Genomic DNA, 135,564 nt, shown 5'->3' with positions numbered 1-135,564 from the left:
TGAATTCTAGAAAATGTTTTCCCAGACTTGCAACCCCCCCCTTCCCCCCCTTCCCCCCCTCCAAAAAAATGGTGTGCAACTAATCCCTGAAAATGTGTTTCATTGTGTGTTTATTTACACACATTGGTGTGTTTATTAACACATTGGTGTGTTTATTTTACATTCTTAAATGAAATGTGAACGCGGATGCAATAATTCCTTTCTTACATTGCTTTCTAAGCTATCCTGGCAGCCAAAGGGGTTAGGTCACCAGCCTAATAGTCATTTCTTTTGTATTTGGTTTTTATTCAAATGTTACATACCTAAGCATGTTGCTGAATTAATTTGGGTTATGGTCATATTTTGTCTGCAAAATGCCGACACACTTATAGCAGGGGGTGGGCAACTTCCGTCTTCAAGGGCCACCAACAGGTCAGGTTTTCAGGCTATCCCTGCTTCAGCACTGGTGGCTCTGTCTTCGACTGCCCCACCTGTGCTGAAGCAGGGGTATCCTGAAAATCTGACCTGTTGGTGGCCCTTGAGGACAGGAGTTGGCTACCCCTGACTTATAGTGATCCTACTGCACAAAACCTTCTAATGCATTTTATTGGCATATTGATTGTGCCTGTGAGTGTAAGAACAGGAGCTCATTATGTGAAGAATATAAAGAATATAGCCCCCTCTCCGCAGATCCACGTGTAGGAGGGGGGGGGGGGAGTATTGACAAGAAACGGGGAAAGCGTTTCACAATTTCAATTCTTTTTAAAGCAATATTTCCCTCTTCCTTTTAAAAATGTGCATTTTTGAGTTTTAACAAGCTTATTTTTTTTCTTTCTCCTTTATTGTTACTTAATGTGGACTTTACTGTTTATTTATCTTGTAGAATTAACAGCTACGCAGTCTGTATCCTCTTAGGCTGTGTATTGTATCTGCCACCACAGTCTCCACGGGTAATGAATCCCACACTGTAACTGCTTTACTGTAAAGAACCCTTTCCTTTGTTGCTGGTGAAATCTCCTTTCCGTTACATAAGCCTTGACGTTATTCCTATTCAGACCCTGAAATAGAGTGTTTGCTCAAGTGGGGAAAGAGAGCAGAGGAGGGAAATAATACTATGTTATTTAAATCATGCCTCTGTGTTCAGCAGGTGCATGGTTTTTGGGGCCCTAGGCAAACCGTCAGCTGGAGACCCCCCCCTCTCTGTCCCTCCCCCCCCACCCCCCAAAAAAAATATTTTCATCCTCTCACCCCCCCCTTCATCTTCTTTTACCCCCTCTTCATCATCTCCCACACCCTCTTCATCCTCTCGCACATTCTTCATCCTATCTCACACCTTTGCTCATCCTCTCTCATCCCCTCTTCATCCTCTCCCAACCCTTCTTCATCCTCTCTCACCCCCTCTTTATCCTCTCTCACCCCCTCTTCATCCTCACTCAACCCCTCTTCATCCTCACTCAACCCCTCTTCATCCTCACTCAACCCCTCTTCATCCTCACTCAACCCCTCTTCATCCTCACTCAACCCCTCTTCATCCTCACTCAACCCCTCTTCATCCTCACTCAACCCTTCTTCATCCTCCCTCACCCCTTCTTCATCCTCACTCACCCCTCTTCATCCTCTCTCAACCCCTCTTCATCCTCTCTCACCCCTTCTTCATCCTCTCTCACCTCCCCCTCCCCTTCAACCCCCCAGTTAAAATCCCTTACATGTGGAGGTCCTTCCTGGCACCGGAAGTTCTCAATTTCTTCCCACCTCCTCTGTTCTCTGCTGCAGATGCCGCCACCCTCCTCCTCTGCCCTCCTCCTCCGGTCCCGGGCCTCCTGCTGCCCCCCCAAAATGTGCCGCCCTAGACGACCGCCTAAGTTGCCTAGTGGTTGCACCGGCCTCTGGGGCATTACACCCATTCAGATACTGCACACGTCTTACTTCAGTCTAGATGGGGCTACCGCCAGGTTTATCTATGACTGGGCGCATGTAATGTTATTTCCCCGTGTTAACCTTAATAACGTTTAGTGACTCATACGGGAACGCCTCCTTTGCGTACCGTTTGCATCTCACCACCAACATCTGTTTTAGTTAACCCGTTGCTCGTTAAGGGAGAAAACTTGGCTTAACATCACGTTATCAACTCTAGTGAATACTGCGTTATCAGTACCGTGACTTTTATTTAGGGTTAACATCATGATATGCGGCTTAACAGAGCTCAGTGAATCAGGGAAAAGTGTTTCTCTACTGTTATCCTGCCCAGTCATTACCAGAGCCAAAAAAAAATGGTCTTTGCCTGTGCAAGCTCTTGTTGGTCACCCAGTGGAATCATACACCTCTGGAATGCCCTTCCCCTCAATACCCGACTAGCACCCTCTCTATCCACCTTTAAGACCCACCTTAAGACACACTTGCTTAAAGAAGCATATGAGTAGCACCATGGATAATACTATACACCTGATACACAAACCTTGGCCCCCTGCAGACGCACTTACCAGAATTCCCTCCTACTGTCTCTGTATGTTCTCCCTACCTACCAATTAGATTGTAAGCTCCTCGGAGCAGGGACTCCTCTTCCTTAATGTTACTTTTATGTCAGAAGCACTTATTCTCATGACCTGTTATTTATATTATTTGTTATTTATATGATTACCATATGTATTATTACTGTGAAGCGCTATGTACATTAATGGCGCTATATAAATAAAGACATACATACATACATACAAAAGGGAGCATCAAACCCATCCCAAGTCTCTGCTCCCCGTGTTTACAAACTAACTTTAAATAAATAAATAAAAACGATTTAAAAGACTATTAGGGGGGTCAGATTTTGGTAATATAATGCATCAATCTCCAAGATGTAGCCTCTTAAACATGTCACTGGCGTAGGGTGAACAGATGTCCCAGTTTAGCTGGGACAGTCCCGTTGTTATTTTATTTTTTTGTCCTCTGCCCCGGTGTCCCGAAATCTAAATGTCCCAGTTTTCGGCGCTCGCCGTCCGCGCATGCGCAACATTTGTCTTGGGGAGGGGGGGGGGGGGGTAATATGATTGCCCTACACTGGCAATTAAAATATTTCACTGCAGTGGAAAAAATAAAGGAGGGTGGCACCATGATAATATTTATGTTGCTCAGGGTGCAAATAGAAAGTTACGACAGTTGGGAGTTTAGGGAGAGGAATGCGTCTTTATTGCTGCGCTCACAGCAGTGAAAAAGTTCATGTTTTTGGGAGGGATAGTGCACCCACAAGTAGTACTCGCCCGCATTCAATAACATTCATCCTCTTACCCATTACGAAATTACATCAAAAGCCTCAGCAAACCTGCCACAGGCGCTGTGACGAGGAAAGTCTATTAAGCAGCCTCATGCTTCTTGTAATGCTGCTATCTGCCTGTGGCAATGTGCTACTTAATACATCCGCTCATTGTATAAATATGAAAAGCGTGTCTGAAGCCCCAACGTTGCATTATAGAATTGCTCTCCGCCATTTAATGGGATAGAATAAATCCATAGAGAGCCTTTACATCCGCTGCGCAGGGCAGCAATATGGCTGGATGAACAACGCTCTATACTTTGATGGATTCCCCATTATTAAACAGCCGCCCCCAGGCACTTTCTACGGCGGAGCCGCGCACGCAGATGGACCGGTGCAGGCAGCAGACTCGTTTCATTGTAGACGATTGAAGACCTATAGGGTTTCGTGTAAGTGGTCCTGTGATAAATGGGGTTGTCTTTGAAATGGGAGAGATTTCATGGCTCCATGTAACTTTGGGCAAATCAAAACAATAGAAACTATTATACAAACGTGTACTTCCTGGAGCTGAAACCATGTTGAGGGGAGAGCAGCTGCCCTGGGGAAAAGGTAGAAAGTAGCAGCTTCAATGCAATAGGTTTACTTAATTGTGCACGGATATGTTAACTTCCTGTTGCTATCATGATGCTGGCAGCTGACTTTGGGAGCAAGCAGAAGTTCAGTGAGATGAGTGAGGCCTATGTTACCTACTGCATTAAAGCAATAGCACTCTCTCCTCTTCTCCCTGCCTCTCCCCCCTCTCCCTGCCTCTCCCCCCTCTCCCTGCCTCTTTCCCCAGTCCCCCTCTCCCCACCTTCTCCCTGCCTCTCTCCCCAGTGCCCCTCTCCCTGCCTCTCCCCATCTCTCCCCCCACACTTAACTTATTGCATCCCATCTCTGACAAGCAATGTACAACGGCCAACCAAATTTACCAAATATCCAAATTATGATTAAAAAATAGAAAACATCACAATAGAACATGACATTATTGTATACTGATGCTTAGAAATAATTCAGAATCTTGAAAAGTAAGAAACACATTTCAAGATAATAAAAATCCCCTTTAAAAAAAAATTACATTAAAGCTGCAGTTCAGGCTCCCGTTTTTTTTTTTTTTTTTTACTTCAATAGTTTCATGTGGGCAATCTCTACTTACTTAAAGAACTGCATAGCTGCCGGTCAATTCGTTCTCCGTCTATTGATCGTCGAAGTTTGGCGACATCTTTATGTAGCCCTGGGGCTATAGTTCTATCCTCCTCCTGGTATAATCCCTGGTAACGGCAGGTTGCCAGGAGTTATCATGGGTTTCCCCCACTTCAAGCACTTGCCCTGAGTGGTGGAGGTAGGTCACCTGACCCTGTGTCAAAGCAAGAGGCACAGGGGCGGTGCCTGCTGATATCATAAAAGAGCAGTGCACTTCCTAGTTGGAAGAAGAGTAGTGTGAGTAGTGTGATAGTGAGTTACAGTTGGAGGAGAGGAGTGATCAGCTCCTGAGTAGAGCTGATCTAACCATAGTGTAGTTAGTGAGGTGGACCAGTACCTCTCACCCTGCTTAGGGGGTGAGGGAAGAGCTAGCCCCACTCTGGATGCCCTTGATCCAGAGGGGAGGCAGGGAAGGACCATCCCAAAGGGAGAACAGTTGGTGGATAGTGCATGAACTGTACTGTCGGCTGCTGCTGCTGCTGCTGCTGCTGCTGCTGCTGCTGCTGCTGCTGCCCTGCTGTGAATAAAGACTGCTGCTTTTAAAGAAAGACAACCCTGTGTGAGACTGGAATCTCTCATCCCTGTGTGGGAAACTCTCTGGTAAGGATTCCACCCCGCATTCCTGGGGCTTACTAAAGATGGAGGCGCTGCACCATTGAACAGAACGAAGGCATCCACCCCAGAAACCTGTTCCTGTTATCCCCCATGTCATCGCGGGAGACCCCGGCCCTCCTGTTGCCAGCACGTATGCACCACATAAAGACACGTAGCCAGGGGGGCCGATCTGCGATTGGCCTGGGGAGAGGGGGCTACGTGTAGATCTGGGGAATGTAAATGGTTACTATAGTAACAAGCATGCTTGTTAAAATAGAATACAAGAAAATTGGTCTTTCAAAGTTGTTGTTTTTTTAAAACAGACAATGCTAAAAGTATTTTTTCTTACTACAGAACTGATTTATTTAAAAAAAAACACACATGCAGGATATTGCCTGAACTGCAGCTTTAAATGCTCCTCTTCACATTATAAAACGATGGACAGTAGCCTCAAGTGGGTTTTTGGCATTACCCAGAATCCCTGGCTGCAGTGGAAGCACAGCATGCTGGGAGATAATGGGGAAAGGGAGGCATGCAGACCTGTCTGAGACGTGAATGTGCTCACAGGTGGGATTTTGTATCACAGAGGGAGATGTGAACAAAGACTGGCCTGGATCTCTATCTCAAAGGAGATGTGGAGTTTATTGGCAGGTGTACAAACCGATATACAGTGAGCTTATCTCGCCAACTGGAAACTACACACCTCTTTTTCTTGGCTTCTTCCAGGAACCCCCCCCCCCCCCCCCCCCCCCCAGTACCTCTCCCGGAACCGTGACCCTTCTCTCGGCAATGCCGACTAATAGCAACGTTTTGATCAACTACCCAGTCATTTTTTGCTATTTCCTCCCCTAATGAGTTCCAGTATCCTGCTAATCCTGCTAATCCTGTAATAGCCGCAGCAGTTGCTTCACTGTTACACTTGGCACTGACACGCTAAACATACTCCATCAGTCCCATGGTGCTTTTATTATATGGTCTTTAGGGATGGAAAGACATATACATGGCAGGAAGACTTCGCTATGTTTATTTGCATTTCTCAGCATGTGATAAAACAGCAGGCTTTAAAGCGACAATCCAAGCTGGCATTTTTTTTAATGTAACGATGATTCCCCCACTCAATCTCACATAGGGCCTCCTAAGGGAACTATCTCTCTGGTTACATGGCTCTTGTTAGTGCATACCTGCTGGTAACAGGGGGCCCTGAGTCTCCCGCGATGACATGGGGGATAACAGGACAGGCTTCTGGGGCTGTGCCCGAATTCTTCTTACTGGTGCAGCGCCTCCATCTTGTGCAGCAGCCCAGTTGTGTGGGGTGAAGTACCTGCAAAAGAGTTGTATACCCCTCCTCCCAATATACTCCACTCTCAGGCAGGAGGTATAGATAAAAGCAGATGTTCTTTATTGGTCCTTCTTGATTTAGCAAAGTCTTTATCACAGCACACAGCACTCAAAGGTTATCACCTTCAGGATGTCCCTGGACACCACTCATAGTCAGGGCCCCAGGAGCTGTCCTTGCTCTTCTCTTAGGCCTGGGTCCCGCTGCATCCGGCAGCGCGGATGCGCGTCACTCACCAGACCAGAGTTCCTCCCGAGCTGGCCCCAGTCCCTCCTCGCTGCAAGGCTCGCTGCGCACTGTGACGCGTCAGCCAGCAGGGGATACACGAGGATCGTGATCCCAAGCGGCGACGCGTCACGTGGTGCGCTGGTGAGCCTATCAGCGCCAGGGCTGGAACTGTCACAGCTTCCCCCACCTCCAAAAGGTAGGGGGGGGGGAAGTGTGTGTGTGTGTGTGTGTGTGTATATGTATGTATGTATGTGTATATATGTGTATATGTGTGTGTGGGGGGGGAGCTGCACGGCGAGCAGCAGAGGGCATGTGGAATGGGGGTTCGGGGGGGGGCGCGGACGGGAGCTGCACGGAGAGCAGCAGAGGGCATCTGGAGGGGGGGAACAGACATGGGGGGGCGGATGGGAGCTGCATGGAGAGCAGCAGAGGCAATGTGGAGGGGGGAGAGTAGCACGGAGAGCAGCAGAGGGCATGTGGGGGGGGTCCCTCCTGCAGCCGGGGAGACCCCCGCTGCAGCCCTCCGCTTAAACCACGCCCCCGGCCATTGCTCCCTATAGACCGCAGATAGCGGTCAAGTGCCTCTCCATGCGCCGCCTGTCTGCAGTGCGGGCGCGTGGTCTGAGGCAGCGGGGCCTTAGGCTGAGTCCATGGTGACTCCAGCCATGCGGAGGCGCGCGGAGGCTGAGGGAAAGCAGGTGCTATCCCTGGCCTTGGTCCAGGGGCGTGTCGGGGGGCGGGCCAGTGATGTCACGGAGCTGGTTCGCCCTCATTGGGCGAACCGCTCACGTGACCGGCCCTGCGCTCCCGTGAGCGCTCAAACTACAAAAATAATGTCGGCTACGCTTCCGCACGCTTGCAGAAGCGTGCGCGAGCCCCTGCTAAAGCCGCTCTCATTGCGGCTGCAGGGGCCACTGCCGAGCGTGAGCGTGACTCAGCACGGGTCAGCGCCTAAGCGCTGACCATGCCCGCGGCCTAAGCCTTACTCTTTTGTGGAGTAAGAGGAATATCTCTCCCCTCTCCCAGAGGGAGGGCCTCAAACGTACCAGAGCCCTAGCAGCTTGCTGGAACAGACTATCCTCTCAAAGGTGGAGAGGAACTCACTAAATCAGGAAGTGGTAGTTCATTTAGTGCAGATCCAGTAGACCCAACCCTGTGCCTTTGAATGACACAAGGCCTGAGCACTACCTTCTCTGACCAACTGAAGTACAGTGGGTGGGGCAAACCCATATTTACTCCTGGCAAACCTGTCCTTACCAGGGATTATTGCACAGGAGGAGGACAGAATAATAGCCCAAACCAACCAGGGCTATATTTACATAGGATTGAAGCAGGGGGTCTCCGGAGCTGAACCCCATTAATGTCAGCTCCGGGGACGCCCTGCTGTTGGAGGGGGTGTTGGTAGCCACTCCAGCTCTCTAGCTAGGGTTCAAGTAATGGCCGCTTTTCAAAGATCCCACGCTCTGTGGGCCAATAGGAAGCCATGATGTCGCCTGGTGCGGCTTCCTGTTGTCCCGCGTGACGCGGGAGCTTTAAACTTGCAGGTATCTCTGGAAGCCGGGGGGGTCCCCAGAGCTGAAATGAATGGGGACCAGCTTCGGAGACCCCCCTGTTGCCACCCTATGTTAAAATTTAAAAAAAAAAAAAATGAGCCTGCATTGGATTGCTCTTTTAACTCTTCTGAAAAAGCATTTATCTCCCGGAAATCCACACAATCCTTCCCATCCAGCAGCAGATAAAATCCATCAGATATCACTTCTATTTTTAAGACCATTTTCTCAATAAGAAACAGACTACAAAAATGCGGTAATACTAGCAGAAAGGTGTACAACCTCCCAGAACTGTCCCGATGACTGTCTGTAGCGTTGCCAACAGATGCCAGCAAACCTTTATTCTCACATTATTCCCATGAATTATTGGACCGTTCTTAACCCCTTCCCTCTCAGAGGTCACAGTGATATATGTAGCCGCTCTGTCAGCGAATCAGTTAAACTAAATGGTCATGTACCTTTATTACGAGCCTGCAAACAGAGCTCAGGTCAGTTACTTTGCCCAATACATCACACAGGCGCTGGGTCCTTTCCCAGAACTGTTTTCCTCAATCAGGCACAGGCTCCGGGGTTCCAGATTCTTCCCTACAAGCCTAGCTCTGCCATTCTGTCTAGCCAAGGACCCCAAATATTTCTGAACTTGTACATAGCGTCTCTTAAATATGCTGTAATTTTAGCGTAGTGTTAGCTAATGATTCTTTTGGCTCTATCCGGCATATGAACCTTCCAAGAGGCAGCTATGGTGCATCTGGTCGCGGCCAGAATATGCAAAGTGAGCTTACGCTCATAGTATGGTAGATTCAATGGGGGCTCATTTAGCAGGGGCTGGCCATGTGCGCAGCCTTAATGTTAAACAGCTCAACCCCCTTATAACGCTGTGCTTGGGGTCCAAAGAATCACATCGCGTTATAAGCGGATCGTGTTAGAAATAATGTACAATTGTATGCATTGTACAATAAAGTGTTTAAGATACCAATAATCGTGTTGTAAAGTATTCATAAATATTAAAATTGGGAGCCACGCTTGCATCGCGTTATAAGCGGATTCGCGTTGTATTATATTGTATGTCTTTATTTATATAGCGCCATTAATGTACATAGCGCTTCACAGTAGTAATACATGTGGTAATCAAATAAATAACAGATAATATAAATAACAGATCATGGGAATAAGTGCTTTAGACATAAAAGTAACATTAAGGAAGAGGAGTCCCTGCCCCGAGGAGCTTACAGTCTAATTGGTAGGTAGGGAGAACGTACAGAGACAGTAGGAGGGAGTTCTGGTAAGTGCGTCTGCAGGGGGCCAAGCTTTATGTGTTCAGAATATCCACAGTGCTATTCATATGCTTCTTTAAGAAAGTGTGTCTTAAGGTGGGTCTTAAAGGTGGATAGAGAGGGTGCTAGTCGGGTACTGAGGGGAAGGGCATTCCAGAGGTGTGGGGCAGTCAGTGAAAAGGATTTAAGGAGGGAGAGGGCTTTAGATACAAATGGGGTAGAAAGAAGACATCCTTGAGAAGAACGCAAGAGTCTGGATGGTGCATAACGAGAAATTAGGGCTGAGATGTAAGGAGGGGCAGAAGAGTGTAAAGCTTTAAAAGTGAGGAGAAGAATGGAGTGTGAGATCCGGGATTTGATCGGAAGCCAGGAGAGGGATTTCATGAGGGGAGATGCGGAGACAGATCTAGGAAAGAGTAGAGTGATTCTGGCAGCAGCGTTTAGGATAGATTGTAGGGGAGACAGGTGAGAGGCAGGAAGGCCGGACAGCAGGAGGTTACAGTAATCGAGACGGGAGAGAATGAGGGCCTGAGTCAGAGTTTTAGCAGTCGAGCAACAGAGGAAAGGGCGTATCTTTGTTATATTGCGGAGGAAAAAGCAACAGGTTTTAGAAATGTTTTGAATGTGAGGGGCGAATGTGAGAGAGGAGTCGAGTGTGACCCCTAGGCAGCATGCTTGGGGTACGGGGTGAATGATAGTACTTCCAACAGTAATGTGGAAGGAGGTAGTAGGGCCAGGTTTGGGAGGAAGTATGAGGAGCTCTGTTTTAGCCATGTTAAGTTTAAGGCGGCGGAGGGCCATCCAGGATGATATTGCCCTGTAAAATATGATGGTACATGTGGAAGAATGGAAGATTCGGCTCCCGGCTGCCTCTTAAGGCTTCCCTTGGCCTGCACCCTCTCCCTCCCCCCCCATCCCTCCCCCAGGGGCCGCGACGGCGGCCCAGAGACCCTAGCGAGGTGAGGGGGGGGCTTGCCCCCAGGTCATGGGCATCCCTCGCCTAATTGGCTGGAGGGATTGCTTGACCAGGGAGGCTGCGAGGGACCCCCTCCCACTTGGAACCGGTACCCACATATAAACAGACAAGTATTGACAGACTCAGTTTGGCGGTATAAAAGGCCGCGGCTTTGTTTATTAAACAATAATGGAGTAAGCGCTAGTCCATGCCAGAGTGGGGTCAAGGGGTCAGCCAGGCCTTGGCCTGCTGCCCCCATACCCGGCCGAGCCCCAAAGAGCCGGCCGTTGTCGCGAGTGTGTTCCCGGGTGTCACGTTCGCTTGACCCCGCCCTTTTGCTCCTACCCCCGGGCGACGCCCGCCCCAAGCCCATCTGGCAAGGACAAGCACTTACCCCGGAACTGCCGCCACTCACGGCTCTATTTAAACCTCCTTAAATTAGACCGTGCCGCCAACACCGCTAGGACCCTCTCCAGCCCCTCCTGCACATCGTTGTTGAACAAATCCGCCCCCATCTCAGATAAGTGTATGCCGTCGGCCCGAAACAGGCCGATTGATTTGTAGTCGAACTCGGGATGGCTGATCTGCCATCCCCCACACTGCGTCACAAATTTTCCCACCATCTTGTTCAATTTGACTCGAGATCGGTCGACGGGGCCCTTGCACCCCTCCACACTATCCTCCAAACTATGTCCGACCAAACGATCTGTACTCCTGGCCAATGGGGGAGTATGAGGGCCAGGTCGTGTTTTATCGAATTGACCAGCTCGAAGTAGCGTCGAGCGGCCAGATCGTTACCCCCGACATGGAGGAGCAGGATCTGTGACGCCCTCCTATCCGCTAAATTCTGATCCCGCTTGATACTCAAACGGAATCCTAAACATAGCAGAGAGACATTCAGAAACTTTGGTTTGTACAGGTCGGGTGTTGAAAAGTATATTTGTGTGTCGTCAGCATAGAGGTGATAATTAAACCCAAAAGATGTTATTAGGTCACCTAGAGAGAGTGTGTACAGAGAAAAGAGAAGAGGTCCCAGGATAGAGCCCTGGGTACCCCCTGTGATGATAGAGAGGATTTGGCCCGGGATTAAAGGGGTTACACCCCATTTGGCCACCCTCTACTCCCACCTGGGAAGCAAGGGTTTAACTGGACTAAGGTCCAGTAATGTGTTTTGCCTTGCTTCAATATTCAAATGTTTATTCCCCTGTGTAAATGTATTGTGTTATCCTGGTGTTTGCACTCACACATACACTAGGGTTGATGCGGGAGGGAAGGGGTTAATGTTAAGATGGTGATTATAGCCCTTTGTGTAATTTTTCCGCCTTTTCAGGCTCCATTTTGCAGTCGTCCATAGGTCACCATTGAGACTCCATGCTTTCTAATGGCAGAATTAGCGGTTTTGGACCTGTTTTCCAGCGACGACCAGCAGGTGGCGTCCGAGAGGAGGAGCGGTGGTTTCCCATTGTAAGTCAATGGGCTCATTGACTTCAATGGAAATTCCTCAACGCCGGCCTCGAGGAACAGGTTGGCAGCCATCCAAACCGCAGACCGCAAAAGCGGATACAATGTCTTTTAAAAGAGTTTAATCACTACGGTCAAGTTCAATGACAATTGGCATGGAAATCTTGGGTTCTAGGGCCCCTGGGAATAAAGTTCTTTTTGTCCCTACCCCCTAGGAACCCCCACACCCGATCCACACCGGGTCCGGGAATGAGGGACCCCCGTAAGGGGTCGAGCGGAGAAGGAGGGTCGCACCATTGAATCTAATGGCGGCGGGCGCCATGCATTGTCAATGGCGGCGCCGGCCATTGATTCCAATGGGGAAAAGCCGCATGGCGAAAAAACGACAAAGTGTGAAATGTTGAAATGTGTAAGACCATATCTCCGGTTCTGGAATGACCAGAGGGATGGGATTTGGGTGGCATATAGCCAATGTTCTGGCTTTAATGCATGCCCATTCCCAGCCCTCTCAGACCAACCAAACGAAGTGTGGACGGAGGTAAAGATTTGTGAATTTTCTCATAGACTTCAATGGCGGCGGTTCCTCCATTGAAAGTCTATGGCGGGAAACTCCATTGACTACAACGGCGGAGTTGCTCCATTGAAACCCTCGGCGGCGGAACCCGTTGTTTTCAATGGGGATTTAGTGAAACGCTGAGATTTCTTTTTAGCGGAGATTTGTATAATAAAATATGAAACAGTTTATGTGATATTTGTATAACTCCGGTTCCGAAGGTCGTAGCGGGCTTATATTTGGACCCTATAGTGCACCACTTCCGACATTAAGGTTTGGAAAGTTTGGACCTGCTGGACCTACCAGAACCGGGTATTTTAATATGTGTAGGTATTAAAATGTATATGGGGTTTTAGGTCTGCTCTGAAAACTGCAGACTCCATCTGTTATGTTAATAGGCAGGAAGAACATCCTGCAAGAATTAACATAGCCCGGTGATCAAAGGCTAATTGCCTAATTGTTTATGCTAGGACCAGGAAGTGGTTTTTAAGTGTCATACTTCACACTAACAATGGAAGTCAAAATCTGCTTCAAAGAGATTTTTGCTAGACAGCTCGGCGCCTTGAGTGTAAGAGAAGGGGTAAAATGGTATATAAGTCAGAGTCTCCCTTACTCAATTGTCTTCATGTCCCTCATGGTCTTCATTCATGATCTGCATGTATTGCTGTGATGTCAACTGAATTATGGAAGAAATGGCCCATCCTGTATCCTGATGGCTTTCTTGTCCTAACCTTTAAGTAAGTGTCCATATTTTGCCTGTTATTTGTATATCTCGTGTGTTCACCTTTATCAAGGAATAAATTATATTTTATCATATCTAAGTCTCGTCCAGTTCAACCCAGTTATATCTTTGGTGTTGTATTATTAATAGCCTGTCTCAAAGCTACCGTCACACCCCCACAGAGAGATCAATAGAGGAGGAGGAGGTGTTAGCAGAAGAGACACTGAAAGTACGATGGGAGAGGTAAGAGGAGATCCAGGATAGAGCTTTGTTCCGAATACCAAGAGTATGGGAGAATGTGAAGGAGAAGAGGGTGGTCCACGGTGTCAAATGCTGTAGAGAGGTCGAGTTCGTTGTAACGGATCGCGCTGTAACAGGTTTGAGTTGTATTTAGGACTTTGTGTATTAGGCCAGCAATCACTGTCCAAAGACCAGCTATCAACGGGCAGTTCCACCAGATATGTGCCATTGACCCCCTGTGCCCACAGCCCCAAAAGTAATTCGGGGAGACGCTCCCGTACATTTTGTGTAATCTGTCTGGGGTCAAATACCATCAGTATAGCACTTTATACACATTTTCCTTTATATTGGTATTTAGGCTAATGTTTTTTTTTTTAAGTGCTTATAAAGGCATCAAAAGCAGCATTGCTAAATGTTAGAAAAAAAAGGTTTAAAAAAAAAAAAGAAGAGTGAAGCGTCATTGCGCATCAATCAGCAGGGACTGGTCTATACCAGGAGGGGCCAACTCCCGTCCTCAGGGGCCACCAACAGGTCAGGTTTTCAGGTTATCCCTCCTTCAGCACAGGTGGCTCAATTGGTGGCTCAGTCACAGACTGAGCCACCTGTGCTGAAGCAGGGACGTGCTGAAAACCTGACCTGTTGGTGGCCCTTGAGGACCCGAAGGTGGCCACTTCTGTTCTACAGTGAAACCATTTCACATTATTTTGTACTTTAAAAAATGTGCTTTGGACTCCATTCCCGGCGCTGGCCACACGCCTCCAGCAACTCTGTGCAGTAGTAAAACTTAAGTGTTATACCTGTGGTTAATTAACCTCTGGGTTGCTCTCCTCTGCTCATGAAAAGGTGTATGCGCAGATGGTTCGTAAAATGATATTAATGGCTCATGAAAAAGATAAAAGTCTATATAAAAGACACAGCAGGCTTTGGATTCAGAACAGTAATTGTTTTCTGAATGTCTTTCTGGAGTTCTTGGGCACTGTTCTACTCCTGACTTGCTAAGATGCTTCTTCTTACAAAGGGAAGGATAACCCATATAATGTCTCATAGCTTACCACTTCTTAGTAAATATGACCCTTTAACTCATAGACATGACAATGAGTTTTGAAGATAGGATGATTTCAAGCCTAAAATATGAATGATGCTATATTCTCTATATACACATATATTCAGCATGTAACTAGTTAAAATAAGTAATTTAGTGTTAAATTAGAAATTATATTGGAAAATTATAAGCTGCCCCGCAGGCAAAGATAAGAAGATAAATTAGTCGGAAGACAGGCAGATGTTGAAATGTTTTGTTTGATTTTAGAACTTGGGATGTTTAATGTCTGCTGAGGTGAAGAGTATATGCTCTTGAGTTTGGAATCAACGGTTCGTTAAATAAATAGTTAGTAAGACTATACAATAGAGACGGGTCTTAAAAGATAAGAAACATAGCATTAACTACAGTTACTTAGTGACCGAACAAAGAGTGTTTTCTAAATTAACGTAAAAGAAAGAAACAGCGTTCTAAGGATGATTAACTAAGAAAATTGTGGCTGACTGTGGGAGAAACATGTAGTGTTGAAATGTATAATGATTACATTTGAATTTATAGAATTCAGAGTCATTTAACACCAAGCTAAGAATAACCAAGCTAAAGATTCTCCACTCTATAACTACATTCTATATGCCTGGATGATGTAACTAACTGAAATGATGCTGTGAAAGATGTTTTCTATTGTCTCTGAATACATTGAGAAAAGAACCTGGACCGTGGACTATTTGATATATATTGAAAGGTGAGACATTAATATGCACCCATCTAATGAGCTAAATGTTCACGTTTACCTTGACGAGGTTGGCAGGCTTGAATCATGCGTTGATCAAAAGATGCAACTAAATGACTCCTTTGTTATTAGACTTCAATGTAGAAGTGTCACTAAAGAAATTGCAAACGAGTTTGGGAGGAGCGCTGGATTTGTATTTTTGTCCTACAATAAGATTGTACGGTGAGGGGAGCCGTACACTGGAGGTGTCTGACTTTGTGAACCGACAGTGCTGTAAAGAAACGAAAGCATTATTGGTAATGCATTGATGGCTGGTCACGGGGTCATTAGTTCAAATCCAGCCTAAGTGGCAAGAAACTTGGAATCAATACCATTTGCGAAATTAAATCATTCTATTGAGCGTCCCATCAGGCACGGGGATATAGATCCAAGGGTCTCCAGAGGGGCTCGGGTTGGGGAGGCTGTGGTGCTTAATGCACCAGACATAACTCATGTTGTTTCCTGTGGAGGCAAATTCTTAATTACCCAGGAGATTGACAGCTTTGGCCTTGTTGAGTTATGAATTATAAGGGTCTTTAATCAGAGAATACTCAGAGATATTGAGACTACATGCACCAGTGTTGAGACAACCGTTACCAAAGCTAAAGACGGTGGTGAATAAATGAGACTGCACCTTTTGATATTACAGGCGGGGGGCAATGCAGAACTTTGCCATCTCTCTCTTTGTTTTTGTTTTTAGAGAAATAGAAAAGAGACGAACAAAGGAGGGAGGAGGCGATGAGATAGAAGGATGAAGGGATGAGGGGGTGGAATGAAGTGGGAGGCCGGGGGAGAGGGGGGGTTGAAAGAGGGGGAGGGGAGAGAGTGGGATGAGAGAGTGAGGTGGTGCAGGGAGGGAGAGGAGAGAGGGAGGAGGGGGGAGAGAGAGGAGGGGAGGGAGAAAGAGAGGAGGGGAAAGGGGAGGGGGAGAGAGGAGGGGGGAGGGAGGAGAGGAGGGGGAGAGAGAGAGGAGGAGGGGGAGAGAGAGAGGAGGGGGAGAGAGAGAGGAGGGGGAGAGAGAGGGGCGGGGAGAGAGAGGGGCGGGGAGAGAGAGAGGAGAGGGTGGAGAGAGAGTGGGAAGAGAGGAGGGGGGAGAGAGAGAGGAGGGGTCGAGAGGGGAGAGAGAGAGAGAGGAGTGGGGGAGAAAGAGAGGGGGAGGGAGGGGTAGAGAGATGAGGGGGGGACAGAAGAGGGGGAGTGAGAGGCGGGGGAGATAGGGGAGAGAGAGGGGGAAAGACAGATGGGGAGGGGGCGAAGAAATAGAGAGTGGGGGATAGAGAGGGGGGCGAGAGAAGGAGAGATAGGTAGTCAGGGGGAAATAGGGGAGGGGGAGAGAGGGAGGGCGAAGAGATAAGGAGAGGGAGGGAGAGAGAGGAGGGAGGGGGAAAGAGAGATGGGAAGGGGGGATATAGAGAGGGGGAGAGAGAGGATAGAAAGGGGGAGTGAGGTGGGGGGAGAGGTGGGGGAGGAAGGGAGAGATGAGAGAGAAAGAAATGAGAGGGAGAAATTATATTTTTCTTAAAGTCTTATTCCACCTGCTAGGCGAGCACATTCCCTCTGGGGATTGTGCAGAGTGAGCTGATATTTGCTTACCTTACATGATTTAGAAAGAAAAAAAAAAACACTTTAATGTGCAAAGCTAAACGATGCGCAGAACGTGCAGCGGAAGCCGGAGCCCATCATGAATTTCCATTTTTATTAAATTGGCAAACGGACATGACTCGGTTTGAGCTGTGTCTTCATTATAACCTGCCGATGCTGTGATACTAACTAATGTATCTCCAACCCTGCTGGAGGAACCGGGCATTTCTATATGGGCCCGGGTAACCCCTTCCCTGCTGGAGAAACCTAACATATCTATATGGGCCTGATTTAACCCCTTCCCTGCTGGAGAAACCGATCATTTATATTTGGGCCCAATTAACCCATAACCCTTCTGGAGAAACCGAACATATCTATATGGGGCCGGGTTAACCCCTTCCCTGCTGAGGGGGTCAGCAATGTGGTGCTGGAAGTTTAACCCTTTCACTGTTTGTCTGGCTGCTCTACTGAAGAGTGTTGCCAATGGACTGCCACGCGTCTGTTTCTGCATGAGTGGCTGCGTTCAAATGTTTATATGACAGCACTGAGCACCTCCAGTTTTTCAATTACCGGTTACAATGACTACACAATTCTACAGTAATTCCTGTACACAAAGTGTACCATCAGCTGTCTGTGTGACCCGTAATGTTTTGGCAGAAGGAGGGTGCTCAGTGGTAAGCACGCAGCCTCTGAAGTGGGTGAATCCTGTTTCAATCCGAGTGTCAGCCCTCCTGGGGTGACCTAGGTTGTCACTTTATCTCACTGTGTCCCCCTCTCTCTCACACACTCACTTTTAGGGGGTTCTTTCTCTGTATGCTGAAAGGGGCACTTGGGCCGTGTCCAGCCGGAAATCCCTATTAAAGTCTATAGGCATTTGTGCCCGAAAATGGCTGATACCGCAAAAAATAGAATAAGCTCCTTATACTCATCTGCACAAACCTCTGTGTAAAGTACTGTGCACACGGTCAGTGCTCTCTAGATATTTTCCTTTTTTATTGTGTTGTGTTTTATCCAATCCCATGTCAAATAGCAACTCTTAAGGTCCAGAGGGGCCTGCGGTGCTGCAGGGGTTAATAGGGACAACCCGAGCTGCACTTGTGACTTTTACATCTTTGAACCCAGTTAATACAGCTCAACTCCGTTATAACGCGATCCGTTGTAACGCGAATCCGCTTATAAACGCGATGCAAGCGTGGCTCCCAATTTTCGTATGTATGAATACTTTACATCACAATTATTAGTATCTTAAATACTTTATTGTACAATGCGTACAATTGTACATTATTTCTAACGCGATCCGCTTATGGCGCGATGTGATTCTTTGGAACCCAAGCACAGCGTTATAAGGGGGTTGAGCTGTATATACACAGCAGTGACTGAAGCCATTTCTTTTGCACTGGCTATTATACTTTCTACAGACACTGGAAACAGTTCCCGGTGTTGATCAGCTATTCAATAGCTTATGTCCAACTTACATTTTTATGTTGGGGTTATCCAATAACAGCTTATGGATGATAGATTATTATATATTATAGATGTATATGGGAAGGGGGGTGCCATTACATCACAGGGGGTCATACTCAAGGCTTTTGTCTCAGAATATATATAGTTAGCATTTGTTTATAGATTCCCGACCATCGAGAAGCCATTCACTAAGACGATTATGTTCCTATTATATTCAGCTAAATTCGGGGGGAGGAAGCCGGATTGGGGGAAATACTACAAGAGTACGGACCCGGAGTTCACCAGTTGGCTTCCCAGTTGGGCGAGCCAGGGCTGCCTGACCATTTGGAATTTCAGACTCTAGCATTTAGGAAGCTGGTCATTTTCTCCATTTGGTAGACATGCCCCACTTTATTCCTAATGTTGGGGTAGGGGTCGGTAGTGTGTTTTGTTTCCAGAGCCCGGCAATCGCACATCTTGTGGTTGTTACTACATGGGCAATTGTTTTATTTTCGGCTCGAGTTAGATTTTGGAGTGGTCTGTTGAGGAGATAAAGCCATGGATCCATAGGGATGTCTATATTCAGGATCTGTTGGAGCCAGATCTTTATCCGTTTCCACAGAGCCGATATCCGAGGGCACGTCCACCACATATGGAGGATTGATGCCACCTCTGCACATCCCTTAGGGCAACGTGGGGAGTAACCAGGTACATATTTGGAAATAGCTAGACGCAGTGGCGGATTTCGCATTAGGCCCGATAGGCCCAGGCCTAAGGCGGCTATATTTTGGGGCAGTAGAATTTGGGGGCGGCATGCACGGTCTGTGCAGATCGCGCAGATCGTGCATGCGTGACCAGCAAATGCAGATCGCGCATGCGCACGAGTGGCTAGCAAGCGCCGATCGCACATGCACAGCCGGCAACGTGATGTCACGCGGCGTCATGTTGCCATGGCAACGGCACAGCGCGGCACTGGAGGAGGAGGGCGGCACCAGGCACGTGCCAAAGGCTGGCATTTTTTTTAATCCAACACTGACTATACGGGTCTTGTACCAGCACATTATCACCTTAGCCTTAATTGTTGTACATATAGCTGCCACATTAAAAATATCGTCCCAATCTTCAGCTTCCAATCCCTCCCCTAGATTTGCCTCCCATGCTCCCATATATTTCAGCTTGTTTAAAGAATCAAAGTCCGGGTAGGCAATGTATCCGTAGAGTTCAGAAATCAATTTCTGGTGGTCCTCTGCCTCCAAACACAGTCTCTCAAACTCTGACTCCGGGTTGGAGGGGTTAATTTTGGCATAAAAGGCTCTTACTTGAAGGAAACAAAATATTTATCTGGAGGGAAGATATTTTCCCCTAATCAACTGGTCAAATTGTTTAATTTTGAGATCCCGGTTTATATCCAATAGCCTAGTGACATTCGCCTTGTACCAGTTTGTGAAAGCCTGTCTTAAAAGTCCTGGTGGGAAATCTGGGTTGTACATAAGGGAGTCATCAGATAGTTTTAGTTTGTTTGCTTATACTTGAACTTGAGTTTGTCCCTGAGTCTGAGAGAATGAGTGACAGTCACTCTACAAGGTGATCTGTTTAGATGGTCTTACTCGTACAGGAAGCCAAAGAAGAATATCTATGTTGGTCAAATGTATCTGTGAGGCCTCAAGAGCCACCCATCTCCTAAGGGAGGGGTTCACATGCCAAGCCACCCATTGGCTCCCTTGGGCTACTCTATGAGAGTAGGCATGGAAGTCCAATAGAAAAAACAAATAAGTGCGCACTAAAATATATACTTAATACAAAGTGTTAATTGTGATGTCAATTTAAATTTAAAAAAAACACACCCCACCATGTGGAAAAGGTAAATAAATATATACCAATGTAGAAGAGCGTCTGCTGCTATGTAAAGGGTAGCCCAAGACCCTAGAATCTAGTAACAAAAAAACAAACAAAGCGCACAACACTCATCATGAAAAATGTAATAAACTATGTTTATATATAAGGTGTTTCAAGGTTATGCGTACATCAAGGTAGATTAATCAAGCATAGAGCCACAGAGTGGCAGTTACCAGCGTCTGCAACCAGGAACCACCAGAGCTTCACTCTCCTTTCCACCTACAGGTAGGTGAAATGCCAGATAATTGATGACTTTGCCACAGTCTCAATGTCCTGTAAATAGCATCAATACGCTTAGTGGATCCTGGGGAGTGGTTGTCCTTTGCTCGCAAGTAGTACACAAGTTCATCTGCAGACCTGACTGTGTTTCCCGATCAGTCAGGCAGCGTGGCGGCGTGGTCCCGCGGGCCCTTCTGTGACGTCAGAGCGCCCGCTCTGCTTTGAGTAACAGCGTCTGCCAGGAATGATTCAGACCTCACTTGGCAACCACAGAGGCAGGCAACAGCGCGGCACATGCGCAGAAGAGGAAATCAACTCGGTGTTCAGCAAACCGTTTGACAACAATAAAATACACCTTGGAACATGAATAATAAAAATATATAGGTTGAATGGTATCTCTCCTACGCGGCGTTTCGTAGCTCAACAGGCCACTTCTTCAGGGAAGCTCTGGTGGTTCCTGGTTGCAGACGCTGGTAACTGCCACTCTGTGGCTCTATGCTTGATTAATCTACCTTGATGTACGCATAACCTTGAAACACCTTATATATAAACATAGTTTATTACATTTTTCACGATGAGTGTTGTGCGCTTTGTTTGTTTTTTTTATGGAAGTCCAATGCCTCCTGCTCTGGTGGGGTGCGTAAGGATCCGCATATTTATTCTGGGTTTCTGATTATTCCATATATATGTTGTAATTAGAGACAGTCATTTGAGTATATCCGTATTTACAATTGGGATAGGTAGGGTTTGAAATAAATAGAGCAATCTTGGTAGCAGACTCATCTTGACCAATTGAATTCTCCCTATCAAAAAAATATTGAAGATGGACCTTATTTGCAGGTCCGCTCGTAGATTTTTAAGTATCTTTGGGTAATTTGTCCTATATAGTGAGTCATATGGTCAAATATACCCCCAGATACTTTATGGCGTAATCAACACTTGCCGGCTGTGCATGCGTGATTGGCGTTTGTCGGTCGCGCATGTGCCGTCAGCGCTCGCCAGGGGCAGGCATACAAAACCGGGACAGCACCGGAAAAAAGTCGAGACAGAGCCCTGAAAACCGGGACTGTCCCGGCTAAACCGGGACATCTGTTCACCCTGCCCATGTTTCCTAAACAGTGCTAAGTTCTAGCATCCTCTAAAAACCATTCAACGGGGCTCAGGCTACGGCCCCAGTCCCTAAACTGCATGCGCGCCTGCGAGGCTGGGGGCGCGTGCAGCCGAGTTCCCCGGTCTGCAGATAGCTGAAGGGGGAAAGATAGGGGGGGCGTGATGCGGGCGCGGCCATGATGTCACTCGGCAGGTTTGCCCTCATTGGCCCTCTAATCACAATTTTAATGTGAGTGTGTGTAACAGGGGAGTAATCCCTGTTCAAGTAATGTGCCTTTAATCTAGCAGTGTGGTGGTTAACTGCTGTTAGTCAATTAATAAACACCACCTGCCTGATTTAGATTGCTTACAAAAGCCTTTCTCTTGAGACAGGAAGTAACTCCTTAGCTCTGACTGAGAGCTGAACTTTGGAGACAGAGCAGTGTTTCTTGAGTCTCCCAGGAGAGACTGACCAAGAGAACACAGTTCTCTGGAGCTGACAAATAAGACTTCTAAACCTGGATGCTGATATTTTCTGTGCACGCACGGGTGCGGTTCCAGGAGAGCAGAGAAGCTTACTCTACAGCAGCTAACAGATAAGACTTTCATTCTTAAGAGACTTCTTATATCTTCTTATGTCATGCTATGTGTTTGGGGCTGGGAGACCTGCTTAACTAGGAGTTGTGAATTGCATATTATTTCACTAGAAATACTCCCAAGTGAATAGAAGCTTTGTTCCCCCCCCCCCCCCCCCCCTGTGTTTGGATAGTTTTCCTGATGAAAAGGAAAAGGCACAATAAAGCCTTATTATAATTTCACCTTATAAAAGTCTCCAATTGTGTACCTCTGTGAACGTCCGACTACAGTGTGTAAAATGCACCGCGTGGTACGGCGACCCCCCCCTTGCAGCGGGCCTGGCCCCATTGAGAGGCGGCTCTTGTCCCCGCAGCGCCCGCCATAGCGAGCGCTGCAGCAGCCAGTGGGGACCGAGCCTTACAATGCTTAACAGCAAACAGTGTACATCCTGACCCTCGACATTGCATCACACCCTGAAGTGTAACACACGCCGGAGAGCTTCGTACACGCTGAGGCCCACAGGCAATATGCGGTGAGGCGGCTTCCCAGCGCTGGAGAAGAGATCAGATTTTTGTTAAATGAAAGGGGCTGAAATATTTTCCAGTGCGGAGAAGCGGCTTCACAGTATATCGAATAATGGGCTATAATAGGGGCCAATTTATACTGTATTGTATGTCTTTATTTATATAGCGCCATTAATGTACATAGCGCTTCACTGAGAAGTAGTAATACGTGACAATCATATAAATAACAGGTCATGGGAATAAGTGCTTCAGACATAAAAGTAACATTTAGGAAGAGGAGTCCCTGCTCCGAGGAGCTTACAATCTAATACTGTGACTAATAAGCAGGTCCCCCCAAAGAAAGGATCAAAGCTGTAACAATGCGGATCTCTCAGACCCTGCGGAGCGCCCCCAGCCGCCCTCCTGGTTTTTTTTAGATAAATATAATGATACCCTGAGTATTCTTTACCCCGAGATACTTACGAGTGAAGTTACTGATGTGACCTCCTGGTTTGTAAAGGAGATTTAAATAGACATCCAATAGGAATCCACAACCAATGAGGTTGCGTTTTCCTCTTTCCCCGAAATTAGGCAGCCATTTTGTTTCCCCTGGAGGGAGATTTAACCTTTTTATTTTTTAACTTCGCCTGTATGTATCTCGGGAACCAGGGGTTATCTGAAGCTGACAATAGCACTGTTCAGCTCTGGGGTGGGAGGTCCCAGGAGGAAGGAGGGTGGGGGCTTGCTGCATTAACACTTAACTAATTGATGTTTGATTTGAGGGTTTAACTTATCAGATCAGTCAGTGTCATTTTTACCTGTCACTGTTTCGTTTTCAAATTAAATCATCAAAGGAAAACTAATGATCTTTCTTCGAACTGCCTCCCAGTTGTTTCCCTTCCCTGCCATTAAGTGGGTGATTCATTTGGACATGGCGGTCTTTTGCACCCAGACAATGACGAGGACCCTTTGCATGTCCTTTAAAATCTGGTTCACAGGCAAAATAGTTATTTTTGGAGGACTGGGAGTTCAGGAAATAATGGAAGAAAATAACGTGTTTCGTTGCTAGACTATAAATAATGTGTTTTCTTCTGCTGCAAATTAAATTAACAATAGAATGTAGGTGGTATTATATCTCAGGGTCAAACGGTAGTATAGTAATGGTTTCTATTCATAGCTTTAATTAGTCACTGTCATTTAAATAAGCGGCAAGTTAACCAATAGCTGTCAGTATATCAAGCTGTCAGCTGTTTTAATCAGGGTGATGTACTTTTTATTTTAAATGGTCTTATCAATGCACTAGAAAAGAGCTTTTTAATTCCTGGGTGACAGACACTATATTTAAATAGGTGTTTCTGTTGCTTATTTATAAGCGTGTAAATATCATTTCTTTAAATTAGAAGGTGTCATTTTTACCAGAAATATGCAGCTAGAAATTATGGAATTATTCCATTTCATTCTCATAAATCCTAATAGACTGAATCTAGAGTCAATCAGCACTACTACTACTGCATATATGAGAAAAAAAGAGTGACGCAGGTATGAGGGTCTCCCTAAACACTACACAGATACAAAAATAAGAGAGTACTGTACCTGCAGCACTCATAAAAAGCTGTGACACTAAGGCCCGGGCGATAGAGGTGTGGGGAGAGTGGAGGCGCGCTAACGCTGAGGCTCGCCTGCTTCAGTCAGCGCGATTGCACGGACTTGCAGGCGAGCCAGCATGCGCGAAGGGAGCCGGGGGGAGGTGGTTGGAGGCGGGGCAGTGACGTTGCTGGGCCAATCGCCCGCGACGCACTGACGTCAATGTCACGGCGTCGACGTCACGGCGCCATGACGTTGACGCTGCTGAAGGCTGATTGGATGTTTTCAGCCGACAGCGCGCTGAAAAACAGCTTGGCGCTCGGCTGAAAACTCCAAAGCCTGAGCACGCCTGCGAACGCTCGCGTGAGCCCCCTCTCAAGGCATCCTCATTGAGGATGCAGGGGCTCAGCCCTGAGCGTCCGCACGCCTCAGCACGGCTTGTCCATCTATGGATGCAGCCTGATAGTGGTCAACCACAAAACAATTTAATGTAAAGAGAGCAAACAAGTCTCATAAACAAAGCATATTGCACAGGGCACTTTCAGGATGCAGCTGCCCAAACAAATACCCCCCCAGAGGAGGGGCAAACCCAGGAGGAAGGGGGACAAGAAAGACAAACACACTGATCTACACACTACAAATATCACAAATAAGTGCAAAAAAAAGGTGCTACACGCTGCCCAACAGGCAACAACACAAAAAAGAGAAAAGGGACACAATCCAAAAATCAAGGGGGCGGCTAGGTCTGGGCACTTAGCCCTTCTTGGCCCGTTCCCACATAAGAGTGGTACTTGCCTTTTAGGAGGAAAAAAGGAGTCTTTAGATCTTTTCTACATCACCTTCCTACAAACTAAGTCCTCACAGGTTAGGTGGTGCCAAACTAACCTTAGTTTCTTGGAGGAGGTAAGTTTAGACCAGGGTAATGCAGTTGATGTGGTCTACTTAGATCAAATCAGGTTAATACCTGATGGAGAAGGATTTAGGAGTGCTTGAATACAGCAGGATTAGCAATAGTGCTCAATGTCAGGCAGTGGTTGCAAAGGCAAATAAGATATTATCTTGCATAAAACAGGGTGGAAGGCAAAACAGCTGAATTTTGCCACTGTATAAAGTATTAGTAAGACCCCACCTTGAATGGACAGCAGCTATTTTAACACATAGTCACACTGTAACACTACATGCAGTACAGTAACGTTTTGGGCACAGCTCCATAAAAAGAAAAACATTATGGTACTAGGAAAAGTGCAGAGAAGAGCCACCAAATGAATAAACGAGATGAACGGTTTGAGGAGATGTAAGCTAAATTAGGTTGGTTTACATTAGGAAAGAGGAATCTAAGAAGGGATATCTATTCACAAATATATTCATGGTCAATACAAGGCAACGTTTCATTCCAAGGACGGTACAAATGACACAGGGTCATCGCTTGCGATTGGAGGAAAGGAGATTTCATCAGTAGCAAAGGAAAGAGCTTTTTTATAGTAAGGGCACTCCAAATGTGGTAATTACAACCGATGGAGACTGCGATAGCAGATACAAAAGTTATCTTTAAGAAAAAGTTAAACCCATGGAAGGAGGGTGAATGAGTGTGAGAAGGGGAAGGGGGGGTTAATGAGTGTGAAGGGGGGTGAATGAGTGTGAAGAGGGGAAGGGGGGTTAATGAGTGTGAAGGGGGGTGAATGAGAGTGAGGAGGAGAAGGGGGTTAATGAGTGTGAAGGGGAGTGAATGAGTGCGAGGAGGGGAAGGGGGGTTAATGAGTGTGAAGTGAGGGGGGGATTAAGGAGTGCGAGGAGGTTAAGTGGGTGTGAATGAGTGTGAAGAGGGGAAGGGAGGTTAATGTGTGTGAGGAGGAGAAGGGGTGAATTGAGTATGAGGAGGGGGTGACATTGAGTGAGGAAGGAGGCGGCAGAGTGGGGGAGAGAGGACATAGAGGAAGGTGAGTTCTTGAGATGTAAGGGGAGAGATGGGAGCGTAAGAGAGGAGGGGGAAGAGTGAGAGGAGAGAGAAAATACATGGGGGGAGGGAGAGGATGAGAGGGGGGAGTCTTAGATGGGGAGAAAAATAGAGGAGGAGTGTGAGAAGGGGAGAGAAAGGGGTTTAGAGAGCGAGGAAGGGTGTGAAAAGCGGCCAGTGGAAACAAGAAAAGGTGTGATTTATTACCCCCTGAAGAAGGTCAGGATATGGTTGCATGATCGATTAATAAATCACACTTTTTCTTTACCCCCATGTTTTGCTGGTATTGTGATAACTTTGTGATCCAGCATTTATATATACACTAGCTGAGAGACCCGGCGTTGCCCGGGATGTAAATGCGTAATAGGTAGTATTATTTATAAATCGTGGAACAATAGGTGAGTATTTGTTGTAAAGGTTGGATAATAATGTTGAAAAGAAAAATGGAATAAAATGTAATACGATGTTGTTTTAAAAATGGTTTATTGTAAACACACCACAGTACAATGTATATTTTGGTGACATAACAGATGTAAAAATGTGAGGCGTGTGTCCTGCTAGGGTGTGAGGCGGCAGGTGGCGCGTGGGTTGTGAGTGCTGTCTGTGAGTGAGGGTCCTGCTAGGGTGTGAGGCGGCAGGTGGCACGTGGGTTGTGAGTGCTGTCCGTGAGTGGGGGTCCTGCTAGGGTGTGAGGCGGCGGGTGGCACATGGGTTGTGAGTGCTGTCTGTGAGTGGGGTCCTGCTAGGGTGTGAGGTGGCAGGTGTCGCGTGGGTTGTGAGTGCTCTCTGTGAGTGGGGGTCCTGCTAGGGTGTGAGGCGGTCGGTCAGTGATGTCGGTGCGTAGGGGCAGGAGGCAGCAGGTGTGTGTGGCGGCAAGTATGTGTCGAGTGTGGCGGGAGTCTGTTGAGTGCATGCAGCGGCTGTGAGGCGGTGGGTGAAAGGCAGAGGCGGGCGGAGTAAGGGCGGGTGAAAGGGAGGGGGAGGGGGAGGGAGGGGGAGGGAGGGGGAGGGGGGGAGGAAAGGGGAGGGGGGGAGGGGGGAGGGAAAGGGGAGGGAAAGGGGAGGGGGGGGAGGGGGGAGGGAAAGGGGAGGAGGGGGAGGGGGGAGTGAAAGGGGAGGAGGGGGGAGGGAAAGGGGAGGAGGGGGAGGGGAGAAGGGAGGAGGGGGGAGGGGAGAAAGGGGAGCGGGGGGGAGAAAGGGGAGCGGGGGGGGGAGAAATGGGAGAGGGGGGGGAGAAAGGGGAGCGGGGGAGGGAGAAAGGGGAGCGGGGGAGGGAGAAAGGGGAGCGGGGGAGGGAGAAAGGGAGCGGGGAGGGAGAAAGGGGAGCGGGGGAGGGAGAAAGGGAGCGGGGGAGGGAGAAGGGGAGCGGGGGGGGGAGAAAGGGGAGCGGGGGGGGGAGAAAGGGGAGCGGGGGGGGGAGAAAGGGGAGCGGGCGGGGGGGGGGAGAAAGGGGAGCGGGGGGGGGAGAAAGGGGAGCGGGGGGGGGAGAAAGGGGAGCGGGGGGGGAGAAAGGGGAGCGGGGGGGGGAGAAAGGGGAGCGGGGGGGGGAGAAAGGGGAGCGGGGGGGGAGAAAGGGGAGCGGGGGGGGAGAAAGGGGAGCGGGGGGGGGGAGAAAGGGGAGCGGGGGGGGGAGAAAGGGAGCGGGGGGGGAGAAAGGGGAGCAGGGGGGGGAGAAAGGGGAGCGGGGGGGGGAGAAAGGGGAGCAGGGGGGGGAGAAAGGGGAGCGGGGGGGGGAGAAAGGGGAGCGGGGGGGGGAGAAAGGGGAGCGGGGGGGGGAGAAAGGGAGCGGGGGGGGGAGAAAGGGGAGCGGGGGGGGAGAAAGGGGAGCGGGGGGGAGAAAGGGGAGCAGGGGGGGAGAAAGGGGAGCAGGAGGGGGAGAGCCGGCATTGGCCGTGAGTTACATTTAGTGCTAGGAAAAGGGGGGGGGAGAGGGGGGAAAAGGAGGGGAGGGGGACGGGGAAAAGGAGGGGGGGGAAAGTGGACAGAAGGGGGGGGACAGTGGCAAGGGGAGGGGGGGGACAGTGGGCGGGTGGGGAGGGGGGGGGACAGTGGGCGGGTGGGGAGGGGGGGGGTCAGTGGAAAGGACAGTGGACAGGAGGGGATGGGAGGGGGGGAGAGTGGACAGGAGGGGGGGAGAGTGGACAGGAGGGGGGGAGAGTGGACAGGAGGGGGGGAGAGTGGACAGGAGGGGGGGAGAGTGGACAGGAGGGGGGGAGAGTGGACAGGGAGGGGGAGAGTGGACAGGGGGGGGAGAGTGGACGGGGGGGGGGTACAGGTGAAAGGACAGTCGACAGGAGGGGATGGGAGGGGGGAGAGTGGACAGGAGGGGGGGGAGAGTGGACAGGAGGGGGGGGAGAGTGGACAGGAGAGGGGGTGACATTGGACAGGAGAGGGGGTGACATTGGACAGGAGGGGGGTGACAGTGGACAGGAGGGGGGGTGACAGTGGACAGGAGGGGGGAGAGTGGACAGGAGGGGGGGTGAGAGTGGACAGGAGGGGGGGCAGTGGACAGGAGGGGGGGGCAGTGGACCGGAGGGGGGACAGTGGACAGGAGGGGGGTTGGTTTGCTTTAAATTGACGGGTCCCTCCTCTCCACTCCCCCTGTATCTTTCTCCGCTCCTGACCCCCCCCCCCCCCCCCCCCCCCCCATGTGTAGCTCCGGTCCCCACTCTACAGTGTCTGAGACACAGTGTAACACACACACACGCACACAGACACACACACAGTGTCCCACACACACACTGTCACGCTGTGACACACACACACACACACTCACACACACTCACCTCTCCTTCTGGCCGCCGCCATGTTAGTTAGTCCGCGAGGGAGGAAGGGGTCCTTCCATCTTAGGTGCCGCGTGGCAGCGGTAGGCTGCCCTGGCCAATGCCTGTCCCCGCGCCAGGGAGGTGAGCGGGAGGGAGGTGAGCGGGAGGTGAGGGGAGGTGAGCGGGAGGTGAGCGGAAGGTGAGTGGAGGGAGCGGGAGGTGAGTGAAGGCAGCGGCAGGCTGCCCTGCCCACTGCCTGTCCCCGCGCCGGGGAGGGAGTTGAGAGGGAGGTGAGTGGAGCGGGAGGTGGAGAGAGTTGAGCGGGAGGGAGGTGAGTGGAGAGGGAGGTGAGTGGAGCGGGAGGTGGAGGGAGGTGAGTGGAGAGGGAGGTGAGTGTGATGGGGGGGAGAGGACAGAGAGAGAGAGGTGTGTGTGTGTGTGTGTGTGTGTCCCTGCCTTTGGCCCGTCACTCCGCCTCAGGCCAATGAGAGGTGTGCGGGGCGGGCGGGCCAAGGGACCAATGAGATTGCCGCTAGGGATACAGACATACAGTGCTTTCAGAAATATATAGTAGATATGTCCGTTTAGGCCCAGGCCGAAGGCGGCGACATTTTGGGGAAGGCAAAAATGTCCGCCCCCATATGCATTTGCCGCGCTCTCTGATCAATGTGAAAGCACTTACCTATGTCCGGCCACCTCCTTGCTGCCGTCCCCTCCATCTCCTTTGGAATCCCAGCGTCGAATGACACCGTCGGTACCCCAACGTGACGTCGCGCAGCGTCTTGTTGCAATGGCACCGTGACGTCGCGAGGTCAAATGACATCACGTTATCATGGCAGCGCGACGCTGTGCGCTTGTCACGTTGATGACATTCGCTGCGTCATTTGACGCTGGGATTCAAAGGAGATGTAGGGCTGCAGCAAGGAGGCGGCCGACACATGTATGTGCCTAGGAAATCCGCCGATGTGTATAGATATGATTGTGTGTGTACATATGTTTTATATCTGAGTGTTTTATAATTACATAAATATATATGTATGTGAATGTATTTGTGTGTATATATATATATATTCTTTAATTACTACAGTGTGTTGAGTGTAATTCCAATCATACTAGAGCCTGCTCTTCTCCTATATATCCTTATGCCCTGATTCTGAAGAGGCAGGTGAATTATACTAAGAGGCACATCACCACCCCCCCCCCCCCCCCCCACCCCACCCTCCACTCTCTCTTTCTCTATCTCTCATCACTTCAACATACATCTGTGCTAATTACACCCCACTTTACTTATGCCGGATATGGACAGCCTGATGTGTACATTTCTGCGTGGATGATAAAAAAACAGAAAAGAAAGGGAGAGACGCAAATGTAATTTAGAGCAAGTAATCCTGGAGATGGTATCTCCCTTGAAGATGAGAATAGCTAGGAATGTTTGATTGAATACCCTTAAAAGCTTGCAGTATACCGCTGGGGTAGCAGCAGAACGAACAGAATATATTTCTTTTTCACCTGCCATTGGATGGTATATGAGAACCTGTTAAGCTGCCTCTGCCAGTAACACACTGAGTGATTAAAATATAGGTTAAGTAGCATTGGTGCAACACTGAAGTAAAGATATATACGCACCCCAAAAGATATATGAACCCCTTGGTAGTTGGACTGGCATTGGAATGCACAGACAGTCTCTCTGGCTATGGTTTCTAGGTTTATGGGTTGACTGTACTACATGATTAATTATCTATATATAATTGATCCTTACCCCCAAATGAGCCCTACATTACTAAAGATCCAGATTCCCAGTCCAACCTATGCAGGTTGCCGTGAGCCCCGTCTACAGTGAAAGGGTCAAACGTATGGGGGAGAATAAAGGGTCCAACTGGCCCACATCAATGTATAGCAGTTTTTCCCAGCTCCAGTACTCAGGAACCCCAACAGGTCAGGTCTTAGGGATATCCCTGCTCCAGCCAAGGTTGCTCAGTCAAAACGACTGAGCTGCTGATTGGCCCACCTGTGCTGGAGCAGGGATATCCTTAAGACCTGACCTGTTGAGGTTCCCTGAGGACTGGAGTTGGGAAACACGGATTCTCTATAGATGGGGTGTTCAAGCTCCCCATCCCCCTCCCCTCCCCCAACAGGTCAGGTTTTCAGGATATCCCAGCTTCAGCAAAGGTGGCTCAATCAGTTGAAGACTGGTCCTTTGATCCTGTGCTGAAGCTGGGACTGATTGAGCCACCTGTGTCTGAAGCAGGGATATCCTGCAAATACTATCATATTTGGGGGGGGAGAGCTTGAGGACTGGAGTTGAGCACCCCTGCTCTGTAGGACGAAGCTATCCCAGATGGTTCCTAAAGAACTGAGAAAGGAGAACAGGTTTCTCCTGTAGCATTGACAGTACTTTAGATTTGCACGGAATTGCAAAACATCGAAACAACAGACTTAAAACAATGCATAATGGTGATGCAAATATTCGAAATGGTAGAAACTCAACTATTCAAACATCTGGACTCGGGGAGAATTTACATTGAATAATCTGCCATCTGTCTGCATTGTTTTCTTCTTGTTTATTCTGTACTGCAAAAAGATTTGTGGATTTTTTTTTTAACACTTTATGGCGTAGATCTATTAAGATTCCAAATGCATAAAATCACTTCTCGTTTCTTTTCACTTGTAGACTGCTTATTACATGCTTTTATTGGCTATTTATGGAGTTGACACCTTTTGCTATGCATTGCTGGCCCCTGTGGCAGCTAAGGGGTTACGTTTGCACAGCTAAGGGCTAGAACAACAGAGATGTGTCAAAAGGTTAGTTACTTTTTATTATCCTTTATCTAGAACATGCCAACATATTCCTCTGCGCAGTACAATGGGGGCGTGAAAACTATAGCAATACAATGACAAGGTTAACATACACAGGTACAGTAGGTAAGGAGAGATTGATCCAAAGAGCTTACAATCTAAAAGGAAGGAGTGAGTGGAAACTAAAGGCACAGCCTCGGGAACCGTCTAGCAAACATGTCTTCTGTATGTATGTATGTATGTATGTATACCTTTATATATATATTGCCATCTATGTACATAGCGCTTCACAGCAGCAATACACGTGACATCATAATATAACACATAGTAGGAGTAAGCGCTTGTGACATAAAAGTAACATTAGGGAAAAGCAGACCCTGTCCCGAAGAGCTTACAATCTTATAGTGCATTTTATTCCATTTTACAAATCTCATACATATTTAACCTGTCAGTTCTGGAGTATAGGGTTTACATAGGGCACAAGGCTCACAATCCATTCAATTATTTTTAGGGGTCTTACTTCACTTGTCATGCAGAGCATGCAAATCTGCTCCCAGGCAGTGCCCAGAGACCTGCGTCTCCTTGTTTCCAAGGAAGGCTTTCTCCTGCAAAGCTCACCCCAGCCCTCTATCGCTCAGCAGTGTTGTAGCAGCTCATTAGCTCCTTGTTTTGAATCTCACACAAAATAATAATTAGAGCCCCCCTCCCTTTGCATAAGCCTCTCCCAGGCTGCAGACCACTAGCAATCATAGGTTGCTGATATTCCCTTCCCACCCTCAGCTCCTCCCTCACCATCCCCAAACCCTTCACCCTCTCAGCACAGATTCTCTACAGCCTTCCAGAGCTGGACAGAGGGATCTCAGCCTGTCCCGTGCCTCCACTTCCACATTTTACAGCCTGAGCTGACCTACAGGTCACCCACAAGCCCAGACACCTGGAAGCCTCTGGTTACCTTCACCTTGTTTCATCCACCAGCTCTCCCACGTGTCTGGAACTGTCCCTGGTACTGAAACCTGCAGCCGTGACCTGTTGTGCTGCTTAATCTTGCAAAGTTACTTGGATTTGGGAAGGAGAAGAGCTCTGGATATGATGTGATTGCATGCAGATGTTCTGCCAGCACACCCTGGGATGAGTGTTTGTGCTGCTAATTGTGCGGTGGAGATGTGAATAGGGTCTGGGTGTACACATGCATGTCTCCTTCATTCAATCAGGGCTGAGGAGGAAGACAAGGGATGGTGTTGATCTTCCCAAAAGAGAGTTGTTGGCCCCGGGAGATGTTTCTGATCGGATTTTTGATTGCTTTGCGGGAAGCCCTGGCCGCACCAACCCCTACAACTGAGGATATTGACCGGGGAGTTGTAAGTGACCAGTGAGCATATGTCACTGTATATGGGATATCTGGAAAATTGGGCGCATGGGATCCATACTGGGAATGTTTAACCCCTTTGTTTTGTTCTAGAGACTATAGGTAACCCTGAGGTGGAGAACTCATATGGATAATACTTGTGAATGAAGTATAGTGGTTAATGTGCAGACTATGTTGACATGTGACACCATTTGTGCTGAAGAGGGGTGCAAGTGAATAGAAAACTGGGGAAACTGCATTCTAGTTTGAAGATCAATCCCCCCCCCCCCCTCTATATACAGGACATGTATAATATCAGGACATGGATAGACTTGTATCAGAGGCTATAAAGGCTTAACCCCTTTGTTGCGGAGAGTGGATGTATGTGACAGTGCTCAGATACCTTGGTCTGTTATTCCAATAGAATTCTGCATTCAGGTGATCTGAAATATTAGATGGGATGGGGTGGGGGGGTTGGGTTATTTTATTTTTGCATCTGACCCGCCCCACCCCACTACCCCAGCTGAAAAGTGGTTAAGTGAAACCAGTCTTCTGGGTGCTAGTGTTAGGGGCAGCTGAGATTTGGCAGTGGATGCATTTGATTTAGCAAGCTGTAGAATAGCACAGATAACCCTCGATGCCTGAATATGGTGGAAATATGATATCAAACGCATGATAAGGATATCAGTGTGAGATACTACCTCTGAAAAACCAAAGGGGTGGGATGATTCCCTAGAAGATTAGAAGCTTGGTGCTATTGAGGGGTTAATTGTCATTTTTTCTTCACGGAGTACAAGCCTGACCAAAATATAATACATATATCCCATTTTAAGTAGTAATATGACATTACAGAAGAAAGAGACAGCTGCGTATGTCTCAAGGGAGACTGGAGCTGCAGTAAGAGGGGAGACTTGTCCCCTTATCCTGCTGCCTCTGAGCTGTATGTTAAGTTGTGACTTAACATACAGCTGCTCCCTCACAAAGAAATGACCAGTCATCCAGGGAGGTGACAGTGTGTCATGCACAAATAAACATGTCACAGGAGGTAAAAGAAAGCCAGCTCCATTTTTGTGTCTGGACAATTATTGGCGTGCGGGTTGAGCTGTTAACCCAATTCGGTGCTAGAGGGAATCCACAAATGCATTGCTAGCAGATGTTGGTGCTCTGCCGTGCATTGCGCGCCTCTTCCAGGACTGAAAGGGTTAACCATACATGAGACGTGTAGGTCGTTATAAAACGAGCATAGGGTGCTCGAGGCATTGTTATACAGCTGCTGTGGCCGGCGGTAATTCTGGGATAGCAGTGGTTGGTCAAAGGGCTGTTTGAACCTTTTTTGCAAAGGGGTTTCTTTGCTGGCCTCTATCAGTGAAGGGGTTAATGGCCCATGAATATAACCCCACCTCCTCTGCTGTGACCCCTGAATGAAGAGATAAAGCATTTCCAGAGACAACCTTTTATTGACAGGCGCCAGACACCCCCCCCCCAAAAAAACCCACGAACCCTTAACCCCTCCACTGCCGTTCACCAAAGGACCAACGGTAGTCTGACAGGGAAGGGGTTAACCTCTCTGAATTCCTTCTTTATTGAAGAGATGGGATTGGCCTCTTCATTAAAATAAAAAAAAAAACCCTTCTTCCTTCTAACAACCTCTCCAGCACTGAAAGGAAAGGGTTAAATGACCCTTCTCAGCCAAGGAAGCCCAGTGACTCCCAGTCACTGAATGATGAAATTGCTCTCCAAGCCCGGGGATGTTTTGGAAAGGAATATGCTCACACTGTATGTATTAGCACTGCCTACCTGTATTGAGTTCATGTCAACTTGCCACTGAGTTATTTGCTTGTAATTCATCTGCAGCCCCCCCCCCCCCGAGGCAATTTCATCCACTGCTTGTAACACTTGAAAAGGTTAAAGTGTCTGTCTTCATCAAGGACACATCTCTCTCAACAAGACCATCTCTGGTGGTGAGTTTTGTAGGCCCTTCTGGTGGTTAAAGGGTTAAGCGCATGGGGGCTGTAACTATGCAGGTTACTGAGTTTGTATGTACAGCGGCCCCACCCTGATTATGTGGGCTAAGCATCCGGCAGGAACGTGGTTCATATCTAAACCAGGGGTGAGCAACTCCAGTCCTCAAGCGCCACCAACACCTCAGATTTTAAGGATATCCCTGCTTCAGCACAGGTGTGAGCCCCTGATTGAGCCACATGTGCTGAAGCAGGGACATCCTGAAAACCTGACCTGTGTGTGACCCTTGAGGACTGGAGTTGACCCCCCCCCCCTATCTAACCCCACTTCCATCGCCCCCTTCTCCTTCCTAATAAAAGAGGGGGTCACGATTCTTTTGATAGAGGGGATACTTTTTTTTTTGCTTCTAAGATCTAAATTGTTCATCCTCGGACATCTGGTGAGAAAATAGGACATCCTTCAAAACCTGGGGATAAACCCCAGTGCACCAGGTTTATCCGACATGAAACTCCATTTTAATGGGATTCCTTTTCTTTCATAAATACTGGGGGGGGGAGGGGGGTCTCTGAATTAGCTGATTTTTGCACATTGAGACCCTTTTTATTTATTTTTTTTGGCATGGTAGCAATTGTTACAGCAAAACAAATCAGCCATGAAGAGAGGTTAATGTATTTGTATTTTTTAGCCTCCACCTCTCTGCAACATACATTAGGATGGTTTTTTTTATGATAATAGTAATAATAATAATAGTAGGGTATTATTATTTTACCCCTCCAATCTATTAAAAATGCTGCAGCGAAGTAAACCTCACTTCGGATCAATCTCTGCTTCTCTCCTACTGAAAACTCTCGTTTGGCTCTGTATTTAACCCTGTATTTAACTCTGCATTCACTACAAAATTCTGCTGTACTCTTTCAAGGCTGTCCACTTCTCTGCTCCTTCCTATATCTCATCTTAAATCTCTTGCTATATTGTACCTCCTACTAACTCTCCCTATGCTCTGCTCAGGTCTGTCTTATCTCTAACACCAACTCTCTCACACTGACACCCCTTCTCACACTAGTACACTCTCACACTCCCTCTCAACGTCAATGCCTTCTCTCTTTAACTTCAAACCCCATCTGATAACTCACCTGTTCAACAAAGCGTTTAAATACTCCTGGATGACCACTACTCACTACGCAACCATGTGCTCTTATACACACTCACCAATGCACTCAAATGTGCTCATGCAGTCTTCGAACATGCCAATTATATTACAAGCTCTTCAGGGGAAGGGACTCACTTTTCCCAATGTTACTTTGATATCTTGATGCATACATCCTATCTGCATGATTATATTCCCTGCGTTTTAATTGTATTGCAAGCCCTGTGTACCTGGTTGGTGCTATGGAGTAAAAAATATATATACATACAGCAATTATGCAAACATACATTAATATAATATATTAATAATAATAATAATATACATATATAGTGTATACTCATAGAAGTATCCTAATTAATATTAATAATACATAACAAATAATAACTATGATTATAATACTTATGATAGCTATTGTTCTAATTAAGTTCATGTCCAAAATCCCTTTTTTTAAACACTTTCCAAAGGTATGAAAATCTATTAATGGTGGTTTTAAATCCAGTTCGTGGCCCCTGCACACGTGTTCTATTCTTTCCTGGGTGATTCACTTGCTGGAATTGTATCTCAAGGCTGCCAGTGAGTGTGCAGACGAGGCTGCCCAGAGCAATGTGATGTCCTTTGTGTGAAAGGTCACTAGAAATGTCACTCCTGCTGTGGCCACTTTCTGAGTTCTTGGCATTCGTTACGAAAGCAGGAAGGTTAGAGCAGGGGCCGCGTGGGAGCTCCATAAATACAGGACTGCAGAGCGTTTCTGGCAGACCTTTGCCAGGCCCACGTTGCTTAAAGCACCTGCCCATCCTGTACCTTCTGCCAGTGAAAAAGAGGCAGCAAGGCGAATACCTCCACGTCTCATGCTTTTCTTCTCCTGCCATGTGTTCCATGCTGTTTGGTGTATCAACCTCACTCCATCAATGCCATGCAGATTCCATAACTTGCTCTTGTATATCAGATGGATGTTTCCTTTGATACAGATCAGAACTGGTGGCTTTTTGACCAAGTAGGGACCAGATTGGAAGCAAACGTAGCAATTGCTTTCAGCTTCAACAAGATCATGTGCCCCCTATATACTCAGCGGTGCTAAAACCTTCCATTAACTTCTTGGCTGCCAGAGAGGCCAGCAATACATACACCCTGTAAACAATTACATTGCAAAGTCTTATGGCCTGAGTATTGATAGGGTTAAAACCAGTCATGCTTTTGCATCTTTCTGGAGACTTAAATGCGTTCAAGGCCCCTCCGGCCGCAGCAGCAAAAAGGTTACGTCTCTAGGAAGAAGTGAGGCTGTTGTGCCAGTGTGGGGTGGCACCATGCCAGTGTGGGGTGGCACCATGCCAGTGTGAGTGAGCTGGGATGTATCGCAGGCAGCAGGCAGATTCCTATAAATACATATTGATACAGGCAGCTCAGTTGGGGGAGTGTGTAGCTGTGTCTGTGCGTCCTTGTTTAGCTGCGTTTTTTAGAAATGGAGCTGAGAAAGCAGTCAGGGAATTCCTCAGAAGGGATTTTTTTTTTGTTTTCAAAGCAAACTGTGTCCTGCTGTCAGTTCGGAGATCGTGCTGTTTTATTTTGAGGCACTGAAAGCATACACCATATAGAGCCGAATCATTGGAGGGACCTCTAGTACTGTTGTCTTTTATTTGCATGGCGCCAACGTATACCGCAACGCAGTACAATGTGGGAGGGAGGGGAGGGTAATAACGTGGTGTGACAACAGTTCTATAGATGGAAAGACAAAATGTTCCAGTAGGAAAGAGGCCCCATGACCAATGAACTCTCTATTGCTGGGATCTGCAGCTATTTCTCCAAAGGGGTCAGATCCACTGGGGGGAATAGGTGTGGAAAGGACACGAGTATTATAATGGGGATTTGATTATACTGTAAGAGTCTGCAAGCATGTATGTAACACCTGTATGATATATATTTATATTGCCTTAGCTTCCGTGTTAATTTTAGTGCAAAACATTGCGCTCAGCTGCCTGAGCAACTATATATAGCAGGTGCAGTGAGTCCAAGAGTCACATGGAGGCTCATCGCTGGCCGGATTGGGTCCCCGGACCAAGAGTCCTGATCTATTGATCTACTGTACTAGGCTGTCCCTCTCTAATCACTTCAAATTAAAACTGATTTCCGACCTCATTGGCAGCAAATAAGTAATTTAGGGGAGTTCTTCATTAAAGGAAAGGTCAATAACAAATTGCAGGGGTATATATATTCAGATACCGAGCAGACTAGTTCATTTTGCAGCCTGGGGGGACAGCAGTGCATTGCCTTGGCTGCGAAGGGGTTAAAGCATCATTGTCCCGAAGCTGGAATATGGAGAAAGAACTCACCGATACAGCACATTCTCTACCAAGAAATATGGCAGTCCTGAAAAGGCACAGCCATTTCAAAGCCATGTTCTACAAAGCCTCAATAATAAACGTGATCAAGACAGAAAGGAAAATGGGAATGTCTTCACCCTCTCTCTCCATCTCTCCCCCACTCTCTCTCCCCCCCCTCTCTCTCTCTCTCTCCCCTCTCTCGCTCCCCCCCCCTCCCTCTCTCTCTCTCTTTCCCACCGTCTCCCCCCTCTCTCTCTCTCCCCCCCTCTCCCCCCTCTCTCTCTCCCCCCTCTCTCTCTCCCCCCTCTCTCTCTCCCCTCTCTCTATCTCCCCTCTCTCTCCCCTCTCTCTCCCCTCTCTCTCTCCCTCCCCCTCTCTCTCCCCCCTCTCTCTCTCTCCCCCCTCTCTCTCTCCCCTTCTCCCCCCCCCCTCTCCCCTCCCTCTCCCTCCTTCTCCCTCCCTCCCCGCGTAGGAGGACCCTAACCCTAACCCTCCATATATATAGTTTAAATACTGGAATCCCTGTGCCAACATTAGAGTGTAAGCTCTATGGGGTAGGGACTTATTGCGCTTGGAAATATATATCACACAGATACACACACACACACACACATAGGTGTGTGTGTATGCTGAAATGGGAATGTTGGACTGACTTGATAGTTATAACTGGGCAGTGCATGCTGAGAGATGTAGGATTAGTGTTCTGTGTTGGGTGCTAATCTGAAGAACGCTGCTCTGTCTCACAGGACATTCAGGACTAAGTGGTTTAAGCGGTATCCAGTTATTTCATAAAAAGGTGCAGAAATATAATTTTGCTTTCTCTAACCAGAATATGGGTATGATATTCCTGAACTGCCCCCATTAAATAGCAATCTGTAATTCACCATACTGTGCCTTGGGTCTTACCTTGAAATTACTGGGGATAGTTAAGCTAAATTACTCCAGATAATATGACTTTGCTTTTAGCGACTGAGAAAAACTGGGATGATGGAAACCTTCCAACTTTACTGCCAAAAGGTTCGGTGTGCTAGGGGTAAGCTCTGCATGGTGTAGCTGTTTCATTCTTACAATCCATCTTGGAAAATACAAAACAGCAGCATGTGTTCACTTGGATTGAAACTCCGTGTTATCCATTTGAATGTTGAAAATATTGGGTTAGGATTCTGTTTTCCATTCGTTAAGTCGCTGGGTATAAAAGCCGTCACCTCAGACACACAGGAGACCCATGGCTCATTGAATCTGCCCCTTTCCACCACATGGCTTTTTACTATTCTTCTGCAGTGTGCACAGGATAATGCAATGAGACTCACGCATGGCTTATTTACTCCAAGTCTAATGCATGGGGCAGCCTCCCAGTGGATTTGGTTGGGTAATTAAAGGCATCAAGTTGGTACCATATAGAGAAGGGTTAGGTAACTGGACACATGACCGTTAGTCTATGGTTTATAGTGTCGTTGTTGTTACTATTTACTTCCAGCGAGCATTCCTGTCCATGTAATAGTGTCTCACTGACAACATTTCAGCATGCTGTGAGCCACTTTCCCAGCGCTGGAGAAGAACATCAGTTCTATTCAAATGGATGGCGCTAAACTCTTCTCTGGTGCAGGGAAGAAGCTTCTCATCACAGTGGGGCCTCTGTCTTGTGATGATGGATAGGTTATCGCTCTTGGTTGGATCTCATTGATGCAGACACCTAAGGGGGTGGAAAGTAGAATGATATCCCCCCTCCCCTGTCTGTTGGTGATGTATATGTCTGGAAGAGGCATTGCTTCGTCAGTTAACAAACAGAAAATAGGCTTGTCCGGATAGTGCACCTGCCAGCCTTTAAGTAGCATCCTGGCCTGGTTTACCCTTGGCATGGTGCGTTCATTTGTTATGCAGTCACGCTTGCTTTCCTGGACACCCCTGTCCATCTGGGACAAGATGCTCTTTGCAAACAGGTGCCAGGTGTATTGGCTTGTTCGGTGTGTAATTAACTTAATCTGCCAGGCGTTAGCGGGGTCCACTTCCCCTGCAGAAGGCAGGCGCTGGACATCTCAGGGTTCTCTCACAGCCATTGTGGATTGCACTTTTGTTGGCAAAATGCCCCCCACCAGCAGGGGGAAAGGGCGAGACTCGGAGAGTGATGGGGTTTACCACCCTGAGGCTTGCCAGAAATGGGAACTGTTTGGAGCAGACGGCACCTGCTCAGCTAAACCCAAGCATGCATTAGCAAGTGGAATTGGAAGCCTGTTGGCAGATATAGTGCCCCTTACTGTCAGTCCTCCCCCAACAGCCTGACCTACAGGGAAATGCGTTTCCAAGGCACTGCCAACAGCGATAACTACCTGGGTCCTGGGTCACAGGGCACCCCTCCAAAGGTTATGGTGACATTGTACCATCTGATAACCCAAGGGATTCAGAACACAGTGCTTATTGTAAATGTGATTCAAATAATACATGTTAAGTGTAAGGTGAAATAACGGAATTCTCAACCTTCAGAGGGAATTGTACGGATTCCCCTTAGCAACAGTACACATCCAGGGTATGAAGGGAGCAATAAGTCAGGAACACCCCAAAAAAAAAAAAGAAAAATATGATGGTGCAATAAAATCACACAATATTTTTCTTGTTTTTTTGGGGTGTTCCTGACTTGTTGTTCCCTTCATACCCTGGATGTATATTGTACCATCTGAGCCACCACACCATAGCCCCCCATTATAAGGCAACAACCCGGTCCATATCTGATTCATGTAGTCGTCTCTTTTTGTGGAAGAAAAATCGTTATCAAAATGGCAGATGGCTAAATTCAGTTTAATGCCAGTGCTGTCAGTGACCTTGTGTGTGTGTGTGTGTGTGTTGTATTGATAACTGCAGTATTTTTCTATTTACTTCCTACACACAATGAATTTCCACTTAACTCTATCTATTGAAATAAATAAGATCATGTGGATATGTTACTGTACATAGTTACACATACCGGGCTCTTGAAATCCTGCTAGGTATTGGAAGTCATGTTACCAAGGAGGAGTCTTGTTTCTCTCCCACACTATCAGGAATAAGAATGGCATCTGGCTAAACATCAGATGAGGGAATTCTCCAAACATACATGTTCTAGCTGCTGAGGGGACCAGTAGAGGGACTTTCCTTTCCAGTGAGAGCAGCTTCTTAATGCATTCGCTTTGCACAGAATGTGTTGAGTGAAAGGGCCAATTGTCGTTGGCAGTCTCTTTCTGTTCTTTTACTTATCATACAGTGCAGAGTTCTCAATAAACCTGGCAGGTCGTAACACCTTTGAATGGACCATCATTGTTGGCATTCATAGATATGGTTATGCTGTGAAATCTTTGTAATGCAAACGGATGTCCATGTAAAAATGGATAGGCTGCTAAAGTTGCACATCCAGTAGGCTCCTAGGCATGTCATTACCCAGAATCCTTGTCTGCCGCTTAACTACTGTATGGCATGTGACAATGGAATGAATGAGTAGACCTGCAGACACACCTCATGGGTTTGTTGTTGGTGCTCACCCAGTTGGCTCTGAAGACATTTGTATATATTGTTGTAACATTAAAATAATAACAGCCACTTTGTGGCCAGATTAAAGGAGTATTCAGTATTTTAACCCCTTTTTCAAGCCTCCTGGCAGAGAAAAGATGACAGGCAAATCCAGTCCTCATCGCTCTAATACTTCCCACTCCATATAACTCCCTCCTCTTTGTTCTTCTGGAGGTTTCATGTTGAAGGAGAAGCATGTCATTGTCCTCAGCATCAAGGCACAGTTGGTTTTATGCTATGAAATAAAGCAAAATGACGTATCCAGCTCATAGAAGAATAATATAGCCTCTTGTTTTTCTCCATCTCGTGGGCGATTTAACAATACATTATAATTGTGTAAACTGTTTTGTATATTGCACAGTGTAGCTTCAAATGTACATTAAAAGATCGATGCACAAATTAGAGATTGAGATGAGAGTTGGATGACAAAGAATAGATAGATAGATTGATTGATAGATTGATGTGGCTCTTTAGCTGTTACCTAGTGAGATTCTTGTTGATAAGAAGAGGACACTGCTGAAGATATCAAAGCCCATGATGCAATGAGTGAGAAATGCAGGGGATCTCAGCTTGCTACATTCTTTAGAGTGGTACCCAACAAAAGGTGGGTTGCATGGTGTCCAGTGCAATCACTTTGTGGCAAAGCAAGGAGACTAAACACTCCCTTTTATGGACAATGAAGTGAAGGAGTTGAAGGGATATGAATTATTTATTTTTTTATATTTATTTATAAAATGTGTTACCAGGAAGTAATACTTTGAGAGTTACCTTTCGTTTTCAAGTATGTCCTGGGCAGAGTTAAAATTACAAATAATACATAGTTACAAATACAGTTACATAAATGAACAGGGTATACATTATATACAAGACATTGCATGCACAGTTAAAGATAATATATATTATAGGCGTATGAAACAGTTACAGACCAGCTTAAAATGTGAGACAGCCTTAGTTTTGAAAGAAATTAAACTGGTGGTGGATGTGAGAGTCTCCGGTAGGTTGTTCCAGTTTTGGGGTGCACATTAAAAGAATGAGGACTTGTGGCAGCTTCTCTGATGGATGTGTTTGGTTACTGAAGTGTTTGCTTCTTATCACGATAGTGAATCACCAACAGACACAGAAATAAACATCCTCCTTCTACTAAATGTCACGAGTCCTCCCACATCCCACTAATTCTTTGGGTGACCTCATTAGCTCATTCTTCCTGAACTCTTTACAGGGTTTGGACAGCTGTTTCCAGAGGAACCCTCAATGGAAGATCTGACTAAATGGGGATGAGGGGTAGATTATGGGTAGTGGGTCATATGCCGGGTTGACTATTCTTTGTGAAACCTTCTATTATTAGAGAAGGGTCTCAACTATTTAAACAGTATAATGGGGGGGGGGGGGGGCTGGGGGTAAGAAACAAGGCCTTGTTTATTTCCTCTTTGGGACTTCTTCTAAATGCTTGGGTTTGGTATCATGTTACTGAAACATACATACATAGCAACTGGCAGAACAAAAACTATTTGACTCAACCATTTTCCGATTTATTTCTAAAACCTTTGGGCACACTGGGTCTTTTATTTTGTATTCTCTTGTGTCTACCACAAGCATTTTTTTTTTTAAATTTCATTACAGTATTCCCCACCACCCCCCTCCCCACACGTCCTCTGGGAAGCAGTACCATTTATCCACATATCTGCCAGTGATAGAAAGTCAACTCTCACACAATCCCTGTGAATCTCTCTGATATGGAGTCAGTCTCATTGATTTGTATCCTCTGCTGTCTCATAGAAGTCAATGGAGTTTCAGCCCTTTTCCATCAAAATATTATGTTTTAACCCAGGACTCCCAAAACTTGATTGATTTGGGTCGTTGGAGGTTGACATCTCTTCAGGGAAGAACTAAAGTCCATAACCAAATCAACATGACTTTTATAACCTATTGCTGTGGTTTTTTTTTTACACTGTGCTCCCCCTGCTAGAAAATATTGGTTTTATGAACCCCTAATTAATAAATCTTATTGTCAACTCATCAGACTATCGCTAGCACTGTGTGACTGATCCCAGGCAGCATAGTGTCCTGAGCTCATGGGGGGAACACACTTTATAAGGCCCCAAACTGCGCTTCAGTGTGTGTAGGCAGCATGGGGGGGTATAGCTGTCACTCATTGTGGGGGCTTCCAAAGTCACGACCCACAATGTCTTGCTGCTGTGGATGCAAAGCACTGTACCACTATAACACTAAGGCTAGGTCCCTGCTGCCATGCGGGTGCTGCAGGGACAAGAACCGCCAGCCACCTTGCCCGCCGCATTGTGTGCTCACAACTCGCGATGGAGCGCTGGCCACGCCCCCCTGGCGATTCAGCCAATGAAGGCCAACCTGTTGGGTGACATCGTGGCCACACACCCCACCACGACCCCCGCCAAACTCCCCCTGTCTTTCCCCCTCCAGCTCACCGCAGACCGGATATCTCGGCTGCACGCTCCGCCAGCCTGGCAGGCGCGCGTGCAGCGCTGACACCGGGGCCTCAGCCTAAGCTGCAGTTTGGGGCGTTACTAAGTGCCCAGTCCCCACACGGACTCAGGGACCCCACGCCGCCCGGGAGCTGCCATTACAGATTTATTTTATTTTTGGGGCGAGACACCTCACGAACCCCTAGGTATCCCTGAACCCCCTATTGGGAATCACTGGCCTAGTGTGAAGGCCTGTGGCAAACCACATTTCTGCTATAGCGATTAAAAACAATGTGTTGCTTTGTAATACACAGGATTAATGGGTTCATTTGGCAACAAACCAGTTACAGTAAATGTTGCCGTGTTTTCTCTTTGTTAATTAATGTTGCCAGAGCTCCCTCTAGTGGAAGCAAAGATTATGATCTCATCATAGTCTTTTTCTTGTGTCCTGTTACATTTTAGATTATATTCCCAACACATCTGCATTGAAGCCAAGATCTCTCTTTTTTTGTGTGGCTCTCAAGCTGTCAGTGTTACTCAGGTTGTAAGGAGAGGAAGCTGTTCATGTAATGAGTGTTTTGCCTTTGTTCACAGAATCACAAGTAGGGGTTTACTCTCCTAATAATATATCCAGGTATGGCATCTGCAATGTATCCTCTCCGGCTGCAGAAGGGGCATCTTTTCCCATGGATTGCCCTATAAAAGGCCATTGCTGTTATTCTAGTGCAGAGTTCTTCCACCGGAGCCCCATGAGGGACCCTGATGTGACCCTTGAGCTCTCTGCTCCTGTCATACTATTTGTTTAGGCAGCTAAATGCAGTTTATTCACACTGAAACTCACTTGTAAATTAGGTAATGTACGTATATGATACAGATGTTATAAATGCTTGCAGTGTTGAAATAGAATTGTATTTATTTAAATGTATCCAAAATTACATTGAGCTTGTGGCTTCTACCCCTAAATGTTTTCTGACCTGGTACCCCTTTGGAGACCTGTTCTAGAATTGCTCTTAACAAAGTGACTTTTCCAGGCAAACTTTTTATTGACACAAACTACTAGACCTATAAATCGCTCTCATAATGATCCAATCAGAGATATCACTGTGTGAAAATAATATTTATAGGTAACACATAATCAAATACTACTTAATTACGCATCAAATTAACATTCCTTTTAGGGCCATTTTTCATCTTTCTTATAGTCTGAAAAAATTGTGTGGGTCAGACCGTTGGAAATACATATGATTATTTAAAGCAGATGCATATATTATGTCGGATTTTGCAGTATTTCTATGTTTTCAATGTGTTGGTTGCTCAGGTGAGTTGAGTGAAGCTGTCCTTCTCATATGCTTTGTGAAAGTTCCCTTGCAGATTATTTAATTGGCGTGTGTGTCTGGGTTTAAAACAGAGGCTGGTAACGAATTCTGAGCTTGAGTGTGCTGAGCTGTGTGACTGAATTGCAGTTTGATTTCTGTGTGACTGAAGTGTTGTTTGGATTAAGTGTTGAGTTAGAACAAGAAGGATTTGAAACAAGGAAGGTGTGAAACAATGTATATCGCACTACAGTAAATGTTAGCACTTTATACTCCATAGTGCAGCAATGAGCAGGATTGAAAATGCCACTCAATGCACATCGTCACATGTATGTGCACTTGGAGCAGCTGTTCCAGGGGGCATACCTCTGTGGGAAGTGTGAGCAGGTGGTCTCTTTGGAGTCCCAGATTGCTGATCTGAAGAGGCAACATCGCAGGACATTAACAATCTTGAAAGGAGTTTAGTGCTCAATAAGCAGGCCCTTGCTGGGACTAGTGGTGCAGATGGTGGAGCTGTGAGTGAGGAATAGGTAGCTGGGTAACAGAAGGGGAAGCAGGGGGAAGAGGAAGAGGCAGGCCAGTTCTGAGCTCACCCATCCTGATAGATTTGCCAGATTGAGTGAAGATATTGGGAGCGTCAGGGCAGAAATGGAAAGGCTGGGGGAGACTGATTCCTCTAGCAGCCAGGGGAATAGTTCCTCCAGCACAGACGGAACTCGGGATACCCCGAGACCAAGAAAGATTGTAGTGTAGGGGACTCCATAATTAGGAGGGTAGATAGGGCAATCTGTTGCCGTGACCGCATGAACCAAACAGTTTGTTGTCTTGTGGGGGCTCGTGTTCGGCACAATGTGGATCGGGTAGACAGGTTGTTGGGAGGGGCTGGGACTGAACCCAGCAGCCTTGCTACACGTTGGAACCAATGACAAAGCTATAGAAAGTCCTAAAAAAATGATTTCAGGGATCTAGGGCGCAAGCTTAAGGCAAGAACCTCCAAGGTAGTGTTTTCAGAAATACAACCAGTGCCATGCACTACCGCAGGGAGACAGTCAGAGATCAGGGAGGTTAATGCATGGCTAATAAAGTGTAGTAAGGAGGGTTTTAGGTCTTTACAGCACTGGGAGTCCTTCTTTGAGAGGTGCTATCTTTATAGTAGGGACAGATTACACATCACCTAAGAGGGATCTGCTTTTCTAGGGGGAGGATGTTGAAAAGGTTGGAGGAGATTTTAAACTAGGGAGGAGGGACAAGAAAGAGGTAATGAACTTGACAGAATAGATAGGAATCGAGAAATAACAAGGGGTCATGGAGGTAGAATGGGGGACAGTGGGAGTTTGGCAAGCAGGGAGGCACCCATATTAAATACAGAAAATACTAGAACATTTATAAGGATTAAATCCAATTAGGAGTAGCAAGGCAACAATAGTAACAATATCAAAGAATTGAAAAACCCCTAAATGCATGCTTGCTAATGCAAGAAGCCTGACAGATAAAATGGGGGAGCTTAAATTAATAGCTACAAGGGAGCAGTATGATATCATACATATTCAGAGGGTTATTCCCTATTTCAGAGGGATCGAGCAAATAAAAGAGGAGGTGAAGTATGTTTATAGGTTAAACCGAATCTAAAACCTATTATAAGAGAAGCTATTTATGAAGGGAATGATGAAAATGTAGAGACCTTGTTAATAGAAATTAGCAGTGGGGGTAAAAACACAAGGAAACTGTTTGTAGGGATATGCTATAAACCACCAAATGTATCTGTGAGATTGAGGAAGCCAAAATACTTTTGTAAATGGATAAAAGCATCAAAACGAGGTCATGTTTGCAATATCCAGACATGGACTGGAGACATGAGATTAGCTTTACAACTAAAGTAAACAGGTTTTTGGGGGGTGCTAAAAGACAATTACATGACTCAAATTTATTGAGGAACCAACCAGAAGAGGGGCAATATTGGATGGATTTAGTAATAAACCATGTAGCAGTAATAACAAATATTCAAATGTGGGAACATTTGGGAAACCGTGATCATAACATGGTCTCATTTGAAATAAATGATCATAAATCATGTTATATTGGTTCAACAAAGAGTTACAATTTTAGAAAGGCAGATTTTAATAAACCAAGGAATAACCCACAAGCAATACATTGGGATTCCATTTTTGCAGGAACAAATGTGGAAGATAAGTGGGCAGTCTTTAAAACATTGTTAGAAAAGCACACTTATCAGTGTATACTCTTGGGTAATAAATATATTTTTAATAAGTATAAACCAATGTGACTAAATAAACAGGTAATGGAAGAAAAGGAAAAGAAGAGGCAGGAATTTAGATTCTTAAAGTCAGAAGGGACAGAGGCATCATATCAGAATTATAAAGAGTGTAACAAAAGTTGCAAAAGGGCAATTCAATTAGCAAAAATTGAAAATAAAAAAGTATTGCAATAGAATGTAAGATCAACCCTAAAAATATATTTAAGTACCTCAATAACAAAAAGATTAGAAAAGACACTATGGGACCCTTTCAGTGTGAGATGGGCAGGGAAATTATTGGTGATAAGGAAAAAGTAAAGCTATTAAATAAATTGTTTTCCTCTGTATTTACCAGGGAGAAATCGATTGCAAAAATAGTGCCACAGGAGGAAGCCACAACCTTTATATTAATGAACAATTGGGTAACTGAGGAAGAAGTTCATAGGCGTCTTGATCAAATTAAAGTAAATAAAGCACCTGGCCCCGATGGCATACATCCAAGAGTTCTCAAGGAGTTAAGTTCAGTATTAGCCAAACCATTACATTTAATATTCAAAGACTACATTTCCACAGGCTCAGTACCACAAGATTGGCGTAAAACAGACGTCGTGCCTATATTTATAAAGGGAGATAGATCCCAACCGGAGAATTACAGACCTGTAAGCCTGACATCAATAGTGGGGAAGCAACTTGAAGGTTTAGTGCGACATAATACAGTATTCGGGAATACCTAATGGAAAACACAATTATTAGTACGTCAGCATGGATTTATGAAGGATAGGTCATGCCAAACTAACCTTATTAGTTTCTTTGAGGAGGTAAGTAGGAATTTAGACCAGGGTAATGCAGTTGATGTGGTCTACATAGATTTTGATAAGGCTTTTGATACGGTGCTGTACAAAAAGTTAGTGTACAAAATAAAGAAAATTGGACTCTGTAAAAAAAATTGCACCTGGATTGAAAACTGAGTGAAGGATAGACAACAGAGGGTTGTCACAAATGGACCCCTTTCAGGTTGGGCTAAAGTTGTGAGTGGAGTACCTCAAGGATCGGTACTGGGACCCCTGCTTTTTAACTTGTTTATTAATGACCTTGAGGTTGGCATCAAGAGCAAAGTCTCCATCTTTGCTTATGGCACTAAATTGTGTAATGTAGTAGAATCGGAGCAGGATGTAATTTGTCTAGAGAAGGACTGGAAACACAGGCAGGTTAATGGCAGATAAGGTTTAATACAGATAAATGTAAGGTTATGCATTTGGGAAACAAGAATAAACAGACAACTTACAAATGAAATGGGGATCAATTAGGTGTATCCTTGACGGAGAAAGATTTAGGAGTGTTTGTAGACAGCAGGCTTAGCAATAATGCACAATGTCATGCAGTAGCTGCAAAGGCAAACAAGATCTTATCTTGCATTAAACAGGGAATGAATGGAAGGGAAGTAAACATAATTATGCCACTTTATAAAGCCTTGGTAAGACCACACCTTGAATATGAAGTATAATTTTGGGCACTGTTCCAAAGAAAATACATTATGGAACTAGAGAGAGTGCAGAGAAGAGCCACCAAATGAATACAGGGGATGGACAATCTGATTTATGAAGAGAGGCTAGCTAAATTAGATTTGTTTACATTAGAAAAGAGGCGTCTAACAGGGAATATGATAACTATATACAAATATATTCAGGGTCAATAAAAGGTGCTTTCAAAAGAACTATTCACCCCAGTGGCAGTAATAACAACACCGGGTCATCCCTTAAGGTTGGAGGAAAGGAGATTTGCCCAGGAACAGAGGAAAGGGATCTTTACAGTAAGGGCTGTTACAATGTGAAAATCATTACCCATGGAGACTGTGATAGCAGATACAATATCTACAAAAAAAAAGTTTGGACACCTTTTTTTTTCAGAAAGGAAAGGTATACAGGGATATACCAAATAAGTAAACATGGGAAGGATGTTGATCCTGGGAGTTATCTGATTGCCAATTCTTGGAGTCAGGAAGGAATTTATTTTTGCCTTTATCAGACATCATTGGATAATGTGTCACTGGGGTTCTTTGTGTGGCTTCTTCTGGATAAAAATAGTGTACAGTAAATACAAATATAGGATAAAGTATCTGCCATCTAAATCTAGCATAGGTTGAGCTCGATGGACATCTCTTTTTTTCAACCTTATGTAACTATGATTCACAGTGTAACAGCAAATATGCATCCTTCTCAATATAATTTAATCACAATATTGGAGTAATGTGTTTATATTAGCAGCATTTCTCAATATTTGCCAACCTTGTTCCACTCAAAGGTTTTGAAAGTTGGTGTTAAGAAGGCTTCTATTATTTTCCTTATAACACACACACAGATATATAGTCACTCTCCCTTCCACCTCATTTTCTATACCTTTAAATGAATTATTGATGTGGTTCCTCTTGTCCTTCAGGACTCTGCTTTTCTTGTTCGGCCTGCCTAGTTACCTCTAATAAACTTCTAACTATTCACTGGGAAAGCCATATTGCTGCCGGTATAAGTCCTATGCTGGAACTACGCTGATTAATATCCCTATACTAAATGATCGGATATTCTCTTGGTAGGCTCTGCACAGCCTGAAGCTTGCAACTCACTGGGTGCCTCTGCTGCACCTCCTACACTCCCTGGGTGCCCCAGAAAGGCTTTGAAGAGTATTATTGCCCACGGGCACAGCAAACCCATTTATAATTTGGCAGTAGCAGAGAGAACTCCCCAGGGGAGGCGACGGTTTCATACCTCCCATCATTTAACCACTTCTCTGCCAGAGGGGCCAGCAATACATTGGGGGGGGGGGGGGGCGAGACTGTATAATGTTATCACTTACCTGCAACACCCACTCTCTTCCACTCGGACCTCACTCCTGTTAGGAACACGAGAACATCATTAAGTAAAAGGCTAATAGAGGAACCAAGGATATTTTTTAATTAAAGGAATCCAAAAAAATAAATCAACCAGAATTTTACAAAGAAAGCAATATTTAACCAGATGAAAAAAATAAAAAAGATGGGTTGCAGACATGTCTCAGACAAGTGAATGCGCTCACAAGTAATATTTTTATATGCTACACGGTGAAGGGTTTTTAGTCACCTTTTCACTCGCCATAACTTAAATAATGTGTGGTGAAGACCTACTCATGTCTCAAGTTGCACGGCCAGTACAACCAACCTCACACAGATGAGACCCACAAGGTCGAAACAGTCTGGCTGTGAGTGGGTTTATTGGCTTTGCATCTCATCCCAGGCTATGTTTAAAAGCTGTGTTTAAAGCAGCATGCATTGGCTTAAGGGTTTTCCATGTAATGTGGTCTTGAGACAAAAGGTGGCACTGTGTGCTCATTTGCATGTCATTTCCCAGAATCCCTGGCTGCAGTGGATATATATAATGAGGCTTGAAGGGGTATGTAGCTAACAAATCTCTTTGCCAGCTTTCCTATTAACCCCTTCAGCACTGCAGCCCATCCAGCCCTTCAGTGTTTAACGTAAAATCGGCCCCACTTTAGTAGGGGGAGAGAAGAGAAGGGGTTACCTTTTCTGAATGGTGGTTCTGCTACACCCCAAGGTCACCCCTCCCGGGAAGATCCCTGCCTTGGTTTAATTGAATAGCTTTTAAGATGTAAAAGCGGCAGCCAGATGAGGGATGGGCGGCGGCACAGCGCTCGCTGGCTCCGCATCCTTTTAATAAGCTGCGGGTGAGGGGACATTACGTGGGATCTTGGCAGCGGCTCTGCTAGGGCTCGTGCAGGGCAGCACACGGTTCTTTAACATGCAATGCGTTGCAGGCCCCTCTGGCACTGTATGGGGGGGGGAGAGGCTCTCATTCTAAACCCCTAAATTCCAAGACTCCTGGAATCAGTGCTGGAGACTCAGCAGCCTGGTTACTGAGAATCAGTGCTGGAGACTCAGCAGCCTGGTTACTGAGAATCAGTGCTGGGGACTCAGCAGCCTGGTTACTGAGAATCAGTGCTGGGGACTCAGCAGCCTGGTTACTGAGAATCAGTGCTGGGGACTCAGCAGCCTGGTTACTGAGAATCAGTGCTGGGGACTCAGCAGCCTGGTTACTGAGAATCAGTGCTGGAGACTCAGCAGCCTGGTTACTGAGAATCAGTGCTGGGGACTCAGCAGCCTGGTTACTGAGAATCAGTGCTGGAGACTCAGCAGCCTGGTTACTGAGAATCAGTGCTGGGGACTCAGCAGCCTGGTTACTGAGAATCAGTGCTGGAGACTCAGCAGCCTGGTTACTGAGAATCAGTGCTGGGGACTCAGCAGCCTGGTTACTGAGAATCAGTGCTGGGGACTCAGCAGCCTGGTTACTGAGAATCAGTGCTGGAGACTCAGCAGCCTGGTTACTGAGAATCAGTGCTGGAGACTCAGCAGCCTGGTTACTGAGAATCAGTGCTGGGGACTCAGCAGCCTGGTTACTGAGAATCAGTGCTGGAGACTCAGCAGCCTGGTTACTGAGAATCAGTGCTGGAGACTCAGCAGCCTGGTTACTGAGAATCAGTGCTGGAGACTCAGCAGCCTGGTTACTGAGAATCAGTGCTGGAGACTCAGCAGCCTGGTTACTGAGAATCAGTGCTGGGGACTCAGCAGCCTGGTTACTGAGAATCAGTGCTGGGGACTCAGCAGCCTGGTTACTGAGAATCAGTGCTGGAGACTCAGCAGCCTGGTTACTGAGAATCAGTGCTGGGGACTCAGCAGCCTGGTTACTGAGAATCAGTGCTGGGGACTCAGCAGCCTGGTTACTGAGAATCAGTGCTGGAGACTCAGCAGCCTGGTTACTGAGAATCAGTGCTGGGGACTCAGCAGCCTGGTTACTGAGAATCAGTGCTGGGGACTCAGCAGCCTGGTTACTGAGAATCAGTGCTGGAGACTCAGCAGCCTGGTTACTGAGAATCAGTGCTGGGGACTCAGCAGCCTGGTTACTGAGAATCAGTGCTGGGGACTCAGCAGCCTGGTTACTGAGAATCAGTGCTGGAGACTCAGCAGCCTGGTTACTGAGAATCAGTGCTGGAGACTCAGCAGCCTGGTTACTGAGAATCAGTGCTGGAGACTCAGCAGCCTGGTTACTGAGAATCAGTGCTGGGGACTCAGCAGCCTGGTTACTGAGAATCAGTGCTGGGGACTCAGCAGCCTGGTTACTGAGAATCAGTGCTGGAGACTCAGCAGCCTGGTTACTGAGAATCAGTGCTGGGGACTCAGCAGCCTGGTTACTGAGAATCAGTGCTGGGGACTCAGCAGCCTGGTTACTGAGAATCAGTGCTGGGGACTCAGCAGCCTGGTTACTGAGAATCAGTGCTGGGGACTCAGCAGCCTGGTTACTGAGAATCAGTGCTGGAGACTCAGCAGCCTGGTTACTGAGAATCAGTGCTGGAGACTCAGCAGCCTGGTTACTGAGAATCAGTGCTGGAGACTCAGCAGCCTGGTTACTGAGAATCAGTGCTGGGGACTCAGCAGCCTGGTTACTGAGAATCAGTGCTGGAGACTCAGCAGCCTGGTTACTGAGAATCAGTGCTGGGGACTCAGCAGCCTGGTTACTGAGAATCAGTGCTGGAGACTCAGCAGCCTGGTTACTGAGAATCAGTGCTGGGGACTCAGCAGCCTGGTTACTGAGAATCAGTGCATACAGTACCCACATCTCTCGCCTTGTGTCTCATGTTGCTTTGTGCAGTGTAACTGTTCCCTGTTAGCTTCTCTCAGCCTTTTCTCATCCTCCAGCTCCACATTTCCCCTTTGCTCCCTCATTATTTCCCCTCTCTCTCCCCCATCCCTCTCTCTGCCCACCATCATATTTTCCCTACTCTTTCTCTCCCTCTCCATCTCTATACTTCTTGTGCTATCGATCATCCCCACCCTTTTCCAATCTCCCCCCCCCTTCTGCCTTTTCCTTTTTGTTTCACTTCATAATGAGCTATTTCTTGTTCTCTGCATCATTCACTTTTTCCATTCATTCACTCCACAATAGTTTATTCTCACCCTTCTCACTCTCTCTTTCTATTTTTCTGTCCACAGCCTCCTCTCCCTCTTATTCTCGCTCTGTCCACAATCCTTTATTGTCTCCCCTCCCCCTCTGTCCTTCTCTCTGTCTGCAATCCCCTCCCTCTCATTCTCTCTGTCTACAATCCTTTATTGTCTCCCTCATTCTCTCTCTCCACATTAGTTTAATCTATCCCCCCTCTCTCTTTCTCTCCGTCCATAACTATCTCTACAATCCTTTATTCTCCCCCCTCTCTCTTTCTCTCCATCCATAACTATCTCTACAATCCTTTATTCTCCCCCCTCTCTCTTTCTCTCCGTCCATAACTATCTCTACAATCCTTTATTCTCCCCCCTCTCTCTATCTCCCTCTGTCCACAATCCCATCTCCCTCATTCTCTCTCTCTACATCAGTTTATTCTCTCCCCCTCTCACTTTCTATTTCTCTCCGTCCATAATTCTCTCTATAATCCTTTATTCTCTCCCCCCACCCTCCTCTTTCTATTTCTCTCCATCCATAACTCTCTCTCTCTCTCTACAATCCTTTGTTCTCTTCTCTCTCTCTCTTTCTCTCTCTCCATCCATAACTCTCTGTAAGAGATGTGTGCAGAGGTTCATATAATGGAGACTGTTTTAGGGTGAAATTATATCTTGGCTTTATTGTGCCTGTTCCTTTATCCAGGCAAAACATACAAAAACAACAAAATAACAACCCCCTATCCCTTTGTAAGGGCTAACTTACTTCCCCAGACCCTATCTGCAGGACTGGAGGGATATTCCCATTACCAGCCTATCACCCCAAAGTCTCAGGAGGTACCTTAAGCAGGTGGCACTCCATGTCAGTCTCTGGCAGGTTCCCCGGTCCAGGAAATATAGGTCTCTGGGTGTCTTGATCTCAGCACAGCCTTTGTGCTCAAGACAGTATCTGTGTGCAGGCTTCTCTGCTTTCTTGTGTCAGCCCAATTGTGAACTCAGGAATCTCTCTCCTGTTTCTCACATCAGGCTTTTCTCGAGAGTCCTAATCAGCCAGGTGGAGTCTGGTTGATTGCCTATGTGCAATTAACCAGCACACTGCTGGATTTAAAGGCAGATTCTCTCAAATATTGATAAGTCCCTGTTACACTCTCTCTACAATTTTTTATTCTCTCCCCCTCTCTCTATCTTCCTCTGTCCACAATCCCCCTCTCTCATTCACTCTCTCTTTCTGTCCACATCCCCCTCCCTCCAAAATTACATATCTATCTCCCTATCTTTGTCCACATCCCCCCGCCCACTATGTTTCTCTCTCTCCCTCTTCTCCGTCTTTCTTCCCCCCCCAATATCTCCTACGTAACTGATCATGCTTTGGTGGAATCTCTTCCATTTGGGGTGATCACAGAAATAAAACAATGCTCTAAAAACAAGAGGGTGACTTTAATGCTAACGAATGAGTAATCCCTCACCGTCTGTGTATGGCAGACTGCATTATGTGCAGATATTTAAATCCAGATAATACTTCAGTTCCCTGACTGATGCGGATTACCCAGATCTGACAGTAATACGAAAGATGAGAAATCAGGACTAGTGAGCCGGAGTGAGAGGCGGCTGTTAAAATCCGACTCACGCAGCTGGACACCGACTGCTTTCATCTTGGCTACTGATCTTACAGTCTTAGAAGTCTTTGTTCTCATTATCCTTAACTCCCAGCAGTTTATTTAACATCTTCATTGCCAATGCGGGTGTATCCCCCTCTTTTGGGACTACTAGTTATGTAAAAGAGGCGATTGCCTCAAAGGGTTAACAGTGTGGGCACACTCAAGTTACTCCCCTCCCTTCCCCATCCTGTCATGTATGATGTTAATGTAAGGGTATATATAGCTGCCCGTTATGTTCTATAAGCAGGTTCTTCAGACTTCTGACTGGGGTCCTCACTGTGAGTCCTGTAAATAGTTTTACGATGTGTCCTCTGTCCATCAATAGTCACATCCTCCTGTCCCGGAAGTGACTACCTACTGCAGCACAGCAAGTTGGGAATTGTAGTTTTCAATTGCAGCCAGGGAGCCGTGTACTGTATGTGTGAAAGCTGCCTGCACTTACAAGGGGGTTACAAACATATGTCAATAAAGCACCTTATTGTTTTATCAAAGTTCCTGGTGCCATCTTTTTCCTATCCCTTCATCCTCGCCCAGCCGGTGTATCCTTCCTCAACCGTGCTCAGCCCTCAATGCTGGACACACAGACACACAGACACACAGACACACAGACACACGGACACACGGACACACGGACACACGGACACACGGACACACGGACACACGGACACACGGACACACGGACACACTTACACACAGACACACGGACACACGGACACACGGACACACGGACACACTTACACACAGACACACGGACACATGGACGGACACACACACAGACACACACACAGACACACACACAGACACAGACACACACACACACAGACACACACACAGACACACACACAGACAGACACACAGACACACAGACACACGGACACACGGACACACGGACACACGGACACACTTACACACAGACACACGGACACATGGACGGACACACACACAGACACACACACAGACACACACACACACAGACACACACACACACACACACAGACACACACACAGACACACACACAGACAGACACACAGACAGACACACAGATAGACACACGGACACACACACGGACACACACAGATCAGAAAATGTGCATCATTGCCGCGCCCCCCCTGTCATGGCCCCGCCCACCCGACCCGTTTTGGCCACGCCCCCCACACCTAAAAACGGCTCCCTAAAGACCGCATATCGCGATGAAGTGCCGTGCATGCACCGCCAGGACGCGTTTATAGTGGCTGCGCAACCGAGCGCATGATGTCACGAATGGTGCTCGTGTGAAACATAAACTAGGCTGGAGGCGATCGGGAGGCGTGGCCGTGACGTCCGTCGCGCGAAAAAACAAATTGAATTGTATTTTCAAAAGTTGCACGCACGGTCACGCTTGGTTGCTCTCTCTATGGCCTGCCTCCTAAAGGTACTACTACCTTTTGTTCGCGGGAGTGCGATGTTGCGCTCGTGCGCCCGGCTACTATAAATGCGGCCTCTCTCCCTCCGTCTCTCTCTCTCACTCTGTCTCTTTCTCTCACACACATTCTCCCTCCCTCCCTCCCTCCCTCTCTCTCTCTCACTCTGTCTCTTTCTCTCACACACATTCTCCCTCCCTCCCTCCCTCTCTCTCTCTCACTCTGTCTCTCTCTCACACACATTCTCCCTCCCTCCCTCCCTCTCTCTCTCTCACTCTGTCTCTCTCTCACACACATTCTCTCTCCATCCCTCTCTCTCTCTCTCTCTCTCTCTCTCTCTCTCTCTCTCTCTCTCACTCTGTCTCTCTCTCACACACATTCTCTCTCCATCCCTCTCTCTCTCTCACTCTCTCTCTCTCTCTCTCTCTCTCTCTCTCTCTCACTCTGTCTCTCTCTCACACACATTCTCTCTCCATCCCTCTCTCTCTCTCACTCTGTCTCTCTCTCACACACATTCTCTCTCCATCCCTCTCTCTCTCTCACTCTGTCTCTTTCTCTCACACACATTCTCTCTCCCTTCCTCTTTCTCTCTCTCTCTCTCTCTCTCTCTCTCTCCTTCCCTTTCTCCCCTTCTCCCTAACCATGGACACACACACACACACACACACACATTCTCTCTCCTTCCCTTTCTCCCCTTCTCCCTAACCATGGATACACAGACAGACACACACACATTTCCTTTTCATTCTGCACATTATGCTTTGCCACTAGAAGGTCCTATAATCATCTCCACCGCAGAGCTGCCCAGCTCCTTGCAAGCATAGCTTGGAAGAATATGACTGTCACTCAAACACCTCCTGCCTCAGGGCGGCTCTCCTTCCCTTTGTACAAACACAGCACTGCCTGGAGCTTAAAAAGGGATCCACAAAGTCTGTTCTTGTAGCTCCTGGTGGCAGAGGTGGGCACACGAGGTTAAAAACTTGTCGCCTGCCCTCCTAGTTCTACCCATTGCTGTTTGATCCCACTAAACGCTGTGTACATTAATGGCGCTATATAAATAAAGACATACAATACAATACACTAAAGGCACCGTAACCCTATGAGTGCTGCATTTTCTTACTTGTTTGCAGCCTGAGGATACATAACTTGGCTCTTTGTAATCCGTCTTCTGTTGTGTACAGCAGGAGCGGCCAGCCCCAGTCCTCAAGAGCTACCAACAGCTCAATCAGTGGCTCAGTTGAAGACTGCACCACCTGTGCTGAAGCAGGGATATCCTGAAAACGTGACCTGTTCGTAGCTCTTGAGGACTGGAGTTGGCCACTCCCTGGTCTACACCAACTGACAATTGTTGCCGCCTGCAGCACAGAAGAGGTAAATGGTGCAAAATTATAAGGGGGTTCATTTCCCCCACTTCCCCAGCCCGAAAACTCCCGTCCTTCAGTATGAAGCAGTTCAGTCCCAATCATATAAAGCTTCTACCACTAACAGTTATAGGGCTGCAGGGCCTTCATCTCAGGGGTCTGCATGTTCAGGGTAGCGTATATTAATCCTAAAGGGAGAGCTTTAGACAGAGACTTTAAGAGGTAGAGAGAAGGGGGGGGGGGGTTAAGAGAGAGGAAGAGAGAAGTGAAGAGAGAGGGAAGAGAGGTTAAGAGAGAGAGAGAGAGGTTGAAAGAGAGAAATTACGAGAGGGAGAGGTTACGAGAGGGAGGGGTTAAGATGGAGAGAGAGGGAGAAGTTAAGAGAGAGCGAGAGGTTAAGAGAGAAAGAGGGAGAGATTGAGAGAGAGAAAGATAGAAGGAGAGGTTAAAAGAGAAAAAGAAAGAAAGAAAGAAAGAGAGGTTAAAATAGAGAGAAAGAGAGAGGGAGAGGTTAAGAGAGAAAGAGAGATAAAAATAAAAGAAAGAGATAATGAAAGAGAGAAACCATGCAATGCAGCATGTTTCTTCTCATGGACGTTGCAGTGAATGGGTTAATTGCTGAAGATTATCCTGCTGTCGTTATTAATACACATTGTTCTGATAGGGCAATAAAGATAATAGAGCTGATCATGGCAAATCCTTTTCTTATTGATGGATGTGTTTACTTCCACATCCCATTAGTGTCATGGTATTTAATAGACAGTTAGTACAATGGTAAGAAAGCTCTATGCTTTAACCCTTTTGTACCCAAAAGATTTAGCAGCGGACTCCGACGCCAGTGGCACAATGCACAACCCTTTAGTAAAACAAGTCATTCATTTGTGATAGCCCATGTTTGGGACATGCAGACAGGGTGCATGTGCGCCCTATACCAAGTGATGAAACACGAGGACTTCTCTAGTAAAGACATTAAATGTCCTCAAGGACCACCAACAGGTCAGGTTTTAAGGTTGTTGACTGAGCCACCTGTGCTGAAGCAGGGATAGCCTTAAAACCTGACCCGTTGGTGGCCCTTGAGGACTGGAGTAGGCCACCCCTGATCAGTGTGCCACAAGGATGTTTAAGGGCAGCAGGGAGCACCTCAAATGTATTGAAAGCAGTAAGGTGCCCCATGGGTGCAGAGACCGCACCATGTCTTCACTCTTAATCTCTTCACACGGAGTTACATCTAAGCGTGTGTTGTGTGTGACTGGCAGGTTAAGATGCCGTCCTGTGGGATACTCCTGTAGTATTTGAGTGTTGAATATGTGTGCATTTATATGTACAAAAAAAATACACATCCTCTCGATTGTAACCGGAATACGATATCGTGTGTAGAGTTGTACAATCACAGCACTGCTTAGAACTGCTCTGTGCAATAATTATCCATAGCCAGAGTTGTGGATGCAGATAAATCCCTGGATTTCCTTATGATCCATTGCAATTTGTAAAGGAATAGAATCTTGATCCGTCCCCGACTCACATTTCGCCAGATCTGACTTCCCACAGCCACAGGGATGTGTCAAAAACATTCATGGACTTGAGAAGTGTCTACAGAAGGGATTCCCAGTGGAGAAATCTCCCCATGAATTAATCAAGGAAGCCCATGTTTTTAAATGCATTATTTGATGGTGGAGCTCCCAATGGAAGCCCATGCTGGTAACAGGTGATTGGTCCCTGGTTTAAGGATACACAGCCAAGAGTGTGGAGCCACCTGGTTCAGTTGAAAAGCATTATCTTTTCTGAGTAGTGGATTAGAGCAGGATATGGCAGTGTGAGCCTACATGTTTTAACTCTTTTTCTCCCAGAGAGTCCTGTACAAGCTCATCTTGGCAGCACAATGTTAAATGACATCACCCTATTTTAAAACACATATTTTTATGATTTAATACTTTAGGAAACATACATAATAGAGGTGATCCCTACTCGTTGATTCTTTCAGTCTTTACTCTCATGCCACTTTAACCTATTGAAGACTAGAGATACCGCTTTGTATTTTGTCATAATTAACCATGATTGCGATTTCTTCTCATACAGGTTGTCGTGATTGCTTAGAGGAGTGGGGGAAAAGTGTATTGTTTGTTTCTAACAAATATTCGGAAGAGCCTCTAAGTTGACTTCAATTCTGTAGCGTGTTGGTGTCATGTTGTTGGCAGAGAAGGAGTAGCTTGGGCTTATGATGCTGATATTTGAAGTGGGAGACCATGTTTTGAAATCCAGTACCAGAACCTTGGACAAGCCATTTCATCTGCTGATATCAAACTCAGAATGTAGTTATTAGACATATTCATGAAAGAAACACCCATCATTGGGTATTAACAATATGGACACAATATTTTGTCAATGTTGATGCTCAGTCTTTGCATACTGTAAGAATATTAGCACCTTATCACTTAGGTTCTAGAACAGTGTTTTTTTTAACCCTTTTAACCCTTTTTTGGTTAAGGAAGCCTATCATTATAGTGTTAGATTCTGAGGAACCCCAACCATCTCTAATAGCGCGTCTGAAATCAGATGCATTCTAAGGAATCTCAAACCTTTCTAATAGCGCTGATGGGGAAAAAGAGACTTCTATGGCGTCTGGGTGAAAAATAGGAAATTACCTTATAATCAGCCAAACCCGTTCCCAAGGTGATTCCTCGTCTAGTTGAATCCTCTATAGGTTTCCTTGGAAGATTGCAACAATGCAAACCCGGTGTGATCAGATGCATTGTGCAGGAACCCCAACCATCTCTAATAGCGCGTCTGAGATCAGATGCATTGTAAGGAACCCCAACCCTCTCTAATAGCACGTCTGAGATCAGATGCATTGTAAGGAACCCCAACCCTCTCTAATAGCGCGTCTGAGATCAGACGCATTGTAAGGAACCCCAACCCTCTCTAATAGCGCGTCTGAGATCAGACGCATTGTAAATTCTTCTGTATTTAGTACAATTTTCACATGACTTGAAAATTGCAGGGAACCCTTTTGGGAGGACCGGAGAACCCAAGGGTTCCTAGTAACCCTGGTTGAAAAAAACTGTTCTAGAACATATGCTAACACTTAACTAAACTTGAACAAAACTTGTGATTTCTTACATATCCCAACTACTGCCATTAGCAGAGGCCTGGAGTCTGTCCAAATACATTGTAGACGCCCTGTTATGTTCACTCCCCACTGGCTTCTCTTGTTGACTGACGTTGCAGACAGAAACTGTGTACTGACCGCTACAGACCTTTTATTGGCATTTCTCTGGGTAGCTATGTCATTAAGGTTTTCATGGCCGGAATTTATTGTGTCGTATCATTTGAATACATACTGTGGCAGTACTTTGTAAACATCAATGATGATTAAGAAGTTAACATAAACAATAGTGCTTTGTGTCCGAGTGCAGATGAACGTAGCAAATATCCAGCAGGCAACATGTTCCCGGCAGGTCCATCAAGGAAAGGTCAGCATGTTCTCTGAACAGACTGCTGGGGTCCATTTACATTCAGCTTGTGGTTCTCCGGAGCTCTGTCTTCATTGATATTGATGGGCTGAGTAGCAGGCACAGTTCTAATCCTTACTGTTGTCTTCTGAAACAGGCAATACAATGCATTAGTTATAAAAGCTCAACAGACGATGATGTGACAAACTGTTATAAAGCATGCAGGCAGGCATTCTTAAACAGACCAATGTGCTTGTTTAATGCCGGCGTTTAAGGGACTCACACATTTGCTGCGAGGGAAGGCTATTTTCATAAATACTCATGGATAATTTATAACAGGAGACCTCATGTTGCTTATTTCCATTTGAAGATCATGATGTAAGTGAGGACAGGGGGTGAAAGACATTGGGATAACATCTAAAAAGTCACAGCCCCCCAAAATCATAGGACGCCCAATATTGAGCATTACCCCTTTTTAGAGACCCTATATGATCTTCAGCGTGTTCCCTTCTTCTTGGCTGCTTTGCAATGCGTTGTTGGTACCTCTGGCAAGCAAGGGTTAAGAAGCTCCTAGCACGCACGATTTCTCAGCACCAGATGTGTGAGGCTCATTAATGATTTTATTCACTGATTCATTTGTCCTCATGAAAATAATGAGTTGAAAGGCGATTGCCACTGAAATTGAAACAAATGTCTGCAATTTACTCGCCTATTCAGCAAACGTTTGCTTTTAAATGACTGAGACCCATTAAAATGAATATTACCACTGGCTCCAGTGAGCTGAACATAGAACTTTATGATTTGCTCATTGCCAGGTTGTCAGGTTACTTGGATCTCAGTACAATACGCGGGCTCCCGGTGTCCCATCTGCTTATTGTACTGGTCAGGATGGATTGGACAGAAGGCAGGGATGGAAGAGTAATTTGGAAGAGAGCGTCTCTGGCTGGACATGTTACCAGTGTGTGCAGGACAGACAAGCGTCATTCCATGTGAAATGAATCTTCTTAGAATGGAAACGATCAGTAGTCCCTTTGCCACTGAAGAGGTGTGACACACGTGAATTTGATACGCATTTCCAAGTCTATTTAGCACCGTATTTATCAACCTACACAATATAATAATAATTTTTTTTCTTGTATAGTGCTAACAGTGTCTGCAGCGCTGTACATAGAATTTCTACAGGGACACTTCCTTCCCCGTAGAGCTTACAATCTAATCAGAGGCGCTGCCCATAGACAGTTTTAAAAAAATCTCCTTTTTTTTCTATTTTTCTACTCCAATTGGATTTAGTCTTTAGAAGTTTTCTAGTAGCATCTGTATTTAATATGGGTGTCTCCCTGCTTGCCAAACTACTACTTGCCCCCATTCTACCTCCATGACCCCTTGCTATTTCCCCATCCCTATCTATTCTATTTAGTTTATCTGTTTCTTGTCCCTCCCCCTCCATCCTAGTTTAAAATCTCCTCGAACCTTTTTAACTTTCTCCACCCTAGCACAGGAGATCACTTTTCATTGAGGCGCAATCCGTCCCTAGAATAAAGATGGCACCTCTCAGAAAAGGAGTCCCAGTGCTCTAAAAACCCAAAGCCCTCCTTCTTACACCACGTTATTAGCCATGCATTAACCTCCCTAAACTCTGACTGTCTCCCTGTGGTAGCGCATGGCACTGGTAGTATTTCAGCAAGTCATTGCCTTCAGCTTTTGGACTAGATCCCTAAAATCATTCTTTAGGATCCTCCATCTTTCTCTAACTTGGTCATTAGTGCCAACATGTAAAAAGAAAGCTGGGTCAGTCCCAGCCCCTCCCAACATCTGTCTACCTGATCCACAATGTGTCGAACTTGAGCTCCCGGGAGATAACAAACTATTCGGTTCATGCGGTCATGGCAAGAGATTGCCCTATCTACCTTCCTAATAATGGAGTCCCCTACCACCACAATCTTTCTTGGTCTCTGAGTGTTCCGAGTCCCCTCTGTGCTGGAGGAACTATTCCCCTGGCTGCTAGAGGAATCAGTCTCCCCCAGCCTTTCCTGCCCTGACGCTCCCAATATCTTCACTCTATCAAATCTGTCAGGATGGGTGAGCTCAGAACTGGCCTGCCTCTTCCTCTGCCCCCTACTTTCCTTTCTAACTGCTACCCAGCTACCTACCTGTTCCTCACTCACAGCGCCACCCTCTGCACCACTAGTCCCAGCCAGAGCCGACTCAATGAGCACTAAACTCCTTTCAAGATTGTCAATGTCCCTCAATATTGCAAGTTTCCTCTTCAGCTCAGAATCTGAGACTCTAAAGAGACCGCCTGCTCACACTTCCCACAGCGGTATGCTGCCTGGAACAGCTGCTCCAAGTGCACATACATGTGGCAAGATGTGCATTGAGTGGCATCTTCAATCCTGCTCATTGCTGCACTATGGAGTTATAAGTGCTAATAATAAACTGTACATGAATATACTATACCTCGTTTCACCCCTTCCTTGTTCCAACTCGTTCTGGAAGCAGCGTTTGGCTGGGGAGGTATCCCTTACCTGCCAGGCCTTATTCCGGGTGCTGGTGCGCTCCCGTATACGAGCAGAGTACACCCACACTCTGGCTACTGGGCAGGAAGCTGTGTTCAATTCCCAGTGGGCCATAAGCGGGGTGCTCTGCTCGGTATCCCCCCCATGGTGTTTCTTTCAAACTCCACATCCTCCTTTAGTGCACTTTATTTTCAGTTAAAGGTGCACTTACATACTGTTTTTTTGTTGTATATTTATTTTAAACCTTTTTCTGGTTGGTCCTGACTTGGCTAACCAGATGCTGTACTTACCGATTGGCTGGCAAAGCCAACCAATCAGTTAAAAGGTTTTAAAAATATATTGTGTTCTAACTGCACACTTGATACAACCAGCACTTGAAATCAAACAGTCCAACAGCAATTGTATCAGTTAGATAAATGGACTTGCCCAAGGTCACAACGAGATTCCTACCATGGTCACCCACTTCAAAAGCAGTGCTCTATACCAGGGGTGCGCTACCTGGGGGGGGCTGAAGATTTTCAGGGGGGGTGCGCAGCGGTTGCAGCGGTCCCGCACTCTTCCCCCAAGGCATTTAAATTTATGCGTAGGGAGGAACGCGTGAGACCTCTGCAACGTCTCTTACCTTGTCTTCGGCGACGCGTCATTTGACGCCGGAGACGACAAGATAAGTGAGGTGGGGGGGGGGGGGGCAGCAGGGAAAGATTGCCCACCCCTGCTCTATCATATAATATACTTCTTCAGCTCTAAGCAAAGTTGAAAGGCACAACACACACATTCATACTCCAGACTGGCACAAACAAAGCACTCAGGTATAGGCTTAAGGTTGCTCACAACTAGTGAAACATACCAGCTTTGACAATTCACAGGTAGGCTGCGCTGATTCCTCCCATAGGACTTTGGTGATGACTACTGGTAACCCTCCTTACCCAGCTCCAAAAGAGCTCACATCAGTTCTACAATATGCATTGCATTGCTCAGCCCATCATCCCTGTTCAGGGTGCTGGGTGGGTGCAGGCTGGGCGTGAACTTTTGTAAAACATAAAAAGGTGCTTTATTTGAAGTCCGTGTATAAGGCCCCACGGGGATTTACATACATTTCACTTGACAGAAACTCGTGGCAAAACCTAAACTTCATCCCCCTTTGTAGCCTCTTACTCCTACACTGGGGAGGTACCTGGCTTCTTACCTGTAGTAAGGGTTAAATTGGCAGTCTCTTGCATAGAGCTAGCAATGCCCCATATCCAGGGCTGCCAACAGGGGGGGACAAAGGGCACGGGCGTCCCAGGCCTCATGAGTCAGTGGGGCCCGGCCACCGGGCCCCTGCGCGGCCCTGGCCGTTGTATTTAAAAAAAAAAAAAAAAAATGGCGACGATTGCTCATGCGCAGAGCCGAGGTCCCGCAGGGTGTCCTGTCTGCTGCCTGTGGGCCTGGCCTGCTTCCACCCCCTCCCCCCCTCCCTCCCCCTCCCTTCCCCTCCCTTCCCCTTCCCTCCTCCCCCCCTCCCTCCCCTCCCCTCCCCCTCCCCTCCCCTCCCTCCCCTCCCCCTGCTTCCCCCCGCTCCCCCCCCCCCTCCCCCTGCCCCTCCCCCCCCTCGCTTTCCCCCCCTCCCCCCTCCCCTCACTTCCTCGATCCCCACGTGGGACGGAGGGCGGGAAAGCGCCAAACCTGCACCCCCCGCGTGCGCCTCCTGCCCCATGCAGCAGCCGCGGGGGATGCTGCAGCTGCCTGCCAGCCTCGCCCCCCGCCCCCAGAGCTTACTTCCCGCTCGCCAACCCAGCAGCCGCGGAGGATGCTGCAGCTGCCCGGCATCTCTCTCCCACCCGCCCACATCCCGTGCGCCACCCAAGTCCACCTCCCGTGCGCCCCCTCCTGTGCATTCCCCGAGCCCACCTCCCGGGCCTTGTGGCGGCAGGGGGGCCCGGCGGCACAAGTTGGGTCCGACCTCTGGCCAGGCCCGTCTGCCGGTCCTCTCGTGACCTGGCCCCAGCTTTCTCTCACTGCACGCCCCTATCACTGTCCTCCGCCGATGGATATGTATTGGGGAGTGGGGGTCTTTTTAAAATGTATTGAGGGAGTGGGGGTCTTTTTAATATGTATTGGGGAGTGGGGGTCTTTTTAATATGTATTGGGGAGTGGGGGTCTTTTTAATATGTATTGAGGGAGTGGGGGTCTTTTTAATATGTATTTGGGAGTGGGGGTCTTTTTAATGTGTATTGGGGGGGTGGGGGTCTTTTTAATATGTATTGGGGTGGGGTTATATTTTGTGGGGGGGATTGAGTGAGAGTAGGGTAATTGACGGAAGATGGAGGCGAGTGAGAGGAGAGAGGAGGGAGGGAGAGGAGGAGAGAGGAGGGAGGGAGGGAGAGGACGGGACGGAGAGGAGGGGACGGAGGGAGGGGAGGGAAAAAAGGGAGTAAGAGTGAGATGTAGGGTAGTGGGGAGAGTGATAGGGGGTGAGTGAGACGGAGGGGAGAGAAATACATGGGATGTGAAAAGGGTGGGAAATAGAGGGGGCTCGTGAGGTGTGAAATGGATGGATGGGGGGGGAAGGGGGCTCACAATACCGCCGGGGGAGGGGGGGCGGACGTAACTCTATTCCTGGGCCCCAGAAAATCTGTCTGCGGCCCAGACTTATTGGCCCAAATCCGCAGGAAGGTGACCACGGTAACCCCTGGCTGCAGGGATTTACACAGCGGGAAGTCTGATGTAGGCTGCGGCCGCGGCTTCTACCTTCTCCGGAGCTGCAGCATTTCGCTTTTTTAGGAGCGGCTCTGGTGACAGCAAGTCTGGCTCCAATCCGCACACACAGAGAACCCTGGGAGAATCACGTCTCTGGTTGATATTCCATGTTTGCAGTGGCAGCTGGATCAGCATTTTCACATGATCCCAAACAATGCAATAAGTAACTACTCAATGCGCTGCAGGCAAAGGGCTGTACAGTATGTCTGGGATGAAATGAAATGATGTTGCTAAGCCCGTTTCCACATTAATATCTTTCATAGTTAATTGCTCCTCGGTGCTAATTAGGACAGTCTCTGAATTTCTCAGCTGCCTGGGTTCTCAGTTCACTGATATGTTAGATTCATTTCACCTGTTTCTCCTTTTTGTTTAACCCTTTCATTGACTGGCGAGCTTAGTGCCTTGTACAGCAGTGCTTGGAACGTTCATCCATCCAAATGTAACCCGGTTAACCCAGAGGTCCCCAATCCTTTTCAACAGGGCCCCCCAAAAGCATTTGTTTTACCTATGCCCTCCTCGCCCCCCCCCCCCCCCCATTCTGTATTCAGTTTACCAATCTGTCTGTCCCTGCTATAACTCAGTGTCCCCCCTTCTTTATCTCCCTGTGTCTGTATCCCTCCTGTCCCTCAGGAGGGGTGGAGGGAGAGAGGCTCTGAGCAATTAAATAATTAAATGAGGCCCAGCTGAGCTGGGATACGGGCCGGGCACATGGGCGGTTTTGTCACAGATGGTTGTTCGTTAGCAATCAGAGGCAAATAGAATAGCTAATTTCTCTCCCACCAATGTTTTGGTTATGTAAAAGGGACACATAAAAAGCATCAGGGATGGACACAGCACAAGGCCTGAGGCCAAAGCACATGCCAGGGTCAAATCCCAGTGTTACATCCAGCCGCTTAGTGTCTGGGTTAAAATCTGTGCCTCCCTAGCCTTGCTGGGTAGAACTGCTTTTCCTGTTAGCCAGTGGTCTCAACGCTTTAATTCAAAAGAGAAAGGAGTGTAGTGTCTGATTTCCAGAAATGCTAACCCTCATAAACATTGGGAGAACGCTCAGGGGGACCTCATTCTAGAAAAGTTCAGATGAGGTATACTTTAAAAAGAGATAAGGAGAGTGTATTTTAACAAATGCAACTGCTATATAGGCTTGATAAACAACGGAGGAAAGAACCCCAGTAGAGCACTCAGACACTGTGCTGAGATGATGGTGTAAATTTAAAACTAAACTTTATTAGAAACATAGTAAAACAATGGGGATTAAAATAGGATTAAACTCTGTATCACTACGCTTAATTACCTAAGGGATAAGATAGTCCCCAGGTAGGTAGTCGTTATTGAAGTGTTGCTTGAGTACACTAGCCCCCAGCCATCTTAATTAGGGAAGCCTGGGGGAAAGATAGATTAAGGGATTCGTTGTAAAGCGAAGCGTTGTAAAACGAGGACTGCCTGTACTTTAAAAAGACATAAGGAGAGTGTATTTTAACAAGTGCAACTGCTATATAGGCTTGCAAATAAAAAAAAAGTTGTGGTTCTCTGGGTCTGTACAGTATATAAAAAAAAATAGTGAGACCTCTTAGTAACATCACACATGGTTCACTGCTGTTAACACAGTGATTACATCGGTAACACTGTGGTTACATTGGTAACACAGTGGTTACAAAGTTAGAAGAAAGGTTGGACCCGCTCATTTGCATGTCATTACCCAGAATCCCTGGCTCCAGTGGAACCAGTGTATGCTAAGAAATAATGGGGAAAGACAGGGTTGCAGATCTGTCTGACATGCAAATGTACCCACAAGTGTGTTTTTTCTTTTTTAATTTGCTGTACACGCATGGGTATAATAGTGAAAATATGGTTAATATACCTATTTCCAAGGTAATGTGCAGTGATTTAAATTACATTGGAACAACACTTACCTTAGCATATTCATCATTAGTGTGAAACCTAAGTCTGTAAGACAAAGGAGACTTTTGGTTACATCTTTTGATCAAATAATGACAAGCCTGCTAACCAACGTCAAGGTAAGTCTCAGTAGCAGGTCCCTATGCTAAATGCATACAACTGTTCTGTGAAATATACACTGAAGGGGTTAAAGCTGCAGTTCAGTCTTTTTTTTTTTTTTTTACATTTATTTTTTTACTTCAATAGTTTTATGTGTGCAATCTCTAATTACCTATAGAACTGTATAGCTGCCAGTCAATTCGTTCTCCATGTATTGATAGGTCGAAATTTGGTGACATATTAAAAGCTGGGATTTGTTTATATTCTGCTTGTCTGTCAGTGGAAGCTCATGAATATTCATGAGCAATCCTGCACTGACATGTGCAAGAGGGAGGGCAGGGCTGACAAAGGGGTGTGCCAGGGATTGTGACAGGACATGAAGGGGCAGTGCCTTAGCAAATGGCTGTTAAAATAGAATACAAGAAAATTGGTCTTTCAAAGTTGTTTTTTTAAAAACAGAAAATGCTAAAAGTATTTTTTCTTACTACAGAACTGATTTATTAAAAAAAACACACATGCAGGATATTGACTGAACTGCAGCTTTAAGACGGCTGTCAATAAAGTACCTTTTGTTTTATAAATGTTCCTGGCGCCCCCATCTTCTGCTCCTTATATGCATCCACGCCCAGCCTGCACCTACCCAGCACCCTGCAAAGGCCTGAGAGACGGGGCTCTGCCAGTGTACATAACTAATCTGATGTGACCTTCTTTAGAGCTGGGTAAAGAGTGGAGTTACATTTTGTTTGTTTGGTTTCTTTTTGCGTCACAGAAACGGACGGCGCTGGGCGTACGGATATTAATGGTATGTTCTAAATATATATTATTATTATTATTATTTTTTCTGTGCGGCAAAAATGCTGACGAAAGTGCATAAAAATTGCCTGCCCAAGTTCATGTGGTTGACGCAGCATGGATAAAGTCGTTATATAAATCAACAAAAGGTATATTTTGGGTGCAATAGCTTAAATTTCCCAACCTGGCCTAGGTGGACATAGTATGTGCTCGGGACAGGAGCCTGGGACAACCTCTAGATCAGTGGTTTCCAACCTTTTTTTTCGTTAAGGAACCCTATGTGAAATTCTGATGAACCCCCAACCCTCTCTAATAGCGTGTCCGAGATCAGATACATTGTAAGGAACCCCAACCCTCTCTAATAGCGCGTCTGAGATCAGATGCATTGTAAGTGTAACGGGTATTCCACCCCACCCAATCTCATATATAGTGTGGGTGAGTAGAACATGTAGTGTTACCAGTGTGGTGCGTATACCTGCAGGCTCACAGGAGGTCTGAGCCTCCGCTAATGAGAGCCTGGGGTGAATCCTCTGGAACGTTTCTTGGTTCAGCGCCTCCACCTATGTAGGATTCTAGGGAAGTGTAGAATGACCCTACATAGGAACCCAATCAGAAACCACACACACAGTGATTTATATTATAACTAATGACTTTACTACAAAGAATAATAATAACCTGTGTCCCTCTCACGAGGGGACACTGACAGTGACGTCTCGCAGGACGATTCCCCGACACCAGGTGATCCCACCCAGTGTCCCGTACTCCTACAGAGATAGTCACTGGGTGACTGCGCAGTCACTAAACCTCTAGGCCTGTTGGTGCACATGTGATGACATAATACCTGCCGAGCACTCCGGTGCTCGGGTCAGCAACAAGCTTCTAAAAGGATCAGTCGAGCGATGCCTCCTTCTGATCCTCCAACCGAACTCCTGCAGACAGTAACACAGTCTCTGTGGACCCCAACGTGGGTCCAACCGCTTTCCGGGAACAGCAACGTGACACACCCTGCACTATAGGCCGTCCCTATAGCACAGCATCCTTAAGTGGCTTAAGGGTCAATCTCCTAGGGCATTCGGGGTTGCCTATCCTATATAGGTAGGTCTTGTACCCACCCTACTCATAATACGGGCCCTGGGCCATGGATCCCCGGACTGGTTACCGCTATGAACCCCAGCCAGTTGCCTCGTACTACGCGCAACGCCGCCCTGGGCAATGGCTCCCCGGATTGGTTACCGCTATGAACCCCCCCAGTGGCCTCGCCACTCGGAACACGGACCCTGGGCTATGGCTCCCCGGACTGGTTACCGCTATGAACCCCCCAGCTGTCTCGTGCCACTAATTCACCTAAACGCCTGCCGCAACGCTCTGCAGACTAACCTCAGCCCCCTTTATCCCTGACTATTCCCCAGCTCTGACTACCATGAGTGACAGGGTCCCTCTCTGAGACTATCCCTGGCAACACTCACTAACCTGGGGTAATACAGGGTTAACTAGGGCCTTAGTGCAGGGAGTCTCCGGCTCCTGCACCCTACCTCCTTCCTTCCTTGGGCTCCTGACTCTGACTGCCGTACTCCAAGCCCGCGAAATGTATCTATATCCCTCCAGGGCAGTCCTTCAGCCCTATTGGCTCCTATGAGGCACCTGGTGCCTCCCTCGCTAAGCACTATGGGAATTGTAGTCCCTGGGCGCCTGTAATAACATTGGGGCCGCATGCGTGCCTGTCCTACACCTGCACTAACCCCTAATGGCCGCCGCCACCTCTCCCTGTCTATCCCTACTCTCGCGCGACCCTCTAAAGGCTGGCTGTATTCCCTACCTACTTCTGCGCATGCGCGACTCTCCTGGCCTGTTCCTGCCCTCGCGCGATTCCTCCTTGCCCCTAAAGCTCCCGCCGCGCATGCGCGAGCTGCTCGGGGGCCTCTGGCTCTTCCTGTCCCTTGCGCATTCGCAACGCGCTGAGCAATGGCGCCGCCCGGATTACCGAGCCGCCGGGACCTTAGCGACGCGACCGCGGCCATAGCAACGGCCCGATCGCGTCCCCGGCAACCGGCAACCACCAGGGGAAGACGCGCTGCTCCCTCCTCGGCCCCCACCCTCCAGAATGGCCGTCGGGTCTGCCGCTTGCCTCCGGCAGCACCCCACATCGCTCTGGGCCACGGAGGTTCCCGGGGGGGTCGCAGGAGGAAACAGGTGACCTGGCTACACTCTCCCCCTGGTGAAAAACCCAACGCCCTCGCTTGGGGAATGACATAACATGGCACAATTTTACACAATGAAAAATTGCAGGGTATAACCGGTACACTTATCAGGTCGACTTTAACCTCACCAAAACATGTCACATCACACCCCATAATACCCGAGGCCAGCTGAGTATCAGCTGCTTGCTGAGACCATTTGTGGGGTGCCCCTAATTGAACATGTGGGTGTACCTCACTTTTGCGTCCGTGAGCCTCCCCGGGGTGAATCTCTCGGAGAGCACACCCTAAAGCGACAGCTACTGGCTCTTCGCTACTTCCTCCCCCTGGTGGAAGGAGTAGCACAGTGTCTCTGAATTGGGCCTTTACCCGGTCATCCGCGGCAGGGATGCGGTAGACCAGGAGGCCAGGACCTTTCCCGCGGTCCACCACCTGGTGAATGGCACGCTCCTTTCTGGGCTTAAAGGAGGCCAGTCTCCCTGGATCTTCCTTTACACAGTCCTTGTCCCTATATTTTTGCGAGGCTTCCACCGAGAAGCGAGCACTGGACGATGTCTCGGTTTCACCTGGCAGGGGGAAAAGAGTAGACACCTTACCCCTGCGGTGATTCACGGTGGCCAACAGGTCCTCGGGGACGCTGTCAGTTCCCACCTTGGTGGTATCGGGACCTGTCCCCAACTCTTCTGGGACAGTCCACTCACGGACTCGAACTTCGGGAGCGTTGGATCCCAGTCCTGGGACCACTTGTGTCGGAGCGCACGGGCTCACACTCCGCTCAGGAACCGTAGCTTTGGCCTTCTTCACGGCCACCTCCATCGGAGTCTGTGGGGAACAAGGGAGTTCCTTACCACTCTGCTGGCTGACGATGGGCTTCCCTTCTTCCGGGAGGATCAACGGTAGACACTGGTCCACTCTCATCTCGGGACAGCTACCTTCTAATGAGGACACCTCCACCAGGACGCGATGCAGAGGGGAGCCCTTCACCCGGGCGACCAGACTTAAGGAGCCATCGTGCTCCGCGGTCACCTGGAGGCTCACCCCCGACACCCCTGGGGGAGTCGACTCACCCTGGTCGTCTGTAGGTACTGGTCCCACACCTAGGACCGATGGTACCTCTGTAGTAGGTCGGACTGACCATTGTAGGGCACACGGGCCCACAGCAGGGTCCGCAACATCGGGATACACCTTTTCCAGGGTACACGGACCCACAGCAGACTCTGTATCCTCTGCATCACCGCTGGGGTGGTTCGCCGGTAGGCGCATCGCCACCGATGGAACTTCAACCTCTTCACTGGAAACTTCTGCATGCTGGGGCACAATAGACTTCAGTAACCGCACACCGCAACATTTACAGTAGGACCACCATGTCAATGTCTCTCTAGAACAGCCGCACGTGGGGCTAAAACACTGTATGCCCATTTCTCCTTCCACCTCGATGGTCCTGAAGTCGAGGGGTCCCTGAGCCACGTTGGCTCCCTGAGCGTGGGCTTCTTGCAGGCAGGAGCATATGAAGAGAAGAGAATCTACTCCGGGCGCGCGCCAGGCCACATACACACTAGGGTGTATCCCTTGACAGTCTATCTCGGTTTCCTGCTCAGAAAGAAAATATTCCATGTCTACGACAATGCCTTCCTCCTCCTCCTCCTCCTCCTGGTGAATAGAAGGGTCTAATGGCTGTTCACTGTGCTCACTCCCCCTGGTGGAATTTAAAGGAGGGGTGTGCTCTATCACTGAGTGGCTCTGTCTCTGCACTGAGTCACTCACATTGCGGGGGCGGGGCTCTGGTTTTCCCGCCAGTCCCGGATGGTTTTCTGCAAAATCATTCTGCGCCTGGGGAGCGGTATCACGTGCACGCATCTCACTTGGAGGAAGTTGCCATGGCGCGGGGTCAGCGTATACTAAAGGGTAACCCTCAGGGGGACACCCGGGCATAAATAACATGGACGGTGACTCGGACGGGCATATATCCATTGAGGATGACACAACAAAAAGCCGCGATCTCCACGGGGACGTGGAAGCTGGCTCTAAGTCTATAAGAAGAGCGTGTTGCCATCCAGGGATTTTGCGCATATGCTCATAGATCTCATCTTCAGATATATTGGCGGGAACTCCTTCTAAGGCCACCACACGGCGGGGACTAAGATTATTTATCCTCAAGGCCCAGGCGAGGACCTCGTGTCCGGACTTGACAACCATGGTGGAAAAAAAAATAGGACTTGGACAATTTGAAAAAAAATGGAACAGGGCACCCCAGGTCTCTCTCAGCAGCGCCTCCAAATGTAACGGGTATTCCACCCCACCCAATCTCATATATAGTGTGGGTGAGTAGAACATGTAGTGTTACCAGTGTGGTGCGTATACCTGCAGGCTCACAGGAGGTCTGAGCCTCCGCTAATGAGAGCCTGGGGTGAATCCTCTGGAACGTTTCTTGGTTCAGCGCCTCCACCTATGTAGGATTCTAGGGAAGTGTAGAATGACCCTACATAGGAACCCAATCAGAAACCACACACACAGTGATTTATATTATAACTAATGACTTTACTACAAAGAATAATAATAACCTGTGTCCCTCTCACGAGGGGACACTGACAGTGACGTCTCGCAGGACGATTCCCCGACACCAGGTGATCCCACCCAGTGTCCCGTACTCCTACAGAGATAGTCACTGGGTGACTGCGCAGTCACTAAACCTCTAGGCCTGTTGGTGCACATGTGATGACATAATACCTGCCGAGCACTCCGGTGCTCGGGTCAGCAACAAGCTTCTAAAAGGATCAGTCGAGCGATGCCTCCTTCTGATCCTCCAACCGAACTCCTGCAGACAGTAACACAGTCTCTGTGGACCCCAACGTGGGTCCAACCGCTTTCCGGGAACAGCAACGTGACACACCCTGCACTATAGGCCATCCCTATAGCACAGCATCCTTAAGTGGCTTAAGGGTCAATCTCCTAGGGCATTCGGGGTTGCCTATCCTATATAGGTAGGTCTTGTACCCACCCTACTCATAATACGGGCCCTGGGCCATGGATCCCCGGACTGGTTACCGCTATGAACCCCCCCCAGTTGCCTCGTACTACGCGCAACGCCGCCCTGGGCAATGGCTCCCCGGATTGGTTACCGCTATGAACCCCCCCAGTGGCCTCGCCACTCGGAACACGGACCCTGGGCTATGGCTCCCCGGACTGGTTACCGCTATGAACCCCCCAGCGGTCTCGTGCCACTAATTCACCTAAACGCCTGCCGCAACGCTCTGCAGACTAACCTCAGCCCCCTTTATCCCTGACTATTCCCCAGCTCTGACTACCATGAGTGACAGGGTCCCTCTCTGAGACTATCCCTGGCAACACTCACTAACCTGGGGTAATACAGGGTTAACTAGGGCCTTAGTGCAGGGAGTCTCCGGCTCCTGCACCCTACCTCCTTCCTTCCTTGGGCTCCTGACTCTGACTGCCGTACTCCAAGCCCGCGAAATGTATCTATATCCCTCCAGGGCAGTCCTTCAGCCCTATTGGCTCCTATGAGGCACCTGGTGCCTCCCTCGCTAAGCACTATGGGAATTGTAGTCCCTGGGCGCCTGTAATAACATTGGGGCCGCATGCGTGCCTGTCCTACACCTGCACTAACCCCTAATGGCCGCCGCCACCTCTCCCTGTCTATCCCTACTCTCGCGCGACCCTCTAAAGGCTGGCTGTATTCCCTACCTACTTCTGCGCATGCGCGACTCTCCTGGCCTGTTCCTGCCCTCGCGCGATTCCTCCTTGCCCCTAAAGCTCCCGCCGCGCATGCGCGAGCTGCTCGGGGGCCTCTGGCTCTTCCTGTCCCTTGCGCATTCGCAACGCGCTGAGCAATGGCGCCGCCCGGATTACCGAGCCGCCGGGACCTTAGCGACGCGACCGCGGCCATAGCAACGGCCCGATCGCGTCCCCGGCAACCGGCAACCACCAGGGGAAGACGCGCTGCTCCCTCCTCGGCCCCCACCCTCCGGAATGGCCGTCGGGTCTGCCGCTTGCCTCCGGCAGCACCCCACATCGCTCTGGGCCACGGAGGTTCCCGGGGGGGTCGCAGGAGGAAACAGGTGACCTGGCTACATAAGGAACCCCAACCCTCTCTAATAGCGCGTCTTAGATCAGATGCAGTGTAAGGAAACCCCAACCCTCTCTAACAGCGCGTCTGAGATTAGATGCCACTGTATTTGGTGCAATTTTAAAATGACCAGGGAACCCTTTAGGGATGCTCAGGGAAACCCAAGGGTTCCTAGGAACCCTAGTTGAAAAACACTGCTCTAGTCCCTTAGGCTGAGTTTATAGTGGAGAGTGGCCGTGCTCTCCAGCGCTGATGTTCACCTCTCGCTTACCAAGCAGCTGCTTTTCATGTTCTTGCCCCTCAGACAGAGCGTGTGCTCTGGTAGGCGGGGCTTGTGGGGCGGAGGCGGGTTGGGAGGCGGGACAAGGATCTGTGTGATGGATATGTATGTATGATATATATAGGATATATAGATATATCCAAAATATATATATCATATATATATATAAAATATATATCTCATTTAATATATATCCCCTATATACATGGATATAATGGATATTTATATATATATATATATATATATATATTTTTATATATATATATATATATATATATATATATATATTTTTTTTTATATATATATATGTATGTATGTATGTATGTATGTATGTATATGTATGGACCCCGAATTAAAAAAAATAATAATTTCAAATTTTTACTGCACAGTGCATACACTGCACACACACACAGCACACTGCACACACTCACTGCACACACTCACAGCACCAGCACACAGCACTCTCACAGCACACTGCACACACTCACTGCATACACTGCACACTGCACACACTCACTGCATACACAGCACTCTCACAGCACACTGCACACACTCACTGCATACACTGCACACACTCACTGCATACACTGCACACACTCACTGCATACACTGCACACACTCACTGCATACACTGCACACACACACTGCATACACAGCACCAGCACACACATACACTTTCTCTCCCATACACACACTCTCTCTCTCCCATACACACACACACACACTCACTCTCTCTTTCACACACACACACACACACAAAGTGGTGGGGGGGGGGAAGAGAGAAGCCCCAGGGGCCGACCGCACAGTACCCCGCTCCCAACAATGCTCCGGGAACACACCCCCCCCCCCCCCACCCCCCGGCGGCCGCACACCCCTCTCCATCTCCTGCCCCAGGCAGGCAGCCACAGGGATCGGGGCTGAAGGGGGACAACGAGCCCGTTCCCACCCATGCTCCGGATCAGCAAGCACTACGCCACTATAAACACAGCCTTAAGTCTCCTTACAGGAAAACATGCTGGTTGTGAAGGGGTTAATGTGCTGGCACTGATCCTGGTGAAGACTGCTATCTGTGTGTGTTTAGCAGTGGGTCTGCAGTTAACCTTTCACTGGTCTCCTTTTGAATCAGACTTGCTAGCAACAACAACAAAAATGCATGGTGCTGTATTCTGAATACCAGACAACTCCTTCCAGCTGAGACTAATGATGATAAAAAAAAAAGATCATTACACATATCAAATTTCTAAAGCTTGCTTTATACTGTAAGTATTCCCAATGCCTCTTGGCTTATTCATGATAGGAACGAGTCATTGAAGGTTACAGTGAATGCAGAAATCTGCTGGAAGGGATCATGTTTTCAGCCTGTTTAGAGCCTGTTATAAAATGAAGCCAGGTTCAAGTGAATTAAGCTGAGCTGAAGTGTGTATGTGACAAGTAAAATGACAGCTGAAATTAAAATGAATTTTCAAATATTCAGGGCATTTATTATGCAATGAGCAAGTCGCAGCCCCCCTAGGGGACCCCAGCACCTCCCATATTTACGGTGTTCAGAACTGGAATTTGCAGTTCAACCACAATGACAGGAAATTGTTTCATTAGAGCAGGGATTGGCCAACTCAAGGGCCACCAACAGGTCAGGTTTTCAGGATATCCCTGCTTCAGCACGGGTGGCTGAATCAGAGGCTCAGTCTTTGACTGAGCCTCTGATTCAGCCACCTGTGCTGAAGCAGAGACTGATTGAGCCACCTGTGCTGAAGCAGGCAGTTTGTGCGAAACCAGCTTTTGATGTCTGGAGATATCGGGTCGGTAGATGAAAAAGTGCTTTTCATGGTGTGCTTTGATCTGACACATTTTGTAACGTGAAAAGTCAACACGATAATGATTGACTCTCGCTACTGTCTGCTGTGCTGCTAGTGAATGCAGAATGCAGAAATACGCCGAGTAGGTGAATGCAGACACGAATAATCCTTGAATTAAGAGAAGGGAGACCGCATCAGCCTGAAAAAATATATATCAATACCCAACCAGAGCAAATAAAGCTGGGGTGCACCTAGGGGAGTAAAAGCAATAATGCCAAAAAAAAGGAGAGATCCTAACAGAGCAGGAAAAGAAACTCACACAAAAGATAAGGGCACTCAAGGGTATGTGAAAAGTACCAAAGCAAAGATATTCATACACAACTCAATGCAAAAGGTTACAAACATTTCAAAAGGAATATTCCTCAACAGAAGCAGCACCTACAGTAAGGTACAATACTGTATATCACACAACATTTAATATAGAAGTGGAGTGAAGGTGGAGACCATTAGTCAGGAGGGGTAATCACCGTGACCCCCTCACAAAAAAAAATGTAAGTAAAGGTGGCAAAACGTGTACAGTGTAATTAATTGGAGTACAGACACAAAAGGATTAGCAGCTCAGCGAGTGGAACAGTCACAAGCACAGCACGGTGCAGTGAGTCAAACACAAGATAGCAATGTACGGTTACAAAACACCCCAAAAGGAACCCGGGTAGTATAATGCTGCCCTAATGTCAATAACGTAGTTACTAAGGGGCCTATGCAGAGAGCAGCGGTAGAAATAATTGGAGAGTTTAAGAAAAAGTAGGTTTAATGGAGAGTTTTATTCTCCATATGCAGAAATGTGCGAAATCTGCAATTGAAAGCATGAATGCGTGTGTTGAGTTTAAAATGGAGAGATGCGCGCTGCAGAAAAGTGTTTGAAAAAAATTGCGCTTTTTTTTTTATTTTTTCTATGGCCGGCGAGCTCCTGCTTCTTGCCAACTTTTGTTGGCGGAGGAAATTGTAGAAAATCGCGCCAATAACAGCCGCTAGATGGCGATCGCGCCTTTCTGAATTTGGATATTTTTAACACTGGCGAGATGTAGGTTCTCGCCAGCCGCGCGGCGAGATTTATAAATAGAAAAAAAAATGGCGTGTTTTTCCTACCTCGCCATTTTCTGCTGTTTTCTGCGCGAATTTCACCAAAAAATGGCGATATTTGCTATAGCGCTGCTCTCTGCATGAGGCCCTAAGTGTGTGGGCCTAGGAACTGATTTAAAGAGACGTGCATTGTTCAGAGTAAAACAGATCAAGCAAACTGCTGGGGAAAAACCCTGTCCCGTTCGCTGTGTAATAACGAGAGCAGTCTCCAAAATTGGTAAGGCCATGGTGCGAGCGTCGCCGCGTGCAACTGCGCACGCGGCTCTAACAAAATGCAGGGGATCTATGGGGCCGGCCATAGTGCGCGCGCACGTGAGGAAGCGCGACGGAGCGGCAGATTTTTTTTTTTAGCCAACAAAAGATTTGGATTTGGTCGCGCGACGGCCGGGTCACGTGAGCGATTCAGCCAATGGGGGCGGACCGCTCAAGTGATGTCACGGCCCGCCTCTGCCACGCCTCACCGTCGCGCACTTCATACAAATCCCAAAGGCCGCTGATCGCTCAAGCTACAGGGGCACGTGGACGCCATGCGCTCCCCCGCACGCGCCTCCTATATCCGAGGCCTTAGATTACACCTGGGGTCCGGTGAATGTGGTGAAGCTCATTCAGAGTAAGTTCCAAGCCGTGTTGTGGGTTCCATATGTGCAAAGTCGCACTTGCTGCAAGCACAATGACGATCCAAACAGGGTCACCTTCGGGGCATCTGTTGATGACGTCACGCTACGCACGTTTCGCCAGGGGCGTATCTAATGTTGGATGTAGGTTATGTTAAGTAGTCTCATGAAATGATGTCATTTTCAGGAACAGGTGGAAGAGAAAAATACAACCGTTATCAAACCACATGAAATATGCACAGAATATAAACATGTGAGGCTACCAGACGCTAAATGTATGTACATTAATGCAGAGATAAGGATGTATATTCTATACCCAGCAAAATCCAGTGTATTAGTGAAGGATGCTAAAGAGATACCAATTAACTCCATACACATGTAAAGGAGGATATGAAAAGTACACCGCACATAATAAAAGATCTCCAAACCCCCATATGGTAAGTCTAATTCACTAACACAGGGGTATATATCATATGGCGAACATGAAGATACACTGATACATCATATTGGAGTATGAATTCACTCCTTAACAATGTCACAAAGGGATTTGCATGCACAGAATGACATGGTTCAAGGAGACCCTTATGGGATGAATCAAATACCAGATAAGAAGCGCTGTATGAAAGCCATAGCTATGGGGACATCAAAATGATTAAAGTATTGATTCGCGTGTGAAATAATAACGAAAGAACTACACCTGAAACAATACCCATAAATTAAACCAGGTGTATTAAATGCTTCACTGTAGATTAGGAGCCTAGCAAATCCCCAGAGCACATATCCAATTATAATATATATTGTGATATCATAACTGAAAACTACACTCTCTGTATAGACTCAGAGTAGCAACTAAACATGTTAATACACATATAGTAAATTAAACGTTTGCATTGAGTTGTGTATGAATATATTTGCTTTGATACTTTTCACATACCCTTAAGTGCCCTTATCTTTTGTGGGAGTTTCTATTCCAAGTCTGTTAGGTTCTCTCCTTTTTGGCACGAGTAATCCTTACAATCCTTAATCCTGATACATTTAAAATCTAAATTACTTGTCCAAAGTCCGAGACAGAGTCAGAGACCGGTGGATCTTGAGTCCATGTATCTCACTTCAGAGGTCAAGCTTTTGGCGGGGAGGTCATTTGTTACATTGACACGGAGATCCAAAATTTATACAATTCTAAAGGGATTTGGAACATGGTGATTTTTTTTTTTTTACATTAACCCAAAAGCTATGCATTGCAGGCTCCTCTGGCAGCAAATGGGTTTAAATGGTTGCTATCAGAATAGTAAGGCACTTATAACTTAGGTTACCAGACACTACCACCCTATGGCACCATTATTATTCCAGGGCCAATAATAGGCTCAAGATTTCAGTAATGAAGTGACCGCCCCAACTCTGCGACAAGTTGATGAACAAGCGGTGCCTATGAACCTTACGGTACTAACCATTTGTTTTTTTGTTTATTTGACCCATTCTATAAACAGGATTGGTTGACTAAATTTGGCTATCTGCCCCCACCTGATCCGGTTACAGGGCAACTACAGACGCGGGAGGAGCTGTCCAAAGCCATCAAAGCAATGCAAGAATTTGGCGGGCTGAAAGCTACTGGGATTTTAGGTGAGTTCAAACATTTATATTATTATTATTATTATATGTGAAGCGCGAACATATTCCGCAGCGCGGTACAATGGGATACAGAGTTATGTATATTACATTAACCGTTGCATACAGATGAGAACAGACATGCACACACAGATACAGAAGGTAACGAAGGACCTGCTCGTAAGAGCTTACAATGTAAAGGGAATGAGGGACAATGTTGAAACAAGAAGGATTATATGCCACGCTCAATAGCTCAATAGCTCTCCTTTTTGACACACACACACATATATATATTGCTGGAGTTTTGTTTGTTTTGTAGGATTATTGTAGGATAAGGTGTGGTTCAGGTTCGAATATGGCCCAGTCTGACAGCTGAAGCCATTAAGGTGTTGGGGGGCGGGGAGTGTTATATAGGGTGGAGATTGTTTCAGCCACACAGCTGGTCCCAACGGGGTTGGACGGGGAGTGGAGTTGGATGTGAGACGTATGGGGAGTGGTTTTCCTTGAAAAGGTGAGTTTTCTGGGAGTTTTTAAACATCTGAAAGCTGGGGGAATTCCAGAGAGAGGGGGCAACACGGGAGAAGTCTTGCAGGTGGGAGTGAGAGGAGGTAATAAGGTGGGAGGAAAGGTGGATGTAGGGGGCATCCAGTTATGTATTTGTGGATGAGGGCTGAGATGTAAGGGAGGGACAGTGTTGTTGAGACCTTTTGTAAGTCATTACGAAGGTTTTTAATGTAATTCTAGAGGTTATGGGAAGCCAGTGTAGTGCGTAGTGGAGCAGTAGATGTGGAGCGGTGAGTGAGGTAGATGAGTCTAGCAGCAGCATTTTGGATGGATTGGAGTGGGGGCAGGCGGACATGGGGAATGCAAACTAAGAGAAGGTTGCAGTAATCGAGGTGGGACACGATGAGTGAGTGGATTAGGATTTTAGTTGCAATGTGAGTGAGAAAAAGGGCGTATCTTGGTGATATTTCTGAGGTGGAGATGGTGGGACTTTGTGAGGGATTGAATGTGAGGAATGAAGGAGAGATCGGAGTCACAGATGACCCCTTGGCAGCGGGCTTGAGGAGATGATGGTGTTATTGATGTGAGGGAGAGTGTTGGTGTAGCGGTGGCAGTGGAATATTGATTCTGTTTTGGACATGTTAAGCTTCAGGTCACAGTAAGGCCGCGGGCACTGTAAAAAATAGCGTGCTGAGCCAGCACACTTACCTCCTGCATCTTGTATGTGTGTGGCTTCAGCGGGCGCGTGCGGGGGCGTGCGGCAGCGTTCTGAATTGCAGCTGACATATTAAATTAAGTTTTCATGGTTTCCGGAGCGGAGGGCCGGTCACGTGACCGCAAACATCCAATGGGAACGAGGGACTAGCCCCGCCTCCAGCCATACCTCCGCTCCACCTCCGGCATGCCTCCGCCCCCACCCCCAAAGCGCGCTCACTGCCTCGTCTGCCAGGACGCAAAAAAGCACCAGCTTGAGCAGGCGAGGCTGAGCAGGAGCGCTGCTCAGCACGGCCCGAGGTACCATGCCCGCGGGCCTTAGACTTCCAGGAGGAGATTGCAGTGAAACAGTTGGAGACTTGGGATGGGGGAGAAGTCATGGGAGGAGACACCAGAGAAGGAAACCAATGTAGGAGCGGTTGAAAAGGTATTACGTTAGCCCGGAGAATGCTGCATCATGCAGGCCAATAGAGTGCAGAATGTTCAGTAGAACGGGGTGATCCACAGTGTTGAATGCAGCAGAGAGATCCAGGAGAATTAGTAGGGAGAAATGACCCGTATATTTAGCTGTGAGTAGATCATTGGTCACTTTTCTTAGTGCTCCCTCATTGGAGTGTAGAGCAGGGGGGGTGCAACCCATGGGTCGCGATCCCCTTGGGGGTCGTTGGCAAATTTATGGTGGTTGCCGTGTCTCTCTCCCTTGGTGACCCCATCTCTGCTCCATGACTCATTCCCTGCTCGTGACTCCCTCCGTCTGTCAGCGTGGATGATGTCATAGATGGGCAACACTGGTGTAGAGGACGGAAACCAGATTGTAAAGAGTCAAGAAGGGAGTTAATATCCAAACCCCTTTATTCCCTGCATGGGCTTACCCGAATTGTCAACTTCATACAGTACCCCCTAGACCTTTTCCTATTCCCTTCCAGCTCAGCGGATGCTTAGCCTATGTTTTGACGGTTATGTTTTACAAACCTAGAAATTTACAGCAGATAAGCACCACTTAGGCCGTCCAATCTGCAAGGCTGTTCCACGGATTCACTACTTTTAAAAAAAAACCTTCTTCATGTTTTCCCTGATCCTCCTTATTCAGAGGCTTTGCTTTTAGTATCGCTCAGAAATATGCTTCCTTCTCTTGCTTTGTTAATACCCTTGAAATATATATAAATTCCCCCTCTCCCTCTTTCCTTCCAGGCTATACATGTTGCGGTCCCTTAGTCTTTCCTAATAAGTTTTATGATGAAAACATGGCTTCTTTTTTTTTTTTCATCACCTTTGCTTTGTAACATGGTGACATCTCTCACTTATGTCAGTGGGGCAAAATAGGAGACAATGTCTTATGGCTTAGCACTGCTTAGTAACAAATAGCCCAACGTGCCTTGGGGTAATGATGTTTAGAGATGTACCAATCCATTTCTTAGGTCCCAAAAATGCTGTTTGTATAGTTTAATTCAGGGGGGCGCAAACGTTTTGCCCTGCGCCCCCCAGCTGGCGGTTCCCCTCTCTCTGATCCCCCCCCCTCCCCACTCCCACTCCCGCTTACCTCGGCTCCGGTGTCGGCTCCGGAAGCATGACGTCACGCTGCCATAGCAACGTGATGCCACATGACCTTTATTTAAGTGCCTTGGGGAAGCGCGCGGGGCCTCTGTAAACCCCGCGCCCCCCGCAGTCAGTCTCGTGCCCCCCAGTTTGCACACCGCTGGTTTAATTAATAGGGTTCATTAACATGTATGTTTGTAGTGACTGGTTCACAGTCCCGTTCCATTTGACTAAAGCCATGGTCCCTCGGAGTTCTAACCTCAGAGCTACTTCACAGAGGAGGTGGGAGTACAAGTTCCCAAATGCCAGGCAGGCCTCCGAAAACATATTGCTCTTCCATGCTTGGTAGGCCCCACTGGACACAAAGGGATTAAGCAGCAGCTGCTCCTCTAAGTTCCCCCCTCCGCATAATTCCCTTCAGCCTGAAAACTCTCTTAATTATTAATTACAATTGTGTAGTTTTTTCCCTTTGATGTCCGCTGGAAAAACCTAGCAGCTGTCTGTTTCATTGCCATGTTTAACCAATCTCGGGGAGTAAGACCATCAGGGAATACATTATTATCGCTGCCTTTTTTTTATCATTTTTTTTTTTTTATATACTTTTGATGTCAATTTGGCTGTATGAAGCACAGACCTCGGGTCTCTGAATTGTTGGCTTATCCATTAATTAAGGACTGATCTGTAGCAAATAGGATCCCGCTGTATATTTCTCTGCATCACAAGCTGACAAACTTCATCATTTATTAAGCTCCCAGCCAGGGTCTGTTTACCAGAGAGCACTAGGAATGATTGGTCATTTTTATGAATCGTTGTAAAGAAGTGGTAGTTGTCATACTTTACACAATAGACCTGCAGGAGCTGACCACTTCTCTGGATGGTTTCTTGGTCATCTAGATAGAAGTTAAAAAAAAAACAACAACAACCAAAACACAGACAGAATTAGAAATCGCGACTCAGAAACAGACTAGAATTTCAAGAACCTGCAGTTACTGTGTATCAGCTTCAACACTAGAGCAGAGTACAGTACTACATTTCTAATCTGTTTGGCCCATATTCACTAAGGCAGGGGTCCAGTCCTCAACCCCCCCCCCCATCTCACCCCCAACAGGTCAGGATATACCAGCTTCAGCACAGGAGGCTCAGTTGAAGACTGAGTCTCTGATTGAGGCACCTGTACTGAAGCAGGGACTGATTGAGCCACCTGTGCTGAAGCAGGGACTGATTGAGCCACCTGTGCTGAAGCAGGGACTGATTGAACCACCTGTGAGAAGGGATATCCAGAAAACATGACCTGTTGGGGGGCTAAAGGGTGCAAAGCTTTAGCTGAGCATATCTGAACGCCCATGCATTTGAATGGGAGTTTGGGCTGTGCTACAGTTTAGCACGGAGTGAATATGGGCCTTTGTCGGATAAACTTGAACAAAAGAATCAAGAAGGATCAGGACTCGGCAGCACTTACCGAAAGGTGTCTTCTCCTCTTAAATGCAGACGATGCCACCTTAGAACTGATGAAAACGCCTCGCTGCTCTCTGCCCGACCTGTCCCAATCGCAAGCCACACGGAGGAAGCGAAACGCACAGCCGCTGGCCAAGTGGAATAAGAGGAATTTGTCCTGGAGGTAGGCATCAATCTTTCATTTACTCTGTGACATGATATGCAGGCACTCGCCAGATAATGATGGATTACGACGTTATGGTTTGGGCAATGGGATTGCAAGGATTAAACATTTAAATCCTCTACAGATCAAAAGTGCGCCTGGACTTTCAATCTCCTCTTTTATTTGCTTACCCACATACTTTGCTGAAGTGTAGCAAGTGGCACTGATGCTTTAGCTTCCTCTCTGTTGGAATGCAGTAAATGACCCCTCCTCAGAAAAAAAGGGTAATTTAGAATTCAGAGAAGACCAACGAGAGGAACTTGCCTAATTGCCAGTGACATTCATCCATTGGCAGCCTCTAAAACGCCTGTGGTTCCTGGTGGAAGTTAATGGAAGCAAAATCACATAACGTTTTTGGACTGGTTTAGATTGACAGTACTTGGGCTTCTTAGAGAAAATGGTGTTAACAAAAGCTGAGCCTCTAAGGCAGGGTTGGCCAACTGCAGTCCTCAAGGGCCACCAACAGAAGCTGGGATATCCTTAAAACCTGACCTGGTTTGACCCGGAGATTCCGGGTTTCGGCACTTACCTCCGGGCTACGGGTTTAGCCTTTCAATCTCCGGGTGGCGACGGGGTGCGGCTGCGTCTCCGGCATTCTGCGGTATTCTCCTGCAACTCCCCCCTCCAACTGCAGTGATCATGGCTGCGCGGGCGTCATATGACACCACGTTGTCATGACAACGGGATGCTATGTAATGGCATGACGCGACGTGGCGTCACCTTGCCTTGACAACGTGACGCCGCGTAGCGTCATGACGTCATGTAGCATCCCGTTGTCATGGCAACGCGGCCTCCTTTGACGCCGCGCTGCCATGTTCACGGACGTTGGAGGGGGAGTTGCAGCAGGATGCCGGGAGCCGCCGCCGCACCAAATAAGGGCATTTATCGTTTTACATTTTCTCCGGGTTGGCTATCAGTAGAAGGTGGCAACCCTGCCTGTTGGTGGCCCTTGAGGACAGGGAGTTGAGCCACTCCTGCTCTAAGGCCTCTCTGTCTGTAAACTGTAGACCTGTGGAAAATCAACACATGCTTTCTTTAAACATGTGTGTGACAAGAGCGCCCTCTGGAGACACAGACCACAATTATTATTTTATTCATAAAGTGTCAATCACGTACACAGCCACACACAGGTTTAGCCTACGGAAAAGAGACCAGATATGGGGAATGAGGGTAAGATCTTCAAACATTCACATAAATAGCAGGGGGGGAAGAATACTTGGCCACAAAGCTAACATTCTAGAATGACTTCAATGGCAGCAGCAAAATCCAGAAGGTGAGACGTACATGAATGTTACTTGATGTCTGCGCTCCATGTGAATGCATTGTTACAAATCAATCAGCTTTCTAAAAATACTTTAGATGTGTCCAATACTGTAAATATGTTTTAGAGCAAAATAAGCCTAGCCAACTATTTTTATTCGGGTCCACACAAATATATTATATTAATGGCAGTGGACAGTACACTGTACATAGAACAATGCAGGTGCAATTAGCTTATTTGAAGATGTTGTTTTGCTAATAATGATTATTTTCTTCTCGATTGCAGGGTCCGGACTTTTCCCAAAGATTCGCCATTGGGTCACGACACCGTAAGGGCGCTCATGTACTACGCCCTGAAAGTCTGGAGTGACATCACCCCACTGAACTTCCATGAAGTGGCCGGAAATAACGCCGACATTCAAATCGACTTTTCAAAAGCAGACCACAACGACGGGTACCCATTTGATGGCCCTGGGGGTACAGTAGCTCACGCCTTCTTCCCAGGGGAGCATCACACAGCTGGGGATACTCACTTTGATGACGAAGAGTCATGGACCTTCCGATCATCAGGTATGTCAGGGTAAGAACATTTGATAGAGGGACAAATCCAGAATCATTGGGGCTCAGGGCTCAAACGTCTCCACCCCCAACCCCCATCTTGAGTGAAACTCACTTCCAAAAATGCAGATTTGTTCATCTGGGTTGATTCCCATTCATATCAAGGCTTTTTTTTAATGCATTCGGGCTGAGTTTCACTCATATGCAGGCAGTTTCATTCATTCGGAAGGAGTCAAACTCATTGAAAGGCAATTTTACCCTTTCCCAGGAAGAATGGAATCAGCAATTGCATCGGAGGCTTACTCATTACTAGCATCAAAGCCTTAATTTGCCTATGCGTTGTACTCACTAAATGTAATGTAATTCAATAAAGGCAATGATTCTCATTAGTATTTTCATCCCTCTAGTGCTGTAGAGACATGCAATGCTCTAAAGGATTTAACAGGAATTGTGACTCCTAAATATTGATATCTCGTATAAATTCCGGAGCACTTTACAATTCTAATGTGATTTCCCAAGTGCCACAGAACGTGAGCGTTAAGTGTCTGAGGCTGGAATGGAAACCAGAAGCTGAGCGCTCTTCAGGCCAACACTTTAACCACCATACCTCATCACAGTTTAGCATATTAATGCTCAGATGTTTCCTGCGTCCAGCACCTACTCAGAATGCTCATGGTCACTGTTTCGCTTCCAGATGTTCATGGTATGGATCTGTTTGCTGTAGCAGTGCACGAGTTTGGCCATGCTATTGGCTTGACTCACATTTCTACCATGGAGTCTATAATGAGGCCGTATTATCAAGGACCAGTGGGGGACCCGCTCAAGTATGGCTTACCCTACGATGACAAAGTTAGAATCTGGCAGCTGTATGGTGAGTTCCTTCTGCTCAGTACAACTTCTATTTTCCAATTCACAACCATATTTATTTGGTCCCTTTTGCCATTAACAATACAGCATCAACCTCGTCTCCCAACATCACTTCTACAAAGTCATCAGTTTAGGTTCTCAACCCCAACAGAAGGATTTCCTGTTAATTACTTAGGAGGGAATTTGCTAGACTCAGGACACATAATGTGACATCGCCTAAAGCAGGAGTGGGCGTTATGTTCCCTGAGTTACTGTCGTTTTCACTAAGCTATTTATGTAAATATAACAGCCGTCATTGAACACATTGGCATAGGCTTAATGTCATGTTATTCCGTCGCTATGCAAGTCTTGTCATTACTTCAGGTTAAAAATGAATCCTTTGATGGAGTGGAGAGAGAGAGAGAAGAGGAAAATAGTGCTATGTTATTTAAATTATGCCTAACTGGTGTAAATCAAGAAACAAAGAAGTCCAGAGCAACATCCAATGTGGCACAAATACACAGTGAAATACCTATATATCTCTTGAAAAGGGGTCATTTAGTGAACCCTTTGGCCAAAGAGTATAAGCCTGCGAACCACTTTCAAGGCATGACCATAATATCGCAGGTCCTAACACTAACTGATTAAAATCCTTATTTACCTCTATAATTAGAGGCAGGGTGGTCCTGGCAATGAACCTGTCGCAACCAGCTGCATGAAAAGAAAACCTGCTTACTTGGACAGTGGGCAGGGGCGAACTTTAAACCCTGGGTGGGAGGAGCCACTAACCTCCAAAACAGCTGAGACCAGCTGGAGAGATTTCAAGATATACAGATATAGGTATTTCACTGTGTATTTTTGTCACATTGGATGTTGCTCTGGACTTCTTTGTTTCTTGTTTTATACAATTAGCCACGCCCAGTAGCACTCCTTTTGACATACACACACACACATATATATATATATATGTATTGTGGTAATTTGGGGGGGTTTCTGAGAGCTTGCAGGGTATCTGTGTGTTTGTTAACTGGTGTAACTCACATCCATTCAAACACTACAAAGCCCTATTTCGGGTTCTGCTTGGGAGTAACGCAAGGTTTAGCTATTACTTAAATAATGTAACATTATTTCACCGCATTAACCTTAACAGAGTTAACAGAATAGGGGATGAGGTAACGCCTCATTTGCATATTTGCATCTCATTATCATCAACTTCCAGATTGTAAGCACTCTGGGCAGAGATGTATTTTTCTATTATTATTACCGTTTTATTTGTGAAGCGCCAACAAATTCCGAGGCGCGGTATAATGGGGGTACAGAGTTATGTATATTACATAAAGCGTTACATACGGGTGAGAACAAACAGATGCATAAACATGCACAAACAGAAAGGTTCCCTTAGGAATGCACTCAGATGGATGTAGTGAGGTAAGTGAAATATAATTAAAATACCTTTAATAATAGATACACAATAAAACTAAATTTGTATAGAGGGGTGTGGTAAGAAGGTCCGGGACCACCCCCTAATAACAGAACAAAAACGTTTCCACTAAAAGTAAATAGGAGAGGAGACCTAAAGTAACACTACAAGTGGCCAGTTGGTATATATGCTACGATATTGATTCCAATAGGAAAAAGTACCCTCCTGCAATGGAGTGGTGCTATTAACTAAGAAACTGGCAGCATAATAAAATAATATCTGCCAGTACTAAATCTATAGGAATATAATCAAATAGCACAAAAGTAGTAACCAAAAAATGGCCAATAGTAAGTACAGAAAATAGTGTCATATAACATGAGTAGCGGCGTGTGGTCACAGCTCAAGCGCACTATGGTATATAATACTAACCTACTAGCATATTATTATCAAAATCCATAAATGAGGACACTGTAGTAAAGACATATACCCTAACTAGGGCGAGCATAAAGTATTCATATATAACGCCCTGAGGCACGGTTCAAAGACCGTATCAAGTTATAGCCTCTTGAACCTGAGATATCAAGAACACTTACAAATGTATGAGAAGCAAATGTCCATGAGGTAATATAGGGTAGGATCGTCACACTTCATCACACAGAAAGTGTAATGAGTGTAATAATAGTGTCCTTAAAATAAAGTCAGACCCTAAATAAGTGTGACAGAAAAAATGTAGAAATACATGCTGATAAAATGTGAGTGCTACAAGGTCATAGCGCTTATAGTAGGTATAAGAACAATACAGACATCAGAAGTCATACTTATTGTCAGTTACCAATACAGTATAACACGGAGTTGCAATGCTCCTGGTAAAGCCCTATCAAGTGTATAGTAACATTGTATAGTACAGGCATACCCCGGTTTAAGGACACTCACTTTAAGTACACTCACTTTAAGTACATCTCGCTCAATAGGCAAACGCCAGCTCACGCATGCGCCAGTCAGCATGTCCTGAACAGCAATACCGGCTCCCTACCTGTACCGAAGGTGTGCGCAAGTGGGGAGACTATAGAGCCTGTTACACATGCCTTATTTACATCAGTTATGCACGTATATGATGATTGCAGTACAGTGCATGCATCGACAAGTGGGAAAAAGGTAGTGCTTCACTTTAAGTACATTTTCGCTTTACAGACATGCTCCGGTCCCATTGCGTACGTTCATACGGGGTATGCCTGTATAAGGTGGGCTAAGCAACAATGTACTTAGCTTGTTGTGATCACCATGAGCTCTTGCATATTGCCCATAGAAGGAACACGGATAGAGATTCCAGTCGCAATGTAGCTGGCGTGTGTGTCCGTGTACCGAGCGCTGAGGGGTGACGTCACGTCCTGAAGCCACCTGACATATGTTTCGCGCTGGAGCGCGCTTTTTCAAAGGAGAACAAACATGCACAAACAGATGCAAGGCTTACCGAGGCCCCGCACTCTTCCCCAAATCATTTAAATGAAATGTCGGGGATCGCGCGCAAAGCCTCTGTAAGTTCCCTTACCTTGTCTCCGGCGGCTTCTTGCGACGCTTCGCCACGGCAACGCGGTGTCAAATGATGCCGCTGGGTAACATGATGCCGCGTGGCCATGGCAATGTTACGTCACATAACCTTGTGACGTCAGAACGCCGGAGACAAGGTAAGGAGGGGCACGAGCAGGGGGGTGGGCAGCAGGCAGGGGGGCACAGAGAAAAAAGTTTGCGCACCCTTGATCTATTATATTATTGTAATATAATGCCCTGCCCTTTTTTTATTTATATTGTAAGGCAATGTGTACATTGGCGTTTTATATGTATGTATATATATATATATATATATATATATATATGTGTGCTCATTTGCATGTCATTTCCCAGAATCCCTTGCTGCAGTGGAAGTGCTGTGTGCTGGGTGATAATGGGGAAAGGCGGGGTTGCAGACCTGCCTTAGACATGCAGATGAGCATACAGTTGTATTTACATATATATATATATATATATGTATATATATATGTATATACATACATACATCTCTTTGCTTCATGCCCCTCTCATAATAAAAGAAGAAGCTGCCTGCGCAGTGGGTATCGTACTCTAATTGGAAAATGCCTAATCTAGAATATCCAATTACTGTGTGGAATTATCGGTTCTTCCTTTTCTGTTGGGATGCAGTGTTTGTGAAATTAGTTTTTGAGCAAGACGCTGTCTTATTTTCTGTTCCAGTGTCCCACATGGCTTCTAATGCTTCATCCTCTCTCATCCCAGGAGTCCGAGAGTCTGTGTCCCCCACAGCAAAGCCAGAAGTATCCAGAGCCGAAGACCACCCTCTTCTGCCTGATATGCCAGAGAACCGCTCTACTATTCAGTAAGATGTCACTCATTGTTGAGAAATGACCATGTATCAAATGTATTTATTTATAAAATGTGTTACCAGGGAGTAATACATCGAGAGTTACCTCTCGTTTTCACGTATGTCCTGGGTATAGAGTTATGATGACAAATAATACATGGTTACACATACATAGTTACATTAAGTGAGCAGGGTTATACATTATATACAAGACATTGCATGCCCAGTTATATGTTATAGGCGTATGTAACAGTTACAGACCAGATTAAAATGTGAGACAACTTTAGTTTTGAAAGAATTTAGACTGGTGGCGGCTGTGAGAGTCTCCGGTAGGTTGTTCCATATCTACATACAGAGCATATTCATAGTCGAGAATATGTCACTCTCGAGAATGCAGTTTCATGTTCTAGTAACCGTATCGCAGGGCCACCGACAGGGGGGGACAGTCTGGACTCCGGGCCTGGTGATGGAGAGAAAATAGTTGATATGATCCACAAATTGCATAATGACGCAAAGTTGTCCTGGTTCGAAAGTCTTTTTGGATATAGTCCAACAGCCACTAGTGTGTTCCATTTTTTGATACATGCAAACGTAGCTTTATTAGTAAGTACAATAGTAATGTTTGCTATTCAATTATATATGTGTTGTAAGTGAAAGTAATTTATTGGAAACACTAAAAGTCTCATCGCTGAGGCCCATAAGTCCCAGAAAAATCTTCTATTGAAATTCCGATAGTGCCAATGCATTGAGAGGGGTTTCGTAGATAGAGTTTTGGGGTTCAAATGCCAGCTTGACTGAAGAAGCCATTTAAAGGGTTAATTTTGCATGCTCTGTTTGTTATCCTCTCTTTCTGAGGATAACAAACTGTGTATCATTGAATTCCTGCAAAAGGTGACAGCATTTGATGAGGGTATAAGGGTTATGGCTGCAAGAGCACCTGGTATATCAGCAGCTGCCAAAATTCTAGTGACTGCAGGATTAGTTAAAAAGGGAGGCGCAGTTTTGCCTATAGAGGACAGGCTCAATGGAATTCATATAACCAGGAACATAGGGGAAGGGGACGTGGCAGGGAAAGCCGTTGTGAACGGGGAGATTCTCAGAATTCCCCCCCAGATGCCTTTGTCTCCTGCTCGCAACCATAACATGTGACTAGATCAGCAGGGAGCCTTCTGGAGGATGTTGCAGTGAGGGCCTGCTGGAGGTTGTCTTTGGGGCTGACACTCTCCCCCTACCTTCTCTCTCTCTCCCCACTTCTCTCTATTCCCCCTTCGCTCTCCTCTCCCCCTTCTCCCCTATTTCTCCTCCCCACCCCCAGGGTCCATAACTAACCCCTACAGACCCTTACCTCCAACCCCCAACCCTCCAGACCCCATATCACACCCCCCCCCCCCCCGCCCCTCCTGGAGACACCAAGTGCACCAGGGGGGAGGGTTTAACAGGGAGGTGGGGGGGAAGCTCCTTTAATATGTCATAGGCCCTAAGATTTCTGTTGGCAGCCCTGCGTATTGGTCCTGAAGCAGTGTACTGTTTGCTGTAGGTTGTGATACCTTGAAGTGGAGCAACCTAACCGTTTTCTATAGGGTAAATTATAGTGTACATAGCTTTCCAAACCTCATAGGTCTCTTCTTCAAGATCCATCTTCAAGGAATAACCGTGGACCCAGACATAGATATACCTGGTGGTCAATGACTCGAACGAGTCTGCTTTGGGAGTTCTGGATTAATGAGGAATGAAATGATGGATGGATTTGCATCATACGCTCATGAGGTCATTTTCCACGTGCCTCTCAAACACAATTCACTATTCTTCTCATATTTGCATACAATGTTAGGCTTAGAAGCTGATGGCTTCCTAATGGTATGCAAATGATCAAGACGTCAGTGCAGAAGCCCACCAAATTTATAACATGCCTTTATTGAGCAAGACCTCTTTCCAGTGAGTGACACTGCTTTCTACTGAGTGAATCTGCCCTCACAGTGAGTCTTGTATGACAGTCCTAGATAGACACAAGTTGACACTAAATATGAACCACTTGGCCAGGCAAGTCCATTTTCCATTCGTTTCTGTGATTACACCCAGACTGTGAGATTTCTGATTTTAAAAAAAATGGTGCAGTATAGAAAATAAATACAGCAAAACATTCCGTATACATGTCCATATATCCTCTACTCTCCTTCCTTTTAATCAGACCTCGGAAAGATGAGCCTGACAGATGTAATACTCATTTTGACGCCGTTGCTCACATCCGAGGAGAAGCATTCTTCTTCAAAGGTAAAAACTGCCATTCCGATACATTGTAGCAACTGTCAACTCAACTACAGTACCGTTGTTTGTTCTACTTTTTGAATATGAAGCTGATGAATCCCATTACTCCAAGTAATATAAGGGGTCGTCTAAGAATATACTTCTTTTTGAACAATTGCAACTGAACTAAAACTGCTTCCACAACTTAATTTGTGAACAAATGGGTACTTAAATGCTAAGCAAACAGCCCTGAATCTATAGCAGAGGCACTGAATCAAAGATAATGTTTTCATCTTTCCAAACCTCCCTGGGGAGAGTGTAATTCTGACACCATCTGTTCCTTATTTGTGTGTGCGCCAAAATGCTAGGATCCCGAAAATACTGAGCCACTGACTTCCTGGGGGGTTCTTGTAACCTTTGATTCAGTAACCTGGAATCTCCATTTGTCTAGGCAAGTACTTCTGGAGGCTGACGCGCAATAAGCATTTGGTCTCCCTGCAGCCGGCCCAGATCCATCGTTTCTGGAGGGGCCTCCCTCTGAACATGGACAGTGTGGACGCGGTCTATGAAAGAACCACTGACCACAAGATAGTCTTTTTCAAAGGTAAGCAGCTAGACTCGGGGTGGCTAGCTCCAGTCCTCAGGAGCCACCAACCGATCAGGTTTTCAAGATATCCCTGCTTCAGCACAGGTGTGGCTTAACCAGTGGCTCAGTTTTCGACTGAGTTGGCCAACACTGAGCTAGATTAACCCCTTTAGTAGTATGTGCTCGGAAAGTATTGGTGTTAAACATGGCATCGGATACAAAAATCCCTCGCCTCTGTTGTGTTACAATCTTTAGGCCATCGTTACTAAATCAGGCACCTTATGGCCTATTCAAATGAATGAACTGTAAGGTGCAGTAAGGCTTAGTAAGTAGGACTCACAATGTCTTATGTATTCAATATGATTATGAATCTGGGAAATACCTACTGTATCTATTAGAGCAGGGGTGCGCAAACTTTTACGTCTGCGCCTCCCTGCCTGCTCTCCCCCCCTGCTCACACCCCCTTCCCCCCTTACCTGGTCTCCAGCATTTTTTGACATCACAGTGTTATTTGACTCTGCGTTGCCATGGCGACGCGTCGCCAGAAGCCGCCAGAGACAAGGTAAGTGACATACAGAGGCAACGCGCGCTCCCACCCCGGCATTTAATTTAAATGCTTTGGGGAAGAACGCGGGGCCTCTATAAGCACCGCGCCCCCCCAGAAAATGTTGCACCCCCCCCCCCGTTTGTGTAGCCCTGTATTAGACAGTGTATTGAAGTCAGCAAGAAGTAGGTACTCGTGCTTCAGATAACGCAACATACTGTATCTAGGTCTGCATTTTAAGAACGTCTCCCTTCGTTGATCCCAATTTCCCACCTCCTCTCACCCCCCCTCCCCGACTCTTTTAGGCGACCGATACTGGGTTTTCAAAGATAATAACGTGGAGGAAGGATACCCCCGCCCCATTACAGACTTTGGATTGCCTCCGGGGGGTGTGGATGCCGCCTTCTACTGGTCCCACAATGACAAGACGTATTTCTTTAAGGACAACCTCTACTGGCGCTATGACGACCAACAGCACCGGATGGACGATGGGTATCCAGTAGAGACCATGCCGTGGAAGGGTATCCCAGCCACGCTAGATGATGCTATGGGATGGTCAGACGGTGAGTGTCCGATATTGTCCCGTAGGGTAGGGAAACATCCAGGTATTTGCAGGACAGGATACCGGGGGACATACTGCAAGCGATGTACAGTGCTGAGTAAAACATGCATGTCAGCAGCTGTGGTCAACAGGTTTGTACCTATTGTATTTTTTCACTCTTGAGGCAACAATGGAAGTAACAATTGCATTAAAACTTCCTAATCCAGGGATTCTATTCGTATTAGAGATGGGAAAATGTGTCGAAATTCACTTTGTGCTCCCCCCCCCCCCCCCCCGATGTACAGCAAATAAAAATCCTACTTGTGAGCACATTCACACGTCTCACACATGTCCGCAACCCTGCTTTTCCCCATTATCTCTTAGCATACAGCGCTTCCACTGCAGCTAGGGATTCTGGGTAATGACATGCAAATGAGCACACAGTGTCACCTTTTACTTGACGTCCATTTTAACATGGAGCCCTATACGTTTATGCCTGCCGTGTTACACAGCTTTTCAGCACAGCCTGGGTTACAGAAGTGCAGAGCCAGTAACCCTACGCACAGACAGCTTTTTCAATTTTGGGGGTCTCTTCAGTGTCAGGCTGGTTATACCGGCTTTTGCAATGTGAAGTTGGAAAAAGGTTTCAACCCCACATAAAAGTTTTGCATATCGTTCAATAAAAACATACTGTATTTGTATTTAAATTGGACCTTTGTGGATGGGTTTCCGCAATTTACACGTAGCCCGGGGCCCCAAAAAGTCTTAAGATGGCTCTGATCTCAACCAGATAAAAAAAATCCAGTTTCTTTCTCAGAAACATCTGAATTTCAATGCAAATTAAATCACTTTAGCTATTGTAGAACTCAAGAGTTCCATTTTGGGTCTTATGCTGAAACAGACACAACTGAGCTTCTTGCCTTTGCTTCCAGGGGCGACGTATTTCTTCAGAGGCAAAGAGTACTGGAAAGTGGTCGACGGCAACATGGAGGCCGAGCAAGGTTACCCACAATCCACTGCAAGGGACTGGCTAGTATGCAGTGACATTCAGTCGGATGGGCCAAGCGCCGAAAGCAACCGGCCTGGGGCCCGCTCCAGGCAGGGAAAGCAGGATGAGAGCAGGTCGGAAAACGGTTACGAGGTCTGTTCCTGCACGTCGTCGGCAGAACCCCTCCGCGCCAGCATTTCCACCGACCTTCCGGCGCCCCTGGCGATCATCGTATTTACAGCGGCCTTGGTCTCATTCCTATGATGCTGCAATCTTGTCGGACTCTTTTCCTCGCGCCAGAGACTCGAGGGTCAATCAAAGCGACCCCCCCAACCCCCACCAGTGCCGCCCTCCTTTCGGCCTCACATTCCGAGGAGCTTGGAAATAAAAAGATACCAAATTCTCCATGAGAAACGTACTTCAATTTTATTTTTTATTTTTACGATAATGTTCTGTAAAACAAGTGCTCGAATTATTGGAAAAATAGAAGGGGGGATCTGACGGTGTGAGCCTAAGGATTGATAGGGACAGGCCTCTTAGCGGAAATACTGATTGTTAAAAACGTACGGTGACCCGCAAAGGCGATGCTTTGCCATGGACACTTTGTAACTGTCCGAGAGATCTTTGACCTTAGCACTGCAAAGTCTGCCAAAGTCTATGAAGATTGTATATAAAAGTATTACCAAACTCGGGAAACAAAGGCGCCTGGTTAAAACAAGAAAGAAATAATCTGGTGCTGATTTTTTTTACACATTCATTTTGCAGCCGGGAGACTTTGATGGATAGATCTCTGCAGGTTTGGGGGGAGTCCCTTTAGCTCTCCCTATGGTTGTGCATGAGATTAGTCACTCAGAGTAGTAATGTGGCCCAGCCTTCCCAAAATGACCTTGTAATTTGAGCACTGCCACCAGTGAATTCTGTATTTCTGCTTCTTTGGATATCTGATGACCAGTTGTACAATAAAGAGACACCTCCTGTTTACATCAAGAGACGTGCGCGGCTGGTTTTCTTCTGAGGTCTGATGCTGTTTTGCTGCTGGAAGGATCCATAACCCCAGCAGTGCGTTGGTGAGGCTTGTGATAGTAGACCTAGGTTGATTCAAGGCTAGGGGTAATCAACTCCTGTCCTCAAGGGCCACCAACAGTCAGGTTTTCAGGATTTCCCTGCCTCAGCACAGGTGGCTGTCTTAAACTGAGCCACTGATGGAGCCACCTGTGCTGAAGCAGGGATATCCTGAAATCCTGACCTATTGGTGGCCCTTAGGGTGGCCAGGTGGCTTCTCTAAAAATACTGGACACAATGGTGAAAGGTGCGATGTGCTGGAGACACACACACACACACACACACACTTTTCACCGCTCCACGCGGTTTCCTCCTCTCCTTGGCCCCACCCCCAAGCTCCTGACACCTCGTCCTAATTGGCTACATTACCCAGCAGCAACCAATCAGGATGGAAGAAGCTGTCCAGCCCCCTAGCAACAGCCCAGCTCTCTCCCTGCTCTGGGAAATCCTACGGGCCCCCCAAGCCGGTCAGGTCACTATGTCCAGAGAGGCAATACATGTCCAGTATTACCTCTACATTTTCAGTGTTCAAATACAGGACAGTCCAGTTCAATACTGGACACCTGGCAACCCTAGGGCTGGAGCTGGCCACCCCTGGCCTACACTATAGACTTCAGCGTTGTGAATACCGGGCAGGTCACCAAAAGCTGCTACAACGTAATCCTCAACTTGTCTGAAAGATAGTGTACATTCACCCATGTCGGATTGAACAGTAATGTAATGTTTTGTACACAATCCATTGCAGCAAGAGTTTAAATGGAAGCATGACGTACAGATAGGCACAACTGTCTCCCACGCTAAAAAATATGCCAGGCGAAACACCAGGGGGCAGGCTAGACTGGTTATACGCTCCACGCCGGATTGCTATTTTGAGTTGTTTGATCTCGCAATAATAACCCATGGACTCAGAGTGCTATGTGTGTCACAACAATGTGTGGCTCAAGGACACAATGCAGAGGGATACACAAAGATACAACTAAAAATAGAATATTGCATTGGTGTTTTATAGTATCGATAAATAAAGCTGTGAAACATTAATTAGCAGAGCTCTTACATTGATATGACATTAAACCGTGATTCCCAACAGGGGGTTCGCTAACCCCTAGGGGTTTGTGAGGGGTCTCCAAGGGGTTTGTCCCCCCAAATCTGTAATAACGGATCCCAGGCAGTATAACGGGTTCCTGAGCCCGTGTGGGGACTGCGCACTTAGTAATGCCGCAAACTGCAGCCTGGCGTGGGTGTTATAGCTCTCGCTCACTACGAGAGCTATCAAAGTTGCTTCCCACAATGCTTTGCATCCACAACAGCAAGGCATTGTGGAGCGTGACTTTGGAAGCTGCCGCAGTGACAGCTATACCCCCCGCCCCATGCTGCCTGCACACACAGAGGGGCAGTTTGGGGCCTTATTAAGCGTGTGTTCCCCCACAACCTCAGGACACTATACTGTCTGGGATCAGGCACACAGGTTTGCTAGCGATAGTTTGATGAGATTAATTGAGGCAATATGATTGATTAATTAATTAGGATTTCGCAGAACAAATAGCACAGGGTGGACAATGTAAAAAGGAATGTGGGTGTCACTAGGATTAAAAACAAATTCAAGACATGAAATAAAACACTACATTTTGAAATGTTTAACAAACATTGAATTCAATGGCAGACAAGGACTCGTTAGTCTGTTCTTTCCGTCTCCTTACTAAGGGATTGATTCTATAAAGTCTGAAGCCAATGCGAGTGTTTCTGCGATCTGCCCCATCAGAGCTTACAGAACCAACCTCGCTGAGTTATCTGCTAATAACAATATTCTATAGCAGGGACGGCCAACCCCAGTCTCCAAGGGCCACCAACAGGTCAGGTTTTCAGGATATCCCTGCTGGCTTAATCAGTGGCTCAGTCATCATCATTGAGCCACCTGTGCTGAAGCAGGGATATCCTGAAAACCTGACCTGATGGAGGCCCTTGGAGACTGGAGTTGGCCACTCCCTGTTCTATACTTATGGATACCCTCCAATTGCACCTATTTAGCAGGTACATTACATGTTGTTGGGGTCCTGTAAGACCAGCTGTCCCTATTAAAGGGACAGGTTTGTGTGTGTGCTAAGCTGCATAGGTTAAGGGACTTACATAGGAATTATTTTGAATAACTCCATCCAGTACAAGTAGAATAACTACAGTGGTACCTATTCTTATGTGCACAACGCTGCAGGGTCTGCAGCCCTTCATGTGGTTGCAGTGTGGCCACACATTGCAGGTACTTTGCTTTGAAGAGCATACAGTGTATATTTTGGAGGTTGAGGCTCGAGCGCACAGCACGAATTTTAATGGCATGAACTGAACCCGCACACTTCTGTATTCAACAACACTTAAACCACAAGTCCACGCCCTCTCCCCCTAACCTCTGATCTCCTAATCCTGAGGTAGTCTTGTGTCTATACCAGGGGTTCTACACCCCAGTCCTACTTCACTGCAAGTAGTTTCCACAGCCAGGGGGGTATATGATCATTCAAGTCACACCAAATAAAAGTATCATCCAGGGGGTGGGTGACTGACTGCCTGCCTGCGTGGGTGACTGACTGCCTGCGTGGGTGGGTGACTAACTGCCTGGGTGGATGGGTTGGTGGGTTGGTGGGTGACTGACTGCCTGGGTGGATGGGTTGGTGGGTGACTGACTGCCTGGGTGGATGGGTTGGTGGGTGACTGACTGCCTGGGTTGGTGGGTGACTGACTGCCTGGGTGGATGGGTTGGTGGTTGACTGACTGCCTGGGTAGGGGACTGCCCGGTGGGTGACTGAATGACTGCCTGTGTGCGTGGGTGATTGAGCGACTGACTGCCTGGGTGGGTGACTGAATGACTGCCTGGGTGGGTGACTGTCTGGGAGGGTGGGTGAGTGAGTGCCTGGGTGGGTGAGTGACTGCCTGGGTGGGTGACTGACCATGACCGGGTGGGTGCTGCTTCCTGCTTCCCTGCCCACCATATGCTTCCTCCCCTGCCCCCAATCCCTGCGACTGCTACCCGGGGTGGGAGGTAGGCTCGGGAGGGGGTGGGTGGCGGGAGGAAGGTGTGCTGGGGGGGGGGGGCACAGGAGGTAGGCTGAGGGGGCATAGACTGGCAGGCTAATTCCTGCGTGAGCATTCCCCCCCACCCCCGGCCCCCGAGGCTGCTGCCTGGGGCAGGGAGAGCTTGATTGGTGGGCGCAGTGGGAGCTGGGTTGGCGGGTGCAGGCTCGCACGGCGCTTCCCCTCCGTTGGGAGCAGGGGGAGCGGGCCCACAGGCAGCTTCCCTGTGCATGCGCCGAGACCTCTGCGCATGGGGATCGCCGGCAATTTTTCATTTGTTCTGACACTATTTTTTTTTTTTATGAAATGGGCACGGCCGCGCAGGGGGCCCGGGCGGCTGGGCCCCCTGACTCACCGGGCCCTGGACGCCAACCCCGGCAGACCCACCCTGTTGGCAGCCCTGAAAGTAGAAACCAGGACACATTAAAATATTGTTTATAAAACAAATTACATGACTTAAAATAAATATTATATTGGTATTTGCCTAATAGTGTCCCCAATTATGCTGTATTTGTGATTTATTTCAGTTTCCTAACATAACACAAACTCTCGAGCGTAGCAAAATGATGGTTTGGTTTAAATTAACTTTATTTCTCACCGTCCAGGGGGAGCATATAGGGAGAAAAGACAACCATACACAACGATCTAAGCTAGCTCAAACTCCTACACCCACCACATCATGAATATATATATTTATGTCAAAAAGAGTGCTAATGAGCGTGGCAAACATATACAACAAAAGACAGGGGTGCCCAATGCTACATCCAATTGACAAAACATATAAAGTAATAAATATAAAGTTTAAATACTTCAATAATAATAATATTAATTAATAATTAGTATGTTCCTCTAGAGTCAGGTAAGGATGTACTTCCACTCCAGATATCAGAGGAGACGAATCTCGACAAGGAGGGGAGATACAAAGAAAAAGAAACATATCCATAGCACAGATCAATATGATAAAAAGTAAATATTTATGTAAAAACTTTCTCCCACACTCCGCGCCCTGATGGCAGGGGTGGAGGCGTGGGGCTCCTCCTCTCCTCAACCGGTCTTACCGTAACCTTCCCATCCGTCTCTCCCTTTCCTTTCCTTCTTTGGAGGCTCACACTTTCCAGCTTATTCTCCTTTCCCTCTCCACGTGGCGGTCAGCTATCGCCCATCGACCTCTACTCATCCCCCTTCTTTCTCTCCTCCGACTCTCCTGGTCTTCTCCTTTGGGAGACTTCAACTGCCATATGATGACCCTTTTCTCTGTCTAACCTCTTCCATTGGACTTAACCAATAGACTTCAGCCAGCACTCAAAAAAACGACCACTACATGGACCTGTTTTTAACTAAAAAAAACTTTTCTGACTTTTCCATTTCCCCCTTTTCTCTCTCTTACCATCATCTCATCTCATCTCATTTTCTCTCTCTCACTTCTCCCCATCTTCACCTCATGGCTCTTTATTCCACTTTGCGCTCTTCCCTCTGCTCTGCTATATACTGACAAGCTGGTCAGGAACTACAACTCTGCCCTATCATCCTCTCTTGATCTACATGCCCCTCTTTCTCACTGCCATTCTCATCCCTTCTTACCCTAGACCCTGGCTAAACTGCCACACACGCATGCTCAGCTCCTGCACTCACTCCTCTGAACGCCTCTGGAGGAAATCACAAAGTCAATATTAAGTCTACTTTGGTACCTTTCCCGCCTCCTTCAAAGCCGCAACAGTTATACCATTACTCAAAAACAGCAAGCTTGACCCTACCTGTCTATCCAATTATCACCCTGTCACCCTCCTGCCTTTTGCCTCTAAACTCTTTGAACACCTTGTGTTCTCTCGCTTATTCCATCTCGTCACCACCTACTCTCTCCTAAATCCTCTACAACAGCGATGTCCAATAGGAATTCAATGCTAGCCACATGTGGTTGTAATTGTCCCATATTCGCCACATTCTCGTGTCAGTCCTAATAGCGTCGCGCTCGTGAGTCACGATGCTCACCGCATTGCGCCCCCTCTTTCTTACACACCCCTCCCTATCTCATACACCCACCTCTCCCTCCTCCTTTTCCTTCACCTCTCTCTCTATGCCTCCCACCTCGCTCACTCTCCCACACCCCCACCTCTCTCCCCCACACCACCACCTCTCTCCCCTTCCCCCAATACACATGCCAAGCCCCCTTCCCTCAATACACACACTAAGCTCCCCACCCCCAATAAAGACACTAAGCCTCCCCACCCCCAATACACATAACCCCTCACACCCCAAATGCAAATAACCCACACACCCCAAATACACATAACCTCCCATGACAAATACACATAATGACCCCCCTCACACTCCAAATACACATAATAACCCCCCCCACACACACACACACATAATAACCACCACGCCCCAAATACACATAATAACCCCCCTACACCTTACCTGGGGGGTGGACTCTAGTGCCACACGGCCAGCCGAGAGCCCCACAGCCGCCGGACAGACGTCTCAGCATCCCCCAGTTGGCAGCCCTGCCTGTCTCCCCGTCTGCCACAACGTAGTGTCCTATCCACCACATGTGGTGAGTGCCGAACATATTGGTCACCACTGCCCTACAATCTGGCTTCTGCTCTGCTCCCTCCACTGAAACACCCCTCAACAAAATAACTATTTACCTCCATGCTGCAAAAGACAGAGGTCATTATACTCTCTGCTCATACTACTCGACCTCTCTGCAGCATTCGACACCGTGGACCACCCTCTTCTCCTTCACATTCTCCATACTCTTGGTATCCGTAACAAAGCTCTATCCTGGATCTCCTCTTACCTCTCCCATCGCACTTTCAGTGTCTCGTTTGGTAACACCTCCTCCTCTATCGGTCTCTCTGTGGGGGTACCCCAGGGCTCTGTCCTGGGACCTCTTCACTTTTCTCTTTACACACTCTCTCTAGGTGACCTAATCACATCTCTAGGGTTCAAATATCACCTCTATGCTGATGACACACACTTTAACCCCTGACCTTACACCTAGGGTTGTCAGGTGGCTTCTCCAAAAATACTGGGCACAATGAGGAAAGATGCGACACGTTCGAGACACACACACAAACACACACCCTCTCACCTCTCTCCGCTCCATGCTGTTTCCTCATCTCCTTGGCCCCACCCACAGGCTCCTGACCCAGTATCACAAGCACGCTGCCTAGGGGGTAACAATTGACCCCTCCCTCACATTCTCCACTCATATTCACAATGTAGCTAAAGGCTGAGATTATACCAAGAGCTGCAGGGCAGCAGCGCTATTATGTGACATCACCCTGCGCTGCCGCCGAGCAGCATCTTGATTATACCGGGGAGACAGGGCAGAGGAGGCCTGGGAGGCGTGGTGAAGGCGTGGCCGTGAGCGTTTCGCCCTCATTGGCTGAATCGATCACGTGAAATGGCAGTCGCCAGAGAAAAACAAATTTTGAAGTCTCTTCCCCAGCCGTCCGCTTTGCAGTTTGGCTGTCACGGGAGACTCCTGTGGCGGGTAGGATCTCGGTGGCCGGAACAGCAGGGAGCGAAGTAGGGGTCACAAGCAGGGGTCCGAGGCAGGCGGCAGGTAGCGAAGTCAGGTAACAAGCAGAGGTCGGCAATGAGGAAACTGGAACAGGACTGGGGAGCAAGGACAGGTCTGGGGGCAGGGACTGAGAACAGGAACAAACAGGGACAAGCCAGATTACCAGCAAGGGCTTTTACTGTGAACAGACTTCTATGATACAGGTACAGGTACAGAAACAGATCAGGAATCAGAGGCATGTGCATTAGGAGTCTGACTTCAAGCAAAGGCAATTGAACCAACCAGGAAGCAGAAGCTATAAAGGACAGAGACAGGAGCAACAAGAAGACAGACAGGCAGACAGAGGAACCCAGAGGAAACAGAAGACAGCAGCACATCCAGTGGATAAAGAAGAACTATAGCTAAGCAGGAGGTCTATGCGATCCTGACATTACTCCCCCCTCTCAAGAGCGTTCTCCGGACGATCCTCCAGGCTCTTCCCGGAGGCCTTGGTGAAAAGAGGACTCAAGGTGACCCACCTCTGGTGGTTTGTCAGCGGGCAGAGGGTACTCCACAGGTACATTGGGTGCTGCAAGGAACCTCCGAATGGGTGCGTTCAACCCAAATGCAGGGGCAGAGACATCAGAAACGTGGGCATCAAAGACGGGTGCAGCCTTTCCACATGAGTCAGTGGAGACACAGAGTTCACTCTTCGTGGTCTCTTTTTGTGACCAATATATCTCTTTTAGTTTTGGAATCTGGAACTTCCCAATGGATACGTTCAACTCCATTGCAGAGGCATGGACATCAGGAATGTGGGCATCAAGGACGGGTGCAGACTTTTCACATGGGTAAGTGGGAACATAGAATTCACGCTCCATGGTCTCTTTTTGTGACTCCCGTTTCGTGGTATCACCTAAATTCTCATTAAGACCAGCTATTTGAGTTTTCAGCTCTTGAAGCTGTCCTTCTGCACTTCTTTTCCCACTCAATGCAGTTGTCAGTTCGGCTTCTTTGGAGTTGAGTCGCAACTCCATATCTCCCAGCTGACTCAGAGTAAAGCTTAAATATGTTTCCTCTTCTTCATTTCTGATCTGCAGCTGCCGGTACTCCTCCCAGGCATTGTCCAGCTCCAGCTGCAGCCGGACCTTATCACGGGCTGTGTGGTCCAATAATTTGCAGGCATCGGCCATTTTTACCTCATAGCGTTGTGTCAGGCCAGCCACTTGACAGACGGACACCTTCTCTCTCTCCTCCTTTTTGGCAAGCTGTGTCTTGAGCTCAGCGATCTGCGCCTGCAGCGCTGTGAGTTGCTGAGATGTGTGTTCAGCTGCTAGCTTTAGCTCTTCCTCCAGCGAGGCTCTGGTTATGCTCAGTGTGGCCTTTAGCTCCTCATGCTGTTCTTTGGGGACACACTGGGTACTCAAATAATCTTGCAGCATCTTTATTTTGTAGGCAGTCTGGAAACTTTCTTCCTGCAGTACTCGCTGCTTTTCTTCAGCATTCACCCATTTCTCCTTGGTGTCCTGCAGATGTGTACGCAGTTCTCGCAGCTGACTCTGCAGCATATTTTCTGCTTGTGTGCGCCGCTCCAGGGAGACATGTTCTTCTTGCAGCACTCTCTCTGCATTCTGCAGTGCTGTCTGCAATTCTAACTTTTCCTGGGCCAACTGTTTCTTCTCCTCTCCTAATTTATGGAGTTTCTTATCTCCTTCACTGACTTGGACATAGAGATTTTTGCACTCCTGGGTTACCATTTCAAAACTGCTATTTAACCCTTCGAAGATCTATCTCAATGAACATAGTTCTGTGTTGAAGTGGCAATTCCTCTCCTCAGAGGCTTCCAGTTTTGCGCCAACTTGAGCCATGAAACTCTGGTACTGGGCATTATCAGCATAGGCCTTCTCCAGCTTACTTGACAGGATCACCCTGTCCCTCTCCAACTGCTCTTTTTCTTTCTCCTGGAGAACACACTTAGCAATTGCTGAAGATAGACAGCTTTGTAGTGCAGCCTTGGCTTCTTGCTCCTTATCTAAACATCCATAAAGACAATCAATTGTTTTCTGTGCAGCTTGAAGCGTCTGAGTTAGGGCATCTTTCTTTTCTTCCACTATTCTTGGGATACATCTGTGAGTTGCTTTAAGCTGCAGTATATCTCTTTCATCAAATGCAGACTCTGGGGTTAAATTTTCATTCTTAATTTCTTCTGCAACTTCCACAGTAATGCCTCCCTTCTTTTTCTTCTTCTTCCTTGCTTTGAGAAGTTCTGAATAATCAGTGGTACTGTGTTCACATTTACTGCTCAAGACTGTTTGAGTAGGAGCCATAATTTCAGACATGGGGAAACCAAACTTCCCAAGAAACCAGTAATGCAGAAAATGTGTCTTTAAAGCAGAAGCATTAGAATGAACAACAGGAATATTAGACACAGAGAGACACAAGATAGGAGAGCTGACCTTTTGAGACTTTAGCATCAGTCACGGAGATTTATAAATGCAAGGAAAAAACATAGACAAAGAAACCTGTAGTTATATCTGAAACTTTAGAAATCAGGTGTAGGGATATCATACAGACAGAGAGAACCTGCAGTTAAATCTGAATCTTTAGACATCAGGCGTAGTGATATCATATAGACAAAGAAAACCTGCAGTTGAATCTGAAACTTTAGAAATCAGGCATAGAAATATCATAGACAGCAGGAAACTACTACAGAGAAAACTTGCAGTTAGATCTGAAACTTTTGATATCAGGCGTAGGGATATCACAGGTTACAGAGAAACACACTTTAGGGGAACTTGCAGGTAAACCTGAAACCTTAGAACCAATCATAGGAAGAACTACAGATTGCAAGAAAAATCACAGCATGCAGTAACAAAATAATGGAAGCACTCTTGTCTTTTGAAATGGGAACCCTGTGAACAGCAGTGGTCCAACCAGGGATGCAGAGACAAGCCTTGTCCAAGGAATGAAAAGTCAGAGTCTAAAAAGGTGGCAACAGGTACTGCAAGTGTAAACCCAGGCACTGCACAAAAGAAAAAAAAACTTCTGGATCAAAGTTTTGCTGCACATGACACATACATAGAGAGTGATGAGTACTGCCAAAACACATACAAGAGCTTTCACAAGCCACGCTTCCAGGAAACCAATCCTCCCATCAAGGCTCAATTGTACATACACCTTAAATTTCTAACTTAACACACTCTACAAATAAAACTATTGAGTCTTTGAACAAATGAAATGTTCTGAAAAAAACGGGCCTTAGCCTGGTGTCTTATTTTCCTCGTTGGTTAACGGTTAGAGTTTTGACTCGGCAAGACATTAACTTGATGCGGCTGTGCTTTAGGTGACTTTGGTCTGTGGTGGAGCTGGAACGTTTGGTGGAGCTTGAACGAGCTTTACTGTACTTTGGGTCCAGGAAAAGAACTCTGCCACTTTAATTGCTGTAGTGGTGGTTAATATAGGCCTTTTCATCTGAGATGAAGAGCATGCTTGCGTAGGAAATATGTGACTATTAACCCCAACTCGAGTAGGTGCACTTTCAACTTTGCCTAGAGAGACTCAAAAAATATATTAGTTGCATCCGACTTATTGTTTTATTACCAACTAGCTGAGAGACCCGGCGTTGCCCGGGATGTAAATGCGTAATAGGTAGTATTATTTATAACTCGTGGAACAATAGGTGAGTATTTGTTGTAAAGGTTTCGGGGGGGGGAGAAAGGGGAGCGGGGGGGGGGAGAAAGGGGAGCGGGGGGGGGAGAAAGGGGCGTGGGGGGGGAGAAAGGGGAGCGGGGGGGGAGAAAGGGGAGCGGGGGTGGGAGAAAGGGGAGCGGGGGGGGGAGAAAGGGGAGCGGGGGGGGGGAGAAAGGGGAGCGGGGGGGGGGAGAAAGGGGAGCGGGGGGGGGAGAAAGGGGAGCTGGGGGGGAGAAAGGGGAGCGGGGGGGGGGGGGAGAAAGGGGAGCTGGGGGGGAGAAAGGGGAGCGGGGGGGGAGAAAGGGGAGCGGGGGGGGGAGAAAGGGGAGCTGGGGGGGAGAAAGGGGAGCGGGGGGGGGGAGAAAGGGGAGCGGGGGGGGGAGAAAGGGGAGCGTGGGGGGGGAGAAAGGGGAGCGTGGGGGGGGAAAGGGGAGTGGGGGGGTGGACAGCAGTGGGCATATGTATTGTCATAATTTATGTATGGGCATTTCCCCCCCCTCCTCCGTGCGTCCGTCCCCCTGCTGGTTCGGCTGGTGGCCCCCCCGTTCCCCGTGACTCCCCCCCCGTTCCCCATGACTCCCCCCCCCCCCGTTCCCTGTGACTCGCGCTCCCCCCCCCCCCCCCGGCGCCCGCTTGGTCCCCCGATGTGCCGTCCTGCTGAGTGAGGCGTGCAGGCAGCTGCAGGAAGCGCCCTGTGTGGGCTTAAGACTCGCGCTCCCCCCCCCCCCCCGGCGCCCGCTCGATGTGGCGTCTGGCTGAGCGGCGGTAGGAAGCGCCCTGTGTGTGTGGGCCTGAGGCTGAGGCGGGACGCGCAGTGGGCCTGAGGCTGAGGCGGCATGCGCAGTGGGCCTGAGGCTGAGGCGGGACGCGCAGTGAGCCTGAGGCTGAGGCGGGACGCGCAGTGGGCCTGAGGCTGAGGCGGGACGCACAGTGACTTACCTGAGCGGGTGGTAGCGCCGGGGAGGTAAGGGAGCGGCTGGGGTAGGAGGGCCGCGCTTCCCGTCCGGAGCCAGTGCAGGACGGTGCACGTGAGGGGGGGGAGGGGGGCGGACAGAGGGTGTGTGTGTGTGTGTGTGTATAGAGCTGCTGTGTTGTGTGTGTGTGTGTGTATAGAGCTGCTGTGTTGTGTGTGTGTGTGTGTGTGTGTGTGTGTATAGAGCTGCTGTGTTGTGTGTGTGTGTGTGTGTGTGTGTATAGAGCTGCTGTGTTGTGTGTGTGTGTAGAGCTGCTGTGTTGTGTGTGTGTGTGTGTGTATAGAGCTGTTTTGTGTGTGTGTGTGTGTGTGTGTGTATAGAGCTGCTGTGTTGTGTGTGTGTGTGTGTGTGTGGGCCGTCACTCCGCCTCAGGCCAATGAGAGGTGTGCGGGGGCGGGCGACCCAAGGGACCAATGAGATTTCCCCTAGGGACACCGGACATCCAGGCAGGCAAACATACAGTGCTTTCACTAATATAGTATAAGATAACATGGTCCTTAATTTGTTCCTTTGGACTGATGATAGTCATAAGTCATCCCATAGTTTCTCATAGGGAGATAATTTACACCTAGGAATAAATTCTTGTATCAATGTGTTTACTCCTGTCTTAGCATCTGCATATAGACAGAGGTATTCCCTATTAGTGTTCCTCAAATTAAAACTAAGTAGCCAATGTGAACCTGACTTTGATACCATCTAAGTTCCTAAGACTTGATGCACCAGCCATTGCCAAACTAATTGCTTCCATAGTTAATTCTATCCTGTCTGCAGGCCATATCCCTAAGACCTGGAAAACTGCAAGAGTTTGTCCCAATCTTCAAAAGTGGGGACAAAAACACTCTCAAACTACAGGCCAATCTCTCTTCTCCCAATACTATACACAGTCATGGAAAAAATATTCACTCCCGATTAAGCAATTATTTTACCCATACAAATTTCCCTAGCCAATCCCCATCTGGCTTTTACCCAAACAAACCACTGTAACTATTCTGCTAAAAATTTGAAATGCCTTGTATATAATGTATACCCTGTTCACTTATGTAACTGCTTTTGCAACTACGTATCCCCTGTATTTAACCCTATGCACAAGACACACCCACAAATGAGAAGTGACTCCCAATTCACCACTTCCTGGCAAATCCATTCTAGATTACACCGCAATTTTGACAATAACCACTGCTTACGGACACCTTTGGAAAAAATAAATGGTTAAATGTTATAACATACATCACATATTCAGTTAATAGACAAATTATTTTGTATACGACTTCACACTAATTTCTTGTTTTATATAATCTCTTTGCACAGTGCTGAGCACACGGTCAGCTTTATATTATTAAAGACACTCCACATTTTCATCTGACTAAAGAGAAAAAAAAAATTCAAAGCTTGTTCCCAGGCAAAAAGCCATCTTGTTTCTGGGCGTTTCGCCAATTGACCCTGAACAGATAAGATAACGGTACACAACGGCTTCTTCCTGAAAAATAATAATTATTGGATTGGATCTTTTGCTTAAAGTTTAAATACATGGAGCTTTATCCAGAGCCCTAAGAACTACATTTTTTATGGCCTCTCAAAAATTAACTAACTGGCTTTTATATAGCTGAGGTTATATAACTTCTTAACACACAAATAGCTCCCACACGCTCATGCTATCTCCCTCCACTCAGTTCTTTTTAATGCCTTCTGTTTGAACTCTCATAGTTTCACAGACTTCCTTCACTACAAATTTATGCTATCCTGTTTCAATTCTGCCCTTTCTCAAGCTAAACAAACCTACTTCTCTCCATTAATCAACACTCACAAGTCTAACCCTCACTAACTCTTCCTTCATCTCACCTCAGGACTTTTGCTGACTATTTTGAGAAAGAGGTTGAATCCATACACCAGAACATTCCATCTGTTTCCTCCTTCTATCCTACTTTGCTTTCTGCTTTCTTTGACTCTTTTTCCACTGTATCAGAAGAGAATGTCACCATCACTTTTGATCTCCTCTTCTCCCTCTAATCTGATACATTTCCATTCTCCTTCAAACATACAACAGTTATACCACGAGTCAAAAATAGCAAGCTTGACCCTACCTGTCTTTCTAACTACTGAACTTGTCTTGTATTCTCTTGCTTGCTCCATTTTCTCAACACCCATTCTCTCCTTAACCCTCTACAATCTGACTTTTACACTGCTCCCTCCACGGAGACAATTCCCACTAAAACAACTGATGACCTATATGTTGCCAAAGACAGAGGTCATTACACTCTGCATATATTACTCCACCTCTCTGAAGCATTTGCCTCTGTGGACCACACTTCTCTTTTCTCTGTACACACTCTCTCTAGGTGACCTAATGACATCTCTTGGGTTTAAATATCACCTCTATGCTGACGACACCCACATTTACTTTCAACCCCTGACCTTACACCTGCCATACAAACCTAAGTTTCTGAATGTCTCTCTGTTATCTCATCCTGGAAGGCCCTCCTTCGCCTTAAACTTAATATGTCAAAAACAGATTTCCTCATACTTCCTTCCAAACCTGACCCTATTATCTCCTTCCCCATTACTCTTGAATCTTCCATCCAGTAGCCCAAGCACACTGCTTAGGGGTCACGCCCTGCTCCTCTCTCATATGCTCCTCTCTTATTCAAAACATTTCTATAACATGTCGCTTTTTTCCTCCACAATATCACAAAGATACACCTGTTCCTCTGTTGCTCAACTATTAAAACTCTGATTCAGGCCCTCATTCTCTCCCATCTTGATAACTGTAATCCCCTGCTATCCCACCTTCCTGCCTTTCACCTGTCTTCCCTACAATCTATCCTAAACGCTGCTGCCAGAATCACTCTACTCTTTAAACTCTGATTCTGCGTTTCCCCTCCTGAAATTCCTCTCCTGGCTTCTCATCAAATCCTACTGTCTCTGTACGCTCTCCCTACCTACCAATTAGATTGTAAGCTCCTTAGAGCAGGGACTTCTCTTCCTTAATGTTACTTTTATGTCTGGATCACTTATTTCATGACCTATTACCTTTACCATTTGATACCTATATGATTACAACGTGCACCACTCCTGTGAAGCGCTATGCATATTAATGGCGTTATATATATAAAAACATACAATACAATATATAATTCAAACAATGCTTGTGAGCTTTTACCCGCATATTTAAACACAAAATATTCCCAAACATATCTTAATCCTATAGAAATAAAATTGAAATGTGTTTTTACTGGTTACACACAATACAGAACACACAACACAAAAAAACTTCTCTCATACACAGCCAAACAACTTCACCAAAATATCGAACAAATAAAAGAAAAACATTTTTCACCTATTCCCAAACAATTTCATCCTGCAACTAAATTAATAAAAATTCCCTTCTCTTTCTTTATTCTCATAAATAACCTGATTTTAAAACTACTCTGATGCTCCGGAGCTTTTGAGTTAACTTTTTTATCTCCTGTACATTCTTCTAGCTGGAGAAAAAAGTGGGGGCACGATCTGTGCTGCTGCTGTTCTGATTCTCTTTCTTGCAGACATTTGAGCAGAAGGAAAAAAGAATACTGTATCTCCTGGTTTTAAAACACTTATCTGTCTGGCCAAAACGAACAAACCCTTTAAACTTTTACCAGTGACAGAGCTGAATATATGCCCTCTCTTTTTCCGCATTCTTTAATCCTTCTATACTTTATGCACACCTTTTAAAACCTTGTAAAAATTTAGACTTCATTGTGAGCAAATAATATTCATGTTTTTGTACGTACTTGCAAGTTTTTGGATGGTGATTTGTGTACACATGTGATACTTATCTTTCACACAGGTAATCATTCAGGAAAAATTCATTAGGGTATCAAATCCATCTCTCAACTCTCCATTAAGGGCACAACAATTTTACTTGCCGGCACCGAAACTTGAGTTTATATCAGGAAATGATTTATAACCACTTATTGCTTGTGGGGAAATGGAAGGAAAAGCTGATAAGTTCACACCTGATTTCTGCGGCTTCCAGTCAGCCGGGCCTGGTATGTTAATGACAAGACAGAGCAAATGTACAATCAGGGACCCTTCCTGCTCAGACAACAAAAAATATTTATCACAACCCAGGACGGTCTGAAAACAATACAAACAATACAAACACTCACCTTCATCACCAAAACTTTTAACGGAATTCTCACCTTAGTCCCAATAAAACTTAAATAACTATTGAAGGAAGACCTAATTTCCTCGCCTATGCTTCAGAACCGAGAAGAACCTTTCCTCTGCCAGGTACACTGAAGCCTTGTGACTGGATACTACACCATCTGCACCGTTTGCAGCAGACTTCCCAGGAAGCTTTCACGCCCTGCAACTGTTATCTTCGATCTTTGATGAACTTTATCAGGCCTGGAAGACGAACGAAATGAAACGTAACGCATGCCAGGTTTCAAATCCTTTGTCTCAATTTATTACTCATAGGGTAATGACTTTTATACAGAAAAAAAAAGATATTGGTTAGAGGCGTAACATAGGCGTAACATAGGCGTATCCTAGGTGTGACATAGGCGTATCCTAGGTGTGTCTTGGGCGTAGCTTTGATTAGAGGCGTGATCTAGGGGCAGGACATATTAGTGGCGTGACTTTTGGGACGTGTCTTTTACAATACAAGCAATTGTCTGAATACATAGCTTATTCATTGTCTGTTATCAAAAGAGACCTTGAGTCTTTAGCAACTATATTACACTATTTTGCTTCTTGCAGAGAACCATTCTATTATATTCTAACTAAAACATCAGGAAATTGACAACACAAAAGTATCTTAGCAATATCCTTAGCAGGAAGAAAAGAAATGTAATTTAGCAGAAACTGTGTGCATTTAGGAATTATATTTCAGCAAAAGGCTGACTACAGAATCTTAACTAGTTATGACCAGACAAAATGGAAGCTTAACATGAGTGCAGATTCTGGCCTGACATATTGGTCCTAACAACTATAACACTTTAAAATGGATACAGGAACAGACAAATAAACTTATTTGAAACTGCTAGGTAAACCCGTCAACACAGATTGAGACACCCTTCAAAACACATCTCTCTACACACCACTCAAAACAACTTTTTAAACTCAGGCTTTCCTCAAAAGGTGCCTTTTACCTTGATTTTTATGAGCGCTCAGGTTTGAGTGACCGATGAGTGGTTTTTTCAGGTGCTCAGCTTCCGGTATATTTGTGTTCCTATTCAGAGCGCCATCTGTGAAAAGCGTGAATAAATAAGAGTCATCTGAGGATTATTTTGCAGAATAACAAATAAGTTTATTGCAGTGTACGGTGTACACGCAGGAGGCAGTTTCAAAATAAAACTCCCCCAACTACATGGTGGAATACAGGCCTTATTTATACACAAAATACTAAGCCCACGCCCCCTAAACGAGGTTGCTTGTGCGTCACTACGTAAGCATATAAGAGAAACAAATTATGAACATGAACACTTCGAGTTAATAATATTATTATGGGATTCATATTAGAAATGAAATGACTCAGCAATAACACCTTATACAAGCCGATGACTTTTCCTCTACATACGGGACTTCATGGGCACCTGCCTCGGAATGCGAGACATGGTGTTATCTATCTTTTATTTTCATAACATTTGCGCTTTTTCTCCCCTCTTCAAGGTCTTTTTGTAGTTAGCTGAACAGCTTAATATCAAAACCTTCAGGAGCCGAAAAGAAAAAAAATGTGTCTTTAAACTAACTTCCATACCAACTTTCATACAGACACTAGACAATATCAGGCACCTAAGATGGATGCTGACTTAAAATGGCGGCTTAGATCCCAGTGCTGTTTGTCAGACCTCCCCCCTCCTTACATCATATTCTCACTTTGTCAGCAGGCTCTCATTCTCTCCTGTCTTGATTATTGTAACCTCTGTCTCCCCTACACTCTATCCTAAATGCTGCTGCTAGAATCACATCTCTCTCTCCTAAATCTGTCTCAGCGTCTCTCCTGCTGAAATCCCTCTCCTGGCTTCCTATTAAACTCTGTATCCCTTACAAAATTCTCCTCACTTTTAAGGCTTAAGAGTCTAAAGACTCGTGTCCCTCCTTACATGTCAGCCCTAATTTCTCGCTATACACATGCCTGTCTCTTGCGTTCTGCTCAAGAATGTCTTCTCTCTACCCCTTTTGTATCTAAAGCCCTCTCCCGCCTTAAACCTTTCTCACTGACTGCCCCATACCTCTGGAATGCCCTTCCCCTCAATACCCGACTAGCACCCTCTCTATCCGCTGTTAGGACTTCTCTTAACGAAGCATATGGGTAGCTCTGTGGCTGATACTATACATCTCAGGTGCACTGACCTTGGCCCCTTGCAGACTCACTTACCTAAACACCCTTCTACCGTCTCTATAAGTTCTCCCTACTTACCGCTTAGATTGTAAGAAAAAATATGTTTGGGAGATCCCAAACGAAAGCAGTGCATCAAAACCACATACAGAACAACAATTTGATGAGGTGTAGTCTGACAAGCAAATACATTGAGAGCAGTTCAATTGCAGAGATTTAAAACATCTTTCACAGTAGGTATTGACCTTTACACATTTAATAAATAGTTGATATGTTCTTTGTGTAAATATAGATGCACTGTGACTGATTGAAAGAGCAGATCTAAGTCATGGACTGTGAGAACTGATCAATATAAATCCTCTCCGTCACAGTGACAATGTAAAATACAGTCTCTATAAAGTCTACAGTGATCAAGAGCAATAATGATGAAAAGTGGGCTTTGACGTACTCACTGAGTTTTCCCTTGCAGAGTGAACCGCAGCCGGCGTGCTCCACTCCGGATAGACCGATGAGTGAAAGAAAAAAGGTGTCAGCGCACAGCCAAAAACTCTCCAAGGGCAGGTAAATAGCATAAACAAGCAGAAATGTATTGGCACATAAGACAGGATTAAAAACACTAACGCGTTTCACGCCGGATGGTGCTTTGTCAAGTGACACGAAACGCGTTAGAGTGTTTTTTAATCCTGTCTATGTGCCAATAACTTTCTGCTTGCTTATGCTATTTACCTGCTCTTGGAGTGTTTTAGGCTGTGCGCTAACACCTTTTTGCTTTCACTTAGATTGTAAGCTCTTCGGGGCAGGGACTCCCTTTCCTATTGTTACTTTCATGTTTGAAGCGCTTTTTCTCACTATGTGTTATATTATGATGTCACGTGTATTACTGCTGTGAAGCGCTATGTACCTGGATGGTGCTATATAAATGAAGGTATACATACATACTCTGTGACGTGTATTATTGTGTTTGTTACTCTCCCAGGCCTATTAAACACCTAATACATGATAAAAACACTGTTACAAGTGGCACAGAAGGTGCTAAATGGCTGAGTGCTATTCAAATCTATACATTTAAAACAAACTTTATATAAAACAAAATGACATAACTGTATATGTACGTAGTACCCTCTCCCTCCCAACAAAACGTAGTGTCCCTTTAAATTCGTCACCATGACAACCGTGGCAACCGCGCCTCTTGCGGCCCGCTTACTGCGCACGCGCAGCTAGTGCTGTCAGCCTCCGACCCGCCGCGCATGCGCAGATTCTGCCAGCTGCCGGGACTGCGCCGAGGCAGCGGCTGCGGTCCCTTTATTATTATTATACAGAGCGCCCGTGACAGCAGCAGCACGGAACAGCATCTCTCCATCACCGGCTCGGGGCCCTCCCGGGATTACAAACGTGTAGGCCTCTGCTGCTTCCCGGGCAGTAAACAACAACAACAAACCGGGGGTCTTAAGGTGGACTGGGGGTTCTTAAGGTGGAACGGTATCTGGAGGTCTTCTTAAGGTGGAACGGTATCTGGGGGTGCTCCTTACGGAACTGGGGTTCTTAAGGAGGAACCAGGTTGCATCTGCCTCCAGCTAACACCTGCTCACCATGGCACTGATGGGTGTATTCCAAGGAGGGCGCCCCCTCTTCCTCCCCCTCTAGGGGAGCCCCCCAACCCCCACCCAAACAGGCTTCCCCCCCCCCCCCCACTAACATGCAGCAGGGAGGCTCTGGGCCCTGGGAGCAGCAGCCCATGCCAGTGACCCCCAGGAGCCTGATCTTCAGCTGCAGGGAAGTAGACAGGAGAGCAGCTCTCCTCTTCCAGCAGGTGCCCTCCAGCTCCTGATCCCAGCCTTGTCCATCCCCATTTTTTAAGTTATTATCATTATTATTACCCCCTTTCCTCCCCTTTTTATTGTTGCTGGACCCAGGAGTGGAAGATGGAGACAGTGGGCAAGTTTGAGTTCAGCAGGAAAGATCTGATCGGGCACGGAGCCTTTGCTGTTGTTTTCAAAGGCAGACACAAAGAGGTAAAACTATATTAATCCAGGTCACTGGGAGATGGACCGCGGGAGGGATAATGTTATCTGGGTGGTTTTGTTATTATGTGGCGCCTACATATTCCACAGCGCAGTATAATATTGGGGCGGGAGAGGACTTGAACAACACATACGAATACATGCAACTTAAAACATAATCCAACACTAGGAAATGGTTCCTGAAGCTTGCGGCCAAAAAGGGGATTTGGGGCGGTGGGGGGATAAAGTGAAGGCTGTTGACCATTATAGTGTTTTACGTAAATATACATAAATTAATATCAGATGCTAGTAATGAGTGGCATATGGTGATATAGTTAGGGGTACTCCAAGTGCGAGAGACTGCCCAGGCCTGGGATAAGAGATGATTCGATGCCCGTAGCCCTCTCGGGTATAAGAGGAGGGCACGGGTGAAACGGTAATGTGGTCGCTTTTATGTCAATGATGTGATCCGATGGGCACTGAGTGTTGCAATTTAATAGGTCCATCTGTATTATAAAACTGGCTGCCCTTCTAAGATTAGACCTATTCTTGGAAATGCTGCATAGAATACAAATTACATCCCTCTGTTCTTGGCACCGTGTGTCTCCGTCACCATTATTTCCCCTGATCATTTGTACTTTTACAGGTCTGCTTTGCTGTATAATAACAGCTAGAATTAATGAACACAGTGCAGGGCAAGTCTGGACATGTGGGATTATGGTACCCGGCTCTGGCCTATATAGGATCTTTCCATGTAAAATGTATAAGCACCCGCTCTACAATTTTTTAACGTGGAGTCTTGTGTTTTCTTTTCGTTTTTTAGAAGCAGGATTTGGAGGTTGCTGTGAAATGCATCAATAAGAAAAACCTGGCTAAATCCCAAACGCTTTTGGGAAAAGAAATCAAAATCCTAAAGGCAAGCGCAAGATTATATTGTGAGGTGTGTGTGTGTGTGTATTTTGTAAATTATACTTCAAAAGCAATTATTTACGTTATTTACTGTTTTTCTCATAGGAACTGAAGCATGAAAACATTGTCGCTCTGTATGACTTCCAGGTAAAAAAAGCTTTTGTTTATAACAGTATGCAAATTTTACTGGCTCTATATTACTTGTGTGATGTGTATACTCATTGAATGTTGTGCGTATCATTTGATGAATATGACCAGCATGCTTTATATTGGGGAGCATGATAAAACTGGAAGTGTGTAGCCAATTACACTTGTTTTATTTATTTGGCAATTTGGATTTTACTTATAAAATATTTTACCAGGATAAAAAAAAAAAAAAAAAAATACCGGTACATTGAGTTGCCTTTCGTTTTCAAGTATGTCCTGGCTTCAGAAAATTGAGGTGCATTTTACATATGAAATGCGGACATGATAATTTAATAGCATTACTAATGCTAGTGGCAGGCAGGATTAGACTTTTCCATGCAGCGAGAGTTGTGGCTGATGAAAAAGGCATCTTAAATTTCAAGTGCAACGAGTTGATCACCCCAGTCGGATTCTTCCCCTCCCACTCGGCATCATAGGCTGCTGCTTTTGCTATCGCCCTGTGGCTGTCACGTGGCCAGTCGCCTTGTTTGTTGACATTCCTCCCTCCCCCCCTTCTCAATCTTCATAGGTTGTTCGCCTGCGTTGCGTCATGGGATTCTTAGAAAAGCCTGCCTACTTGTCGCTGTTTCCCTGTGTGCTGTGCAAAGGCCTTTGGGAGTTGTAGTTCTTTTGTCCAGGCAAGGTGCTGTGCTGTTGTAGGACGGCGAACTACAACCCCCAGAATGCCTTGTGTGCTGTAAACAGGGGTAGTGGAAAAAAATGATTACTTACTTTGGCAGGCTTCCTAACTGCTTCGTTTGAAGATGATTCAGTTTGTGTACAACCTCAGGGAGGATTAGTGCCTCAATAACATTGAGATTTGGATAGTGGAGAACTGCAAAGTCATTGCGAGGCCCTATAAGAAACCCCTTTATATCCTACGTATATCTTTATTTATATATTGCGTTATCCATGTACACAGTGCTTTACAGCAGTAACACGCGTGACACAATAGGAATAAGCAAGGCCGCCAACGGGGGGGGGGGAGCCGGGATAAGTGTCCGAGGCCCGGTGGCTGTGTGGGGAGCCTGGCCAAAGCTGCCGGTCCTCTCGTTGTCGCCGGGCCCCTGGCTCTCCCCAGCTGCGGGCCTGCCTCTGCTTCCAGCGCGCGCCGGGCCTCTCTGCCGTCAGCGGGTGCGCCGGAAGGTAGGCCTAGCTTCCGGTGCGCACCGGCATATGAGAGAGGCCCGGCGCGGGACAGTGAGGGAAGCCAGCGGCTGTGGAGAGCCAGGCCCGGCGGCAACGAGAGGACTGGCAGCCGAACAAAGAAGTTGGCTGGGCTCCGTCACTGTCCCGCGCAGGGCCCCTCTCTGATGGTGCGCGTGGGAGAGGGGAGGCCGACAGCAGCTGAGGGAGAGCTGGGGCCCGGGTTCTTTTTTTTTTAATGTATGTATTTGGGGGAGGGGGGGGAGGTTGTATATACTTGGGGGGGTGAGGCTTTTTTTGTACGTATTTGGGGGTATTTTTTATGTATGTATTTGGGGGTGAGGTTTTTTTTGGGGGGGAATTGTATGTATTTGGGTGGTGGGATTGGTTTTTGGGGTGGGGGGGGAATTGTATGTATTTGGGGGGTGGGATTTGCTCAAGTGGCTGAATCAGTTTTTTTCTGTCCATGTTTTTATACGAATAAATCCTTCTGAATTACTCCTCTCACGACTGACGCTGTGCGCCTGCTTTGTTCCCCCTTGGGGAGTTACTGCATGCTATGAGAATATTTGTAGCATTAGAAAATAAAAAATTAAGACATTTTTAATATTTGTAATGTAGGAAGCATTTCCAAAGTGACAGCCCCCTTCTCCTTCTGATTGGGCATGGTTCAAGAGCCAGAGCCTTACTCTAGCAGTACACCAATTGTATTTAGTAACTGCCCAGTCAATCTTATTCCAGGACTACATTGCCCAGAATGCTGTGCAAGAACTGAATTAAATAAGCGATCGATTACGGGAGAACGGATCGATCTACGGCTTAGCTAATCACTTGTCAGTGTGCAGATTGTATTGATGCACATATAGAATGGGGGAAAAAAATATTTAAAAAAAATAAACGGCAGCTTGAACTGCAGCTTTAAAAGACAATGGGTTTTACTTGGAGCAGTTCATCATGTTACAGAAAATAAACACCATATAACCACAGGCTAAACGGCAATGACAAATAAACTGAGCTGATGCAAATGCAAGCCACTAGGCCAGGGGTGGCCCACTTCAGTCCTCACGGGCCACCAACAGGCCAGGTGTTGGGGTTATCCCTGCTTCAGCACAGGTGGCGCAGTCATTGTGACTGAGCCACTGATTATGCCACCTATGCTGAAGCTGGGATATTCTGAATACCTGGCCTGTTGGTGACACTTGAGGACTGGAGTTGACCACTCCTGCACTAGAAAAACAGCATAGAGATATTCTCCACATGTTGTAGATATTGTTTGGTTGTATTTATCTGTTGCCAATTTGCAATTAACGTAGATCAAATGTTGTTATGGAGGTGTGTTAAAGGGTTCCCTGCACAGGTGTTTTTTTGATATAGATTAGGGTATATAAGCAAGGTGATTGCTGCACTAATGTATCTTGACAAAGGCCCATGGTTAGGACTGAAACGGCGATCTGATTTCACTTGAAATAAATCCAATATTAGCCTTTTCCCCTCCCTGCTTGGGAGGAGAATACATTGCTTCACCCCTGCACTAGGCCATCATACATCAGGGCAGCACAATGATTTTTCCATATGTCAATTTTATGTTTCATGGAATGATCATAACAATCTTCATTTCAAAGCTAAACAGTGCACAAATCTTAAGGAAAATACCATTTTATTCCATATTATTTCAAATGAATATTTTTGGTAAAGGTGCTTCGTTCTCAACAGATCTGCACCTTTTGTACCGGGGACAGTAGATATCACATTTAAATAAGCGGTCAGACTTTTGTATTGGGTTGCATCGGAGCTGGGAAGAATCATTTTAATTATTGATATTGGTTTTGACCAGTCCTTTTTACGCAATAACAAGGGATATATGGTGTTGAATATTATCTACCGTGTACTAATCACCCTTAAATACTAATATTAAGAGAGCAGGTAAGAGATGAATTGATTTGTAGGGCTTCAAAGAAATATTGTAGCTCATTATACAGACAAGAAGCAGCGAGGGGAAAAAAAGGTCAGCGTTGAAGTCCGTTGTCCTCCAGGGGGGGATCAATGAAATCTTTTTATTGCCAGTGTTACATTGTTGATGTTTGATAGTTGATAGCCAGGTTGTGTAGGAATAATGACCACTTGCTGATAGAAAGATGACCTCAGGGAGCTCCACAGATCTGTAACATTATTACCCTCTCACGTTAGAGATCTCGCTGGAACATAAGCCTAAAAGCTTTGGCGCATACAATGCTGGCTGCAAGGCCGAGAAAACACTTGATTGATAAGCGCCGTCTTACTCCGAGGCCCCTAAGAAATATAGTAACTTCATAAGAGAGCAGCAACTTCTTTGCTATTAGCAGGGTTAGCTTTGTCACAGGAAGCCAATTGAGCTGTTACATTCTTTATACATGGCTGTTTCTGGCCTGGCTGCATGGGATTGGACCTGTGAAGACCATCCCGCGTTGGCATTTCCTTAGACTTCCAGACACATCCCATGATGTTATCACACAGTAATTTGAGTTACAAGGCATATAAAACAGGGACCTATTGTGTTTGTGTTGGGAACATTGTGCACCTCGAACAAAGGAAGTGATGCCAAATCACACATACTGCGGAGACATAGTCACATCAGGAGCTGGTATTTGTTGCATGTCTGAAGGTTGAGCGTCCTTTTTTTAGTTTGTTTTATTATGCAATGAAGTGCAGTGAGGTTGTTACATCAGTGTCGCTGGTACATGGGGTCCGGGCGTGCGCTATTAAATGATTACTCACCTCCGGGTGTTTTTACTTTCCTCGCGATTGAAATCCAGGTGTGTTTGGGATGATTCACACGTGATGTATTTAGGAATAACTTGTCCTATCACAAACTTTAACACCTGCTCTGTGCTGCTCCCTGGCTGAGGACGGATTGGAGCCGGTGAGGGCAACAACAGGCCAGGTTTTAAGGACATCCCTGCTTCAGCACAGGGGGCGCAATCAGTGGCTCAGTCAAAGACTGCACCACCTGTGCTGAAGCAGGGATATTCTTAAAACCTGACCTGTGGGTGACTCTTGAGAACTGGAGTTGGGCAGCCCGGGTTTGGAGTATCAGACAGGAACATACATTGGCAAAACCGGAATTCCTGCCTCAAAGGGGATTTCAATCTCTTGACTATTGGGAATTTGTAAGAACTTTTTTTTTCTGATTTAGCCTCCTTGCTACCTGCATCTTTGGAAAGCCAACCATAATAATCACTGTTATGTGCTGTATAACATAAAATAAAAAATCAATATACAGTGTTCATTTTTGTTTTTGTTAAGAATTAGACTTTAGGGCCAGATTGGCAAAGCTATTAGAACAGTTTCAATGAAGAAACAGATGCCAAAATGTCACATGGCTGATGCAACGACAATTTGTTTCTATGTGAGATTTCGAAATTGTAATCTGATGTTGAGGCTTAATTGTGTCTATTGTTCATAGTAGAAGTATTAATTATGGGGGGAAGATGGATGGGGACGAATGTTATTACAGATTTAAGAAACGTGGACGGAGAACGATCAGGGTACGAAGCAGAGGAATATGATTAAAAATAAATCGGGTTATTAATATTTGTTTTCATTAAATACGTCCACGCCAGAAAACCACCAATTACCGTATTTTAACTTGTTCCTCTCAGCTATATTAAAGTTACTATTTTTGTAAAGTTCACACAAATAGCGGCCATGCTGAACCGAAAAGCACATGTAAATAAGGAACAAATAATGCAGGTGGCAGCAGTTTATAAAGCACCTCTGGGGAAATCAATATTGGTGGGCATCTTTAAAGATACCCACAAGTGCTCTATGGATCATAACGTATATGCAAAGTTGTTATTATGTCACAACTCATGCTGCGCTATACCAGCGTCTATGTATTAATCTTGCTTGCACCATTTTTTGTCTGCGATGAGTTGGGGGCGGAGTGACATTTGCATATCGGCGCATGTCTATGTATTATGGAAAGCGCGGCTTGCGTTAACTTTTCTTGACTGTTTTTCTGCGTTGATTTTCTCCGTGACCTCAAAGGTGGCGTCAGTCTTTTCTTGGCGCAGTCCGCGCCAAATTCTACGACAGTAAAAAATATCCCATATTAACATGTCGCGTTTCCGACTGGACAAGTGCAATATTCTTTACCGCTTTCTTGTCGGCGCCAGCCACTTTCGCGACGCGTTGACCCTAATGTATTCTAAGCCATTCAGAAACGAGCGGATGATTGCAAAGTTAAGTATGTGATCAGGGAAACAAAGGAAACCCAACATATTATTATATTTTAGGGACCTGCCAAGGATTGCATGAGTGTGCTATCTGTCAGGACGACACGCGTGGTAGACAACATGTTGACTTAAAGGGTGGTGTCCAGCCAGGTTGGGATAATTATGTTTAAGACAATGACTCACCGTGCTGTCACCTTCATGTTGTGAAGCTTTGGATCTTTCAGCCGTCACTCACCTCTTATCACATTGTACAGGCTACAAAGGTTGACTCCTTCACCGATGGGATGTTATCTTAGATGGGCAAATTAGTGTAATAGAGAGATTAAGCGGGGTCTGTGACATTACCCGAAGAAGGGTAATTAATAGATAGGCTTAAGGTGTTAACATTTATTTGTGGTGCCTTGTAATTAAATTCTGCACTATTGTATTTCCTAACATAACCTAAAGGTAATGGTTCCCAAACGTTGTCCATCTTGGGAAGAAAAAATATGGCTGCCTGCGCTCAGTCAGTAAGGGCATATAAATGATGCAAATATTATTGAATGACTCAACAGCAGGAAGCTGGCTAGTTTATTAGCTAGGATGCTGTCTTTTATATGCTGGGGATGATTTAAGCTCAGATTCTTTTAATGGATGTTACATTTTCCCTAGGCAGCATATTGGACTACGTATCAAGGCAATTTTGGTGCGAAACTACGGCGCTTTACCCCTGCACCTATGTATCAAAGCATTTTGCTCCAATTTAGCTCTGTCTGCCCCAGTTTGCACCTTGGGGAGAGTCAGTAGGAGTTGGGAGGGGGGTGGAGAGAGAGTTACATGGTGCACGTGAGATGTATCATATTCTGCGTCTCTGTCCCAGCTTGCACCTTGGGGAGAGTCTGTAAGAGAAGTTGGGGGGAGTTACATGGTGCACAGATTATAGTGAGATGTATCACATTCTGCGTCTCTGCCCCAGCTTGCACCTTGGGGAGAGTCAGTAGGAGGACTTGGGGTGAAGTAACATGGTGCACAGATTATAATGAGATGTATCACATTCTGCGTCTCTGCCCCAGCTTGCACCTTGGGGAGAGTCAGTAGGAGGAGTTGGGGAGGAGTTACATGATCCACAGATTATGAGATGTATCACAGTCTGCGTCTCTGCACCATTCTTTTTCCCTTTTATTGCCAAAAAATCCACCATTTTGGAAGTGGGGAGCTAGGTCTAATTTTAGATGTAGGACGCTGTTTTTTCTCTGCTCCAAAAATCATAGCAATGCGTCTAAACCCACTTTCCTTCCTCTATGTTGATAAATAGACCCCTATGTTTCTTCCCCTGCTATCATACACTGGGAGTACCCCAAGTTTAGACACTTAATGTAGAGGGGGTCCCCTGGGATATTTTTTGCTTCTATAAACATGCTGTGTGTTACATTTTACGTACGATACATGCAACAAGGCATGTTAGAAGCTTACAGTAATATAGTGATACTCACACTCGCTGCCCTGGGCGTCTGATGAGGATTTTGCCTCATGAAAGTTTTATTATATGTTATACCAGTGTTTTTCAACAGGGGTTCCTAGGAACCCTCGGGTTCCCCGGGCGTCCCTAAAGGGTTCCCTGTCATTTTCAGGTCAATTAAAAATTGTACCAAATATATAAGAATTGACAATACATCTAATCTCAGGCGCGCTATTAGAGAGGGTTGGGGTTCCTCAGAATTTGACAATAGAATTATAGGGTTCCTTAATCAATTTTTTAAAAAAGAAGTTAAAAACCACTGTGTTATGCTGTCTAACTAAAATAAATAGTTTTATTTTTTCAGTAAACCAAACTGAGCAACCCGGTATATATCCGGCTTCTGCATTATGTCTCTGTTAGTGGGTTTTTTTTCCTTAATTTTCCTGGTTCTGTGTTTGACTATATTCATTTTGGGAAGATTCACGTGTTAGATGTTATTGGGCTGCCAGAAACACAAAACATGGCTCTACTGGATCTCTTTTAAAGAATAGATTGCTGACATTCTCCTCTATTTTTACTGGGCCAAATCCGGGGACAACTAGAAATAAGTCCTTCAGACTATCTGGCAGAATAAAAGTAAAGGATGTTTATTAAACGTACACAATGCTTAACATTTCGGAGACCAACATAGCTTGTTATCCCAAGTCAGATCTGTCTGCCGACTGAATTGATGGCGATTAATAAACTATCCCTTGGGTGGTATTGCAAAGAAGACTATTTAGGGTAGAAGGAGACACTAATGCAGGGGCGGCCAACTCCAGTCCTCAAGGGCCACCAACAAGTCAGGTTTTAAGAATGTCCCTGCTTCAGCACAGGTGGCTCAATCATTGACTGAGCCACCTGTGCTGAAGCAGGGATATCCTCAAAACCTGACTTGTTGGTGGCCCTTGATGACTGGAGATGGCCGCCCCTGCATTAAGGGGGTGCATTTCAACCTTGTCATTTCACCGTGCTTAACCCCTTGAGTGTCGCTGGCCCCTCTCAAGGGGTTTGACAACCCCCCTCCATATTATTCTCGTTTCTTCCGCCGTCACAACCCGCTGTGCTTGGATGTTGGTAACAAAGAGGATACATATTAGTCAGCAGTGCGATTACTCAGCTCCCATCGGCGGCTGCCGGGTACACCTGACTAATTACCTCTACCTGCTGCAGGTGAGCCCCGCCCACCCGCGACTTCCACCAATCAGGGGGTAGTGACTCTCCGCACAAGCATCCCCAACAATGGCATTCATGTGTTAGCAAAGTTTAACCCCTTCACTGCTAAGTGGGTTAATAAAAACACACCGGGTGACACGCTACACATGAATGTTTAAAAAAAAAAGGATGCACGTGTGTATGTATATATACAGAATGTTCTGTTGACTCTGAGTTTCCGTGCGATCGGGGCAGTGTCTCAGTTTAATGAATAACCGCCTATGTATTTGCACATACATTAGCTCAGGTAAGTGTTATCAGAGAGAATTTATCAGCACCCCCATTGCATACGTTTTTATAATGAAGATTAGTGTCCCAGCTCGACCTGGCTCTGTTTGGCCAGCGAGATTGGGAGTTGGTTTTTGTTTCCAAAGAGAGCAGGGTTTGCGTGAGGACAACAGTAGAAGGATTTAGGTCAGCTGTGTCCACATCTAACCTATACGCAGAGGATGCAGAACAGAGCCTACTTATGAAATACTCAACAGAGAAGATTTAACCCCATTTGTACCCAGAAACTGAGACGAGAGGCTCCTTATTATTTCATAGAGACGCAAAGCAGTTTTAATAAGGACCCCAGCGTTGGCAGATGGCCTTAACTCATGCCACCTCATCCCACCTACGCCATAGTAAAATACACATATTGACAAAACCTGATAACAAAGTGTACGCTTGTCATAGTGTCTTTTTAAACATAGAACTTGACGATAAAAGGACAGAACCCACTTGGCCCACCCAGGCTTCCCATTTCTGCTGTAAAACCTCAGGTCCCATTTAATCCTGGGCTTTATTTAGTATTTAGGCTTATCTGTCCCAGGTATTTAGTTTGAATTCCCTTACTGTATTAGCCCCTACCACCTCTGCAGGGATGCTATTCAATGTACAGTATCCACCACCCTTTCAGTGAAGTACTTCGTCACATCTCCCTTTAGCCGGTCACCCTCCCACTTCAGAGAATGACCCCTTGTTCTAGCGCTCCTCTTTCTTTAGAACAGCGGTGCGCAAACGAGGGGGCGCGGCAGTTATAGAGGTCCCGCCCTCTCCCCCAGGCATTTAAATTAAATGCCGAGGGGGACCGGGTGAGGCCTCTATAATACACTTACCTTCCCTTCCAGCGACGCATCGTTCTGGTAACCCGGCGTGAAATGACGCCGCGGGTGACGTCACGTAACCATGGCAACGTGATGTCACATGACGCGGGGGGGGGGGAAGGCGCAGAGGAGTGCAGGCAGGGGTGCGCATAGGTAAAAGTTTGCGCACCCCTGCTTTAGAATATGCTTCCCTCCTGTACGTTGTTCAATCCCTAATGTATGTATGAATGTGTATATATATGTATGTATGTATGTATGTATATGTATATACAGTATGTGTGTGTGTATATATATATATATATATATATATATACATACAATTAGATTGTAAGCTCTTCGGGGCAGGGACTCCTTTTCCTAAATGTCACTTTTATATCTGAAGCGCTTCTTCCCATTATGTGTTATTTGTTATTTTTATATGATTGTCACGTGTATTACTGCTGTTAATCGTTATCTTATGCGGCTTAGAGATTTCTGCTGGTACTTTTTGACATCCCGTCACCCCCAAGAAGCCGAGCCCGATTCCACTTACAGAGAGTAATGTTTTTGGACTGCTGAATATTTCATTTTTCTTGTGTTCTTCAAAAACACTCTTGAATAGAATTTGTGCTGGAGGGGGATGGGGAGGTCTGGACTTATCATGCAGGTTTGTATTTGTAAGTGTGAAAGAACATCTAATTCCACATCGCAAGCCCACCTTTGTGCGAAAGCACTTTGTTAGTGAACAGTGCTAAACACAGGGTAATCAAAAATAATACACCGCACTCACACACATAGATAACTATATAAAGCGGGGTGCCATGGATTAGAGGGGGCCCAATCCCTCTCAAATACAATACAATACTGAAAAAATCCAGAACACCCTAATAATAGAATCAAAATCACTAAATAGCAAAACAAATCCACAGTACAGCCTTTGTATAGAGATAGTATGGGAGTACTAATATGTGATAAAGCAACCAAGCACTTAGCAAGTCAAAAAACAGAATACAGAGGATGCAGGACAAGGTATATGCAACAAGCAAATCAAACCAGACACTCCTTAGCAATTTGTGCCTGCTCTTCACTCCAGTTTTTGACTTGCTAACTTGTTGTTTTGCCCCTTTCCCCTCCTTCCCTTTCCCTTTTATTTTTCCTTTATCCTATTATCCTCCTAAACATCCCATATGTGTTCCTACCTATGTGTATTTTGTGTTCTTGGTGTGGAGCTGTTAGTTTGTTGTTTCATTTGTGCTCTGATTAAATTTTCTTATTTTGGTTAATTGCCAGTGATTTTGATTCTATTATTAGGGTGTGCTGGATTTTTTCAGTATTGTAGTGCTAAACACAGGGTCAGCCCCTATTCACAAGATATCTCAGTTGTATCATACATTGGCTGCCTTTCTTTGGTCCAATACAGCTGCCAGTCCTTTTGTGCTAGAAATCCTGGGGTAAGTGTTAAGGCCGCAGATGTCCGTCCTCCTTAGTATGCAGGTGATGGGGGGTTAAAGGGGGCTGGGGTGGGACCTTATTAACGGCAGTCACTTGTCTTTATTAAGTAAATGAATAGGCTTTGTTCTTTTCCACTGTGGTAGCTAAATGGTGGGTGCTAAATATTTATATGGCTAGTTTATGCATAATTTACATTTGACATTAACCTGTAAGCTGCCATTACACAGGACACATTATTGCAGAGCACAGCCAATCCCCCAAGTTTATAAAAGAGTCCGGAAGATCCTCATAGATATATACTTATATTTAATAATCAATGCCAACTGGCAGATAATGGGGCTTCCGAATCCTAGTCCCAGGTTCAGACAGGTAGTAATGAACGGTAGCCCAACTATTACTGTGTATTTAATCTTCTAGCATCTGTGTCATACTTAATAAACGGTTTATATACTTACCGTAGGGCAAGTTTCTTAAGTATTTGCTTCAGCTCTTAACTGGCGGTCCATCATTTTTAAGAAGAGAAATATAGATGCAATGAAAGGGGAAAATAATGATGATATCAAAGTGTTACAGCGCTCCCCTAATTACTTACAGGCGCCAAAGACGCAATAGCCGCCTGATTGATACATTGATGCAAACTGATGCATAACATATATATGTTATACTAGCTGAGAGACCCGGCGTTGCCCGGGATGTAATGTTCCCGTTCCTCTCTCTCCTCCCCCCTCTCTCTGTTTGTCCCCCATTCACATCAATCCAGTCCCCCCCCTCCCTCCCTCCTTTACAGCTTCATGTAGCGTGTGTGCGTCAGTCACTGTGTGTTTGCTCGCGCGTCAGTGAGTCTGAGGCAGAAACACAAACGCACACAGACTGACTGACGCACACACAGTCAGTGTGTGCCTCAGTCAGTGTGTGCGTGCGTCAGTCAGGGTTTGTGTGCGCGTCAGTCAGTGTGTGCGTGCGTGCGGCAGTCAGGTGTGTGCGCGCGGGGCGTCAAAGGCAGGGGGGGGCGTCAAGGGAGGGGGGGGGGCGTCAAAGGGAGGGGGGGGGGCGTCAAAGGAGGGGGGGGCGTCAAGGAGGGGGGGGGCGTCAAAGGGAGGGGGGGGGGCGTCAAGGGAGGGGGGGGGGCGTCAAAGGGAGGGGGGGGGGCGTCAAAGGGAGGGGGGGGGGCGTCAAAGGGAGGGGGGGGGGCGTCAAAGGAGGGGGGGGGGGGCGTCAAAGGGAGGGGGGGGGGCGTCAAAGGGAGGGGGGGGGCGTCAAAGGGAGGGGGGGGCGTCAAAGGGAGGGGGGGGGGCGTCAAAGGGAGGGGGGGGGGGCGTCAAAGGGAGGGGGGGGGGCGTCAAAGGGAGGGGGGGGGGGCGTCAAAGGGAGGGGGGGGGGCGTCAAAGGAGGGGGGGGCGTCAAAGGGAGGGGGGGGGGCGTCAAAGGCAGGGGGGGGGGGCGTCAAAGGCAGGGGGGGGGCGTGTCAAAGGCAGGGGGGGTGTCAAAGGCAGGGGGGGGCGTCAAAGGCAGGGGGGGGGCGCCTCAAAGGCATGGATTCCTCCCCCTGCATTTCCTGCAGTGGACAGGAGGGGGGGGGGGCAGTGGACAGGAGGGGGGGGGGGGCAGTGGACAGGAGGGGGGGGCAGTGGACAGGAGGGGGGGGGGGCAGTGGACAGGAGGGGGGGGGCAGTGGACAGGAGGGGGGGGGGGCAGTGGACAGGAGGGGGGGGGGCAGTGGACAGGAGGGGGGGGGGGCAGTGGACAGGAGGGGGGGGGGCAGTGGACAGGAGGGGGGGGGGGCAGTGGACAGGAGGGGGGGGGGGGCAGTGGACAGGAGGGGGGGGCAGTGGACAGGAGGGGGGGGGGCAGTGGACAGGAGGGGGGGGGGGCAGTGGACAGGAGGGGGGGGGGGCAGTGGACAGGAGGGGGGGGGCAGTGGACAGGAGGGGGGGGGCAGTGGACAGGAGGGGGGGGCAGTGGACAGGAGGGAGGGGCAGTGGACAGGGGGGCAGTGGACAGGAGGGGGGGGGGGCAGTGGACAGGAGGGAGGGGGCAGTGGACAGGGGGGCAGTGGACAGGAGGGGGGGGGCAGTGGACAGGAGGGGGGGGGCAGTGGACAGGAGGGGGGGGCAGTGGACAGGAGGGGGGGGGGCAGTGGACAGGAGGGGGGGGGCAGTGGACAGGAGGGGGGGGGGGCAGTGGACAGGAGGGGGGGGGGCAGTGGACAGGAGGGGGGGGGGCAGTGGACAGGAGGGAGGGGGCAGTGGACAGGGGGGCAGTGGACAGGAGGGGGGGGGCAGTGGACAGGAGGGGGGGGGCAGTGGACAGGAGGGCTGGGGGCAGTGGACAGGAGGGGGGGGGGCAGTGGACAGGAGGGGGGGGGGGCAGTGGACAGGAGGGGGGGGGGCAGTGGACAGGAGGGGGGGGGGGCAGTGGACAGGAGGGGGGGGGGCAGTGGACAGGAGGGGGGGGGGGGCAGTGGACAGGAGGGGGGGGCAGTGGACAGGAGGGGGGGGGCAGTGGACAGGAGGGGGGGGGGCAGTGGACAGGAGGGGGGGGGCAGTGGACAGGAGGGGGGGGGGGCAGTGGACAGGATGGGGGACGCGGCAGTGGACAGGAGGGGGGACGCGGCAGTGGACAGGAGGGGGGACGCGGCAGTGGACAGGAGGGGGGACGCAGTGGACAGGAGGGGGGACGCAGTGGACAGGAGGGGGGACGCAGTGGACAGGAGGGGGGGACGCAGTGGACAGGAGGGGGGACGCAGTGGACAGGAGGGGGGACGCAGTGGACAGGAGGGGGACGCAGTGGACAGGAGGGGGGGGCAGTGGACAGGAGGGGGGGGCAGTGGACAGGAGGGAGGGGGCAGTGGACAGGGGGGCAGTGGACAGGAGGGGGGGGGCAGTGGACAGGAGGGAGGGGGCAGTGGACAGGGGGGCAGTGGACAGGAGGGGGGGGGCAGTGGACAGGAGGGGGGGGGCAGTGGACAGGAGGGGGGGGGGCAGTGGACAGGAGGGGGGGGGCAGTGGACAGGAGGGGGGGGGGCAGTGGACAGGAGGGAGGGGGCAGTGGACAGGGGGCAGTGGACAGGAGGGGGGGGGCAGTGGACAGGAGGGGGGGGGCAGTGGACAGGAGGGGGGGGCAGTGGACAGGAGGGGGGGGGGGGCAGTGGACAGGAGGGGGGGGGGCAGTGGACAGGAGGGGGGGGGGCAGTGGACAGGAGGGGGGGGGGCAGTGGACAGGAGGGGGGGGGGGCAGTGGACAGGAGGGGGGGGGGGCAGTGGACAGGAGGGGGGGGGCAGTGGACAGGAGGGGGGGGGCAGTGGACAGGAGGGGGGGGGGGGCAGTGGACAGGAGGGGGGGGGCAGTGGACAGGAGGGGGGGGGGGCAGTGGACAGGAGGGGGGGGGGGCAGTGGACAGGAGGGGGGGGGGGGCAGTGGACAGGAGGGGGGGGGGCAGTGGACAGGAGGGGGGGGGGCAGTGGACAGGAGGGGGGACGCAGTGGACAGGAGGGGGGACGCAGTGGACAGGAGGGGGGACGCAGTGGACAGGAGGGGGGGACGCAGTGGACAGGAGGGGGGACGCAGTGGACAGGAGGGGGACGCAGTGGACAGGAGGGGGGACGCAGTGGACAGGAGGGGGGGGGCAGTGGACAGTGACACACACACACACACACACACACACACACACCTCAGTTGATGCGCCCTTTCTCAGTTCCGTTTGGCGCCGGAGGTGGGGAGCGACACCTACCTGACTCGGCGCCGCGAGGGAGGAAGGGGGTCCGCCATCTTACGCGCCGCGTGGCAGCTGCGGGAAGCGAGGTGATTTGGAGCGGGGAGGGGGGAGAGGTGATTTGGAGCGGGGAGGGGGGAGAGGTGATTTGGAGCGGGGAGGGGGGAGAGGTGATTTGGAGCGGGGAGAGGTGATTTGGAGCGGGAGAGGTGATTTGGAGCGGTGAGGGGGGAGAGGTGATGCCGCTGGGGAGGGGGAGAGGTGATTTGGAGCGGGGAGGGGGAGAGGTGATTTGGAGCGGGGAGGGGGAGAGGTGATGCCGCTGGGGAGGGGGAAGAGGTGATGCCGCTGGGGAGGGGGAAGAGGTGATGCCGCTGGGGAGGGGGAAGAGGTGATTTGGAGCGGGGAGAGGTGATTTGGAGCGGGGAGAGGTGATTTGGAGCGGGGAGAGGTGATTTGGAGCGGGAGAGGTGATTTGGAGCGGGAAGAGGTGATTTGGAGCGGGGAGGGGGAGAGGTGATTTGGAGCGGTGAGGGGGAGAGGTGATGCCGCTGGGAGGGGGGAGAGGTGATTTGGGGAGGGGGAGAGGTGATGCCGCTGGGGAGGGGGAGAGGTGATTTGGGGAGGGGGGAGAGGTGATTTGGAGCGGGGAGGGGGAGAGGTGATGCCGCTGGGGAGGGGGAGAGGTGATTTGGAGAGGGGAGAGAGGTGATTTGGAGCGGGGAGAGGTGTGTGTGTGTGTGTGTGTGTGTGTGTGTGTGTGTGTGTGTGTGTTTTATTTTTATTTTTTTGGACCTTTGGCCCGTCACTCCGCCTCAGGCCAATGAGAGGTGTGGGGGGCGGGCCAAGGGGGTGGTGTGAGTGTGTGAGGCCAATGAGAGGTGTGCGGGGGCGGGCGGGCCAAGGGACCAATGAGATTGCCGCTAGGGACACCGGACACAGACTGCAGGCAAACATACAGTGCTTTCACTAATATAGTATAAGATTAGTTGTTGAATATATAATAACCCCACTCCCCTCCACCACCACTGGAATGTAATTGGATACCAGCCTAAGCATTGGTTGTCAAAGATGGTAATGTACAATGTAGCAGAGTAGCAAACCAAAGGTATTTTGCAGTGACTTAAATTTTATTGAAAGGTGCAGTTCCCCCCTACCGCGTGTATTTGGTTTTTTTTAACCCCTGCCCCTCTTCTTTTTTTGTGTGTGTGTGTGTGTGTGTGTGTGTGTGTGTGTGTGTGTGTGTGTGTGTATACACACACACACACACACGAGGCAGGGGGTCTCCGGAATTGAATCGCGCTCATTTCAAGAAGAGCTCTGGGGGCCCCCTTCTCTGCCTTCAGGGGAAACATAATGGAGGTTTAAATCTCCCATGTGACGTGGGCCAATAAGAAGCCGCGCCGTTCCTGTTGGGCCGCGTGACGTGAGGGATTTAAACCTCCACAAAGTACTGTAAGTATCTTGGAAACCAGGGAATCCCCTGAGCAGAAATGAACATGTTTCAGCTCCGGAGACCCCCTGTTTCCTACGTGGGGGGGCAGAGCAGAGGGAACTGCTCATTGATGAACCAGGATCGACAATTTTTAAATGATTCTTGTAATCCTTGGTAAAGTCACCAGAGAATAGCGCGAAACATCAGTAAACTAAGCAGTTGCCCCCCACGTTCTTCGCTAGTCCCCTCTGTTTCCCTGCATCTCATGTGCCACTTTCGTACACTGCAATCCCTTCTGCATCAAGGCACCCAAAAGGATTGTTACATAACCGAGCTGTGGAAAGTCAGACAAAACGGACAGGCAAGCGGCCTTTTTAATCCCGGCCAAAAAAGCCTTTTCGGAGCTTTGAGCGGTGGCTGGGTTTGTCTGCTTGGATTAGACAGACGGGAATACAAGTCGGGAGGAAGGGGCCAGGCCAGACTTGGCGTGCCGGTCTCCCCAGCTCTTCTGTGGGATGTACAAGCTGTGTGGTTCTTGCATAAGCAGATGGCCTGCACTGCCTCTCTTATCTCTGGCAGGCAGCTGTCTGGGGATCAACTCGGGAGAGAGGGAGGAGCTCGCCATCTTTCTGCTGTTGCTAGGCAAGATAGGACATAGATGACTACTAAATGGAAAAGTGGCAGGCCGTTGTCGGCAGGCTAAAACCCAATCTTATCACTATATATATATATATATATATATATATATATATATATATATATATATATATTAGTGCTATATATATACCACACTTATTAAGGTTATGGTGGGTAAAAAAAGGGACAAAAACCCTCCACAGTAAAGCATTGAAGGTTGAAACATGTC

At 47.3% G+C, this 135,564-nt stretch overlaps 2 protein-coding genes across 4 annotated transcripts in view; both read left to right on the top strand.

Moving 5' to 3' along the window:
* Positions 1–32,387: 32,387 nt before the first annotated feature.
* On the top strand, positions 32,388–98,257 carry MMP17 (matrix metallopeptidase 17). Of its 2 annotated transcripts, none has more exons than XM_075568640.1 (10): positions 32,388–32,946; positions 81,384–81,516; positions 85,744–85,873; positions 87,459–87,742; positions 88,425–88,601; positions 92,244–92,385; positions 94,559–94,641; positions 95,066–95,218; positions 96,050–96,307; positions 97,218–98,257. In XM_075568640.1, exons 1-10 carry the CDS (start codon positions 32,821–32,823, stop codon positions 97,535–97,537), a joined length of 1,806 nt encoding a protein of 601 aa, XP_075424755.1. In that variant the 5' UTR covers positions 32,388–32,820; the 3' UTR covers positions 97,538–98,257. The 2 variants fall into 2 exon arrangements, with proteins under 2 accessions (XP_075424755.1, XP_075424756.1); XM_075568641.1 differs by having other exon boundaries at positions 32,390–32,946; positions 92,286–92,385.
* An 18,871-nt stretch (positions 98,258–117,128) lies between these two features.
* Positions 117,129–135,564, top strand: part of ULK1 (unc-51 like autophagy activating kinase 1) — an 80,980-nt gene continuing 62,544 nt past the window's right edge. For both annotated transcript variants that reach the window (XM_075568639.1, XM_075568638.1), the window contains exons 1-3: positions 117,129–117,898; positions 118,710–118,802; positions 118,901–118,942. In XM_075568639.1, coding sequence (XP_075424754.1) covers positions 117,809–117,898; positions 118,710–118,802; positions 118,901–118,942 — 225 coding nt within the window. In that variant the 5' untranslated portion in view covers positions 117,129–117,808. The remainder of the gene's footprint in view (positions 117,899–118,709; positions 118,803–118,900; positions 118,943–135,564) is intronic.

The sequence above is a fragment of the Ascaphus truei genome, chromosome 13 (genome assembly GCF_040206685.1).
Source record: "Ascaphus truei isolate aAscTru1 chromosome 13, aAscTru1.hap1, whole genome shotgun sequence".
Classification (NCBI taxonomy): Eukaryota; Metazoa; Chordata; class Amphibia; order Anura; family Ascaphidae; genus Ascaphus; species Ascaphus truei.
This window is presented reverse-complemented; position numbering and strand designations above follow the sequence as displayed.

Coding starts and splice junctions, on each gene's coding strand:
- MMP17 (XM_075568640.1), top strand. CDS start 32,821: ATGGTGTTGATCTTCCCAAAAGAGAGTTGTTGGCCCCGGGAGATGTTT. Junction 92,386..94,558: donor GAGAACCGCTCTACTATTCA/GTAAGATGTCAC, acceptor CCTTTTAATCAG/ACCTCGGAAAGATGAGCCTG. Junction 94,642..95,065: donor AGAAGCATTCTTCTTCAAAG/GTAAAAACTGCC, acceptor CCATTTGTCTAG/GCAAGTACTTCTGGAGGCTG.